This window comes from Daphnia pulicaria, chromosome 1 (genome assembly GCF_021234035.1).
Source record: "Daphnia pulicaria isolate SC F1-1A chromosome 1, SC_F0-13Bv2, whole genome shotgun sequence".
Lineage (NCBI taxonomy): Eukaryota > Metazoa > Arthropoda > Branchiopoda > Diplostraca > Daphniidae > Daphnia > Daphnia pulicaria.
In genome coordinates this window covers 36,761,773-36,902,532 of record NC_060913.1, presented here as the reverse complement: position 1 = coordinate 36,902,532, position 140,760 = coordinate 36,761,773, and the positions used below count along the sequence as shown (strand labels likewise).

Below are 140,760 nucleotides of genomic sequence, written 5' to 3'. Positions count from 1 at the left end.
AACCTCGAACCACTCTATAAAGAATTTTGCATGCGGTTATGTTTTCGACCACTAGGTGGCTACCCGTTTAATAATTGTCAGTTGAAAATAATTTACTTCAAAAGGGGAGAAAATGAAAAATAACATGAAAGAATAATTATAATTATTAGTTGATTTATTTTTAAATACAAATAGTAGCATTTTCCATTGAATAAAAAAAAAGAATCGTCACAAAAAGAAAACATGGCAATGATGCGAAGCAGACGACGATAGCAGACAACGGTTGGCGGTGAAGAAAAAAGTGACTGTTTTTCGTTGCTACAAACGGCGCAGTGGGCGCACCATACTAATAACACCCCATTTTCTTGTCACTTGTCTAAAAATTGTTAGTGAGCCTAATGGTATTTCAGACCAGCCTGTCTGGTTTCATTTATCTTTTTTATTTTGGAGGGGGGGGGGGGAGGGAGGTTTCTTCCAACCTTTTGCTTCGTTCCATACCAAAAATTTGGGCTAAAAGCCGAACACAGTTCCTCGCAATATGGATAGGTGGTTGTTTTTGTTTTTTATTTTGACTGATTTTTTAAGGATACTGTACGTATATGAGAATGATGCTTTCATTGTAGAGAATATGCGATGGGCGTCAGATGCAAAGCTTTGATGCGTCCTCGTCGTCCTCCGGCGTCAGCCATTGTTTCTGTCAAGCACAAAAAATATGTGAAACAAAATTGTGAATGACACAATGATGCAAACACACACCAGAAGGAAACAAGGAGATTAGGAAAAACCAATTTGACGTTGTTACGATGTAAATTGCTCTTAACAATGGCTAGCGAGACTTGTGGTCACCACATTTCGAAACTGTTCGAAACATAGGGTGCTGTTGCCATACCACTTCATGACGACAAACCTTAGAACACAAAGAGACTTAATCACCTTCCGAATTTTCTACAGTACACGGAAGACATAAACTAAAAACTGTTAGGATTAAACAAAGCTTCTTTGCTTCTTTAAAAATGTTATGGTCGTCTTCTTCTTAAATCACTCCATGCATCAGATCCATAAGTTTAGCGGACATTGCATCCGCTTTACGTGAAAACGTACATCTGTACCCTGCCCGATTTTAGTGGCATCCAGGTTGAGTGAGTCTTTTCTTTTCCTTTAGAGATAGGTGTATTGCAGCTTGAACACTGTTCACTGTAAGAACGGATGTTAAAATGAAAACTGGTCGGCGTTAATAATGAGCTTAAAAGGGGATACCAGCTTACTTTAGAATTCAAATGAAACTGATGGTAGAATTTAATGCTCAAAAAAAAACATATTGAAGTTAGTGATTTAATCAATTTAGAAATTCCCATGATGAAACAAAGAGGCTTCTCTGAAGATAATGTGGTCGTCTTCTTGTTCAATAGTTTCATACATTAGATCGAACATTTCCAAAAAATTTGCGGGACATCGCATCTGCTTTACGTGAACACAAATATCTGGCCCCATGCCGATTTTAGATGCATCCAAATTAAGTGAATAAGCCAGCCTTAAATCAAAAAGTTAAAATTTAAAAATAAATTTCTACAAGAAATATTTTACATTTACTTGTAAACGATGTTTTTTTTTATTCCCAGATAGATCCTTGGAGAAAACGAGCAGGTCAGTTGAACTTTGAGAAATAAAATTCCCCGAAAAGTTGTTCACTTGCAGTGTAAAAGCAACCGGCAGATTAAACAAACTTTGCATCCTAAAATCCAATTTTTTTAAATACAACATGGCACCTGAAGGAGGAAACAAAACATATCAAAATTTCATATAAAAATCTAAAATAGCATTATATTAGAATTACTTTGTGAAGTGGTGGTCAACGATACAGCTGGTGGTGTGTTTCAACACAAATTCCTCAAGAACATAGGATTATTTAATGAGAATGATCCGTTATTGAGACCTTAGCGAATTGTAAAATGTGAGTTCGCAAGCCCGTTCTCTGGAAAATTTCAGAAAATTATTCTGGGCAGACGCAATAAGTGTGCAATCCAAAATAACATCGGATTTCCTAAATTTCATAATTATTTGATGTAGTTAAACCATTTGTATTTAAAATCTTACCATTTCGTCAGAGAAAATGTGGAATTAACTTCTAGGTAGACTCCACAAAGCTTTGCTGAATCTTGGATTATTTTTTTATTGCGACTTGGCTACAAACCAAGACCAAATTCAATATCATCATGGTCTTTTTGCATCATCAGGATAACAAAGTTTCCTAATCCAATGTTGACCAAATATTCTTGAACGATAAAGATGATATTTTGTGAATACCTGATCTTTAATTGCTTAATTTTTCTTTTAACAATCCCTCCATTGGTTTGCATTGCAAGTCTTTTCTCCTTTCTGAATTGGGTTAATAAACTTCCAGCTGACTTTGTGACTTTTTGTAGAGCTTGCATACGGTATCTAAAGTTAATTGTTATCAGAAAGTCAAGTCACGAGTCAGATACAATAGCTTATACTATAGATATACTTACTCCTGTCCTACGAATTCCATGTTAACTAGATTGTCAGCCATCCGCAAAAGACTCTTGTTTGAAAGCATTTTCCCTCTCCTACTTTCTTTGAAAGACTGTCGCAGACTCCACTGGTCATCAGGTTCAAAGATTTTTCTGTTGAGATAAAAATTTTAAAAAAATAATAAGTCGCAATAATGAATCAGCTTACCTGAAGTTTCCGATTGGCAGCTGCCGATGATTTCTATTCATTCCAGAATCTAACACAAAAATAATCCAGCACAGATTTGAGCAAGTAAAAACGTCACACGCTTTTCATAGGCTTTATGTTTATTTATTTTGGTTTGTTTATTTATTGTTGGCTCGTTGTATCGTTTGTATTTTGTTTTTATTATCAATCGGCTTTTCTTTCTTCTTTTCTATTCATCAAAATAAAGATTATTATTTTAAAAAATAAAGTTACACCTGAACAGCACACAAGACACTTAACTCTTCTGAATTACAGCGGGTGGAATAGGTAGTAAACTGCTTTTACTTGGTCAAGTGCTGATCGTTTAGCAATTCCTATACAAAAATTTAAAATATATTGCTATTACCAGTTCTTTGTGATGCTTACATTAAAACGGTTTATTACGAACCTTTTTCTTTACTCGCTATTGTGTTGGTCTTAAGTAATGACTTGGAGGTAGTAGGTCCTGCAAAAACGTATGAAATATTGTTGGGTACTCCTGGAAAGGCTGATTTTATTGCTGTAAGCCCTGGTTGGTATCATTGTTTTGGCATTGAAGATGCTATTTTCTATTCTCTTCATAATTCAGTAAATGCAAAATTTACATCTCAACGTTGTGAACTCGGTTTATTAGTAGGTTGTGATGGTACAAATGTGGGTAAGAAAACAACAATTTTCTGACTTTTTAACAGGCAATTTTGGCCCAACATTGGGAAACTTTGTCTTGATAGAACAGAACCCTTTGACATAGAATTTATCAAGGTAACGCAAAGCTTCATAATGTCAACACTTATCTCACATATCCGTGACGGAATGTTAAAAGACTTGATCAATGACGGGTTTCACTATAATGGATGTCATATTAAGATGAAGATCTAAGCTTTTTCTTTGTGATGTACCGGCATGCAGTTTTCTAAAAAATCTCAATCCTTGTTACATATATGGATGTACAAAATGTGAAACAAAGGGTGACTATGTTGTCAACATATCCAAGAATGGGGGAAGAGTCACATATCCAGAGATTGATGCTATGATGAGAACTGACGAGTCATTAAGCGATCGGGAACAAGTCCACCATTATGCCGGATCATCTCTTTTGGAAACATTGACTATATAGATATGATCGAAACATTCTGTATTGATCCTATGCATCTATTTCACATGGGAGCAATGCTGAAATTTGCTTTTATTTTGGTTCATGCCAGAAGAATGATGAAAGTAAAACTTTCGTGGCAAATGATGAAGGAAGTTTCAGACATTCTTGTGGAGGTGTGGAGTTTCAAAGGAAAACATGAACACTTGATGATTTTTCACGGTTTAAAGCGATTGAATTTTGTTTGCCTCTTTGCGAAAACGAAGACAACTGCTAACCTCGACACTGATGGCTACCCGACACTGGCTACCCATACGGCCGATACTTGCTACCCCGACACTGGCTCCCTACCGATTTGCTACCTCTTAAAATATACCCAATTTCTAGGCAACACTTCTTAGCTGGAATTTTAGGTGCATGGATCCTGCTCAACACGCAATAGGGATATGCGCGATGTAAATCAATCATTGATCTCTAAAAATTGAAGAAGGAGAATAAAAGGCATGCGATCATTGGCCCCCCAGACACCATTCCCATGGCCAAATTTCACACCAGCACCCATGATACCAGCTTATGATGCGTGCTGGTCCACACTAGCACCCATGATACCCGCCTGTGTATTGTACCTAGTCTAGTATAGCCTAGCCTTCGGTGAGTGTGGCCATGGGGCTGGTGTTTTTGGGGAAAAAGTCGCATTGCCAAAAAAAGAAAGATGTTACAGCTAAGAAATTGGTTTCCAGTTTGTTTACGATTAAATCATGCGAAGCATCGTAGTTTTTCTATTTTAGTTACATTGGAGGTGAATCAAAACTCCTACATTGGAAGATGCTATGGTTTTGTAAGCCTTAATAGATTTGGAAAAACTACGTTGCTTCGCATGATCTCACCAATGATTGATTTACATCGCATACTTATCCCTATTGCGTGTTGAGCTGGATCCATGCACCTGCACCTTATATTCCACCTGTTGCCTAGAAATTGGGTAAATTTTAAGGTAGCAAATTTTAGATTGTCAAATTGTCGGCCGTATGAGTAGCCAGTGTCGGGTAGCCAGTGTCGAGGTAGCCAGTGTCGACACCATGGGTAGCCAGTGTCGAGGGTAGGAGGAGTCCATGCCACTTTTTTATACATTTTGCCAATCATTTTAAAGAATGGACTTCCGGATGAATTTTATGATCACTTCCTTTTGCTTCACGTGAAAATTTGAAGTTTTTCATGCCAAGTGAGTGATGAAGCATGAAAGTTTACGCTATAGTCTGTTAGTCTTATTTTTTTCCAAAAGTCCTTATGGAGACCAATTTGTAACTTATAATATTCATAATCTGCAACATTTAGGAGAGGAATGCAAATGATTAGGTTCACTTGAAATGTATAGCTGCTGTTTTACGTTTGAAAATCACATTGGAAAGTTAAAAAAACCTGGTTAGCAAGAGTTCAAAACCTTTGCAACAGCTTATCGAATCGATCGATCGAAATTTGATCTAGACCGCAAAATGTAAATAAAAATACAAGCATTATTAAACTGCTTTGTGAACATAACCATGGTCCAATGATGAAAGTTCTTTGTGGGTGGCAGTTTTCAAAAGTTTGCTTTAAGGAACTCAGGTTAAGTATCAAAACTCCAAACAACTGTGTTATTATGGAAAATGATTATGTTGTGTTGATCGATAACTGTATTGAGAAAAGCAATGGACCAGTGTATGTTTTAGGAAAAATCAATTTTAAAAACTCTGAGTCATTGTATGCTTTCAATCGATTAGATTCAAAACTGATTTGGACTCAAATTGTCCACTTATTGTCTCCCAATATTGACTGTTGGAAATTGAACTTAATGTCGGCTAAGGCACGCCAAATTCCAATTATTTACAACATAATGGCAAATTGTTTTGGAATTGCTACGTTGCTGAACTTTGATTTGTAGAAAAATTTGTCCTTAATTAACTGTCTTTTCTTTTTTTATATATTGCATCCATTGCATCGTCTTCATTGTAATCGTGCGCACGACCCGGCTAGCGTTCAATCTACAATGCGGAATCGGCCTTTCACAACTTTATTTCATAGCAAACTATGTTTTCAAATAATCAAAATTTTATTTCTTTTCATATTTCATCAATTGCATCTTCACTTAAATCTTGAGCATCTCCCGCTTTCAATCGGTGATGCAAAATCGGCCTTATTCAAAATTCATTCATAATTTCTTTGTTTAATTGCTATTTAACATTTTTTTGGAAAATTTTGTTTCATTTTCATTTATTGTTTGCATGTTGACATGTTTCAGATAATATATGTTTAAAATATTTTTTTACATTTCCTGGATAAACTTATTTGAGGACGATATTCCACGTTGATTTTTTATACATGTATAAAAAGTTTTCTCTTTGTAAATATGTTTTAGATGTAGATAAGATATCCAAAAACAAAAAAGGCAGTAGAGAGAGAGAAACGTATATCCAAGATATCTAAAAGATATCTCTTTCTATTAGGTCGAGGCCTAGCAGTATATGATAGAATTTAAAAGATTTCAAATATAAACTATTCAGAGACTACATGAACCAACATTTCCATTTCTGGCCAACTGACCACAAACATAAACGTTGTTGACATCAGCAGGTTAGTGTTGAGCAAGCGCCCAACAACAGTGCCCTTTATCTCCCTTGATCCGGAAGTGAAATATATTCAGGATTTATTCTTGAGTCTCTATACAAGATTGACTACAGGTGGTCAACCGAAAGCCCTTGCCGAGAAATGGGGAGATGCAGATAAACGGAGAGCTGCAATAAGTTTCTTATACGGAAAGGTTCTCACTTAACAGGAAGAAATTGGGGTCAATCTACCCCAATGGAACGATAGGATTCAGAGCTTTCGAGGAGCTTTCGAGATCCAGTTAACGAGGGCCTGCCACAGACCTTCATGAGGCAGGTCCACGTGAGCCAGCCTAATAAGTCCGGATGCACTTATGCGCTCGACAAAGTGAAAATGTGCCGTTGGCGCTCAATTACTCTAACCGCGCAGAGTTAATTCCGTACCTTATCCGCGCATTGAATCATCCTGAGATGCGATCTGTAATGACAGGCAACACACCTGATTCCGTCAATTCTTTTCTCGTCGAGATGGGCATCTTGGAAAGTATCACGGAAAAGTGGCGGTAATAGGAAATATGCTCTATCCATTGTTATTAGGAGTGGATAGTGAAAAGTGAAGCAACGATCCAAGGAGCCGGAGGAGAAGCGAGAGTGATTATGCCAAGTGAATCCGAAGTGTGTCAAAAGATAATTTTCTCTCACCATCCATACCTGTATGTTGTGTTGTCTTGCACAGGCCTCCAAAAAACGCAATTAAGATTAGGTATAGCTTGGGCAATAGTGAGTATATAGCTTTTCTGCACTTTTTCTGACTGATCGTCATTCTTTCGGGAATATTGTACATTGCAAAATCAAAGACTAGGTCGTTTACTTGTTTTGAATCGAAGCCAGGTTATTTATTAATCCTGTCTCAAAGTCCTTCGTTTTTCTTCGCTCGTGTTTTACAGAAAGAATGGAAGATTTTAGTGAGGCGGCCGAAGAGGCCAACAATTTCAAGAAGTTCGCGAAATCTGAAGCTGAAAAAAAGAGGAGGAAGGTACAGGTTATATGGACACAAATTTTCTGATGTTAAAGACTTGGTTAAAGCTAAATATCTCAAAAAAGAACATTATTTGGATCCAGAGCCAGAGAAAGTTAAGAAAGTAATAATATAACCCTACACAAGCTTCTAGTACTCTGTTGGAATTTCTTGTATTTTTTTTGGCTTTGGCTGAAGTTGATGCTGAAGTCAAGTATTCGATGCCCATGGATCCTGAACCTGAAAGAACCGTCGAAGGCGAACCTAGCGACAGCGCCCTGGCCGGTCCATAATGCATGGCGTGGGTATGGAGAAAGCGAGCTTTCATTGCTATGAATAATGATCTTTTTTCGTATGGCAGTTTGTTTAGCCTTTTGAACCAACTTTTTCTATCTTCTCTGCATTTCCCATACATTTCAGTATCTAGTTTCCGCCTTGCGTGCAAAATTCCAATTACTTGTACAAGCAGTTGTTTTATTCATTCTTTTGTTGGTGTATCCTTATAAACGTTAAACGAGGAATAGAAATTTATTACTTAACAATTTTAGTTTGTGTCATAATATTATTTTGCTTTGTCATTGTTTGTGATTTCGACTCATCTGCCCTATTTTTGAAAAGCTTGCAGCGGAGGTCGTGATTATCCGTGATGGCTACTTTGTTACTTTCCGGGCGAAAAGGGACCCTTTAAAATTTCACTTAACGCATCCGATCGAACAAGTTGGTATAGCCTATTCATATCCAATTCATGGTTTTTCAATCTAGTGCAGTTTTAGTGCAGATTTCTGCAATCTTTTTATACAGCTGACCTTGACAAATTACCGAGGGGATCTTCTATTTTAGTTTATCAGTTTTCCCTAAAATGGAAATATTAAGGATGGACGACTGTTATGGACTGTTACGAGTAACCTGAGCCCCGTTCAAATACAGGGAACTTTTGTCTAGCGTAAAGTCGGACTCTTTTGCTATTCGCTTTTCTGTAGCTTAATCATCTGCCCGTAATAGATAAAATCGTGGGAAATCTGCCCAGTACTTGAAGATTTCGTCATCACGGCGAGACATCTGGTGGTGATGCTGGTTGTTACGTCATCAAAGATTGCGTCATCACGGCGACGACATCTGGTGTTGGGCATGTTTGGGCATGTTCCATTTTGGGGGAGGAGCCTGTGTTGACACATTGTTGACACAGACACAGGCTCCTCCCCCAAAAGCTTGTTCTTTTATTATATATAGATTTTGCTTAGTCTAGTAACGCTACGCGTGGTGGCAGTGGATATTCTGATGTCGTTTTCGCTGGCACGTCCGCACGTCCACACTTTCCCTCTTCCCTTCTTCCACCCACCGAGTGATCTGTTTGTTAAAAACGCTGAAACAAGTGTCATCAACGACAATAATATAGATAATAATAGATAAAAAACCCGAGATTTGTAACTTTAGATAAATTTCTATAGAAATAACAGTCTTGATGAAAGATAATTTTAATCTTTAAATGGCGTTGTTAACTTACAGGTTACAGCGACACTGGTGACATTCCGAACGAAAACTGATGACAAACATTCCGAGCAAAAACTGATGACAACCACGTCAAAGATATTATTAACGCTTGTGTTTCTATCCGTAACATAAACCTGATGACTATCGAAATGAAGCATTTGTCCGTTGAAATTCAAATGTTTTCCTAAAGCTTCAAAAACAGTCTGACCGTTTAATAACTAAATTTTTTCTACAACCTATCATATATATATCAATCTATCATTTATACAAGCGACAGAGAATCAAATTTTTTATGGCAGATGAGAGGAAAGGAATCCCCAAATGGGAATTGTTTCCCGACGTTGATAGCTATCTCAGTGAAATGACGAAAGGTAAATTTTAAAAATATTCGTCAACAATTCCTTATTTACTCATCTATTTCCGTGCACCATTCATAACTGCTAAGAAACTTGAAAGATCGTAGCAAATCTAAAAAGACTATAATTCAGTTATTAATAGTCAGGTGACTTCTGTTTTGAAGTCGGTAATTAACTTATCATGACAGTTTTCCTCTTTTGACAGTTGTCTTCTGCTTGTTTCATTACATCAATCGGGCGTGTCACAACAAAACGAGTTACGTAAAGTAGACAACACGACTTTCGTCATAGTAACACAATTTGTCCAATCTAACGACAACCGTTTGTTCAAAACTGGCACTCCTGTTCTTCTTGTACAATTTACTAAATCTGGCATCTTTTAGTAAAGGGTTCACGAGTGGGTCCGATTCCTTCTGCAGGGGCTTATGAGGCGATGTTTCTTCTTCTTCTCATTTTGTCCATGGTGTTCTGTAGAGAAAGTTCTGTAGAGGACTGAAATAGAACAGCCGATTGTTAATAAGGGAAAAACAAAACGTAAAGATTTATATTATACAAATTTCCTTTACAATATGATTTTGCTGTCCAACACAATATTTGTTCGGCAACACGACATGTGATGCATCATATAATTCTCGCACTTGGCTTTTAGCTCCATTAAACCGTATTTTTCAGCAGCAGCAGTTCCTTACCCATTGCTTTCATTGTGGCGGCGGTAACTTGTCCAGTGTATAAGTAGTGTAACAGCTGACGCAGAACTCCCGAGAAACTCCCTTTTTTGTGAACATTCTAGCAAATGCCTCGCACCTGGCATTGAGCATGCTTTTGTGTTCTCCTTGTTTACGGCCATCGGCCATCGGTGATCAAAATGACTTCACCTATGTTGAATTTGGTCGAAGAGTCCTTCCAATTCTTCAGACAGAGAAGAGGTGCAATCGAAGTAGGTCGGTGGAGACCTTTTCATATTCACACATGACACGATGAATGAATGCCACCTGGCTTCTTAGAGTTTGCGTTGATGTCTTCTTTGTCAAATACAAACTTTGCTTTCTGCAATTCTACTCCTGTCGTGATGCCTCTCATCTGTCGACCCACCTTCTCTCCTTCTTCGTTGATCAATTCCAGTTTTACCATCATTGGCCAATTAGGTTGTTCAATCGCAATTTGCCATCATTGTTTTGTGTCTTAAAAGAGTTGATCAAAAATTAAAAACGACTGTAAAAGACATCAATTCCAATGTGTACTCGTTTTTTATCCAAGCGGTTAAGATGGTCAGGTTAAATATAATATCAGGAATTTCTGGCAGAGAAACCAAAGCAAGTTTAACGCTTTAGCATTCTCATTTGTATTGTTTAGGAATGGAACGTCGAAGCACTCCACCAAGGGACACGCATCAGTCACCTACATAGAAAAAAGCCTTTTGAAACTGAAAGCAATTTTAATTAGAATGTTTTAGTTTGAAAATGACTCGGGATCATGAATCATCTCATGAAGAAAATTATTGGGAGATTTTGTTTCATGTTAAATTTAATGTTGAACAATTTCAAAATTCAAATTCTATATGAAAAAGTTATAGATTTATGTAATAAAAATTTTCTTTATAATGTGATTTTGCTGACTTTATTTCATCCAATATCAAATTTGTTTGGCAACACACGAAATATGATTTTCTCCAAATTAACATATTTTTTTACATGACATATTATTTAAGGTCGAAATTTTTTTATGAATTTCTAACAATAAAGCACGATTTTTCCTCTACTGCATCCCATTTTTTGCATTATTCGGCCGAATAATAGACGAAAAAACTTTACGGCTTTCACAATATTTTCAGTCGGATTGCTCAAAAGAACAAGGACAACATAGTTATAGGGTGACATTTGACGCAGCATATAATTCTCACACTCAGTTTTAGCTCCATCAATTGAAAACTGAATTATATTTATATATAAAGATGGTTGTTGAATTGCTGTCTAATTCTTTTTTCATTTGCTTTCTCAGATCATTTGAAGTGCAGTTAGACCAGGTAATTGAAAATATCGTTCCACGTCTTCATTGCCGTTTCTTCACGTCCTCATTACATGTTAAATACTTTTGGACCTAAATCCAAATTTAAAAAAATTAATATAGGAAAATCTTATCGATAAGTTTAGTAACTTATACACAATTCACAGCTGCAAATTTTGTTGTTTTTTATGGTGTTATCTAACACACAGGCTTTGACAACAATGGAATTGACGTTTTTTTTTTACTTTTTCCCCTAATAGTGTATCCAATATAAGTAATACAAATATTCTTTCGACTAAACTCGTCCACAACTTACTTTATTTGCAGTTCTTTCAACAGGAATAAAATCAGAATCACGATTGAGATTATTTTCTGCTGCCAGTTTGGTGTTAATTGATCTCTTATCCTCTATATTGAGAGTATGTTACAAATATTCTTATTAGTAAAATTATGTACGCATACGTTTTCCTTTTTGTCTTTTTTAAGAAGCTGAGAATCAGACTCATCATTCTATTTGTGATCATTCTTTGCTGTCGGGCTTATTTTCCTTAATCTCTTACCCTTTATTTTTAAATTAATTTAAAATATTCTAACTAGAAAAATTATGTACACTTACGTTTTTCCTTGTGTGTTTTTCAGGATCCCGAGAATCAGACTCATAATTCAATTTAAGATCATTCTCTGTTGCCGGGCTGATTTTCCTTAATCCCTTACCCTTTATTTTCAGATTAAGTCACAAATATTCTTCTTGGCAAAATATTGAACATTAATTTTTTTTTCGCAGTGTCTTTTTTAGCGCGAGCGTTTCTCATCACACTCTGTATCATACTCATATGATGGAAAACGATAATTACTTTTCTCAGACGCAGAAAAATATCTATCAGTGACAGAAGACGTGTTGGTATTTCCCTTTTTTAGCTGTACTCTGATATTACTCTGACTCTTTTTCGTTTTTTCAATTGCAGTTACCTTCATTTTGGGTTCCCCAAGTCATTCACGACTTGCTAACGTTTTTCCTTAACATTATTTGAAAAAAAAATCCATTCATTTACTTATCTGACTAATTTTATCAATTAACTTAACCATATTTACCTCTAGTTGGTTATTTAATTCAGCATTTTTTTCAAGGAAATCTACCTTCTTTTTGAACTCCCCCAAGTCGTTCACGACTTGTTAATCTCTTTCCTTCACATTCTTTGAAGAGGAATTCATTCATTTACGTATTCGGAGTCCCGAATGAATACTCTAGTTATATGTGTAATTAGTTTATTAATGTGATATGTTTTAATGTTATTTTATTGCTATTGAAATGGTGAAAAATTACATCAAACACGCCCATTATTTTTATTTTGTGTTAAAATCCAAAATAACCACACGATCTTAATAAAAAGTTGAGTTATGATGTAAAACACTAAATTTTATATAAAAAATGAAAAAAAAAAAAAAAAAATTATGAACTGAGGGAATTATTATATTTGTCCAATATCCCTCGTGTTTAAAGGCGCGTTTTAGCGTCGACCTGGTTGATCAGGAATGAGGTAGAGTTGCGATTAACCGTATTTTGGTGTTAACCTGGTTGAACTCAACCAATCTTTTGGCGTCAACTAAAAAAAATTTTCTCGGTTGAGGTTCAACTACCACCAAAAGACTACATGGCCGAGTTCTATCATGGTCCAGAGCATGGTAACTCATTTTTATACAATCAGACGTAAAAATAGAATACTTTATTCCCAAGCCCACATTTTTTCTTTTTTTTTCTAGAAAAATTTTTGTATGTTATTATTTTTGAAATTGTTTTTACGTGATGGTTGAAGGCAGTGATACTGTTCCCGTTATTGAACAACAACAAGATGTGGAAATAATTTGGTGTGGAAAAATAAATGATTAAAAAAAAATTGATGATGAAGCCAACAGATTTTTCTAAAGAAATTTTCCCTATTTTACTAAACTTTTTCATTTATTCGCCTTATTTATAGTTATTTCTTTCATTACGGCACTGGTCAGAGGAAAATGGAATAAAATAAGTGATGGCACTAGCAAGAAAATGTGATCTGGGAAGATATCGGGGAGAATATGAACACAAATTTGTATAAAACAAGTGCAGGCAATAAGCCGGTGTTATTTTCTCACAGAAATGGAACAATATGTTGAGGATTTACAAAACTTCACACTGCTTGTCGAAAAAACTGGATCAGGGGCAGATGTCTTAGACCAGAATCCGCAGTTTTTTCTATGAAATTCAGATTCGAGGTGTCACTTTTACAGTAATTTTATAACATTATTAATGTAAATGTATTATGACATCATTTACTACAATTGCAGGTACAGCTCAGAATGTGCACCCGCAATATGTGGGCGATTCAATAATGAATACTCAGAATCCCACTCGCACTGAGGAAAAGAAGATTGTTTTGATTAAAAATAACTGCTGGAGAACGATCTCACAATGGTGCACAATCCTTCCTGCCTTTTCGTCATCTTTTTATTCATGCTAAGCATAATAATGCCAATATTATCTGTGTCATCACGAATATGTGATGTAACATGTAACTAAGATTATCGTCCCATTAATCCATAGATTGTAAGTGCTTTTATGAAAGGTGTGGACTGGTGTGGACAACTGAAATACAAATTAATCTGAATCAGTCTTTTTGTTCATACCATTTTATTGTTGGCAGAGGCATATGAAAGTATACAATACAAATGAATGGCGCACAGGCAATAGCTAACAATTTGTTTGCATCCATTTCACTTTGGAGATAAAGGCCTAGGTGTAATAGTGTAACGAACCTGATGCAATAATTATTAATAAAGCAAACCAAATATCGAATAAACGAAAAAAAAAAGAAATCAGATTGACATCACGCAGCAGACGAATTGAGTAAGAGTAGAGGGCACCGCTGTAAGATTTGATGAAAAATGGGTTTATCCAAATTAATGAAGTGGAGGGCGTGGCTAACCGCTCAACATTCATTATTTTAGCGTCATTAAAATTCGAACTTGGTTAGTCCAACTTCGACCAACCGAGTTGAGCTAAAATCCATTTTTGCGTCAACCTTATGGTTGAGTTGAACTCAACCAGGTCGACGCCAAAACACGCCTTAAGTTGACTTCGGTGTCCCCTACTGGTGGGTAGGGTTACGGTTTTAGCATCCGAGAGTGATTATGCCAAGTGAATCCAAAGTGTGTCAAAATGATCCAATGTGTCCAATCTGTTCCCGATGACCAATACCTGTCGGATCAAATAAATGGGAACCCCGAGAAATCTTAGTAGAAGAATCGCCAACGGAGTTAAGTGACCCTTTGAATAAGACGAGGTTTGTTTTACAAACTGTGTCTTCAAAATCTTGGCTAAAAGTATGGGATAATTCAAGTCTAAAATGCAGAAATCTAATTGTAAATTGTCGATGGTGTCCACGGTGGGAGTGGTAGGAGTGGTAGGAGCAACAGGAGGCTGAGTAACGCCCAGTTGTGTGTTGGAAGCCGAGAACGGTGTATTGAAATCCCCACTATCAACGCTAACCCGTATTATATTGGACGGAGATCGGCGAAGGGAATGTTGAGATCAGTGCCGATAGAAGAAGGCGACATCTATCCATTGTTAGAAGGAGAGATCAACGGAAATATACAGTCCAGTGACGTTCCGTCAGAGCAAGAGGACACCGTACACAATGTAACTATCTACGGTAATCTCACTCAGTCTGAAATGGATGACCTTCGACAGCTCTTAATGAACAATCGTCGTTGCTTTCCCCCAAAAAAGGCAAAACCTATTTAGCTCAACCAGAAGCCCATCTGTTTGCTCTATCATCTTTCTGTGGCAGGGAGCTGCGGTAAAAGTAATCTTTTGAAGTAATGATCGATGTTTAAAAAGAAAAATTGATTGAAAAACATGTTTATTCTAAATGAAGAAAAAAATAAGAAATAAACAAAGCAAAATCCAATCCTTTCTACAGTGCTGCCAGAATAAGGTTTTCAATCTGATTTATTCACTATTAATTAAATAACAGTAGATTTCGCCCTATTTCATGCGAAAAATTGTTTTCCATATTTTATTACACCAAGTGAGATGCCATACAAAACAAAAGTTTCGATGAAAATGTTTAAATGCCGAAAGTAAGATTTCAATTTTTGGCCAAATTTTCGCCATTAAGATTGCCAAACGATTTTGCTTTGCATAATGTTTATGAAACTTATACTCGAAACCTGGCGTAAGGTGAGCTGGAGACTAGAGAGTTATGGCATAACCCCCTATTTCGAGTGACAATATGATTCTTGAACTTTTCGTTTTCAGCGAAGTTTACTTTCGATTCAAAAACTTAATACCCCGAATCAAAGACGTTTTAGGACGCTTAAATGGGGAAAAGTATTTTAGTAGTCTAGATCTTGAAAGCGGCAAATGGTGGTAGCCGAAGAACATCGAACGAAAACTGCCTTCGTCACACCGGACTTACCATTTGAATTTTTGTGCCTGCCGTTCGGTCTTTGCGGATCTCCTCCCAGCTTTCAACGTCTCATGGATCGAGTGCTACACGGACACAAATGGACGGAATAATTGTGCTACATGGACGACATCTTAGGGTTGGGATCTAATTTCGAGGTATATCAAAGTTGATTAAACAATGTGTTAACCATCCTAGGTGACGCCGGCTTAGTGATGAATGCAAAAAAAAATTATTTTGAGTGAAAGAAACTGTTCATCTAGGACATTTAATCGACAACGAAGGCATCCACCCTGATCCTGCCATGACAAAAGCCATAGTGAAATTTCCCAGGCCTTGGAATGTCACTCAGTTGAGAGCCTTTTTGGGACTGGCATTGTTTTATCGTAGTGTGGAGAGACCGGCCAACCATATCGGCCAAGAGATACCGGCCAATGGCCGGTGTGGTTTTGTATTTGGCCGGTACATTCATCCATTGGCCGGTGTTGTATCACCATGCCGGTGATATAAGTTCTATTCACAGAACAGTTTTTTTCAGGTCTAGGTAATTGTTTAAAAATTATACATTTATTGGCAAAAATTTTACTACTATTAATTTTCTACACTTTCACTAATAGCTACTGCTATAATTTCATTTAATGAAACGAAATGGTGAACTTAGTGACATTTATCAGTGCCATCATCACCAGTCAATGTCATGAAACATTTTTGAATCTAATTGTATTTCAGTGTCAAGTGGAGAGAAATGGAGGGCGGCCCAAAAAACAAACTCCCACCGACCAGCCAGAAGCAGCACAATTTAGCCCCCATCGCCACAGTTGATCCTCCAAATGTTGAAGGTAGTAATTGTAATGTTACAATCCCATAAAAATGTTACAATCTCAAATTGTATTTCAGTTTCAAGTCAAGTGAAGAGAACTAGAGGGTGGCCTAAAAAACAAACTCCCGCCGACCAGCTTGAAGCAGCACAAGCCCCCATTGACACAGTTGATCGTCCAAATGTTGAAGGTGAGAATTTACCGGGATGAACGCCGGGATGAACTTTTATGATTTTGTCGTATTGTTGTATATCGAAGCCGATCGAGTTCCCCTCACTGTTGATATGTTGTTTGCTCAAAATTTACGAGCAAGAACCTCTAAGTCTTTCTCAGGATTGCAAACTCAACTATATTCCAATGGGATTATGTCACGTTTTGACATGAACTTTTATGTCTGGATTTGCGGAATCGGCCAGGCCACTCCACGCTTTGTTAAAGAATCACTTATTCAGACGTCGCCAGATATTGGTCATTGCGGGTTTTCGTTTTTTGGGTGCAATATGTAAAACTGTATTGAATAGGGTATTTTTCGTGATGAAAAGTTTGTCAATTAATTTGAAATTTATGTTTGTCTAGAATTATCGCGGGCGGCTGTCGTATGTCATTTTTTTATGTTATGTATGTTTGGGGACCATCCCACCGTCCTACATTTCGAATAATCGTTTTTTAATTTCCGAAATCGCTGTTTTACTCAAGTTGTTTCTCGGTTCTATGTTTTTCTTTTATCTTTAATATTTTATGTTTGAGTTCCAAACTTCTTGTACTTCAATGTTGTAGGCGATTTTTAATTGAACCTGATCTTTGGGATCTGCGAACGTCGGTATAACGGGTTTTTTTCTACGTTTCCTTGAACACCCCATTGTTTTTAAAAAGGGGAATCTGATTTAAAGTATTGTGACAATTTCACTTCAACTGGCGTGTATTTATGAAAAGATCTACAGCAGAACACGTCTAGAAGAAGAAGAGAGCGAGAGCTCACTTCCTCCGTCTATTTAAGGGAAAACAACCAACTAAACAAACCCACAAAGATGAACATGATCAAAATGGAACACTGCTACGTGACCACTACATATGTACATAGTCCAATGAATCTGATCTCATCCGGCGGCCAGGCCATAAGACATGCCTGTTTAGGCCTGCCAAGGCTGAATTCAGTAGATAATCTCTACTGACCTCTCTATACTAACTAGCTGGGATAAAACCCAATGAAGGGTATACTATACGAGGAACCGGCCGTGAGCCCAAGTTCCTCTTGACAGTATTTACCTCTAATTTACATTGTTATTTTTCAGTCATATACTTCAAAGATTTCAAAAATTCTTTTTTCGTGTTGGATTTTCAAAGTTTTCAGTTTCCGCTGTTGAAACTTAATTTACTGTATACAGAAGAGACTTTTCGACAACTACAACTACAACGTCTGTAAACAGAGTTGATCCATCGACGTTGATCTTGTAGCCCAGTGCTAAAATTGCTGATACGCGGTATTTCAAGAGTTTCAGTTTTTAAGGCTCGTTCCAAGCTTACTTTACTTGTGTGAAATGAAGACACAAGTTATCATCTGAGGATGACACTTATGTATTTCGATAGACACATAAAAGTACGATACAAGAATACAAGTACTATAAGATTAATAAAGTAGTCAATAGAGGGTTTACCAGTGTGTGTCTGCTCAACGGAGACTGGCCCTAAAAGGAAAACACGGTTTATTTTACTGTTAAAGGTGGAAGACGGTTCGTTGGGGATTGATCTTAATATTGTGTTGACATTGCCGTGTTCTGGGATTGATACCTCTCTTGTGTCGACATCATGGTGTTGGTAATGGGTATATAACTTGTGTCGATATTTGCTTTGCTTATTTCAGCGAGGACCATTCTAGGCCGTCGGATGTGTTCTGTTGTGTCTTCCAAGTATTCGATGATGATGTCAAGGTATACGAGACAAAAGGTCCTTCTATCGAGGAACAATTAATCGTGATCTTGATGAATTACAAAATCCATAAAATTAGTATTACCCACAAAAAACGTCATTTTCTTAAACTTTCAAACTTCTCTTTCAGGTTCGAACAACCAACGACGTGGAAGGATGGCACACTCACCTTGCAAATTACGCTTGCCTTAAGATAAGTTCAAGAGATCTCAACCTGTATACACTTCTCGAAGTACTCTACGAGGAAGCTATACAGGTTGACATGTACACCCGTCTCCATAAATATGTAACCCTCCCAAACGGCAGGAAATATTGCATTGCTGCTGCAGTTATTCTTGACACCGAATATCATTGCAGCGGCATGTAAAAATTCTTTTTTGGGGTATCTTTGACTTTTTTTTTGTTAAGCTAGCGCGAGTGTGGGTGGGGGTAGAAAACGAAGAAACGAAAAAAAAAGAAAGGAACGAGGTTGTTTGAAAAAAGACAAACAAAAACAATTTATTTCTGAATTACAAAAATCTTCTAAACGTAAAAATTCTTTTCTTCTTTTTCTATTAATATCTTGTCCATCCACCTTCCGCATCGATAACCTTATGAAGACGCTGGGGCATACTTTCAATTAAACTTTGGAGGTAAACCTCACTATTTATCAGTTTTCCCCATTCAGTCCTAAGTAATTCAAACAACAAATTGGCGTTGTTAGCATCACGCGCGTGATACGGCATCCCTTCTTCGGTTCTAGTTTTCGTTAGTTTACAAACAAGATAGCCCCAAATATTCTCAATGGGGTTCATGTCTGCACCTTTTGTTGGCCAATCCAGTGCAATGAGCTGTGGATGAAGAGCCAGCCATTCTCTAGTGTGATGCGCGTTATGAATAGCAGAACTATTAAAAAAATATAGATAAGTAATGAATTTATCGACCAAAAACAAAAAATCATTACTTGTCTTTGACAAAAACCACGGGGTCAAAAGCTGGAAATTCCGCGGTCACATACGGAAGCAAAGTTCCTTCTAATACGTTTGTCACGTATTGAGCGGAAGTTAAATTGTTGGTAACGCGGTAAAGTGGAGTTATTCCTCCCAACCACATGCCTCCCCAAACACTCACTGTTGTTCTGCCGCTTCTTCTTATGGAATAAATATTTTCCCGACTGAATCTTTGTTTTTTTTGTCGCCGAACTCTGAGTTGTCCGTGCGCTGAGGATGACCATGATTTTTCGTCTGTGAAGATCACCCATCGCCAAAACTCTATCAGATAATGCACGTATCGTCTTGCAAAATGTAGACGTGCTGCACGGTGTTCTTCAGTCAAAATATCTTTGATTGCCGCAACGCGAGAATGCATTCCCGATTTCGTTAGACGCCTTGAAATAGAGTTTTGGGATAAGTGGGCAAGTCCAGCATTTCCCGCAATGGCCTGGGAATTATCAAAGTTGTTAACAACGGCTGGGAAAATTTAAATAAATATTAAACGTCAATTATTTATTTTATAAAATAAAATAGAAACATGAACATGTTAATAAAAAATCTTCGTTTTCCGTTGTGAGACTAGGTCGATCATTCGCATTAACTTTACATTGCAATTCTCTTTCTTCTTCATATCGATTAATCCACAGATTAACGGACCTCTTCGATATTTTTAAATGTTTCCCAATTCTATAGGGAGTTCCAAATTCATTTCTGTGCAGCCTTACTGTTTCTATTTTGATTGCTTCAGACAACCTGTGTGTTTCACGATGAAATTCTGGCAAAGGCCCGATAAACCTTCCCATGTGCTCTAATGCTCGTGCCATACCAAATACTACCACATTTTTCTCTTTTCTTAATCCACATTTCGTTCTTTTTAAAAATTTTTGTTTTCTATACCCCCACCCCAACTCGCGCTAGCTAAAACAAAAAATACAAGTCAAAGATACCCGAAAAAGAATTTTTACATGCCGCTGCAATGATATTCAGTGTCAAGAATAACTGCAGCGGCATTGCAATATTTCCCGCCGTTTGGGAGGGTCACATATTTATGGAGACGGGTGTACACCAGAATGCTGGAACAGAGACAAAAATTAAGGAGGGAGAGAAAAACTTTTAGGGATTTAAATGCTAAACTTTTTTCTTTTTGGAATGATTATTCAAATTCTGTCATTAGCACTGAAGAACTCCTCGAAAAATGCGCGGAAATCTATACCAATTTCAATGCGAGTAAGTTCGTGAAAACGGTGGATGACTTTCGCCTCTTTGAATTAGAAACGGAGTAATGATGAAATAATGTAATAAAACCTGCAATGTATATGTTGTATAAGAAATATGAAATAAATTAAATTACATACGATAACAAAAAGCACATATTGATCTTATGCCTAATCTCTAACTTCAAGCTAGCCAGAGATTTTCCCGCTGTAACTGTGTTCACCGCTCTCTGCTTGGTGGAGGCTGTACCGGTGGCCGTCGGCTGACGGTCTTGAAGGTGCAACAAAACCGGGTAGACTCCAAAAAGCCAAGCAGAGCTCGCGAATGATCGCCCGCCCAGCGTGGTGTAAATAGGCCCAGTTTCCCTTTTCGTGTTGTCTTATTCGTGTTGCCTTATTCGTGTATTATTTTTCGCCAAGCACAATGTTCCCTGTTATTTGCCCTTATCCTGGCCTCTAATACCTCCCATATACCTCTGGTTCCAACACCATCCGCCACGGGAACGAATAATGTACATATGTGTTGTATCTATATTGTCATGAAACTTGTACAATACATTCGAGCGACACTCCTGCAGGAGGTTACGCTCAGATAAAAAAAAATAATAAAATAACAAAAAATAACAAAAAGCAATAAAAAAAAGAAAATATTTTTTTTTTGGTCCCGAAAAGGGTTAAAGTTGGTGCCGAAACTGACGCTTTAATTAACATGGGAGGGATGTGTATTTATATGGGGTGCCGAACTCGACGAAACTGCTGTGCCGAAAAAAGTGCCAAAACTGGCGGACACCAATACAGCGTTGGCTTTTGCGAAAAACGATTATTCTTCATTTAGTGGGATATGGTCAACTGTGGAAGCAACGTTATTATCTGGAATATTTATAATAGGTGTTTAATTCTTGCTGGTATTTCACTAACAAAGAATCTTTTTGTTTAGTTGAATTTCTCTGCGCATCTATAATAACCCCGCTAAAGTGATCGAATTTTTTCCGTACGAGTATGTATGGAGTAAGTAGACAAAAGTGACATGCTTGAAGAACTAAAAGTAATATCAAAAGGTACATGTGATACCGGCGTATTCATGATATATACTAGCTGTCGAAGGTAGCGATGGTACGTAACACCAATTGTAAGAGCCCCGTCCCTGGGACGCGGAAAGGCCTCACAACGAATATATGATGAAGTATACACAGTGTGTATACTTCTGTTTTCATTTCTAACTTTTGTTATTCAAAACTGTAGTAAAGACGAGACGGGTGCTGGGCAAAGGACTTCGCGTTAATTTGCTTCTTCGAATCGAACCTACCTCTTAGATCTGAAAGCATGCATGTAATAACACCCAAGTGAGAGTTATTTTAATGTAATGGGGAGATGTCGTTGTTGAAGCATTTCTTTCCTGTCCCCCTGGCAAATTATTCTAGTGTTTGTTGTTCCTCGAAAAAAATCAAAATGTTTAAACTGACAAACAACAATACTTTAGCAAAGTTTAAACGAAAGTGATTCATACTGCAGCACAAACCACAAAAACAATACAAGGAAACTTGCAAGAACAATTTAATATGCAAATTTCATGTTAATAATTTAAATAACAATCCTAATATCAACCCGACTGTTATCCATATAAAATTTTGATTTTTTTACGAGCAACACTGAAATTATTGGCTAACCAACACCTTATGTTTGATTGATTATTCAATGATTTGCAAAATAAAATAAAAAACTAATATACTACGTAACTTTAATCTCTAAGCAAAAAGAGCAAATATAGGACATGGATTTACATATTGGAAGTACACCAATAAGATGCTTTCACATGTCAATAACATTGCTTTCCAGAATGGCTGTAAGCATTGAAAAAAGCAGTGTATTTAATCATTTTAAATTTGTTTTTACCTTCAGATCAATTTTAAATGTTATCACTCCTACCAAACTTCGTTTTAGACTCTCAGCAGTCTTTAAAAGAAACAAAAACAGACGACACTTTCCTCGTGGAATTCGAGGGGGAATAAAAAAAATTACAAAAACAATTCGACTCACCGTCATCATATCCCTTGCTTGGGTTAAAAACGAATCGGTCGAAAATGGTACTTTATTTCCCGAACGATGGATCTCCGACATTGTTTACACGTCCAATTGAAAGTGCGAAACTTGTTGTCGGTCTCTTCCATCGTTTCCAAAAGTAGACGACAGTAAAAAATCTCAAATCTTCTCGGATGGGATTCCAAACCTGAGATAAATCGATTTGTAATGTAACCGGAATTTTCTCCAAGGAATATTTCATTCTCAATCAATTATTTCATATTCAAACTACCGAGCCATCAGATAGACAGCGACTTCTTTCCACTGGGCCATTGCTTCCCGGGTTGTATCGCGCTGCGAAATAAAACGACACGAATGATATTGGTTGTATTTTTCATTGGCTCTACTCACTTGAGTCGATATTGTTTTATGTCTTCTCTTCAGCATCCGCAGCAGCATCAGGTTGACATCTTGTTCCAGCACCGTTTGACGATATGAAGATATTCGAGAACTCAAAAAATTCTTCAAACTTTTGGACGCAGTTTTGTTTTTAGTTCGGGTACCTTTGGGAATTGGGTTGAGTGGCGCGTGTTACCGACCTTCTGGTTGGGTTTCAAATCATAGCTCTATTTACTTTTTTCTGTTTTTCTGACTTCCTCAGTTCTGCACGCTCAGTTTCTGTGTTGAACTTGTGAAGAATGGCTGAAGTTAAAAGCTTGCGAGTCAAAGTTAAAGTGCCACATTAAAAACTTGTGGAGTTTATGGATTTTGTGGGCCGCATTAATGCTGACATTAAACAGGTTGATATAGATACAGAACCAGTTCCAGAACCTTCAGGAGGTGCGTTAAATTTAGTTTTTTTAATTCTGAATTTCTTATTTCAATTCAAGGTAATGGCAAGTAGGCGAAAATGAAAGCGTTGTTTTGGCGGAAGGCCTGCCAATAAAAAAATAAAAAAAAATCACTCAAACGTCTTGTAGAGGCGCTGGCAAGTCCAGTTTAACCAAAATAAAAAAAAATCTGAGCCCTTTACCAACGCCCAGTTAAGTGCATTGAAGGGACTTGAAGAAGTTCTAAATTATACATTTAACAACAAGGGGGTTTTGCTGGAAGTCCTAACCCATGACAACTCCATTCGCATTATGAATTACCAGCGCTTGGAAGTAATTAGAGATGCTGTTTTGGGTAAGCTTTCTAAATTTTTTGTCGTAATGAACTAACCATGTTGACCGCTCTTGTTTATCATCGGGTTTTTGGGGTGCTTTTCATTTTTTTTAAGCAGTCCTTGTATCTCAGCACAGCAGACATTTCCCAGCTACGCTCAGCCTGGGTGTATAATGACACATTTGGAATTTTTGCGGCAAAGCATCAATTTCACGCTTATATTCAAAGCCTTCCGCGAAATTTGGTGAAACAGCTTGATAACTTTCTCGAATTTGCTGAACGAGAAAACTTTGCCTTTGCTGTAAGTTTTAAATCTTTAAATTTTTTTTGTGTATGATAACTCTTTTTTTTTGTTCATTTTATAGCTGTTTGAAAGGGAACTTGCGGCAAATGACGAGGTCATCGCAACTCAAATTGCAATTCCTTCTTTTCTAGCGGATATATTCGAGGCCGTTGTCGGAGCCATCATCATTCACTCGAATCTGTCGTTTGAAACTCTGAGAAATGTTTACGCACCGTTTATGACTTCGGTCTATGATAGTTTATTTCTAAAGATCATTTATTTTCCTTTAGACTAATGTGAAAAGGCGTAATGAGTTCTTCCGCTGGATTGGTAGTTTTTAAAACTTTTTTTCGCCTACTTTTTGCTAAAGGGCGAGATTTCACTTTCATAGGTTTTGTTGTTGATGGACCTGGGCTAGACGCGACGTTTATATTTTCAATATTGCAATCAGCAGGCTGTTGTTGGTCTTCCACCCTCTGTTCGATAATTTCGGATACAACAGCAGCATTTGGAAATTGATAGTTACTGACCGGAGCGGGAATAGTGATGGTGAAGATAGGTTTGGGGGCAATGGCTACGGGTCTTCTTACAATCGGAATCTTCTTTTTTCTTTTCTCTCTTACAGAAGGCTCAGGATCTGCAGGTATTGCCGAAATAATTATTGGAACCAACGTAATTTGCCCAGAAGATGTCAAAATCACAACACTGTTCAACCCATCAGGGTTTTGGACAGTGAAAATAGAAGGTGCTATGGTTGAAGGCTCAACTATCATAGCTGCTCCTAAATTATCAGGAACTATACAATTATCTTGGTTTCTTCCAGCATAATGTGATACACATGAATAATGAATAGACTAAATGAATAGTACAAATGAGAAGATCCGCCCTGATGATAAAGTCTCAAACCTTGACATTCCCGACTGTAGAGTTCAGAGCTGTCGTCTCGTACGCTACGTCACCAGAAAATTTTTATAAACAGTTAACGCCTGAAGATTTTGTCGAATTGTTCAAGCGTCTGAACGAGCACTCCATTGATTCCGTTGATAAAAAATTCTGAGCCTATTTTCACAAACCATGTCTAGCACCCTTTAACGATGGCAAATGTTATCAGGCAAGAATTGTTGCCGTAAGTGATACCTCAGCAACGGTCCACTATTTTGATTACAGAATTCACTTTATCGTGAACACTAACGATTTACGGACTCTACCAGTGGAGTTTATTGAACCCCCACCCCCCTTGCAATCAGATGTCGTGCCGAAGTAGAAAATGGATTGTCATCGAATGACAATCCACATCAATGAATGTCATCCAACTTCTTTTTGTCTTTTTCCTAAAAGGTTACAATTGAAAGGAAATATGCTGAGAAAAATTACCCCCAGCAACTTTTTGGATTCCTGACCAAATACGTTGGGACTTCATTTCAACTGGAAACATTCGAGAAGAAAAATAAGAAACATGCACGTTTAACCGTGTATAGCGAAGAAGACACCTTCCATTTCCATCATGAAAAAAATGATGTAGCAGAACAATCAGTATTGACGAACTACATCAACAGTCTTTGTGTCGATAAATACATGACTTGGTAAGTCATTAAAAACTACTATTTCAATATTATTCAAATAAAAATGATTTATTTGAATAATTGATAGGAAATTTCTACCTGGACCCAAATTTACCCTATACAAAACGAAAATTGAAAATGGAATGAAGCCAATGAAATGCAACCCAAAAAACAGCGAAAGTGGTTTGGTTTTATTTCGTAGCCATGGATCTTGTTTCGTTAATTTGTTTGTTGGAGTTGAAAGTGTCAAGTTGAATTCCCCTGAATTTTGGAATCCAGATGTAAGCAGCTGCTCAAGTTAAACGAGCAAAACGAGTCATATTGTTCTCAAGTCGTATGAGAAGCATATTTAAATCAAATCCCTAAGCTGAATTTCACCGTGGAAGGAGGAACATCGACTAGTTATAAGAGAAGACTCTAGTGTATCCTTTCTAAAAACTAAAAAGTTGTCAGATTTCGGGAACGGCACTTAAGAACCAGCATTGCCAGTTCTAGAAAAAAAACAGCTGTTTAGAAACCATATAATCAGCTATGTTTTGGTTTTCTCTGCCCCTTTTTTTGTTTTCATCAGCTGTCAGTTTCCCTTGTTTCTAAACAGCATTCCTTCAATTACTGGCTCGAACGTCGACATTTCAAACTTAAATTTCTACATTATGACTTGGAGAATATCTTTCCATGATAATTTTAAAATATTGCCCTATAAATAAACTGTGTTCCAAATACCCTTACATGTAAATGTGCCATAAGAGCTCTTGAAATCGAGAGAAACGACGGTGTCGCCGTAGTGGCCTGCCTCAGCATACGCTTCAGTTTCATTGTATGGCGTGACTCCACCATTCTTCTTATCCACTATGGCCACACTATGCATGTAAATTAAGTTTATGATTGACTTAGTTTATTTAGTAAAAAAAATCTAAATATTGCAGTAATTCCCACGATACAAATGATTATAAACTATACCCAATTTAAGCACCTTAAAAACTTTGGAAGCATGTACTACGGGAACGAATTATTTATTTTTAAAAAAAATTTTATACTAACTACTACAGTATATATTTACAATAAAACATAAAAAAATCGAAAATTGGCGAGATGGCCGTCATTGTCATTGGTTGATTTCATATGGAATGACCCATTATTGAACGAGCTAATAAGATATATGAGTGATCATCTATGCAGGACCCAAATTCCCGTACGCGACAGATAGCTTAAAAATTTTTTTTTTATTTTTTCCCCGTTTCCCAAGCTTACGTTAGCTTACATTAGCTTATATTTCATATAGTAGCCCAAGAGTTAGATTTGTTTTGCTTGAAGTAGCTAGATTTTTTTATTCCGTCGATGATGTTTTCTTTCAAGCTTTATTAAGCTGAAAATTACTGATATTTTCCAAGAAGCCTTCATTCTTTTTTTTAGTAAGATTGAAATTAATTTTACGTTTTCTTCCTTGGTTTTGATTCACCTTAAAGTTACTTGAAATAATAAAAGTAATGAAAATAAAAGCTTGGACAAGCTTTCGTTTTATCATCTAGGGAAAAAAAAGCTAAAAACAGCTAACAATTTCTTTTTGATTTTATACTTCATAATTCTGAATAAATGTTATGTTAAAGTAAGCTTATTCTATGCTATGATTAGAAAAGTAACGATTATATAAGCTGAAAACAGCTAACTTTTCTCCTAATTAATAAGTAATTTGACCCTCCAGGACTTGTGGTTTGAAGCAGTATTCCTATTATTAACGGCAACAGTATTTTCGCTTGATTGCACAACCTCCCCTGTGGAACGTCTCTGCCACTCGCATCCAGCTCTTTGAATACTTTTTCCCTCACGCCAATGTCGAGTAGCTGGATATTCATCAAAACGATCTCAGCGAACTGGGCAAGCGGCAACTACTTCCAGTTCCCGTTGGCCAATTTTCATGCTATTGGCGCCAGCTCCAACCAGCTGGTGGAATTGACAGGTTACAGCCACCAAATGTAATGTAACAGAATTCAATAGACACCATTATTTTTTAATCACATTTTTAGGCTAGGTTTGTCATTTCTGATTCCTCCTGAAGCAAAACGTAACGATCTGCTCTGCCAGATATGTAAACCACCGGGAATCGGTCTCACATCAAAAGTAAGGTAGCATGGTTCAATTGATATCCTACGTTGTTTAATCATATTTGTGTGTGGGTAGGTTGCAGTTATCATACATGTCATTTCATACTTATCCTGGATCACTGGAGTCCTTGGATCCAGAGTCTGGATGTCAGTCATGCTCTGGAGAGTCAAGATGCTCAATAATGTCCAAAAATTTTACATTGCTCATACTGTGTTTTATTTTTTATTTAATCAAATTTTGTATTTTGTATCGGTTTCAAACAAATACAATTGTTGCAATCAATATTTCGTCCAATCTCCGTTTACTTCAGTCAAGCAAAGTTCAAGTTGAAGCTGGGTATCCATATAATTGCAAAGTGTTTGCCAATAATTCGTCTCCCGAGTTGACGCCAAATTTCCGTAACGTTTTCTCGTAGTATTTTGTATGTGGCAACATGCTGAGAACCCATGGATGTCACCATCTCGGCCCATAAATTTTCTTTTGGGTTTAGTTAAACTCCTTTTGGAACGAGGATAAAACGTCAAATTCCCCCAATTCAAATTCAAATCCCTCTTCTTCGAACCAGGTTTGCACCAAATAAGTGGTATGAATTGGTGATCTATCCTGGACAAATGGAATAGGATTCTCTTCCGTTAGTCTAAAAACGAGCCCAGGCATAAGGGAACAAATGTTCTACAAGAATGTTTACGTATTTTCCGCAGTGAGTCGGCTCTGAATGTAGTAAAGGGATTCAGCAACTGAAAACCAGCCCATACAATCCGGCAGATTTTCTGCCACTTTTTTCAGTTAGATGGGTATGGCCAGGATCGAATCTTGTTCCATTAGTGCAGTTTACGAACGAATGTTTTGATTCCTTCGACCTAGAAAAAACTAATATTGTTTTTAATAAAATATTAAGTGAATTTAAGACATCAAATTTCACCCAAATGTATTTTCGTCGCTAAATATAACTGAATTCCAGCATCGCTGATTTCTGAAAGCATACTTTTCTGTGAATGCCAACCTTATTTGTTTTTGACCGGCGGTGAGATATTCTTTTCGGTCGAGGAGCTCTTCTGTATAGACTCCTGGTTTATTTAATCTCTGGGAAACAATAGGGAGAGAAATCGGCAATTGGTTTACATCTATAATAAAAATAATGCTACAAATATCGGAATCACTAGTCATATATGGCTACAGTGCAGTCATTATAACTGGTAACAGTTAATGAATTATATTTATCTTTAATTTCTTGCAATAATGTGATAGGCCGCTCTCTTACAGCTTGGAATATGGGCCTGTCTTGAACGAGATTGGTGTGCAAGTGGCCACCAGCGGGTAGTTGAAACATATTTCTTTTATGAATCCTAAGAGATAACTGACTTTTCTTCCACTTTTATTCTAAGATCCTTGGGCTATTGACTATGTAAACTTTAAAATCATGATACTTGCATATTATAACGAATGTTACCATTGTTACCACCCCAAAAATTCACAATTCAAAAATTACATAAACCATTCCTCTTTTGGTCAAGCTGTGTCATTGATCATAGCTCAATCTAGCAAAGAGAAAATTGGTTAAATAAATGTCGAGGGAGTATTACTGAGTAATCCAGCCTCATATTTGCAGTTAGAGTGAAATCGATCCCTATATGATGTTTTCCTCCTGAAGACTTGACTAATGTGGGTCCTGCAAAGGCACTTGGCACAGACACTTTTTGTGATAAAGTCTGGTCTTGGAAGCCAGCACTAGCCATGGTTGTTTCAGATTTGAATTTTGGTTTAAGATTCAATCTGCAGTCTTAAAATCTGCTATCCACATCTTCCAACAACTTTTTTTAGTTTCTAGTAGCACACACATTAGATATTATGGCAGAAACTTTAATACAGCTTTCTCAAAATTCTCAGGGTTCACTGAAAACTGAAAACAAAACAAAACGTTCGAAGCGGGCAACACACCACAAACTGACTACAATCAAACACTATGTCCGGTTGGGTTCACATCATGGCGTACATGAGACTGCCAACGCCTACGCGAAACGGAAAAAGATCCCACTTGGGATCATCAAAACCCACAGCAAAATCTGCCATAAGAGTCTGTGAGAAAGTTTACGTGAGGGTCAGCTGTAACACTTCTCGCAATGCAATCTGCCATTCCAAATCATTTAATAATGTTTGCAATATATTTCTCCTGTGACAGATGAATTGATTTCTTCTCGTGATTTTTTTCTGACACCAATGCCAATGTAACAATTCATGTCACCAGATTCAGGCTGAGAACGGAGGAAGAGATGAAACCCAGACGGTACACAGCACAGCTAGTGGTGAGATCACCTACTGCATGATTTTGTTCTTCATGTAAACAATGCTTCTGCACGCCAACAATGAAAGACCGTTAGCTTTTGGATAGTTGTCATTTACAGTCATGTGTGTCAGTGTAGGGAATTTATTGTGGATTATACCTAAAATGTGGGTAAAAAAACTTTTTCACTCAAATCTTGTAATGTTTCCCTTTTTTGCATAATTATTGATACTAAAAAAAAAAAGGACTTTAAAGATGTGTTCAAGCACGAAGGGATTTCATCCTTTGATTTTTATTTGATCGATGAACATCTGCAGGTCTGAAATCTCCCTCTTCAATTAAACATTGACTGTTCATTCAATAAACTCGTCGTTTGTTTCCCCGGGTGGTGCAAGCTCACACAGGTGTTAATCACGGCCTTCGCTTCGGAAAAAGAAACTTATTCAAGTCAACTTTAACTTGAGAACATTTGACAAGCATCGGTGGCAATGATTTTTAAAATTTGTAAACTGTCTACAGTCGACATGAATTGAATATATTATGAATTCATCGCTTGGGTAGATCAGGCCTCCTCAATATAATATTGCATATATTTAATATTATCGGTTAATGTTATATGTTAGCTTGATTTCTGATTAGGGCAAGGAATGGTGACATGGACTTAGGTTTCCCTTATTCTTCCCTTGCATTCTTTACAAAAACCGTATTCCTTCAAAATATAAGGAAGAAGCCAACAAAGTATGCTACTGATGCTGCCTCCAACTCAAAGTCAGGCAATCCTAATAAAGTTTAAATACGGGTATCAATAATATTTTAAATGTTTAATATAGGCATATAACATTATAACTTAGTTGCCAGTAAAAGCAATTCGTCCAAAACCAGCATATAAGAAGACGGTAAAAAAAACTAATAGTAAACTTGCTCGTTTTTTAGTAATTCTGTTTTCCATCAACAGTTTGTATGCTTTTGGTTTTTCTCGTTCAAGCATGACGTTGCCTTCTATGGAGCAATAGGTAATTCCGGTCATTATTATTCGCTCGAAGCTGGTAATCACACTGTATGCATCACCTTGAAAGTTACCACTCATCATTTGGCACATTTCACCAAAAAACATCCCGATTGCATCGCTTTTAAATTTCCTGGTGAGTATATACTCAAATTGTTGCCTCTGTAAATGCTTTACTGTCGCTACCATCGAAAAAGTTGTGAATCTAAAAGCCTCGTATTTTCCTTAGTGAATCTTTTTTTCTTTAACTGTTTCACTTTAGCTTTTCCTTCTTTCGTTTTCTTTTTCGGAATGACCGATTTCTTTATCTAATGCGTCATTCCAGTTACTTGGATACGTTAGAAATGTATTCTCAAGAAAGTCAAATTTAGGGTCTTCTTAAAAACGTTCTTTTTTCCCAATCACTTCATCACTCCTTATTTAAGATTGCAGGTGTCATGGGCTTTCCAATAATTTCAAAATTCCGTGAACATTCTCAAATTTTTTACTTCAAATAATTTCGTGTGCGAGACATTTTACGCATAATTCAAGGAAATCCACGCACGACACAGTCGTGTGGTTAAAACGCCCATTAACTCGTGGAAGGCACTGTCCACTCGTCACTTTCTGAAATTATTTCACTCCCTGTTGAAATGCGCGAGTGTCCACTGTGAATTCGCCGTCCAAATCTTTTAGTTACACGATTTATTCTCTTCGGTGTGAGCCGCAAAGTTACGCCCTCGCCGTACGCTGCTCCGTCTTTGACTTTTTGGAACCCACAATTGTGTGAATCAGTGGAAGAGTGAGAACATGTTGTGATTGGTCACTTAAAGCAATTCATTTAGTAATCGACACTTGCTGCTGGTCCACAGATCAGAACAGCTTTTTTTCAAATGAAGAATTTGTATATCTTAGAAACTCTAATTTTCATGAGTTTATTTTCTTTTCACTCTTCTTTCCAGTTAATTATGTTGGATCTTAGATCAGCTGCAGATAACAACTTTCTCAAGGATGAACTTTTATTGAGTTGAAATGCAGCAAACAAATCCCCTAAGGAAATCATTGCTCTCATTGGGCTAGCTGTTTCCGCATCATTCATGTCATCCACTTTAATTTCTTCTTTGCCGGACAGAAAAACGGGCTTTTGGCGGCGCGGAACTCTATTTGACGGTAAAATTCTTCTTTTCTTTCTTGGTGGATCGGAGCTGCCATCCTTAGTTCTGAATCCGTCTCTTTCACAACTAATTTTTTCTTCAATAGATAGCCCATCGTGGTCACAATGGCACCTCAAACAACGGTTGCATGTGGAACATGGCTTTACGCGACACCGGCACATAGACATAAGTTGTGCCTGTAAGTTTCTTGAGCAGGCAAATTGCTCTACATCATTGTATTTTAAATTGACGGAAGGTATACCAAAAAGCACGCCTTTCCCCCTTTTTACATTACTTTTGCGCTTTTCCATTCTCTTCTTCCCTTACTTTCTCTCTTTCATTTTTCCCACCAGAATGAACCAAAATTTGAGGAACAGTGTGCTTCCTAAGCTATACCTTCCATCAAGTTTAATTAAAATGACATAGATAACTTTGCCTGCTAAAGAAACTTACAGGCATGACTGTATGTTATAGCAAGACTTATCAAGGTAGTGTACTAGACCTTTTGCACCTTTGTTACATCCATTTAAAAACCAAGTTAATTGTTGACATCAAATTAAATCAACGTCACATAAGAGATTATCAGTATCTAATTTACAAAGAATTAAACCTTTTCTCTTCCCTCCAGGTAAAGAGATTACAGCACTTTCAACTTTTTCAACCCGTCTGTTGTAAAGGCAATCGGCTATCCATATTTTTGACCCAGTTTCTCTGTAGGCGAAAATGTTTGCAATTGCTGTAGATGTTCCTGAAATAAATTGTGGTTCAAACTCAAAATGTGTTCTTCTCGGTTGACTGCCCAATGGTCACTGCTTCTGTGGATTTCATCTATTATTATTGTAATATGTAAATAAAAAATTTGCTAATGGTTAGATGAGGATGAATAGAAGTCTCAACAATAACATTTACAAAATTCATTTGAAATGTATTCTTCTTAGTTGTCAGCCAACGGCCCCTACTGCTGTTTCTGTAATCTATTTTAGACAATGGGAATAAAGAATTAGCCTACTGATTACACAAGTAGAGGTGAAGGAATAGAAAATGTAAACACAAAATTTACATGAAAAATTCATTGGAAAATAAGTGTAAGTGTAAGTAAGTAAGTAAGCTAGCTAACTTATTACCAATATTTTCCATAAATGGACTGTCCCATTCATTTCGTATTATCCTTTGCCGGGTACTTCCTTGTTGCCAACTTAACAGCAGAAGAGCTGTGTCAATGATCTAAACACGTTTCATCAAAGAAGTTGAGTCCGTCCAGTATTCCATCGAAGGAGTAGTGGCAGACAACGGTAAAATGCAAATCCACACAAAAATGTTTTAAATACTCAACCCCGACGGTAATCTTAGAAAAAAAGGTTAAAATGCTAAACTCTGACGGTAATCAAAGTCATTATCTCACCCCGTCGGCGGGCGAACAAAAATTGTTCGCTAATAAGAAGGTTAAATCCGAAAGTTAACTTGACGATTTCAATCAAACTTCCCTTTTTGCTCTGACAAATATCTTTCAGATCTGTAAATATAAACCTGTATACATTATTATAAAACAGAAAACATTTATCCAAATGTGGTTAAATACTTTGGTTTTTTTTAAGATTTCTTTTTCCTTTGATTTGGTAAATTTCGTTGGAGTGCGATCCATTTTGATTTCTACCCAGATTTTAAATATCAGTTATTAACTAATAAGGTGTTTCCAATGTAAAACTGTAGTAATGAAATTCGCAAATATATAACAGTGGCCAAAAAATGCGTAAGTCATACAATAGCAACGTACGTAAACTTGCGTAACGTACGTAAATGTGAACACTCAACGTAAGAAATACGCAAAAAAACGTAACACAACGTAACCAAAACGCATGTTTGTAATAAAGTAACGTTAGGTAATAAGCAGAAAAACGGCTTAGTGTGAACGAAGCTTTAAGGTGCGTTCACACTGGCAGGAACGCAACTTTACGGAGCAAACACAACTTGGCGTGACGAAGAAATCTGCAACACAACATCAGGTGGTTGAAACCCTCAAAGCAATTCCTTTTTTCTAGCAATGCAGTTTATTTCTTAGCGGGCTTTATTCCAAAAACTCTTCATAGGAAAAACTTGTTTTACAGGAAGCAACGGAATAGGAGTGAAAACAAAGTCAATCGTTTGAAGCAAGAAACGCAAGATTTAGAATTAATGTACGTGTTTTTCAGAGGTTCTTTTGTTAAAGAGTTATACATGGAATTTTCTGACTGTTGACTTGACTGGCTAATTATGTGAAAATTTGCCTGTTAAAAAAATAGCAATAATTTGTTTGAAATATACAAATTATAGCCAAATTTAAAAGTAGGTTATTTTGAATTGTTGCAATATTGAAGATATCGAAGCGTAATACAATGTGTCCAACATTTGTAAAAAATAGAAGAAAGGATTCCAGTTGTAGAGGAGTTAGGTCGCCTAACTCAAACAAAACAGTTCTCTGTTCACTAGACACTTCAGGATTTGCCAAACAAAATGAGGAGTTTATTCACAGAGGCTTAGTAATGAAAATCACTTACTAATTATCAGTTTTAAAAGATACTTTTCTCTTTTGGAAACCGTTTATCCTTAAACACTGATGCCTTTTTTATGCAAATATTTTCTACTCGATGTACTGACAAATATATAATTTCTCGATCTTCTTGATTTTTAGAGGAATAAATGGTTCGGTAAAAATGGTTAATACACCAGCCAGTACGATTAGCGGAAGACCAAAATTACAAGTGTGGGTGTACATTAGTAAGTGGACTGGCACACTTGTGTACACTAAAATCTTCTATATCTGCTTTTTTTTACAGGAATACACAGTAAGACATGTTTTTGTAAACTTTAGCCAATTGTAATCAAAATTTAAGCCAATCTTAAATCAGCTTTTTTAGAAACTCTCATTCATCGGAAGAAATTCCAATTTCTTAATCGAGCCTTCGGTCAATAAAAACATTTAGAATTACTTGCACAATATTTCAGAATAGGTCTGGCACAGTTTTTCAATTCCTTTGCATACCTCGGTATCATTGAATTCATTTGCTTACATTTCATTAATTGTACACCCGTGGAAGCTCTCGGGCGACTTTACCGCTTGCAGTGATTTTCGGCAGAAACAGTCGAGCTGCTTTTGGAGGGATTGCGGCCCAACACTGAGTAAACTTATGAATTCGATTCTTTTGTGCATGGAATTGTAAAAATCTCTTGTCAAAGGATTTAATGAAAATTTCGAAATTGTTATCGAATTTGTAGGTCGCTAGGAAAGCGTATAGTTCTATTAACTAAAATTTAATCCATGACTGTTGAATCTGTAGAGGGGGTGACGATCGAAGAGCACCTATTTTTGGTGATGAGATTAATCAAAGGTTAAAGGAATAATAAAAAACTTCATCTATCTGTAAAGTATCTAGTAATGTGGAATCCCGAATGATTTTTTTTTCCTTGTTGGGTGAAAATAATTTATTTCCACTTCTGGAGCTTGCAAAGAAATTGACCACGATTGAGTGCGTCTTGAAATTGATTTTCTTCGTACGTGCGGTCCATTTTTCGTACTAACTACGCCCCTCAAAATACAATGTGCCAGCCTTTAAGAGCCCTTTTCGGGAAAAAACATTGAAAATCCACTACTGTGTCCAGCAGAATTCATTAAGAGTTTTGTGAGGGCAAGAGCAAAGACTTTGGGTGAGCCCAAAGACGCCACACAAGCCAGTAGCAGCTAACACGATTACGAGATGGATTAAAATGGATAAAACAGAGTCCAGGATTGACATGAATTCCCTTTCAGCCCAATGCACGAGGAGTGCGGCAGTGTTTCAAGCGGCCCGGGATGGATGGCCAATAGAGAACATTTTAAATTAATTCGAAGTTGTGCAGAATCAACCTTTAAGCGATTTATAATATTAGCGTTACTTGACGGCTTTTGCACTAGCTGACGACTTCTCGAGCTGCCAAGCAGCACGAGAAGTTGTATTGCGTTGAAAAAAACCCCGTCCCAGTCCAAGTACCAGACACGCCTGTCCCAGTTTTTACAGCACATGTGAATGAGGTATTTTTTTCCAATATTTAAATCCAAGATGTTAATTTGTAATTTTTTTATTATTAATTGCTTAATAACACACCCAACTGTGTGTGTATATATTCAAAAGTGTCTATTTTAGTTGGGATTCACATTGTTTTGTTACATAGACCTTGGCTCCTAGGTCCCGAAACAGCTGTTTCTTTCTTCTTCTTCTTTCTAGTTGATACAAAGAAAATTGGCCGAGCTTCGAGTACACTATAAACCTTCTTTATAGACTTTATAGACGAACACGTAAAGGAATGGGACGCGGAGCGTAACAAAGTGATCGATCAAGCCTTCAGTCAATTTCTATTGCCGCAGCTGGAGAAAGAATTGAGAGTCAAGCTGTTGAACGAAGCCCGAGAATGAGCTTGCTTCCAACAATTAAACAACAGGCTCAAGGTAAGTTTTATCCTGAAACAAATATTCTTTATATTTCATTAACAAAGTTTTTACAATTATTTTATAGGTGGCCCCTTACTGGTAATTTTGGCAATTTTCAGCTACCAAGATTAGATCTATCTGAAAGGCAGGCCCTTTTTGTTTCTGAGGCGTTTAATCCTGGTAAATTCTTCGGGCAATTTTCAACTATCGGCACAGAAGAACCACTTTCTGATGGTCTTCAGGGGATGGGAGGTGAGCTAAACGACGCGTATTCAAAACTGGAAAAGCCACCAAAGTTGTATCAGACAAACGAACAAAGGCTGCTGGGCTACTACGGAGATGATGATGGTGGTAAGTTAAAAAAACCTCTTAGCGTAAGATTTTTATTGTTAATTAACAATTGTCATTTTACATAGATCAATACTATCGTGTCCGGATAGTCCAAGAAGCTGGACCCGTAGTCAAGATTTTATTAGTTGACTACGGGTCAACAGAGTTGGTAAAGCGCGACACCATTATCGCACCGTTATCATCTTTGATTCGCTTTTACCAGCCTCCATATGGCATTCCATGTATCCTCAAAGATGTCACAAATGTTCCAGTACAGAGATGGAAACTTATCATCGAAGGCAGTTGGTTGACGTTCAATATTGGACAACTTCAAAATGGTAGATATCCTGCCAATTTCGATGGTACAAGTGCAAATGGAAAGGTTGCCACAAGTTTAAGGAGGATCCAAGGTGAGCTACGAATTCTGTCAAGAGAAGTCAAGAAGAATTGCTTTACGGTGTGGTTGACAATGCATCGGCCACAGCTCCTGATTTTTGCGGAGCTAGGCCGAGGGAGAGAAATCCTTCCCCCGGAAATCCAGCTGTCCAACAAGGAATCCAGCAAGCCAATGCTGCACCAATACCAGGTCTGGAATATGCTCCACCACCAAATCCACAACAAGAAGTTATTCCTGCTCCCCCACCAGTGCTGCAACCGCGCCTTGGTGGAGAAATTGTAAACGTCAGGGAGCGAAAGACGTATTTTTCAATCATTACCTGCAAGTGGCACCCAAGTATTCAAATACACACGATGGATAAAACTCCTTTCTCCATCGTTCGTCGTTTACCATACCAGGTAATTCATGTTTTATTAACCTTTCCTTCCTAAATAACGTGTTTTAATTTTGTTATTTTTTTTTTCAAGGTTTGCCGGCACTTGATTTCAGCATCGTATGCCGTGAAATTTCGTATGGAAAAGATAGGTGTGCCTCTATGGTTTACCAGAGACTAATTAAACTTGGCTGGATGACAGAAGAAGGAGGGTAAGTTTTTTAAAGCTAAATTTTTCTTCGTCATTATTAATTTTTTGTTTTTTTGTTTTTATTCAGTTGTGGGCCAAAATTCATTGTTGCCAAAAACGCCATGGAGTGTGAACGGATGCTTTCCCTTGGCGGCTTCCAATATGCAATCTCAAAGTCTTATGTAGTGCAGGAATGCAAAAAAAAATTAGAATTTCTGAAAGCGAAATATCTTGGAGAAACCATAACGAAGACTTTTTCAAGTGTCAACTTTATGCTAAATGTGGTAAGTTATTCATTAGAATTGAGTATTTGATAAATAAATAAAAAAAAATATTTACAGTTGGTTCAATTTAGGCCACCAGTATGAATTCGAAAGTTGATGCCAACCTTTTGGCCTAACTGAAATTGGCACAAGAGCTTTTCCGTAAAAAAATTATGCATAATTTCAATCATTACTTGGCAGAGGCTGCTCGTAAAAAAGCAATTCGGATGAATCTCCAAGTGTAGCAGAATGCTGCTACACTTGGAGATGGTTAGTAAAGTTTTTTTTTTATTTTTTTTTTGTTTCAAAATACCTCCTTGAATTAACCATGAAGAGAACATCTCAATTTTTTTTTAGTTAATTTCCCATTAACTGTGAACAATGTTTGTTTGTGAGTGCGGAAGCTAGGGCGACAATTGATGATATAGAATGTTAAAACCAAAACCCCCGGAATAATTCGAGGCAACCTCTTAATAACCTTAATACTAGTCCTGTTCCGACAAAAAGTCAAAAATATAATGAAGGTTACAAATTGGGGAAAGAACTAAAAAAAAGCAGAAAAAGAAGAAAGGGCCGAAAAGGCATCCCCAAAAAAATCAACCTAATCGTAGTCAGTAGGAGGAATTCCGGCGCGGCAGGCAGAGGGAGAGGTACAGAGCCAGCCACACCGTCGATACTTTTCCATACCTTTCCACCAATAAGGGGTTTAAAGGCGAGAACAAAATCGTGCTACCTTTCATCTTTGATGTCAATGTCTCGAATGACTGCGATGAAAGGGGTAATGGTAGAAAGGGTTATTATTTTCAAAGAGACAAAGACTTAAAACCAATTTGGCAACTATACCTCCTTTGTGTGAAAATACAAAGGCGCCATAATATTCAAACAATAACAAAGGAGGATGAAACAGTTTCTCTCTTTTTTGTCTTCCAGTGGAATTTTGAACATAAACAAAATAAAAGTATGGCAACCCTGAAAATCGTGCGACGCTGATTTGCGTTGTCATTTAACGAACCCCAGCCGTTATTGTATAACGAGCTTCTCTGACGACTACTAGATGGCGCCACCGCTCGGATTTGCCCGGACATCCTTGAGCCCGTCCCGTAAAAAAATGCAACACTTTTTGGGGTTTTTAGTTTTTACGCTTCAACCCGGGCATCAGTGACCCGGGATTTCATGTCCCGGGTTTTTTGGAAGTGAGTGAAGTACGTGCATAGCCACCATATTCGATCTATACCATGCTTTCTTAAATCTCAATACTTTTTGTTTTGTTCATCGAAGAAATGGACATTTAGTCGCATTTAGTTATTGAAATCTGTATTTTAAGCCGAACAACATGATTGGCATCAACAAAAACAAACACAATCACCGATACCCGTCACACCTATATAAATTCAACTTTTTTCGAAATAGGAAAAAAGAAAATAGACGATCCTTTTTTCTTTTAACATCAAACGCGACAACGTCCTATAATTTCCTTGGATTGGAGTCGGAGTATTAGTTAATAGAGTTGGCTAACGTCCGAAGTTGTAAGTTCACTGAAATTGTGAAAAAAAATTGGACGTTAACTGGTAACAGATTTTTCATGGCGGCTTACGGAGTTTCGCCCGTTTCAGTTTTAGTTTTAATTTTTTCCATTGAAATTTCCGTCAGTTCCGTTGAGAATTGGATTACACAATTCCTTTGAAATTATTGCTAAACAAAAGATAACACTACTCTAATTATTTTTTGTGATAAACTAGATATAATAAGCTTTCTACTCTGAAAAAATTAAAGAATTTCGTTTGTCGATAATTCCGATATTTAAAGTTGAAAAACGTCGATTTTGACAAAAAACGCATTTTTTGTACTTTTAAAATTAAAAAATAATATTTTTAACTTAAGCTACGAGTTTGAAATTTTTACCACACATTACTAATAGCCTCGTTGACATTAACAGTAATGAAACTGCGGGAAGGATAACCAAATTTTTTATCTAATCAAAAACAGTTGTTTTTTTTACTTTTTAAGTTTCGCGCCAACAAGTGGCGCAACTTTTATAGGTATAGACCTTATTAAGATCCAAAGGTATGGGTCAAGTCGACCCCTTTGCGTCGCGTTGCAGTGTGAAGGGGTGCCGTGAACAGAAGATTTTTATTTGGCTCGCCCCACAGTACATGAATTTAGGCTTTTCGGGTTAATCGTGCCCGAGGGAAGAATAGGGAGGAAAGGAAAGAATGAAAAAAATAGGGGACCAGACTTTTCTTTTCTCCCTATTCTTCCCTCGGGCACGATTAACCCGAAAAGAAATAGAATGTATCAGTCAATTAACAGGTTATGATACCTTCCTTTCAATAGGATGTTATCAGTTGCATAGATCGAGCGAAATGTGCATTTAATGAGGACTTTTCTTCTTGGTTTTCCGTGTGGAATAGGCGGGATTTTTCTATTCCGTGTGCGTAAGACAGAAAGAGAAGAAAACACATTATGAACAACATTGTGTTCTGGTAACATCCAGCATTGTCTGACTGAAAACTAATTTTTTCGATGCTAGGCATTTTTTTCTTTATTTCCAAAATTATCGCTTCAACAATGGATAAAACTGCAAAGATTTTTTGCTTGTTTTCATAGTTTATTAAGGCAGACTTTTTTAACATTGGTTTTGAAGTTCCCTCCAATTCTTATGTCAAAGTCCATGTTGTAGTACTGGATGATTGAGCCATGCCAGCTCATACCCCTCTTTCCATAGTCATTTACAGTCTTTTCTCGATAGTAGATGGGAATTCTTTACCCAACATGGGGCATGGTAAATGCTCAAATATGGTAAACAAAATTATTTTAAAAAAATTACGGGAACATGCTCAAAACTGCAATGTCCTATGTAGCCTTTTGTCCCACATAGCCCCGGTCTCCCCTTCAACACATCCAAAAGTAAAAAATGTGGTCAAAGCACTATTCGAAAATTCTTATTGGAATGGGGAATCAGAGGACGTGTGTCAGCAAAGAAGCCAAGAGGTTGGCATTTGAAAAAATCCATGTAAACTGGGCCAACGAGCAATGGAGCTAAGTGCTTTTTTTGGACGAAAGTAAATTCTAAATATTTTGAAAAAAGCGTCGCTTATTCATCCGGAGATTTGAAGGAGAAAGATACACAAAATATTGCTTCCAGCCCACCGTGAAACACGGTGGCGGTTCCATTATGATTTGGGGAGTGATATCAACCAAAGGAGCACTACCACTAAAAATAATTGAAGGGAAAATAGACGTGAAGGTAATTTTGTGTCAAACACGATCCTCCCTCCCACTCAAACGTCTGATTTATTTTACGAATTTTCGTTACTACACGTATACCACCAAATTTTGATTAGCCATGTTCTTCCTGGAGGAAAGAGGCTTTTAGGTAGGGGGTTTACCTTTCAAGAAGATAACGACCCCAAACATGCATCTAAACTCTGTAAGGGGTATTTGGACAGTAAAGAAAACGATGGTCTGACTACTTCAAAAATACCTCCTTCATCCGAATGGGTTGGCCACCACAGAATCCCAACCTTAAACCGATTGAAAAAATTTGGGATCATGTTGATTCTAAAATCCGCAAAATGTGCAACACCTCGAAAAATTCTTTGTGGGTGAATTTGCAAACGGCTTGGGATGACATTTCGAACACAACCTTTTCAAAATACATTAATACAATGAAATCCCGCTGCCAAGCAATAATTGATGCGAAAGGTGGCCACACCAGATTTTAATACACATTGGACTCTAATCTTTAAAATTTCTTAAAAAGTTAAAACCAGTAATTCACATAATTCTTGCTTTTACGATTAAAACTAAAACTATGTAGAATGAATTCATTTCTTAAACTAAACTTTAAAAAAAGAAACGGCTGAGTCATTTGACATTAACTTAATTTATTTTTTGGCAGGATCTGAAGTGACAGACTTCGCAGAGTTTATAATCAAAGGCTTCTACTGCTTCGCTTTCAAGTTGGCAGACTCATCCGTTGCATTTTTTGGAGCCTGCTCTTGTCAATTGTAATTTACTGATGGGTCGATCTTGTACACTTCCCCTGTCACATCATTGATGGCTGTAACACCATCATCTAGGAAAATCCACTTGGCCATTCTTCTAGAACATCAAATTAAAAGTGTTATTAGTGCCCTAGTTTATATCCAAATCATTTTGTTTACCTTACACTCGTAAAAATTATGGGTTTTACCAACACTTTTATCAGTAACCGTTTTTGTTATGTCAAAATCAATGAGATTTTTCACAGCTATCGTAAATATAGACAAATCAATATAATTTCTGTCATACGCAAACGTAAAGCGTATCTCAGGATGAATAATACAAACTATTTTTATTCACAAAGCTTGAAATGAGAAAGAAATCGAAAAAACAAACAACAAAACAGCCAGGAATAGTCTGCTTGAATGGTGGCAAAAAAAGACTAATCAAGCGCCGCTAATGGCCCTTAACAGAGAAAATTGTAGTTGAATATAGGGGGTCCTTTTCTCACCCCTCCACCCTCTCCCACAGCCGGTGGCATAGCCGCGGGCAGGGACAATGAATGTCCCACATGTGAGGTGATCCAATATTTCAAAATGATACTTTTTCCCATATAACCAATATACTTTTTACAAATTAAAAATCAGAAAGATAAAGACTAGTTCTTTATCTTTTTTATAGAAAAATTAACCTCATACGAGCTATGTAACTTTTTTTAAAAAATCCCGCACGAGACAACGTTAGACCTATCTCGCGCGAGTAAAAACGCCTTTTTTGGATAGAGCTGATCCAATCTCTGGCGTAGATACTGTACATTTTTTATCGGTGACATGTACTCGACAGTTACCCAAAGGTCTTCTCTTTTTTTATACTTCAAGTCTTATCTTAAGAGTTGCTGAATCTCCGCAAGAGAAATTTTATCAAACAAGGAGAGACGGAGTGGCTTGAGACAGAAACACGAAGGTTTTGGTCTATCACAAAGCTCAAATATAGTTATTTGGAATTTTAAAATTACTTCGTTTTTGTGAGAAGAAAAACAGTTGTTAGCATGACGGAAAATAAAAAAATAGGAACAAATTTCTCCTTGCACACACACACCACAATAGACCGTAAACCTTTTACAAGTAGAGCTGTTTAATGCTCTGAACGGAAAACAAATATACACGTTAAAATACCATTGCTTGCAGTTGCCACACTGAATCCATTTCTCTTATTATTGGGTAGCTGTAATATGAATTCAACATTGATAATTTTAGGTATATCCATATATTTTTTTTATTTCTTGACCTTTTTTCGTACCGTTTTATCGATGCAATTTCCACATTTATTCTTTGCAACGTATTTACTGCCCGATTGAACTTTGGCTTTCAACGAAGCAAGCTTAGCAGGTAGCTTCTTTGGGCGAGAAGCGCGACCTAATAGAATCGTGATGGGCTGAACCTGGTCACATTCTGGTACAGGTGCATCAGTAGAATTTTCATGTGTAGCGCACGTATTTTCGCTGGAAGCATCACATTGCCCGTTAGGCCTCTCTAAAGCTTTGCATAGCAGTTCTATTTATATTTTTCAGCAGAACTAGAATTCATTTCATGTGAGCCTTCTCTGATTGACCTTCAAATATATAAAATTAACAAGTCAGTTGGCCTTACACTGTTAAAACCCCTTTAAATTGCCAATGAACCTGGTGGCGTAAGCTGTCTTGCAGGGCTGATGTTAATGGAAGAGTTTCCGACAGACTTAGAACCCTTTCCCTGGGCTTGTTTGGATGTTTTTCTGAAAATAAACAAAAGTTTGAAACAAACTTATTATAATTACTGTCATAACAAACTATATCCCACTTCGTAGTGCATCCCATCTTTTGATTTCTTCAGCTGTCATATTTTCCATTTTTTAAGTTTTAGCTCAGCTTGTTTCCTTGCTACTGATGTCAATTGAGCAACAGGTGGTTTTTTCCCAACAGCAATAGCTTTTCTCTTCTTATGAAGATTATCCTATTTTATCAGTAGATCAGAAGGTATTTGGGCAGTAGACCAGGACCTAAAAACAAAATCTGTAAGTAATGGACTATAATAAAAATTCATAACACCAACCAATGGTACATGTAATTACTTACGTGGAATTCTTGAACAGAGCACCGAAAGATCTCTGACAATACGCTGCCCAGTTTCAGTAGCCTGTAATAGGGTTTTCATGTGAGGACCGACCATGTTGAATTGGAAATTGTTTTGACTGATGGTGGATACATTTTGTGTGAACATCAATGGATTGCCAATCTTGACACATTATTTTATTTCATTTTGATTTAAAAAATGGAGTGATGAAATGGATAATTCAGAAACATCACAGTCAGACAGCAACAGCGACCCAAATTCAATTTCAGTAACGAGTCTCAGGTGAAATGTTTGTTTTATGAAAATATTTGAAAGGATTCATTTTTACGTCTCTTTTTTCCCATTTCAGTTGCAGAAGGCCTACTAGTAATCCAACAGTGAAAAGGCTGTTACTACCTCCTGAGTTCTTTGAGTTTATTAGTGATGTTCCTGGTAAACTAGCCGGTTACTACAAGTGCACTTTCCCAGGATGTAAGCCAAAAAAGGATAAAAATGGCCAAGATAAATATCTCGTTGTTTACAACGACACAAGAAGCAATGGCAAACGTCACTTTTCTGTAAGATATTTGTTGCCTCTTTGTTATGGAACTTGCACGATAACTAGTTGTATTCTTGTTGGACCATGATCCGTGTAAAAACCTAGGCAGAGGGGAACCGGAGGCGACAAAACACACAACAAAGGTCCGGATGGACCTTCTTCTTACTTGACAGCGGGTTTCTTCCGAAGAGTAGACGCCAACAGTACCGCAACTGGGAGAATGCTTAATCAGTTCACTAAGCCAAACTCCCGGTGCTAGTCCCGTGGGTGAACGCTCACACGACGCACCTATTCACCCACGAGCCCGTTATGGGGAAGTATTTAATCAATGGTTGTTCACAATCAAAGATTCACACAGGTTAATAAGGTTTAAGACGAGCGAGTTACAATGGGGTTCACAATAGGAATCTGTTTAAGACGAGCGAGTCACAAATGGGGTTCACAATAGGAATCTGTTTTCGATCCGGAAGGAACATTCGAACTGAACTGAGTTGTCCTTTTTTCACATCTTATAAGAGAGAGAAAACGTCATACCTCTTTCCGCTTCGCAACGTCCGGATGGCGTTCGGGTTAAGGACGGCCCGACCTTCCTTACTTTCTCTCTTGGTCGTACGGCCGTCGTCGGCTTTAGAGTTGGGACCTTTAATTGCCCTTGGTGCTGTCGACTTCGACTTTTCTTTACACTCCCCTCTCGAATTACCTCTGGCAGCTAATTCGAGACGTACCCGTGGTGGATGATCGGCGTCGGCGGTTTCTGATGCTTTGCGGGATGCTTCAGTTTCTAGGGGATAGAGTGACTGGATAGCGTAATCCGAGCAACGGCCCGTTGAGCGTCGTAATGTGACAGACCGGATGCGGCCGTCTCGTCCAGGATGGAGGTGGGTGACAACGCCTACTTTCCAACGAAGTCGTGGCAGATTATCGTCCCTAATCATCACTATCTGCCCAATTCGGATAGGATAGGGAAAGCCCGATCGATCCCGCTGAGTAAAATTATTTAAGTCCTTCAAATAGCCGGACGTCCAGCATCTCCAGCCGCGATCGAAAATTAGTTTTTGGTGTCGCAATCTTTTTGTTAGCTGCTCCGCCCCTTCAATGGCTGAAAAATCTGGCGATATCCCGGTTCCTGGAAGAGCAGATGAGCGTCGTCCGATGATTAGATCGTTAGGTGAAATGCAGACGGGTAAATCAGTCGGTGAGTCCGTATCTCGCGCTAGTGGACGGGAATTGACCATGGCTTCGATCGATTTCACATGAGTCCACATTTCTTCAAAATTTAGGCACTGGAACCCGAGGCTTTTTTTGAGCGTGTCTTTCACTACACGAACCAACCGTTCCCAATACCCTCCCCACCATGGAGCCTCAGTGGGAATAAATCGCCATTCCATACGTTTATTCGCGAGGAATGCGGCCAGACGAGGACAGCTCCTTAGATTGTATAGAAGGCGGGCGGTCTTAGCGAAATTTGTTCCATGATCAGACAATAGCATGCGGACTTCTTGCCTGCTGGCAATTAGTCGCTCTAATGCGAGAAGGAACGTATCCGTGGATAAAGAGCTAACTAGCTCTAACTGCACAGCTCGAGTCACCGCCCATACAAATAGACACACGTACACTTTAGTCGTTTCTTTATTCTTGCTGAAAGGACGCACATAAATGGGACCCATAAGGTCAACTCCGGTTGTTAGGAAGGGGGTAGACTCGGCCAGCCGTTGAAGGGGAAGATTTCCCATTGGTTGAGAAAATGGGCGCGCATGGAATCGGCGACACCTTCCACAACTTCCGATGACTTTTTTTATTTGCTGCCTACCTTTGATTAACCAGTAGTCTTGCCGTAGTTTATCAAGTAGCAGGCTAACTCCCCCATGTAAACATTCCACATGGGTCTTCCAGATTAACAATCGCACAATCCGATCGGCTGGACAATTGTCGACGACGGGTAGAAGGATTGGTAGTGCTTGTTCTTCAAACTCGTACCTATCTACAAGGCGACTGGTTACTCGCATAATACCATTAGCATGGTCGAAGAGAGGACGTAGAGTTCGAACAGGGGATGACTTAGAGATCTCTTTCCTTTGACGGAGAGTATTGAAATCGTTCGGGTAGGCCGACATTTGAGCGCTTCTGATCCAAAATAGCTCAGCTTTTTCAAGTTCTTGGGCCGTGAGGCAGTCTAGTTGAATAACCTTATCCTTTTTTACTCTAACCGACTCCTTGGCCTCATTCCCCGCAGGACCGCTCTTTGCGCACTCCCCCTTCTTCCTGTTGCGCAGGTATCTGAAAATCCAGGCGGTGATCCTTATCACGCGTAGAAAAGAACTATATTTCTTGAGTGAAAACAACTCGGGTTTCACGGAGACTGTGGTGGTGGCGGTAATGACTCCTTTTCTTTCTTCATGGCTGATCGACTGTTTAGCGGATTCAGACAATTGAGGAGGCAGATAATTAGGCCACTCTTCGACAGGCTTCCGTAGCCATTCGGGTCCGTCAATCCATTTCTTGCAGGCTAGTAGCTCAGTTGCCGAACACCCTCTGGAGGCAAGGTCAGCAGGATTTTCTTCTCCCGGGCAGTAATGCCACTGATCTGGCTGGGTATACTTCCTTATTTCTTCAACACGATTTCGTACAAAGGGTTTCCATCTGTTGATGTTCCCTTTGATCCAGCCCAGAGTTACAGTTGAGTCGCACCAAAGGTTTTGAGTAGCTTGAGGAAGAGAAAGAGCTTCGATTACGTAATTCACCAGGCGACTAACCAATAAGGCTCCCATCAATTCAAGTCTTGGTAGAGAAATCTTCTTAGTTGGGGCTACACGCGTTTTGCTGACCACTAAATTAGTATAGAACGAATCGTTGAACTTGCTTCGAGAATAAACCACCGCTCCATACGCCTTTTCGGATGCATCACAAAATGCATGAAGTTCAATTTTAGAGGAAGGATTAAATTCCAGAAAGTACCAACGGGGAACTCTTAATTGCGCTAATGCCGGTAATCCAGCTACCAATGCTGACCAATCTTGATGGATATTTTCTGGAATAGGGGAATCCCAACGAGTCCCACTTTCCCAGAGTCTCTGGAATTGCAATTTTATTAGTAGAAGAACAGGGGACGTAAGGCCCAGCGGATCAAATAATCGGGCGGAAATACTTAACATTTGTCTTTTGGTTGCGCGAACGGGTATATCGGCTACAAGCTCAGCGATTTTTATCGCATCAAAGGTCCAGCAATCTTCACTCGGACGCCAAATGACTCCCAACACTTTCGATTTTTCTTCAAAGCCGATGGGACGCGACAGTTCGTTATCAATGGGCGTCCTTCCGGCTTGGAGCAGAGTACTAGTTACAGCTGGATCATTTGTGACCCATTTAGTCAGTTTCATGCAGGCGCCATTAAAGGCTTTAATAATTCGTTTTATGATCCTCGTCGCTTCTTCTGTAGAGTCCGATCCAGCCAGGAGATCGTCCATGTAGAGCCGTTCTTCTATATAGCGAGCCAGAGATGGATCCATATCTCTGGAAGTACTCAGATGTTTTCGGATGACGATGCGAAGTAAGAAGGGGCTGGGAGAGAGACCAAAGGTAACTCGGTTCCATCGGAACATAACGGGTTTCATTTCCTTTGTTGATAATTCATCTATCCATAAGAACCGGAGGGCATCGCGATCTTCCGGGTTGACTTCCACTTGAAGGAAGGTCTTCTCAATATCTCCCACCCAAGCCACACGACTCCAGCGAAATCGTAACAAAATCGCTAATAATTCTGGATTTAAATTTTCGCCAGTCTCTAGACAGTCGTTCAAGGACAAACCGCTGTCGGCTCGAGCAGAAGCGTCAAAAACTGGTCTTATTTTTGTAGAAACCGATTCGTTACGTACGACTGGACGATGGGGCAAATAAAACGTAATTCCTTTTATTGGTTGGTCCGGTGACTCAACCTTACTGATAAATCCTGCTCGTAGATATTCCATCATTTGTTCATGATAAGCCTTCAAAAGTTCAGGGTTCTGGTGGAGTCGAAGCATTAGTCTATCAAACCTCCCTTCTGCTTGATGATAATTCGACCCAAGTAAATCTTTTCTATCCAAGCGCCATGGTAAAGGTACCGAATAGCGCCCATCGGATCCTCTTCGGATTAAATCTTCAAACCCTTCTAGAGGATTGGGCTCCTTACTGCCTCCGTACGGATCGATTATCCCGAAATGCTCAACATCCCAGAATTTTCTTAAGTCGACATTCTCCTTTTCATTAGCGGAGGGTTCTACTACGGAAGTGGACGACAGGGAGCGTGGAGATAAGGGACGTTCCAGGTTGTTTTTCCCGACCAAACACCAGCCATCCGAATTTACTGGATACAGCCAATAATCCACTCCGACACTTTATTGTTTTGTAATTAACGGTTGAGCGGCAATGGTCTGCACCAATTATCAGGTCAATCCTAGCCGGTTTAGAAGAGGAAGTTGCAATCCTTTCATCCGCAAGTACACGATCTGCCAACTCGGCTACAGCGTAGGCTTTTGGAGCTGATAAATCCGCGCACAATTCTGGCCTTAATAGTACATCCATCTTGATTAATTTACTCCCTTCGGATATACCGCTTACAACGAGTAGGACGCGACGAACTGCGGAAGATTTCTTCACTTTTCTTGATCCAAACGGACAAATCGATATTGTCTCAACACCGCTTTCCTGAAGACCCAGTTGATCAGCCACAAATTCAGTGGCGTAGGAACGTTGGCTTCCCTCGTCGATAAGACAGGTGATCTTAATAGTCTTGTTCGTTCCGTAAAGAAGAACAGTTGCCGTTTTCAAATAAACTTCTTTCTCTTGAGAGAGGGCGGCATAACAGGCTGTTGAACCATCGTTGCTTGAGGATGAAGGTGGGGGATCGCCTTTTTTAGCTTTATTCGGGACATAGGCCGTATCGCGACACAAGGTGATGTGATGCCGACGATTGCATTTTCTGCAATTTGGATTGCGGCAATTGGCTGCCTGATGCCCCTTGTTCAAGCATACAAAACATCGCTTCTCCGTTCGGACTATTTCTAGCCTATTTTGTAACGGTAAATCACATTTGAAGGGGGAATGGGCTGCGTGACAAAAGCAACATTCGTTGACCTGAGCGCGGTGAGTTCCGGATTTGTTTAAAGCCGCAAGGGCGGCTGCAGACGGCGTTATTCGCATCCTTTTAGATTCCATCTGAATCAACGGCTCCTCCGCAGCTCCCCTTTTCCGATTCATCAGCCCGGATGATTGGCTCCTTTCTTGACTAGTCACTTCTCTTCGAATAAACGCCAAAACATCCTTAACGTCCGATTCCTCCTTGTCTGCTGAAAAACGGTACCAAGCGGTACGGACGTTTCTTGGGAGTCGATCAACAAAAAGGGAGACGAACGGTTTCGCATAATTTGAATATGGGACTCCAAGGCTCTCCAGACTGCGTATACGCACTTCACCATTGATCAAAAACTGCTTTAAAGCTAGATGGTTACCTGGAGGGACTGCGGGTAAGTTGTAGAGGTACCGATAATTCTCTTGAATAATAACTTCGGTTGAGCCGTAATGCAGTTTTAACAGATCGATAGCCGCGGCATAGTTGGCACTGGTTAATGGCAACCCTTCAATAATGGACGCGGCTTCCCCTGTCAGCGCTTCTTTTAGTCTGATGAATTTTTCTAGATCAGGTAGGACTGGTTGGTCATGAATGGCTATCTGATAGATGCCCCAAAATTCTGGCCATTTGACCGTTTCGCCCGCAAAGGAAGGTATTTTAGCTGCCGTCAGTTTAGCAATGGCCGTGGCCAAGGCATTCTGGGAGGTATCCGCCGTACTTCTACTGGGGGCAGAGGAACTGGATGCTTTCACTCTTACCTTCTCCACGGCTCTTCGAATTGCGAGATATTGAGTCCGACAGTCTTCCATAGAGTTAACACGTTCCTCCAGATGCTCGACCTCGGACCCGTTAATCACTGTATCATACAGACCGATTAAGGTATCCCATTGAGCCTCTAAGTTCTCTAAAGGTTCGTCAAGATCGGCCGGTTCAGGCTTGCCAAGTTCCTCACGAATAAGCTCGTGAGCTGCCCGGAACCGGTTACTGTAAATCTCGATTAGGCGCAGATCTTTCTCCATTTTCTGCAGAATAGAAAATATTATTAAATCTTAAAAGAAGGATTCAAACAAGAATGTTATCATCGTAATATCGTCGTTGGCTGGAAATGCGTCAAAATGACGTTCTAACCACTTAACCGTATTGGTACATGAGAAAGCCGTTTTTTTTTAACCGAAAATAATTCACAATTTTAACCCCCAGTCTCCGTTTGTTACAAATAGCCATATGAAATACCCAGACCGAAGGAGAATAGACACTATTCCCTTCCGTTTAGAACTTTTCCTCCAAGAACCGCTTTAATATATAGGATAGAGAGTTACTCTATATCACACCGTCTTGAATTTCCTAGGGATTTCTCAAAGAACCGTCTTGTTTGTTTTTTAGAGACTCCCACTAGGAACCGTCTTGTATTTGTTAGCCTTCTATAGGCACCGTCTTGAATTGAGTAGATCCTTCCCCTCCGACCTAAAACGAGCTTTCCGGTTCGACGGACCATGTAAAAACCTAGGCAGAGGGGAACCGGAGGCGACAAAACACACAACAAAGGTCCGGATGGACCTTCTTCTTACTTGACAGCGGGTTTCTTCCGAAGAGTAGACGCCAACAGTACCGCAACTGGGAGAATGCTTAATCAGTTCACTAAGCCAAACTCCCGGTGCTAGTCCCGTGGGTGAACGCTCACACGACGCACCTATTCACCCACGAGCCCGTAATGGGGAAGTATTTAATCAATGGTTGTTCACAATCAAAGATTCACACAGGTTAATAAGGTTTAAGACGAGCGAGTCACAATGGGGTTCACAATAGGAATCTGTTTAAGACGAGCGAGTCACAAATGGGGTTCACAATAGGAATCTGTTTTCGATCCGGAAGGAACATTCGAACTGAACTGAGTTGTCCTTTTTTCACATCTTATAAGAGAGAGAAAACGTCATACCTCTTTCCGCTTCGCAACGTCCGGATGGCGTTCGGGTTAAGGACGGCCCGACCTTCCTTACTTTCTCTCTTGGTCGTACGGCCGTCGTCGGCTTTAGAGTTGGGACCTTTAATTGCCCTTGGTGCTGTCGACTTCGACTTTTCTTTACAATCCGAATGATGAACTAAATCATCACAAGAAATGGAAAGATGCTGTAAGTGCTATGAAAGAGCAGTCCGTACAACAGCCAAACTCAAATTGTACACAGAGAATCTTGAAAAAGGTCGTTATCACACAGGATTATTTGAATGATTGGGTTTTGGTATGTGCATCTATGTTCCCCATCAATAACGTGTTAAACAAATAATGAAATTTCTTTTTAGAATTGTTTGATTGTTGATGTGATGCCTCTTCACTCCGTAGAAAAACCAGGATTTAAAACCCTTGTCACACAATTGGCTCCAAATCTCCAGCTATTATGGCGTACATTCTTCACTCAGCTACTTCATGAGAAATTTCAGTACCGCAAGCAGCAGTTAATTGGTGAGCTAGAAAAAAGCACTGACGCAAGTACAACAATCGATGCATGGACTTGTCGAAGAAGGAGTTACCTTGGTGAAACTATACACTGGTATGAAAAAGGCAGCCTGCAACGAAAAATGCCTGTCCGGCCATTCGTCGAGTGAAGGGAAGTCATACATTTGTTGTTCTAGCGAAACTTAAAGAGGACATCCATGTCGAATTCTCAGTAACTAGTAAGCTACTTGCCTCAACAACTAACAATGGATCAAATTTTTGCAAATGCTTTCGTGAAAGAGGTAAACACCACATCATTTGTGTACAATTCATGTTGTGAATTTCATTAACTTTCATTTCGCCATTATAGGTGCAACATTACAATTATCAGATGACTATGAGGACTTTTCTGAGGCCGAAAGTGATGACGACATGATATTTATTGATTTAGGGGAACTATTAGATTCCCACTCCCGGTGCGCAGGCAGTCGTCAAGTTACTCTTCCTTTCCATCGAAGATGCGCCTGTCACCTATTGAATTTGGTGTCGAAAGCTGATGTGGAGAAAATCATCGACGAAGCTTTTAACAGTTTACAAATGAATGTTGAAGACAAGCTTGATATTCTTTGGAACAAGCAAACAAGCAGTTCGAACAATTCTGACACGATAAAACGGCACTTAGGCCAACTGTTCGTGTTGAAGAATGACACTCGCTGGAATACGAGATACTATGCCACAGCGTGCGTAGTAAGGTTGATACGGAAAAAAGAAAAAGCTTTAAGAAAACTTATGGAAGAGTTGAAAATCCCTTATTTTTCCCCCAGCGAAGAACAGTACATGAAAGAGTACGTAAAAGTAATGCGTTCTGTTGTAGATGCACTAAACATTCTACAAGGAGAAAAGAATGTCGGTTTAGGCTATCTTCTACCAACCTTAACGGTTCTAAAATCCAATCTACGATTACTGCAATATCACCCGAGCGTTGTTCATTGCCAACCACTCATCGCTGGTCTTTTGACTTCAATCAATATTCGGTACTGCCAAATTTAATTTTTAAATTTTTATGGTGAAACAATGCTTTATTTACAGGTCTTACGACATGTTCCAAGATAAGGAATGCTGGTTGGCGGCAATTTCGAATCCTATGTTTAAACTGTCATGGCTTGACGATGAATGTGATTTAAGAAAAGCACGGGCATACATTAGTTCAGCATTTGAGCGGAACCGAGACCAGCAGAACGAGGATTCAAATACGTACGCATAATTGTTTGAATTTTATCTCCCTTCTTTATTTAACGTTTCTTCCCGTAGGTCTGATGTGGATACTGACGGAACAACTTCGTCAAAATCAGATCAAAGTCATGCTAAACGCCACAAATGTAGTAAAAAAACTTCTTTGTCAAACTTTAAAAAAAAAATATGCCAGAAGAACACGTTTGACGAACTTGACAGATATTTGAAACATTGTAGTGGTTTGGAGGAGTTGTGTAATTATTCAACAGTGCAAAAAATTTACAAGTACTTTTCCTTCTTTTATCATATACCGAATTTAACCTGAAATGTCTTTTCGCTTTTACATTATTCTTTTAACTTACATTGCTTTGTGTTTTTCACACGATTCAATGTCGCGCTGCCATCATCGGCTTCCGTGGAAAGGCTTTTCAGCCAGGGAGGCTTGATCTATGTTCTGAAAAGGACTAATCTAACTGACCAACATTTTGAGATGCTTTTATTTTTAAAAGTTAATGACCCAGTGTTTACCGTGTGGTAATCTTAATAAAATCTTTTCACAACACGATTCGTTGTATTTTCATTCTCAATTCATATATACTTTTCTCTGTCAATTTAAGCGTCGATGGTTAATTTACGTGAAACTATTCATCGATTCATTGAGGATAAGGAATCTCACTTACACAGATTTTGCATTTTGGTGCTTCAATTAAAGGGGATTGTTAAATTCTCATAACTTCGATGAACAGTATGTGTTAGAAAAGGGACAACACCTGTCTAAAAAGTTAAATTCTTACCGCTAGATGGCGCAAACCGTAATTGGAAAAAAATGATTTTAGATTAATCGAAAATTAAATCTTTCGCTCAAAGAATTCGTTTTCAATCACTTTCAGACCAATCATCCCTAGCGGAAATTATCGGCAAAAAAATGATCGCGTGGCAAGACTGTCCCAATGCTTTCCATAGATAGTTTGGCTGCAGAAAGTAATAGAAAGAAAATTAAATCAATAATATGAGGGGAATTTATTTTACTCTGGGTAACAGCTAGGCATGTTGATTCGATTTGATCTGAAAGCAGGGAGTGGGCATAACTTTTTTTAATGTTGCTGATAACTAGAATTGTAAAACATAAAACCATTAAAGATACAATTCAATGGGTGGACATGCTTACCAGCAAAGTAGAGAGTTTAGCTAAGTTTCTCTTCCGGCTAGCCTCACTCCCTTTAGTGTATCAATCTCTCACTAAAGACTTTAAGAGCCCTTTTTTCGACAAACTGGGTGTGATTTTGCTTATCCGGTCACCATCCTCGTTAAAATACACAGGCGAAATCTGGGGCCTGTCACGGTTTCCATAATTTCTTCGTAATGGTTACTTTCTCCAGCCATGTTACGACAATGAGCTGGATCAAAACTCAAAAGGCTAATGAGTCAATAGCACTTATTTCAACAAATCAGTTCTGGAATCTGAAAAAAAATGTCACTAGTTGTTACGGTCTTGCCCATGTGAAAAAAGGCCCTCCTGGCCTCATCTCCGTCTTCATCAGCCGGCGTCACTGTTTCAGCTGGCTCGGCTAGCAGAGTCAGATAACGTGAGAAAGTGTTGGATACAACAAGAAAATTTAACTGAAAAAGGGTTTGTCTTAGTTGTGATCGTGTAATTCTTTCCATCAACAAACATACAACAACAAATTCAATTAAAACATTCATTTTCTCAGCGGCAATGTCAGTGCCAATCATCGTAACAATTAAACGATACAATCGAAACAAAATGAAATTGGAAGTAACGCATTGAAATTACTTCATGATTTGATTTCAAGTAACCATTAAGAAAAAATTTCAATTAAAATTCACCAAATTGAAATTTAAGATACTATTTGTAATTTCCGATTACAGATCTATGCCACATTTGAACACACACGTCATCCCTAATTCTCTCCAGCAAGCAGCGACTCGTTTTTTGCAGTTTCTAGTGCTTTCGCCATTTTCATCAACAATCTCTCACTGTGAATGCTGTTTTACTGAACTCCAATGCAGTGAAATACAGTTTTCATATTTTTATAACTTGCCCCCTCATTTGATATCTAACCGTTTAATAGGTGGAACTTAAATTTAAAAAAAACAGAGCAAATATTATTCTAGTCTACTTCTAAAGTGCTACCAAATGACAATGAATTTCTTCCATCCCATTAGCCGTAATGTAAGTATAATTTTTCTGTTGGAATTTTGGATTTCAATGATTTTAATAAGTATTCCGTCTATTACCATTAGAATGCCAAATCTGGAAATTTCTCAGTGATACCCGATTAACGCAAACATTGCAAGAACTTGACTCAATGTATGTATCACAATTTAGTGTGTTTACTAACAAGATATTTCAATCGTTTGATGTTAATAACACCAATGACAAATATTTGAATATCATGATTTCGGAAAAGTTGGAGGTATTCTTCTCTTACTCATTAATAATTAAAATTTATTACTTATTGTAATAAGTCCAGACGAGTTAAACGAGTTATGCCTCCAAAAATTTCCCGAAAATTCAGTTGACATTAGAAACCGGCAACTATTGATTCTAGAAAAGATGGTCTTATTTAAAAAAAGACATAATTGCAATAGCAATTGATTTTCCTTCTAATGATATTAATGAAAATCTACCAGTTATTGATTTCGCAAATCCAGAAGGAATTTAATTTGATCCATTTATTACGTGTAGATTCCCTCTACATGAGGGAAAGTTTACTAAGAAATCAAATAAGAAAACAACGTTCTCGTTCAAAAACGTGAACGAGGTGGACCATATGAAAGGACCAGAGCTAGAAAACGTGTTCTTTTCTTCTCATTCTTGCTCACTGTATATCGTCGTTGGCTTCCTCTTCTTTCTCCTCCCCTCTCTTTCCGTTTTTGCCAAATATAATTATGTCGGTGCACAACAAGTATTGTTACATATGTTATTTGCTATTTAATTTGAAATATGAAATATTTTTTAATAGAGCCTCTGATTTGGACGAATGGGAACCTGAATTTAGCTTTCTTTATGAATTGGACCTTGAGAAATTTACATCGAATGCTTCTCATGACCAACCAAAATTTACTTATGATTTTTGCTATTGATTTTGAAAAAAGCAGATAAGTTTTTGTACACAACATTGGCCACTGCTGAAGTGGTCGACATCGAAGAAGAATTTTCTGTAATTCAACATCAATATAAGCTCGAGCAGAATACACCCACTTCTACTTAGAACGAAAAGTACGCTCCACAATATTTGTTATTTATGTCTCAAATAACAAATAATGTTACAATAGATTGGCCGCTGCTGATATCGTTGTAGAAGAATACAGAGAATTTGTTCTATATATATCTGGAAAGTAGCTCACCGAAACGTGACCTTTGCTCAAGCTTTCCAATTATGGCCTCGAAAGCGAGCAAAGCTCAAGCTCACGTTTTCTCAAGCTGATTTCCAAGTTATTTTTATTAATGGAATACCTTTGACAAAAAAAGGTGTTTTTTTCAAATTTGTTTTAATGAGAGTCTAAGTCTAACATAGAATGTGAGTGCGTCAAATCTGAAATTTAGACCAAAGAATACAAGTAATAAAATACACAAAGTTAAAATTGATTATTTTTGTTGAGTCTTCGATGGAGAACTCTTCCATTTCCTAGATGACATGCCGTTTTTTTTTCATGAAGACGAGTTTATTAAAGTTGGAATGGGCCAAATTACTTCGTTTCTGTACAAAAGAGAGTCCTGCTGATCTAAAAATTCGTTCTCATGCTGCGGAGAATATAAACGCACTGTTGAATTCCCTGAATATTTAATTTTTTTTTATTTCCTTGTTACCAGAAGGGTAAATGATATCATCTAAGAACTTGTTAGGCGGACACTTACAAAAAAAAAGTTATGGTCGGAAAACGATTCAAATCCTCATGGGAGTATTTAAGGGATCATTCGTTTAAGAAACGATCTGCCTCTTTGACTTCTGTAGATGTCTTTTAGTGCACTGAGAAAGCTTTAACTTGATCTTTTTCTAGTCGGTGAACTGTCAGTTTCACTTTCAATCCTGTTAAAAATAGAAAAATTATTAAAAAATCAGTGTTAGGAACGTCACCAATTGACTTAAGTCAAATTTTGACTTAAGTCATGACTTAAGTCAAATTTTGACGTATACGTCGACTGCGACTGAAATAAAATTTATGCGTGACTTTTACGTTGACGTTTGACGTGAAAAAAATTTGGAATATTAAAAAAAGTCAAAATAAAAACGTCATCTGGCAATGTTGACGAACAATGCCGTGGATCGGAAGATTTTTTCGTCTGTAATTTTCGTGATTTGATGGCAGCACTTACTCATCCGTGCTTTAAGGCACATTGGATAAAAGACAGAAGGAGCCAAGAAGAAGCCAAAATAAAACTCAGGCAGCTGATCCAGGACTCTACGTGTTCACCAGTTTTGGAAAAAAGCAAAACATCCTTAGCCGAAGAGTTTTTGCTGTTTGATGAAATTCAACCTTCAGGCAGACCGGATGACGAGGTAGACCGATTTTTAAAAGATCGCGACACCTCTATAGGAATGCTTGATAATTATCCACAGATTAAATCTTTGTTTGTAAAATATAATACTGTCATTCCAACTAGCGCTCCAGTAGAGCGTCTTTTTAGCTTAGCAGCATTAATTTTAACAATAAGAAGAAATAAGTTGTCCGATTCAATGTTGGAAATGTTAATATTTCTAAAAATTGCTTTAAACTTGTAAAAACCACCTGTCAAATAGCGTAAAAACACATGACTTATTTTGTGACTTAAGTCATGACGGTGACGTAATTTTTTTTGGCAGTTACGTTGACTTTTTTTTTTTGACTTTTGACGTTAGGTTTTCAAATGACGTATGACGTGCAAATTTTTTCTAAGTCACTGAAAACTCCGTGACGTTCCGAACACTGTAAAAAATAGAGATTGAATGAGAAGTATTTAACTGAACAAGATTCCTTCGGTATGTCCTTCGGGAATTTGTTTTAACTTTAAAGAGACAGAAAATGAAGGTTAAATAATAGATTAATACAAACTATTACGTTTGGAAACATCTGTTTCCCTTTATTCTCTTAAATTAATTGATTCTTATGAACTAATTGACTAATAATATGTCAATATTATGAGTGGTGCGACTTAGGTGTGGCGGAGGCTTCGCGTCGCCACCCCACGTCGCATATAATGTTTAGATTAAGTTTAAGTAACACATGAGTCTTAGCTAATAGATAGCGAGCTACCATCATACCCATTTTTTCCCTTTTAGTAATATAACAATATTGGTCTAATGGTCATCAACCCGGGCTGCCATTCGTTTGGTTCGGGGTTCGAATCTGGGTCAAGTCGGAAAAGAAAACTAAGTTTATAATTTTTGAAAAATAACTCTTAAAAAGCTTTCGGAGGTGTATGGAAGTGGAAGATCGGTGGTAATTCTTCACGACCGCAAGAAGATCTTGATGACCGAGGTGAGGACAGGGGAAGAAGGGATATATGACACAGAGCTTCAAAATGAGTATAATCTAACATTTTTAAAATGTTCCTCAACTTCTTGGTTGATGTTAAAAATGGAGACATAGAAATTTTACTTGGACAACCAAATTTATTAAAATCAAGATAAAAAACAGTAAACAAAAAGAGATAATAATACAACAAAAGAGTTAAAAAAGTAATAGGGGGAAAATACAAAGTAAAAATAAAAATAAAAACGAAATCGAACAAGAAAATAAAAACCAAATCAAATCAAATAAGAAATACTCCCCACTCCCATAGCAGAAAACTTGTCTTGCTAGGGAAGATTCAAACTTTTTTTTTTTTGTTTACAATGCTGAGCACTCACTGCAGTGACAGTTGAAAGGTTACGCAAAAAAAGCGAATGCACTGCCTAGGATTCGGCAACCAGCTTGGTAACAATTACGCAAATTAAATTTTTAAAACAGCAATATAAACAAATGAAAACCCCTAGATACCGTGTATCAAATTTTAACAGAATTATGTACAAAATTTGGTGATGATTGGTCATTCAGGGAAGAAACGTATATGCATAAACATAATAGACATTAAACCCTCTGAATTTCACTACTAGCTACTACTAACCTACCCCCTATACCCCACACCCTAATTGTTAAGGACCTTCGTATATAAATATACCTCAGGGATAAACTGATTTCAACTGCGGCAGAAGTACGTCGTTGAACTTCGTTTTGAGAAGCTCGGTGTCACTTTCTTTGCTTTCTTTTTTCGTACCCACAGTTTAAATTGTGGATCAGAAAGAGAGGCCAATCGTAAATGTTTGTCAAGGAGAAGATTATCGAATCTAACCCTAATGTTCTTTATAAACAGCTCAAAAAAGGAATACAACGAGAAATACGTCTGTCTCGTTCAATATCAGTCAATTTTTCTTTTAATACCATTAAAACGGGTAATACGCATCCAAGGGACATAATTTACACATTTTAGAAAATGTTTAACCTTTGTGATTGGAATTTCATTCAAACAAATTCTTTTAAGAATTCTTTTCAACAGCAGTCAGCTAAGGGATTTTAAAATTTTCGAACATTTCTTTCAGTGCATCGTCTTTTTCATTAACGAAATGTTCTACTTTCACCAATCCCTCATAATAGCTATTTTATCTGGTACAACCTATCCTCCACATCTTGAGGCAAGCCTTTGTCTTACTTAGGGGTCACTCAATCAGACAAAGGGTTTTCTCAAGAATGTTGTATTTTTTTAAAATTGAAATTTTCATTTTCTAGCTGATATAAATATCTAATGATATATATAGCTTAGGAATAAATGTATTTTGCAAATGTTTTTGTATTTAAACCCCTAGATTAAAACAATTTAATACAATGATAATTAAAAACTAGCTATCAAAAAGGCACACTGTAATGGAAAAGTCGACTCTTATAGACTAGTCGATAAGAATCAACTTTCCTCAATAGAAAAAGTGACTGTGCGATTCGTGGCTAAGGATCGACGAGTAGTCTGCGACCATGTTGCAATTTTTAGACAAAAAAATTATTTTACTTTTCATTCCTTAAACAGTCGTCGTAACACCATGAAATTTTGATCTAAGATGCGCATTACTAACATCTTCTTATTTTTAAAATATTTTATTGCAATTTGAACCCATTAAGAAATCAATTGAGCCAACTGACCCGAACGCAAGAAACCCCCATTCTCCCCTAAAGATTTTGAAAACATTTTTATTTGAAAAAAGTGGCGGATTTGGGCTCCCATATTATTAGGCAATTATTTCAAACGATAGCTTTAGATTGATTTATCTGACAACATTTGATGGATTTAAAAAAGCACTATTAAAATTGAGAAAAAGTGTTGTCTCAAGATAAATGTAGCGTTAAAAGACCCAAAAGTCGTAAAGATAGGTATAATTGAAAAATATGATGTGGTAGAAAATATCAGCTAAAAAATGAAAATTTCAATTTAAAAAAAAATGCAACATTCTTGAGAAAACCCTTTGTCTGAATGAGTGACCCCAAAGTAAGACAAAGGTTTGTCTCAAGATGTGGAGGATAGGTTGATCTGGTAGCACTGCAAATTATGAAGAATTCGCCAATTTCGGTAAACACTTTGTCCCGAAGAGACGGAAAACTAACTTGGGGAAATTATTCCTGGTTATCATCTTGGAATAATCTAGATCATCGGAGGACACGTATTGAAGCAATTGTCTCGTATAATCGTCGTCCTTTATCTGAAAAAATATAACAAATAACAGAATTAGACCAATCAGTTTTTAGAAAATACAGAACAAAAAACTTACTCTAGATAGATCGGGAGAGCTAGAGGATGGGACTAGCCTCAATGGTGGTTGACTTGCTTCCCCTTAGACGAGTCACTAAAAATTGTTCTTCGACTTATGGCTTGCCTCATAACATGAAACCTTTGGGGAGTTGACACGATAGACGGAAGGTTTGTGGAAGATTTAAAAAATATTAGATTGTAATTCTTCTTCATTCTTATTGTTGGAAACGAAACTTGTTCCCAACAGCTGACGACTAGATCCGGCCGCACCACCAGAATTCCGGCGTGTTTACAGGAGTTTGATCTTCAGGCTCCCCGATACGTTGCCCCTTGTCACACCCGCTTAATTGTTTCTACCTCTTTGTGCCCTTCCCCCCCCCTCTCCCCGGTGTTAATTTAAGATATTGGACGGTCGTCGAGCCGTCGGTGTCAATCAATCATCTGTACAGATCATTCGAGAGAATAAACGGGCTACAATCAACTCACCAGTGTCTTCATCTCCATCTTTTTCACCAACAATATCGGTATAGTAACTAAGACACTTATCTATTCCGAACATGGTCCTTCGAACTATTTTTTGAACTCATGAAATTTTGTGGCCCGCTGATTTAACAAACCTGAATGCCATTCGGCAAACTGATCGTCCTTGATCGGGTGTTTTGTTAAAAGACCCACTGTCCTGTACTATCAATCCTTTCTCCCAATCTATAACTTAAAACTGAATTTAGTTAAGTGTATGTGTGTGTCCGATTCAACGAAATCGTCCAGACGTCATCGCTATTTTTTCGGCAAACCGCATGGCGACCTTGGGCGTCAGAAATTCTTAGCCGCATCGCACACACACACACACACAGCTGTGATCCCAATTTGCATTTTTTCTCTCTTTCTTCAAAGTAAAACCAACTTAACATTTTTTTACTCTTATCAAGTAAAATCACCCTTCCTAAAATAATTATCTCTTTCTCACTCTCGACTCTAGTGGAGCTCCAAGTCGGGAGTCAGTCGAATGTACAGCAGGCCGCAATCAAACAACTGTGTCAATATCTACATTTATTTCAACTAAATTTCGGTAAGGGAAGCCTGACACAATTTCCCTTCCGAGCATGGTCCTTCAAACCTTTTTCTTTGAACTTGTGCAATTTTGTGGCCCGCTGATTGAAGAAACGTGAACGCCATTCGGCAAAGTGTTCGGGTCTTTTGACAAAAGACCCACTGACCGGCACTATCGAACTCTCTTACTCATTCGTAACTTAAAAACTGATTTAGTTAAGTGTATCTGTGTGTGCTATTCGTCGAAATCGTCTAGCCGTCATCGCCATTTTTTCGGCAAACCGTATGGCGGCCTGAGGCGTCAGAAATTCTGAGCCGCCTCACACACACACACACAATCAGCTATAGTCGCAACTCGCATTTTTCCTCTCTCTTCAAAGTAAAGCAATCTAAGCATTATTTTTTTAGCTCTCCCTTCTTAAGTAAAATTAAATTAAGCAAGTAAAATAATTCTATCCTCTCAGTTATCATCTTGCCTTGCTAATTTTTCATAGCTCATTCTCCGCAATTCATTTTCTCCAATTAAATTTCTCTCTTCCTCAAGCTCCACTCTTGTGGAGCTCCATGTCGGGCTCCTTTATTTCCAGCAACATTCGGCCAGAACAGAAGAGGAAGCGGCACGAGGCCCGCTTGCGCGGAGAAATCCCAGAATGGACAGGGCCCATCCTGCCACCGCTCTACAAAAATACCAGAGCGGGACGGATTGAAGAGTACCGCAACCGGCCCATCGTCCCGTGTGCTGTCGATTCAAACGATCTAGTCATCCCAGCTCTAACACCTGAACAGCGTGAGGTCATTCACCACCGGTACTTGAAACGAATCGCCTCATATGATCCTCCACCACAACGATACTTCTCGACGCCAGCAGAGATAGCGGAATTCAATTGGCTCAGGCAAAGACCCGACGGAGATTACCGCATCCCCACGGGGCAGTTGTTCAACGGCCCAAAACAACAACAACAATTCAATCAAGAAGTCAAAGCCGTCGTAGGAGAGGAAGAAGAAGCCTTCGGAGGAGAGCAAGAAGGAGCATTTGGAGGAGGAGAGACCAAGACGAGGAGGCCTTTCAAGTGCTGTGGGAGGATTTTACTATTGCAGAACCAGCACCGATTCCAATCCCACTAGAACCTCAAGCGGCAGAGCCACCACGGCAAGGAAGAAGCAGAGGAAGAGGCATCCCGCTACTGAGAGAAAGATCCACTTCGAGAATCGAATGGATTAGAAGATTGGAGCAGCAACAAATAGAAAATAATTAGTCGTTCCTTCTTCATTTAGTACTGTATGCTTGGGATGACGATTTATCGTTAAATACGGACTGTGTTTTCCTCTCTATCAATTTAATTCTAACAAAAAAAACTACAAACAAATAACTTTTTGTAAAATGAGGAATGTAATGAGTTCAAATGTAATGAGGACAGAACCCCTACACTGAAGAACAGTAAAGCTCAGCTGTGAGATAGATGAGTAAGCTCAATGGGCACGCAACTCAAATTTACTTTTTATTTTTATTTTTTTTTTTACTTTTTCCTTGCTTTATTTTTACTTTTTTACTTTTGAGATAGGCTTTCCTTCAAGCGAAAATAAAAGGGTAGGGAGGGGATGGGGAGGAGGGGGGGTTCGTTCGCGCGCGCCCTTCTTTTAGCATGTAAATTTCCTTTTTTTTCCTTTTTTCACTTTTTTTTTGCTATTTTACCTTTTTTATTGTAGTAAATTTGAGTTGCGGAACCCTTGAGTAAGCTTCGTAAGCTGGTATTTCCAGTCTAGAATAATTGACTAAAATTTGAATGTTGTAAAATGGTAAGTGATTCCATGTTAACAATATACCTGTTATGTCGAAGATTCTCATGCACTGATCACTGTTATATAAACAGCAACATCATGATGATTTAATGAAAAATAATGAATACATCAGTGAAATAACATCACCTAAACAGACGAATATAGCTAACATGCATTTTTCTCAAACTGCATAGTATCTTGTATATAAAGGCTTCAGTAATTGTTTAATATTATAAGTGTAGTACTAAGATGGATCCCTTGGATGAGTCCCCGACGGGAAACGTTTTCGTGGCCCATATTGCAACTACCAAACAGGCGATGCATTAAGAATTCAACAGCAAACACTTTACAGTCAGAGGAAAAGGGTTATAAGTAATACTACAAAAAGTGATACGCAGCAACATACTTCTGCCATACCTCATGCTAATTCATCAGAAAGTTCATCGGAAGAGTCTTCAGTTGAGGTAAACCGTCCAGATCACCATCAATTCAGTTTTTAGTACATTCATTCATCGCATTTTTAAATTTTTGTGTAAGCTGTAACCAGCTAAAATATTTTGTTTGATACAAAATTCTGAATCAGTACTGATCAGTACCACCTATTAAGAATAGTGCTTCTCAGAAAGAAGATTTAAGAGAAAGGGACCAAAAGAGTAGCAAGACTTGTTATGTGAACGGAAAATGTGAGCTCCTCAAGTCTTACTATGCAAGAACATTTAGAAGAAGCCCTACTAACACGGCCAATCCAATTTATGTAAGATGTAGGTTAATATGGGATGAATACATCCAGGTCGCAATTGGGGGGCGGTAGTATAGCGTAGGTATAAATTTATTCGGATCTAGGATGGGATGAAATAAAGAATATTCATCGTAGATCCACCAGCGTATATTCATTAATATACTGATTGTACGTCAAAGTAATATACCCGGGGGTATGATTTTGTTGTGATACCATTTGGTACATACACAGAATGTGCATCACAGTATAACCATATAAGGTACACAGTGGACGAAAAAGCTAAAGAATATCTCTATTTTCACTACACACAAACATTTGTTCCTAAAATGTATGAACAGTTGGTCAAATGGTTAGAGAGGTGAGCTACGGAATTGAAGGTCAGTAGTTCAAGTCCCGGGGTAGACTTTTATCTTTTAATTTCTGACAGAAATCATATCCAAAGATGGATGTTATTTAAGGATACTGTGTATACACAAACCGGTATATTCAAGGGACATACAAATGGTACGTGCGGGGAAGGGGAAATAAGGATCAACATGAAGCATTCCATGGATATGCTGTTTGTATCTCCCTTATCCTTGGGAGTACGCTGCAGTCATATCCATGGTACATCGCTGTGTTAGTAGGGAGGAGAAAAGTGAAGAGAGCTCTTAACCACGCAGTCGTTGACAGCAAGAGTGAGCAAGGCGCGTCGTCTGTTACTAGCTTTCGTTTTGTTTTCTATTCCCTTATTATCGGCTCCGTTGCCAGATTGAATTATCGACTTGGCCGTTTCTACTGAAATTACGTTGCAAACAAATTTTATTAGCATGGTCTATGAGAAGGCGGTACCACCACCCTGTTGGATTCGGCCGTAAGGCCTCGTCACAGCTTTTTGAGATGTTTTTCAAAGTGAGATCACCTGGTGGGTGGGAGAGGGGTAGGGGGAAAGTACGAACGTTCCGAAGTGCGACAACATGACTGAGGCTGCCACCATGCGTAGCGTTACTGAACTAGGGTTCTGGAAAAAAAAACATTTTTTCTTCCAAGTCCTGGCCAAAGAAAATATATTCAAATTTTGTTCAAAAAGTTGTGACAAAACTCTCATTTTTTATCAGAATTAGATGCAGAACCCAGAATGATGCACCTTTCCGGTGGTGGTGGTACCACCTCCTCATAAACCATGGTTAGCTAGACCATGGGTACGGAGAGAAATAGTTTCCAGTCTCCAAGTTAAATTTCCCATCAGGGGGCGCTCCGCTCATTTTACAAAAAAAAATTAGCGGAATCGTGCCACCAAACGGTTGTGTAAGTGGACTACATGCTATTTCCCTTGAAAATGCATAAACATATTTTCATCTTTGCTTCAATTGCTATATAACTTAAGTGCTTTTGGAACTTAATAGTGTTAATTAAGAATAGTTATGAAGAAATTATTAAGTTTCTGGGATTGTAACGTTCGGGAGTGGCAAAAAAAAGCGGCTAAAAACTAAACTTAATATACAGACCACTCCTAGCTAGTAAAAAAGTAGCTTCCCGTCAAATCCCCTTACAGGAAATTTAACATTTTCATTGGAAACCATCTCTCCATACCCCTGGCTAGACAAAATTATCACCTGGTTTAAACAAGCCGTCCGACATTCATACAGACCGTTTGGGGGGATTTTGCGGGAAACATTGCTAGGGTTTTAAAAAAAATATGGCTTTTGCTACAAATTTTGGGCGATTGGTGAAAACCGCAATCATCTAGCTTTTGTCGTTTTGGAGATATCTCAGAAAAAGTGTGGGGGGATAGCCGAAATTGTTATTTCTTTTCGGTTTTTGTGCAGCAGTTTTCTCGTCAACTGCTCCACCTAAAATATTCTGATTTTGGTTAAAATGATGGGATAGCAAACCTTTTCAAACCATCACATTTCACATTTTTTAAATTCTCGGCTCAGAAGCCGAGATATTAACCATTGAAATTTTGGAAAAAAATTCCCACACAATTTCTTCATTTTTTGGCCATGTCAGCAGAGAAGCCGGCAAAAAAATTGCCAAATTCCATTAATTTGCCCTTATTGACGGAATTTGGTAATATTTTTTTTTTACTTCCGTTGCTTAGCGTCACACACACCATCTTTTAATCCTCTTTCGCTTTGGAAGGCAAAAATAGTTTCAACTGAACATAGGGGAGAGTGGGGCAATAAGAGTAGTGTGTAAGTTGGCACCCTCCGTTTTTCGTCCTCTTGCGATCGATTTTCATTTTAAAAATGACCTGTTATGGTCTTAACTAATGCGCATCTTTTTTAAAAAATTACTGAAATAACCTAAGTAGTATGGGAACAACGAATAAAATAATTTTTAATCGAGTTGTCCATTTCGTTTTCTTTTTTCTTTTGTGGACTTCCCTAATAACCTAAAAATTTATAAAAAAATAGTTTCAGAAAAATTGATTTTTAAAACCATATTATTGGTTGAAAACGTTAAATTAACAAAGACACCTTTTCTCGGGGCAAATTGTGTTGCTGAGTTAGAGATAGGAGGGAAAATTTTTCGGAAAATTTAGTTCGTGGCGCCATCGCCAGGTGTTCTTTTAGTCAAAAAGAATAACATGGGCCGTTCTACCCCATTTAAACGAAAAATTCGCCCCGCGACTCGTCACACCCCCCTTCATTTTCAAAGTGCTTTTGGTTTTAAACAAATAGATTTGTCATAAACTAAAAATACGCTTCTGATAGTAAATTTTTTCCTCTTTTTTTAAGCCTAGCGGTGATGAAAAATCTTGAAAAATAAAGAAGTGGGGGCTCTCAAACCAAAATCGCGCTAATTAGTACAACTCTCCCCTACTTAAAGCGGTAAAAAAATTCATTAAAAAACATTTCAATCATTCGTTCGCATTCGTTCATGGTTCTACATATGATTACAATAAAAGTTGTCATCAAATTACATCAAATTATATACCTAATTAACATACACCACATCACAGTTTTCAAGTCTATATATCGAATAATGGCAAACTTTCGAACAGTTATAGAAGATTAAAATATTTCGAGTTAAAAATAATAAAAATAAATAACAGATAGTTTTGCATATCGGCAACTGAGAAATGAGAAGGCAACACGTCAAAAAGACATTTACAGCGAAGTAAGACTTGATGAGCTCCTTTTTACGTTATTTCTTTGCAAACACTAGACACATCAATCACACTGGGCAAACGAGTAAAAATATGACTGATCGTGGAAATCTTTTCTTCCATCGACATGGTTGATTATGCCCCCGTCGAGCAAACCTTGCCCGTATTTCTCTGCTTGACTGCGATCGCGCGCCAGGCCCATCAGAAGAAGCCAGTCAACCATTTCATTGCCGCAAAACACATTCCTGTATTCCTTTAGTTGCCACCTAGTTAATCAGTCAATTATAAATTTCGGCTCCATTATACAAAATTATAAAATTGAAAATTAATTGTTTTACTCACTTGCGATCGCAAACCAAATCACGGATGCATTTGTCCATGTAAAACATCATAAATTGTTCGCAAGTATGATCCACAACTTGCTTATCTCTGCTGTTCTCTTTACTGACTTCTGTCAATGTCAATAAACTAGTTACGCCCTTTGCCTTGCTACGCCGCTTCAACCTGTACGATACCAATACCATTTTTAAGTTCCAGTTTTTTTTTCAATTTACTTTTCTTTGGCTGGGATTTAGTAAAGAATTTTACCCCGACCAGAATGGGGCCAAAAATCGACGAGGTTCCAAACCGAAAATGACTAAAACAAAAATTCCTTGGCCGAAGTTGAGAGTTTCATCCAGGAAGAGCAACATGACGTAGATGCCCGTCATTTCTTCCATCACCAAAGTCCAGACGCAAACGGCAATACCCTGACATTTTTCAAAATTTAAATTACAGTAGTAGATGGATAAAGATTATGATGAACAAATTTTTCGACATACGACAAACATGGAGAAGCTGAGAGTTAGAAGTAGGCCAACATGTCGAGTAATCTGAAACTCGTCGTCTCGATCGCGAACGATTCTGGACTCTTCAGGCTCTGTCAAACGCGACGAACCACCAAACATCATTGGGTACGAATTGTGCGCCGAAGGCGACAAAGCCTTCTGCCCATCGACCGGTAATTCCATTCCGTAATTGAGTGCGTCATCACACGGACTGAATAAACTGATCACGCCCACGGTCAGTACACATGAAACTTTTAAATAATCTTGAGTATGGTTTTATACCTTTCAAACATCAATGCAGAAGATTTGTTGGGTTCGAAATCAGACGGGTCGCCCATGTAAAACGATTCTTGGATGAGCAGCGAGCCTTTGGTCACGTGCTGGCGATGGAAGCTGTCGATGGATGTGGTGCTGGTTCGAGTGCTGCTGCTCGGCGTGCACTGATAAGCGTCGAAAAGGAATTCATTTGGCAAGGAGAGCGAAGTTGAAGAGGAGCAAGTCGACATCCTGCTGCTGACTATCGGCGAAACGATGGCTGGCCGCTTGCTCAATCTCTGTTGCCACACCAAACAGACGACAGTGACTACAGAAAAAAAATTAAGTTTCAATCATTAGATTTGATAATAAATTCGTCCGTTCACCATAAGTAGTAGTACTTACCAGTAAAACTGACGATAAGGACGGACGAGGCTACCAGAGCCTGAAGTTTGCCGAACTGGAAATTAGGATTGTCTCCTTCAAGGTGATTGTGAGTGGCGAATGCGCATAAACAAGAAGAAAGCACCACGGGTATTCTGCGTTTGAAATAAAAAATATGACACGATCGTTTGTTTAGTTCTATAAATATCCGTAGTATTAATTTTTTGTGTCGTGTGAAAATAAAATATAACAGACCCCCATCCGGCGACGAGGAGAAACGGCCGACAGTTATTGAGGACGAAACTTAAACTCTTCATGCGTAGAAGAAGCAGAGTAACAGATAACAAGGCCGTCCAGATACGGGACCCGAAAACACCGATGGCGAATGTCATGAATTGGACGTGTTTCTTCCACATTTTGTCGCGGCCCAGCGTGTACCAGAGTATGACGCCGACGCAGGCCATACATTGGGTTAGGGTCAGGCACAGAGTGACGAAATGCGGGGCCTTTTTCCATTTCTTGCTGGCCAAGAAGATCACTTGCAAAAAGAGCTATTTAAAAAGTAATTAATAATAAATTTTAATTCATTATTGATTTATTAATTGCCCGTTTTTATAGCGGCCTACCGTGCAAACGAGTCCGACAATGGCGATGCGAATTAAAAACGAATCGAGCAAACTGATGTAATCGGCCGGATTGGCCGACGAGAGTGAAATCATTTTGGAAGAGACGACGCTGATTGGAAGCGAGAAAAATGTTCCGGCCACCATGGCTGTGGCAATCTGTACATTCCGAGTATCCGAATGAGTTATCTTATAAGCAGAAATGATTAATTTCACTCCCATACCATGTCAACGGCCACGTTGTATTGGATAGCGTAGAAAAGAATTCCAGGAGCCGAAGGGAAAGTGCCCAGTAGGAAACCCAGATTGCTCAAGTCCAGTGACGCGTTGGCCGTCAATCCCGGTTCCAAGTGGAGGGTCACTTCACGAGTCACGATCGGCATCACTATACTAAAAATCGGCCGGAAGTGATAGCAAACGCAAAATTCAACGCCAGAAAATTTGATTGGAATAGTTTTTTTTTTATTATTCTTACCATTTGACACCGATAAGAATACATGGCACAACGAATTTGGCACCACCCGAACCTTGTGATTTGCCAACCTTCTCAGCAGTTATTGGTAGATCGTATATAAAGCAATAAGACGCAAATAAAATAAAAATCAGGACAACCGGAATAAATAAATTAGCATAGGTTTGCTATTTTTTTTCCAGACATACCATTCGTAGACCAAGGGCGAAAAGTGCGGTAGCACTAAAAGCCGAACTCAAGACCTAAATATTTAAATTAGGTTATAACATCAATTTTAATATTCATTGCGATGTATAGAAACTTTGGATTATATTTTTTGGTTTTGTTTTTTTTTTCATTTACCCCACACAGGTTTTTCAGGATGGCCGGGATTTGGTGATCGCAGAGAAAGTTAACGGCAATGCCCATGACCGTCATCAAGACGATGGGAGTAAACAACATATTTTTCCAAACGCTCAAGAAAATCTGTTGCGCATTTTCAAACATTCGTGAATTTCAATTTTTTTGACATAGAAAACAAAAAGCTATTCGGTTTTGTTTTATTAGATTTACCTTGCAGCCATTGGTTCGGGTTCTTTTGCTGTGGTTTGCGCTGGATAGAGATACGGTGGAAGCCGTGCTGCTCACCTTCCGGCTGATTTGGCTCTCTGAATCGGTGGATGAGTCTGACGTCTGCTGTTGGACGGGCAAAGTTGATGGCTGAGAATTCCTCCGACTTTCTTTGAGCCTTTCGCCCACTTCCATGCAGAGAAAACCCAACGGGTTGAGTAACACGAGCGAAATCGGCGCCATGACGTACTGCGCATGTTCCATCAAAATTGTTAATAACATAGGGAACGTACCTAATAATTATTAAATTGGAAGAATATGATTTGTTGTCATATTTACCAAATATTTGGCGTATTCTGGGTGGCTATTGCCGTAAACAGCCGCAACTATAAAACAAAATTGAAATCAAATGTTAAATATTGACGTTATTAATTCATATTATAAATGCCGCCCACACATCTTTCATTATCTCCATAAATTCAATAGAAAGGAAAATAAGTCCATGTAATAAAACAAGATGAATTGAACATCAAAAGATTTCATAGAAACTATCTAGTCGAACAGCAGAATGTGCCGGCAACATCTGCGTGACTGAGGCGCAACTTTCCAAGTATTGTTGTGTTATTCGCCATCCATCAGTGAAAGTGAACAGCACAGAAGACCAGCAAAAGATGGACGAAAAGCAGTGAAGCAAGAAAACGAAGAGAAAGAGAAGAGGAAAAAATGAAGTGAAAATGTCTGATGATGATGGAAAAACCGCGCGTTTTGCCTGAGTGAAATCGCCAAGCGCGGGGCGGAAACCGATTCATTCGTCCGGGTTTTTTTTTTTCGTGATGACGTCACGTCATCCATTCAATCAAACGGCCGACTGTTGTATTGTATATTAAATAAATAAGGAAGAGGAAGCGTATCAAAGACTAACCGATCGGGTAGCCCAGGGCGAAATCGTTGCTCTGCGTGCAGAAAATGGCAAAGAGCCCGGCTTTGGAGAAATTCATCGGTCTGGTCAACAGAAGCGTGAATATAACGACGGCCATAAACACTGCCGCTTTGCTGATCAAAATGGCCATCAGAAACATCCAATTGACTCGGCTAAACATGTCAGTATAAAATCATCATTCAACGGGAGTTCAAGTTCATCAGTTCATTAAAATTTCTATTACCTGAAATCCAGTTCTGCCAGAGCCGTGAAAATGATGCAGGGCAAAGCGAAATTGCCGACAAAAGTGTTCAGTCCTTTGGATTCGATTTGACCGATAATGCCCCACCTGCCACTCAAGTACCTGAAAATATTTTTGATTGTTGGCGGTTGATATGAAATTCAATACACAAAGCAAGGACATTTGTATATGAATGAAATTGGGGGGATTTCTATTTTCTATGCGTGTAGTAGCCTACTACTATATACTCGAATTGAAATGTAGAGCGACATACCCAAGGACGATGACGACGAAGGTTTGCAGTAGAACGGGGTACAAATTCTCAAATTGCAGGACGTCGACATCAATAACGTCCACTTGTTGGTCGACCTGGCTGAAGTTGCTGGCCATTGTGCTGCTGTTTTATATATCGGACGCTATAGTAGTGCAGTTTTCTTTTCAGCCAATGACGTCAAACTCGCAGCCTTGAAATATTTCTTGATTGGAAATGAAAGAGTCTATATTGGTTGTCACTTTCGGACCTATAATAATTTCGTTGTCTTTTTGTTTCTTTTCAGAAGTTGCGCTGCGGATAACCGAACTGAGAAATCTCGACCACTTTGATCTCCTAATTCACATCTGGTGCAGAGAGTAGGTCACGGTTGTTTCGACTCGAAAGAGAACCGCAGCAGCAGCACACCGCTCTGTTATATTGTGTTTTAATATTGCTGTTGCTCTCCAACTGCGCGCGCGCGCGTTCTTGATGTTATTTCAAATGACGTACGGAAAGTTTTCTCGCTCTGAATTTCACGTTTTTACGCGGAGAGTAGTAATAGTAGCAGTAGTCAGAGCCAGTAGCAGAGAGGTCATTTGTAACGGAGCGTGTTATATGCACGTTCTCCCCGAGTTATAAGAATTGCACGCGCTAACGGACAAACAGCAACGACAAGGTGCGGTTTTGTTTCGGGTGAAACCACAATAACGCGGAGCGCGAGCGCTAATACAAGTAGCGGGGGAAATCCTGTGGATTTATGCTGCGCACTGCTGTAATAACAAAAATGATGGGACCAACGTCATTATAATTATCACATTGTGTGGGCTACATGCAAGTATAGAAATGTATTATCTAACTAAATTATGACAACTGAGATAATATATTTTTTAAGGGCATTTCTAGAACATCATATTATATGTAGCTAAGCTTTAAAATAATTCGAAAGAAACCTTGAGATTTATGTGTGGGGGTGTCAACTTAAAAAATCTAAGAAATGAGTGGCATCCTTCGAAAAGAAGAATGGGAAAACCCGAAGGTTTGAATTCAAACAACAGCATACGTGAGAGAGCGAAATCAAATATTATATACTAATGGCATTATTAGGCATGTTTGCCTTCATCAAACCAAAGTTGGGAGTTGACACACCCTCGTCCTTGTCCCCAAATGACAATTTTTTGTGATTGTCATGTCAAGTACATTAATACAATTGGTTTTACATTCAAATTTTGAACAAACATGATGGTGGGAAAAAAGGAAACAGCTAATTTTATGTATTTACCCATGATTCTATTTCGGTGGAATTAAATGCATTTCATTATGCGCTGAGAATAATTTAAAGTTCCCGAATTAAAATTTATACTTCAAGGGCTAAATTATGCTGGCACCCCCGTTAGCATGAATGGTTATATAACAGATGCAACATTTAGCATCTTCCATTACTATGCGGAGGTTTGGCATTGATCCGTTTCAAATAAAATACACGTTGACACAATCGCCATGTGACTTACTAAAAAAACTGAATAAAAATTGAATTGACATTTACCGTAAAATGCGCAGATGCCGGGAGGATATTCAAAATCTACTGCGTCGAACGAAATCACTTGTTGTGCAACCGGAACCACTTTCGTAGCGAAAAACAACTGGCAACAACAATAAAAGGTCTCAACTCTATCTGTTATGTAATGTCTGATGCGTAGGTGTACTGGAAACCGGTATATGTATAAAGTGTCAGTTTGATTGTCGGTAGCGGTTTGGAGAGTTGTGATCTGGCGGAAGGTTTGTTGACGACTGCCAGCCGTGAGAGGATAGAGACCTGTCCTAGTAGCCCACCTGTTCTGCTGTTGGCCCTTTTACGCCCACGTATAGTCGAGGATAAAATGGATAGCCAAGCCAAACCAAATAGCCTTCGATGCACCGGAGGGACGATATACTTTTTCGCTCTCAATTGCTGAAGAATATTTTTTTTCAAGGTTTACACAAAAAAAAAGAATTGTTCTATTATCATTCATTGTTATTTTTGCCAATATATTTGATGTGCTGGAAAACCGCATTTATAGTTGCCAATTGATCGGAAATTTTTCCAAGCGCAACTGTTTCATCTTCTGGCGATTGTCGAGTGAAATTGTATAGAGAAAACTTTGCCAAAAAGGATAACAGCTTATATAAGACTACACTGGAACCATCAGAAGCCGGAAAGCCACATCGTCATATAAGAGTTTTTGAGTCTAATTGACGTCGGCGTTCGTCCAGCCACATTATTATGAGAGAAAGTCTAAGTCTTGCAAGCGCGTTATAAATTTTCTAGATATCGCGGCTATAAGTTTCGAATGAAAGCTGACGCTTCCGCCCTGTCCATAGTAGTAAATAACCTGAAATTCACTTGCGCAAATTACATTTATTGGCAGATGTGTGTAATATAAGGAAATGGAAAAAACGATGAGTCATTTCATCACCCCCATTAAATATTAGAAAGCAATTTTTTGTCTTATTTTTATATAATATTCGTGATGGGTGAAATTTCCTTTGAATTCCGCTGCCATTGGACGTCCAGCAGGTTTGTGTGTGCTTTCACTTAATGTGTCTATACAGCTGTGCAGGTGTTATCATCACGTTGCATTCGGTGAGAACATTTCGACAAGGTGACGAGAATATTTTATATAAACGCTAGCTGTATCTTCCGTCATGTGAATTGATGATGTTATACGCGGCAGCAGACGGACGAGGGCAATTAATTTGTTTTTTTCTTTTCAAGGTGATAAGAATCTTAATTGAGCAACACCGCGGTGATAAGTATAATGATAATGGTTACAGGAAGCAGCAGAAGAAAACGCTGCCGGAATTGACGGAGTTCAAGAACAAGCGGGATGGAAGTGCTGGAATCGTCCGGATATATACAAACTCATTTCGTATCCTCAACCTAGTTTTCTTGGGTCTATATATATCTATAAATGAGCAGCCCATATACGTCCATTTGCAACATTTCTCCGTTTCCGATTCCTCTCCATGACCTAAATCTGAGATTCTTTTCCCAAAAAATCTCTGATGAAAATGTGTAACGAAAAATCCTTCGCGTAAAGGTCTAGTTCCCAACTGAGCATTTCCAGCACACCTGCTGTAATCGTGCTGTAGTCAACTATCCCATTCAGAAGGAAAGGTTTGAACGTCGTCATCATCAGTTCAAATGAAATGGTGTCAAAGTCACGATGCGATTTAATATACAATCGGATTTTTCTTTTCTGTGCTGCTGCTGTCATTGATGGATAGGATGAAAAAGGTATCATACAAATATAGAGTAGGATACATTTGTTTATTCATCAGCCCCGGGTATAATATTAGGCAGCCAGATAAATCATCCGCTAAGTTATCCTTGTTTGCTGTTAGTCATTTTTCCGATTAGACATAGTCTGATTGTATTATTATTTAATTATTTTCAAGTTGGCATATAGCTTTCTCTTCGGTGAAAACCCAAATTCATCTTTTGTCAGACGGGCTTATGTGTACGCGGGGGTTTCCTGTGTCGGTTCCTTATTGCTAAATAACGTGTTGCACTATTGCTCGTTGTTTGTACACCGTGTTATTAGTTGGATATAAGGAAACGGTGCGAATGCGCTGCTGGTTCCAGCAACACCGCGGAAGAAATTGTCCGCTCTCTTGAACACTCGCACGGTTACGAAATGTCAGCTTATTTCTTATATCTTATTATTTAGCTGTACATATAAAAACATAAAGGTAGAAGGCGTTTGGATATTACGAAATAACGGACGTGTGTTGGAGGTTCAAAAAGAAAAACGAAAGGCAAAATTCAACAGGAAAAAGGCGTTTACCATCTATTTTTCATTCGCGCCGTTTTCTATTAAATTTGTAAATGTTTTTTTTTTGCATCATCTCTTTGCCCATGTGTATGTGGAAAAAAGGTGGCGATTTATTAAATGCTGGCACACACCAGATTTTCTAATCCGGAGAAAATCAACGTTTATATGATGGGAATTGAGAGAATAAACGTGACAAACATATTTTTATTTTGGTCATTCTCCCTCGGGAGACTTTTATAGAATTCCAAATTTTTCCATCAACCATATCGTACGATTCTTGTCGTTGGGTAAGGTCATTTTGAACAAAAATAAAATCAGTCTCGCTCGATCGATATTTGCTTTAGGTCTTTATTTAAGTATAGCAACCACAACATCCTTGTTTGTGTGTTTTTTTCTCCATTGTATGAGAACTGGATTTCCAAGTGTGTATCCTATTTTATTTTTTCGAATCATTCAGTTGTTGTTTTTGGGTCAGAGTAATTTACTTTCAAACAATCGCACACTGTATCCAATAGAAGTCTATTATTTGGATATGGAAAAACCGCGGTGCATTGAACTCGGAAAAATGGAGGGAACGACGTCATTCATATACCCACTTCAATTTATGTAATGACAGACCACAGATATATACCTAAATAGCAGCTTCAATTCTATTTATATATATATAAAGGAATACTGGAACAGAATTACATAAACGACCTACCTCAAACCGCAGACATCTACTTATGAGATCAGTATACCTATTCACATAAAGCATCTGAGAATCCAGCAGCAGACAGCGCTGGGAACTGGCAAGTCCAACTTTCTCTTCGGAAGACAAATGAAATATGTCGCATCCGTCCAACGATGATACCCCCAGCACTAACATCATCAATCTGTCTGAAATATATATACATGTCGTCCTTCGTTCTCATCTCGTTTGCACCCTCTATACAACCAAACGCATCCCTGTCCTAAATACATATATTTGATATTATCTTAAACGCTTCGAAGAAGAACTTGAATATATATATCTATATACAAATCTGGAAGGCCAGAAAGAAATCTCCACTTCCATCTATTTGCAATAAAAAAAGGACAGATTTTACGAGGAATGGTTTGAAAAATAGATTTTAATGGTTTTGATTATTAGATTTATTAAAAAATAAAAAAAGTTTTTCAATTATACGAGATGCTGGAGACTGGAGAGAGAGAGAGATAAAATTCTTTTTGGTTTCTGATGATATGACCGGGCTGGGTCGCATCAGCTCTGGGTGTTTTCTATTATCTAGACATCTATAATAACCGAATTTAAACTTATTTATTCATGTGTATGCGGCAAAACGCCCGGAAAAAGCGAAGCTGTTGCGAAAAGTTGATTAGCCAAAATGACAAAAGTGGTTTTCTGAGTAGGTTTTGTTAATTTTTTTCAACTAGCGAAAGTAGATTTCACTTGAACATTTATGTGCACTTCTATTCAGAACCGAGGACAGCGGTGCGTTAATGTAAATATAGCATACGTGGCTACGTGCAATGAGTGGCCTCATTGACCTCCTAGTTATTAGGCAGTTTTCTCTCGTTTTCTAACTTTTCTCTTTTTTTCCAATTTAATTTTTGCCATTTTTGGAAACGATAAAATTTGTGAACGTGCCGTCAAGTTGACGACCTTCTGCTGGTTAGCAGACGAAATTTGTCGGTTTTCTATCGCGTAGAAGGCGGGATTCCTAACATTTTGCTCAACAAATATTTAAAATTTAAAACTTTACTTTAATCGTGTTTTCCCACAGAATTTAAAACAAGGAAAAATTTCGGCGAGAAACATAATGTGGGCATTGTTGACGTGTTTGAGGAAACCGAACTTGTGGCGAAGGTGACATTTTAATCTGCTTACTCAAAGATGCATAATCATTTTTTTAAAATTTTAATTGAACAGTTAACTCTAAAAAATCTACCAGAAGAACCAAGTGTGGCGGCAAATTTTCATCTTTCCAGCTAGGTTTTGACAGATTTTTTTCTTCTTTATTTTCAATGTTTATTTTTCTGGGTAACAATTTATGTGTTTACAGTGACAGATCTATACACATGACTCTGTCAAGGCTTGCAATACAGTATTCTTGTTTAGGAATGGTTAACTTTTAGTTTAAACATGTGATGATTGTTCCACGCCTACTCTCTCGCCCTTCTGCAGTATTTCTTGTGACCTCCTTTTCCCCAGTGCTCTTGTTGACAAATAGTATTGCAATATGAAACATAACCACAGCAATGATAATTCCCTTCTGACCCACAGCGATTGGAACACTAAAAATAAATTTCAAAATTAACAGGACAGCACAAAAATGAGAACTGCTTTTTCATACCCAAACTTTGGTTTTGGTTTTAGCAATAGTATTAGCATGATTTTCCATCAAGATACGAATCGCAGAAGCGTGGCTTTCTCTTTGCGCTTCGTTTTCTTTCTGTTGACTCTTAATTAGTTGTTCTTGTGTATTAATTAGTAGTTCTTGTGTATCAATCTGTTGTTTTTTACTGTCAATATCCTTCTGAAGGGAAGCAATTTTTTCGCTCAAGCTAACAAGAGTCAATGATTTTTCAGAGATCCATTCTATCATAACCTGTTCATAAGTTTTGGTTTGGCTCGCTTTTGGAACTATGGGATCATCTTGATATTCTTGAAGTATCATCAAATCGGGCATAACATTTTCATAGGTTTCAGTTTGGCTCACTTCTGGAACATCAAGCTAAAAATATAAATATATATAAATAATAATTTTTCTTCAATGTGTAACCTCTCTTACTGGAATTACAAAGATGTTTTGCTCTACCCCCTCATTACTTCCTTTAGCTACAGCAATGGTCTTTTGCAGAATAAGTTTATCTTCCACAAAAAGCTTGATCTGCTCTTCCACATATTTACTTTCTACATTATACTTCTTGCAATATTCCTGAACAACATTATCTTTCGTTGTGGCCAATTTCCTTTCAATTCTGATCTCTTTAATAACATCCCAAATACGTTGGCAAGTAAGTGGATCTCCTCGCCGACAAACTTTAAGACTTGACTTTGCGTGACTTGTTTCCATTTGTGTTTTTTATTGATCGCAAATCAACACATCGACGTTATTTTTTCAAAGTCTAACTCGAATGTTACTGTGATTTGCCAAATTGACAACAGTTGCCAGATGGGAAATTTGTTACCTAGAAAAAATATTGTAAAAAAAATGCCAGAGGCGGAGAGGCTCAGAGGAGTCTTCTGCTAGTTAGCAGACGAAATTCGTCGGTTTTCTATCGCGTGCACAAGCAGGCGGGATTCCTATCATTTTGCTCAACAAATATTTAAAATTCTCTTAAAACTTTACTTTAATCGGGTTTTCCCACAGAATTTATAATAGGAAAAAATGTCGGCGTATTTTGGGTTACACGTCGGTCGCACCAACTCTTGCGTGTCCGTCTGCAAAGTGAGATTAAAGTTTGAAAATTAGTTGATCCATGTTGGCTTTCTCAACTTCTTACTTTTTAATTTGGTTTTCTTAGGATGGTAAATCTGATGTTGTTGCTAACGATGCCGGTGATCGAGTTACTCCTTCAATCGTGTCTTTTTCGTCTGAAGAAATTGTAAGTCTTATCAGAATGGAACTTGTCACATTTTCACATCTAATCGAAATCTCACCAATGCATTGTAGGCTGTTGGTTTACCTGCCAAACAAGGCCTCTTCAGAAACATGTCTAATAGCGTTGTAAAATGCAAAGAGCTTTTGTCCTGGAACGGGGAGGATGAGGAATTGGCCAAGCTGCGGTCCACATCTGTTTGTCCTGTTATTATTAAAAACAAAAAACTGTTTTATGAAGTGGAGGTCGATGAGAAGAAGAAGCAATTCTCTCCTGAAGACATCCTAGTTCACATTTATAGGAAGTTGTATGGTGAGTTATTTGATTTGCTAGGATTTCCGAATAAAGACCCATTCAATTTTTTGGGTTTTTTCAGATATTGCAATCCATCACTCAAATGCTGTGGATGAATCGATGAAAGCAGTTGTGAGCGTCCCACTCTCTTTTACATCTGAACAAAGACAAGCCGTGTGGAAGGCCGCCGAGAAAGCCCGTTTTAACATATTGCAAGTGATTAGTGAGCCCGCTGCTTCTCTACTGGCCTACGGTGTTGGTCAGTCCAACAAACACGAAACTCTGTATGTAATCTTACCAATTTTTTCCAGCTGGACATAATAAAACGACGATCTTTTGCACAGGTGTTGCTTGGTGTATCGTTGCGGTGGAGCTACGCTGGATGTTTCCGTAGTCAGTGTGCGCGGAGGAATGTACAGCGTCGTTTCTTCGCTCCATCGAAAGCAAGGTGGTGACAAGTTCACGGCTCTTGTAGCCAATTACCTTGCCGACGAGTTTCAAAAGTACGTCATTCTTTTGCTTTTTTTTCCCAAACTTGTTACATAATCGAATCGAATGAATTGCAGCAAATGGAAGTTGGATCCTCGGGAAAGCAAACGCTCCATGTTCAAACTGATGGGGGCTGCCGAAGAATGCAAACACGTGTTATCGACGTTGAACACGGCCCACTGCTTTGTGGAGTCGTTGCACGAAGGAGTCGACTTGAGCGCCAATGTGTCCCGAGCTAGAATAGACATGCTCATCACTCAGCTCTTCCCCGAATACATTGGTCCTATTTCTGAAGCATTGACGCAAGCAAGTCTGACTGCTGCTGACGTTCACAAGGTAATTTGGCTTCTCCGTTGTCAAGTAAAAGACAAATCGATAAATCAAATTTTGACGCTAGGTGATCGTTTGCGGTGGAACGGCTAAAATGCCCAGGCTGCAACAGGCCATCCAGGAAGCACTGCCCAATAGTGAATTATTATCCAACTTGACAGCCGACGAAGTCTTCGCTGTGGGTTGCTGTAACCAAGCCGCTGTGATTGGAGAGCCCTGGGACACGGTGTGTCAGTACAAACAAGTTTCTGTGCCTGCCATCAGCAAAGCTATTTCAGTGCGCGTAAGTAATTTTTAACCGAACAAAAATCCTTTATGGCTGCTTGATTGAAAAATTTTAATTGACAATTAGTGTGGAGACGAAGAGGAGAGTCAAACAACGACGGTGTTTTGCGCTCAAACTCCATTGTCGTCGCGGTTTTCACTTCCCGTTCCACTTGGCAAGAAACATAACGTGGCCATTGTCGACGTGTTTGAGGCAACTGAACTTGTGGCGAAGGTGACATTTTCATCCGATTATTATTGAAAGATGCACAATCAATTTTCTTTTTTTAATTTGGCAGTTAACTTTAAAAAATCTGCCAGAAGCACCAAGTGTGGCGGCAAATTTTCATCTTTCCAGGTAAGTTTAGAACAGTTTTTTTTTTCTTCTTTTTAGAATGTTTATTTTTCTGGGTATTAATAATATTCATGTTTACAGTGACGGATCTCTACACGTGACACTGACAGAAAAGATAACGGGGGTTACAACGGCAGCGACAATTGGAACATCAGTCGCAGCATGACCAAAAATAACACAAGTGAGGGGGCAGGCTGAATCGCCTTTAATTAGGGTTCAAGGATAATTGCAACGCCGTTTGACTACTGTATCCTATCACATTCGATTAATAAACACTAAGAAAATAACATTTTTTGTTTTAATCTTGGAACCTGCATTGGTGGACGTAAAAATACACGTAGGCCGGTTCACCATCGACAGATTCAATTTCATCTTCTATCGAAACAGTTAAGACGGACATATCATCGTAACAGCGCCAAACACCATCTTCACAGTAAACATGAGAAACATAATGACCTGAAGAAAAAAATTGAAATTAAAAAACAGAAAAATTAATAATCAAAATTTCAAAAAAACAAACAAACCAGAGTTTTTAGAGCGGCCAATGTGAACAATTTGAGCAGCCAGGGTGTACTCACTAGGCAGCTGACTTTCCAGGTTTTCCAGGAACGGTCGAATATCTAACACTTGGGGTGGAACGATGTGCTTTGCCAATTTTGCTTCTTTCGAGAAACGATTCACCGACATTATGAGCTTGCTAAATAATAAAATAAAAGGGTGAATAAGACACAGCACGAGACGGACACGACGGGCCAACGAGATACCTTGGAAGTGTCCTGAATTTCGAGCTGATCTTCGAAGTGGTCGCCTTACAACTGCTGCACGCCAGTTCACGTTCCTCTTCCGCCATGTAATCCTCCAAACATTGCTCTAGGTTACGTGAATCTTTCGGCATGGGCAGGCAGATGGACGTGTGTTTCTGGGCACGTTTTTTCTTCTTGCCGCACCTAATAACCCCGAAATTTAGTCAAATCGATAAACGAATTTATTTTAAAAAACGTAAAATTACGCAGTGCAATGGACCACTTCAATCATTTCACATTCGAAATGGGATTCAACTGGATTGATTGGCCCAGCTGGCAAAGCCAATTTCAAATGCTCGATCAGCCGGATCAGGAACTCACTGGCATCTTGCTGCTCACGGACTGAATAGCTCGGATGAAGCATCCACAAATTCTTGACAAGATCTCTGCAAAAAACAAATACATTTATGAAGACATATTGATAATGGACACCACGTAACACTACTTACTCGTTTATTTTATCCACTTCAATGGGCAAACCTTTTTTCCGTGCGGCTATCATGTTGGCCAACAAGGAAGCAAAGTGTGGCAAGTTTTCAGTGCCTTCGAAAGCCGTAACCAGATCATCAGTGAAGCCGGGAAGAGCAAACAAGGCTTGGAGGGTTGCATTGACGTAACACGTGTTGTCAATATTCCTGAGGCTGTGTTCAAAATTTATAAAGTAATTTTTTTTTGCAAGATATTTTAAAAAAGAAAAACGTTAAAACGAACCCGATATCGTAAGGTGGATATGTAATCGTTGGATCACTGAGAATGTAAGGTCGGCTCCTGGTCCAAGGACGCTCATGGGAGGTTTGAGAATCAGACCCGGTTAATTCGTCAACAGTAACAAGCGAGGGTATGGGAGAAACATTAAGATTTTGGACAGGTGAAGGAGATCGGGAAAGTGACTTGGCTTGCTTGTTGTAGAAGCTTTTTACAGGGATGGTACCAGTGGAATTTGTTTCAACACAAGCTTTGTTGTCCTCGTCTTGTTCATCTTCAGGGCGAAAGAACCTTATTCTCTTACGAACACTTGTGTGGGTGGTCAACTTGTTTTCCTTGCTTTTTTTCTTAGAATTGTCGAAAAGGTTGTAATAACGACAGTCACGATTATTGCATGGAATGAGGGCATCTTCAAACAATCCCTCTGTATGTTTGTCCTTGTGCAACAGACACAAATTTTCAAGGGATAGTTTATCATCCAACGAGGAATTCCTAGAGAAGTCTGGCATCCTTTATTTGCACAAATTCTTTATTAATAAGGAGAAAGGTTACGTAATGAAAGTATTTGTACTTTGACTGCTTGGGAGTTGACGTAGCTTCAGTTGAAGTGCCTTCTAAAATTTCAGTAATTTCATCTTTCTGGGAAGATTTTGATCTCAAATTATACGAGTTTGCTGTGGTAAAAATGCTGACATAATTTGGTAATTGAGATGAAGAAGTTTTTTCTGCTGACAAATCTTCCTCTGAACTAATATCCCAAAAAGTTATTTCTCAAAAAGTATGTACACGAATTGTTAACATTAATATATTTACGTCAAGGAAGTTGCTGCACCTTGCCGTTTTAGTAAATCAAACAAATTTTCCTGTTTTTTTTGTCTTTGATACAACAAGGGAATAGGCATTTCTTTTGAGACATGAAAATTGAATTCAAAATCCACATGGACTGCTTACGTTTGGCGACTGCTACTAAAACAGCTGGATAACAAGTTAACAACACAGTTGCGAGCTTTCATCACGAAAATTAATATTCTTCTTTTTCAGAGCAAAATAACGCTGCTAAATACTTGAAATTAATAATCATGTCTAATAATTTAAATATAAATATAAAACATTTCCGTTTAATAAAGTAATTAAAAAAATAGATATCGATTTCAAGTGAGGTATCGATACTGACAGACCGATATATGAACATTTTCCCTTGTTAAGGACTTAGTGGCCAGAGAGTGGGCGAAGGCGGTAGCGTGATCGGGGAGTGTGCAAGGTGAGTTTGTTTTTATTATTATCAAAACAGTTTTGAATCAATGCAAACAGTCTTGGTTATGGCAGATGATAAAGTCAGATAGGGGTACGAGCATATTTGGTCAGTTGTCACGAAGCATTTGATGACCATTGTGTCATTTTCATTGACAGTTGGGAGAGATAGTGTGTGTGTGTGGCGTCTCAGTTGTAAGCGTTTTTTCGGAGGGTAAACAAAGAGATCTCCCAAACTCTGGTAGAATAGCCGATTCGCCAACGGGAAAATACTTTGTTGTGTTCTATTATCCAACCATCGAGGTGTGTGTAGTAGTAGTCGGGTTGAGGGTTCATTGGCACCTTTTGGCTTTCTTTTTCTTGATTGCAATGTTTAATTTTTATTTTATGAGCCTCTCTGCCCGTTACCTCGAGGGTTTCGCTACTTTAAATATTATAGAGGCACCCAAGGCCTTTGCCCATTTCCCCCAAAAATAATGTCTTGATTTTTCCTGTGAAATAGGATGCAGCATTGAAAGAGGAGAGAGAGAAATCAGTGGTCGTTGACTCTTATTTCGGTTAATTTGAACGCATCAGCTCGCCTATGAAATTCTCACGGGTGTCTCGTTAGACGTAAGGAGGGGGGGGGTTCGCCAAGGTGACGAATACTACACACGAAATCAAAGACTAGGATTCATAAAAAGAGAGAAACATTTCAAAAGCCGTGACCCATATTACGGTCATTCGTCCGAATTTACTAGCTGCGACGACCGGTGTTGTGTCGCGCTCAGGTTTTGGCTGTGTCTTGGGCGTTGGTGGGGTTGTTGGCCGTCAGATGGCACTCCACGCCACGAGAATTTGCTAGAATGAATTATAAGCCGGCCGGGGCCCCGAATTGCGCGTTCTCGATTGTTCTCGTTGACTTGGCACCTTTTTTCAATGTTTTTCTGGAAACATCATCTAATTCTACAAAAGCACACACACACACACAAACTGTTGGATTTCGGAGAAAGTAGATGACGTAGTACGACGCCGTGATTGCCATATTAATTTGTATTGGGTATGAAATTTCGCAAGAGTTTTGACGCATGGCGACTATAGATGTTTATTTAACGTGTGCTAAAGTCAAAGTCGAAAAATTTGTTTTGGCTCCAAGGGATCGAGGCCATCAACGGTCTTTTTGGCGATATCAGATAACTTGTATATCCCCCACTCGCCAAAATGACTTTGCATGAGATTTAATTACAGAAACGTCAAGACGCGAGAAATGGATACATGTTTGATGCTGCGCAGTTGCAGAATAATCACGGCGAGATAAATAAAAACCTGGTTTTATTATTCGGTGTAAAAGAAAGAAAAAAAACCGGTCTAAACTGTGTGCGGTTGACCTTCCCAAAAGATTCCGTACGATCTTGCACGAATTTCAGACTTTTCTCCGATTATCTTACACATAGCCAGGAGGTCTTAAAATAATCAACTGTTAACAAATCTTTTTATTTTCAAAAAATTAGGATCAGGTGCGCGATCCAAGCTGCTGCTGCCTCAAGTTCGTTTGTGTGTTGTGACACGCATCCGGAAGAAATGGGTGAAGAGATATCTGCCAGCCAGCGGATACGTCACCAGCAGTCGGTGAGATTCGCCACGTTGGAAATTGCTGCTGAGGTGCCCACATCCCATCCACCACCACCCACTCAGCAGCTCCTCTACTCTCCTCGTTGCGTGCCCATCAAATCGGCGTTGAAACATTCCTCCTCGTCGTCGTCTGCTGCTTCCGGATCGACCGATTCCGGATTCGCCGGCTCCGCCTTTGCCGACAACGAAGGTGAGTTGTCATTTGTATTATATTTTGTAATGATTGGATAAATTGTCGCTAGTTGTTGTTGTTGTCGTGATTGAGAGAGTACAAACTGGTACGGCTCGGTACGTCCCGTGAATGCCAACCAATTCGGGTTTTTATAAATTATGCGTGTTGGTTATTCATTGCTAGAAGCCCTCTAGTCCTTATTTGGCAGTTGCCAAGGGCGTTTCAAAGTCGCCATTAAAATAAAGATATATACATTTACATAAAAATAAAATACCCAAAAAGGTTTTTAAAAAGAAAAAAAGAAAATGGAAACTCTCGGTCAGAGTAAAATAACCTGCGGGTGTATTAAATAAAAATGCAACAAGTGGATCAGAAGTGCGACGAGTCCGCCACTAAATAGAAGAAGGTGACCTTCACCAACTGGGCATTTCAGGCGAATATAAAAAGGGAAAATGAATGAAGAGAGTAAAAAGAAGAAGAATGTGCGTATGAAGCGAATAAAATAATAAAAAATGTAGGCAAAAGACGGGTGAAGGTTAAATCTTCTAGATGAAATTTTTCGGTTGTTGTTGTTGTTGGGCTGTGGAACGCCTTCCGGCTCCCGATGCTCTTCAAATGTCCTACACTCACGCCGACCGGCTTGTTGTTGTTGTTGTTTTCGCTTCTATGGGAAAAAATAATAAAAAGAAAAATTGTAAATCAATTTGCCGGGGGGCCTGGTAACGTAACTCTAGGCAATTAAGTTATGTCACTCGTGCCTTTTTGGCTCGAGACGTGAAACGTGTGTGCTGTAGCTAGGCGAAATTTATAAACCCGTGAACTAATTCAGTCTAAAAATAAATCATAAAAAGGATCGGCTGTGTACAGGCGAACTGCGCGCCAAACGAACTCGGTTACCTCATAACAATTTATTTAAAAAAGATAAAATGGCGCAGACAATATTTTTCTGGCACATAAATATTTTGCAGTACAAAGTTTTCTATCTTTATCCTCTCTCATTTTCGGGGTTGGAATAACAAAATATTTATTTTGATTTTGGCCGATTGCCTTTTCGCCATTTTGACTTTTTTCGCCGGCAGCAGCCATGCACCAGGATGCCCCGCCATGGCAACGGACTGTCTGGTCGAGTTTCCTGATTCATCAACACACTCGGCACGACTAAATAGAGAACACACACACACGTGTTTTAATAAATAAGAAATGATGATGCACGCATAACGTGACTCATTTTTTTGTCCACCGACTGGCAAAATAGAGTGATACACACACACATGTGTGTGTGTCATTTGAGTCATCTGACAAGAGATTTAAACGACTAAATAGAAAATAAAGGCCTTGAAAATTAACATAGGGAAGCTGTTTAGTTTGATTGAATGCAAAGTTGATGTATATAAAATATCGCCTTTTTGCAACTGTCACAGCTGTTCGCCTTTAGGCTCCCGACGTCCTCGAACGTTTCCTCAATATCGTCGAGACGATCACGTGACGGTTGAAAATTCGCCCACCCCAAACGCCCCTATAAAATAATCCCAAAAACTCGCCAAGAAAATAAATCGGCGTCTTGAAGAAAAAGACCTTGGTTAACAATCTATTAAAAAACTAAACATTGGACGGAGGAGGGGGGGTAAGATTAAAAGAAAGAAACATTTTTTGATGTAACGAAACTGCGCAGTTTTTCGCGCCCGACGTCGGTATGGAATTACCAACACACACAAAAGCGCGTGCGCACCAAGTCGGGAATGGGACCGGAACTCGTCGACAGCGGCCATCTTTGATTCAAGATGGCTGCGCCCATGCATCTCCCAAACAAAGGAAACAAATAAGGTGGGGTATACGTGTCTGAGCGCACGTTGAAAACAGACCACGCCGTTTGTTTTTGTCTGGGGGGGGGGAGAGAAAGTTTCATATACGAGGAGGAGGAGAAGACTTTGAAATAAAAATAAAATGGTGGTTGATTAGATAACCTCCTTTTTTTTAATTCTTTTTGTTTTTTATATATTTTTTGAAGTTTGGGCAATTGACGTTTTTACCTGGGCAGTCCTTGAAGGTGTTGATGTTGTTTGTTTAAGTACCAGATTACGTATTCTGATGCAAATGAAGTTACTACCAAATTGCATCAGCCGTTGTCATATACATTTTGAAGGTGATTTCAAAGTCATCAGACATTAGAGCCCCCTTCTGGTCCGATGGACCACACGCCAGGGAATTTTAATTTAAAAAATAAAAAAGATTTTGGAAAAAAAGACTGTGAAAACAATTTGTTTAAGCAACTGCGTACATCCGCCTAATGGGAAGGCAAGGAAGTGGCAAGACCTTCCGCAAGGGCAATTGTTATCGATAGTATTACCTCACCCAATCTACGCAATACGGGCAGAGAATCGTAAACATCATTTTATTTAAAAAGAAGAAAAATATTGAATTGAAAATGCATTTTAAAGAAACCTGTGAGAGGAAAGAAAATTTTGTTGACAAGTTTTTAAGAATGAAAGGAACGGGTAGATAAGAATCTCGGTTCCCTCTTTTGTTTTTTGTTTTGATGGAAATTGAACCACCAGAGGGCCGACCACGTTGTCAGTCGTCCGCCATGATGTGTTGTGGAATGACTGCGCAGTTGGGGAAAGGGTATAGATGTCGCCCGTGCATAGCTGTGGATGGTGTGATGATTAGGCTCCTCCCCTGTTCTTTCCTGTGTAAGCTCCTCCCTCCCTTCCAACTCAGCCGAGGGGGATATATAGAGGACCCAGGTGCAGCCTCGTGTCTGTGTACGCGTTAGTATTAGTCCGGCATGCGAGAGAAGAGGGTGAAGAAAGAGACGAACGCGGGGCAGGGTCCACCACTAACACCAGCCACATTGGACGAGTTTGAAACTTGTCTTATTCATCGACAGAGATAAAAGTTGAGAGGCTGATTTATTGTTTCATTGAGGAAAGAGGAAATTTCCAAGTCAAGTTTAGCTTCAATGAGCTACGAGTCCCGTTCAGTCAACGAGTCAGTGCCACATCCCTTTGTTGTCCAAATCAGCTGTGAAAATGGTGGAAAAGTACGGCGACGATAGTTCTGATAATGGTAAGACATGTTTGCACATTGGGTCGTGTGTGTTATTGATTTGTGTTTCGCCTCAACATGGGCGTGTTATAACTGCCATGTTTTTGCAAGTGTGTGTGAGGGGGGTGTCAAGTGTTTTTGTTGCGCACATCTTTCCCCCCCTTTTTTCGCCATCTTGTCTAGTGAAAACAGGTTTAGAGGTGACTGACCCAAAGTGTGTGTGTCTGGGTTTGATTTGTCTGTTGTATAATTTTAGACTAGCGTGTGTTGTTGCCAGTTTATTTATGAATGTTGATGATTGTGCAGGCGAGGGCGAGAACGACATGGTCGTGTTGGCCGCTGACCGTCAGGCGGCCATCCAGCGTCAAAAGGAGGAAGCCAAGAAACGTCGAAGGAAGAAGAAACGGACTGGATCCAGTCTCTTCGCCTCTACTTTTAATGGTAAAGATTTATTAAAAATTTATTTTTCTGTCTCGTTGCTATGTGAAACCGGCTCAAATCTAAATTTAAATTTCTCTATCCCAGAGCTCTACAGACTTACGGGCGAGTTTTTGGGGCAAGGCGCTTACGCTTCGGTTCAAACCTGCGTCAACATATGGACCGATGTCGAATATGCTGTCAAGGTAATTTATTTTATTATATTTTCTACTAGATTTACTCACTTGAAACAAGAAAACTGGTTATTGACCCCCTTATCCTTGACACATAGCAATAATCCTGAAAAAGTGAAAGTACGAAACCTAAATAAGTTTATTGGTTTGTTGCCCTTTTACAGATAATCGAAAAAGTGCCGGGCCATAGCCGCGATCGCGTCTTTAAAGAAGTGGAGACTTTCCACCACTGCCAGGGACATCCCAACATAATCCAGCTGATTGAATTTTTCGAAGAGGAGGACCGTTTCTATTTGGTTTTCGAGAAGATTCTGGGCGGCCCGTTGCTGTCGCACATTCAACGGCGCGTTCACTTTACCGAGCACGAAGCCAGTCTGGTGCTGCGTGACCTGGCCGCCGGCCTGCAGTTCCTCCACAAGAAGGGGATCGCCCACCGAGACCTCAAGCCAGAAAACATCCTTTGCGTCTATCCCGACCGTCTGACGCCGGTCAAGATCTGTGATTTCGATCTCGGTTCGGGCATCAAGTTCAACTCGAACCTCAACTCGCCCATCTCTACGCCGGAACTGCTCACACCAGTGGGCAGCGCCGAATTTATGGCTCCAGAAGTCGTCGATGCTTTTGTCGGCCAGATGATCAACGGATATGACAAGCGATGCGATCTCTGGTCGCTCGGCATTGTCATGTACATTTTGCTCTGCGGCTACCCGCCATTCTACGGCCATTGCGGAGCCGATTGCGGATGGGAGCGCGGAGAGGCTTGCCAATCGTGCCAGGGCCTTTTGTTCACCAGCATCCAGGAGGGACGTTACGAATTTCCCGATCGTGAATGGGCTCACATCTCGCAAGAGGCCAAGGATCTCATTCGCGGTCTGTTGGTCAAGGAGGCACCACGTCGTCTCTCTGCTCAATCCGTACTGGAACATCCCTGGGTCAAGAACGGCGGACCCCGCACTCCCCTCATCACCCCTCAAGTCATTCGCAGGTAAATTTATTTTTTCTATTTTTCATTTTTTGAATTATAAACTTAATTAAATTTACTTATACAGGAATAATAGTGCTCGAGAGCTGTCGGTGTTTGCCGAAAGTGCCATGGCCGTCAAGCGAGTGGTGATGCAACATTTCAGCATGAATTTAGCTTTGGAAGCCCGTCTGAGGAGCCTGGATGAAGATTCCGGATTGGGTCACGAACCCGAAGTAATCGAGATGGATGTCGACAGTCAATCGGTGGAGGATGACACCATTCAATTTGGTCATTTGTCGTTGGATGCCGATGAGGAGAACAGTGTCGTCGTTCCTGTCAAATCGTCGATGAGCAGCGCTTCGATGGATGCACGCGGCGGTGGTGAATCGCGCAAGAAGGTGACGTTCGGTCTGGCTCCGCCAACCGGATCGCGACTGGCTCAGAGACGTTTGAAGTCGTGTCTTAGTCTCGACGCTCTGACTCCCAACGGCAATTGAGACAGACTCTTTTTGACTTGTCGACGAGCGTCTATTTACAACAACAACCATGATTATTTGCGGAATGACTTTCTCTCTCCTAACCCAATGTTTCAGTTATGATTTTTTTTCTCGTCTAATTGCTGCTTCCATCACCTCTACAAAACCAACAAAAAAAAATAACTACTTTTGTAAATATTTTGTAAATATGAAAAAAAAAAACTTTGAGTGAGCTTTTTTTAGTTTATCGTTTTTCCACTTTGATTAATCGCTTGGCGGAAGAAAAAAAAAATATTTTAGTCCTCGTATAAAATTCACCGTCCAAAAAAATTTCGATTGGAAAACCACAAATGCAAAAACAGTAAAAAAAAAAATCAACTTTTTTCTTCTCCTCCTCCCCAACCCTCCTTTTCCCCTCGAGTGACTCAGGTTTCAATTGGCTCGGACGATAAGGGGGTAACAAAACAAAATTTGTATGAATCGTGGACACAATGTCTTAGACTATTATAACGGCCATAATTTTTTTCTTTTCATTTTTATATTTTGATATCGTCCCCCACTTTTTGGTGTTGGTCCGGTGCGATTTTTTTTTTCCGAAACTTTTTCTTCTCTGTCCGTTTTTTCTCCCACGATCACGCGGTATTTTTTTTTTAAATAATAATTCTCTATTATATATTTTTGGGAAAAAAAAAGAATCATTTTTTTTGGGAAATTGATATTTAATCACCTTTTGTTTCCCCCCCCCGGTCTTAATTTGTGTGGCTGTCGAATGATTGTTGTAAAACACGACATCAACGTGATATATCCACAATGGGTGATTGGATTTTTTAACGAAACGGGAGTTTATTTTTTGTTTTTTGGGGGAATTGGCCTTTTTTGGTTGTTTTCTTTTTTGAAAAACGAATGTACGCTTGTCATAGTGTGTGCATGATGTACACCTCCGAGTACAAAAGTGACAGCTTAGTTTTTCCATTTGCATGATGACGCATCACGAGCTGTTGAGTGGAAGGTAACAAAAATGAAAAATAATAATTCTTCCTTGTAATCGGCGTGCTAATTGTCATCGTTTCTGTTGATGTCACGTATGATCACATGTAATCCTCCCAGTTCTCTCCATTGATGTGTCCCTCTCGAGAAGACACTTCTGGTCTGAAATCGAGATCGTATTTAAAAAAGCATCAAAATGTAAAAAAAAATAAAAAAAAAAATATAAATACAATTGGATTTCAAACTAAAACACCACGTGTGAGTCATGTTTTTCTTGTTGCTTGCATCGGTTGCTGAACCCGATCGAGGTTTTATATTTTATCCGTAGGACAACTGCAACACGATTTGGCATTATCTTTATTTTGGACTGTCATCGTCGTCTTTTAACAAGAAAAATAGAAAGTTGATTTCAGAGTCATGGACGATTTGGGTAAATATTACGTTTGCAATAATGTATGTTTTAAAATAGTATTTGATTCGTTTTTTCCTCACAGCATTGCTCGAAAGGGTGTTTCTTCGAGTGGGAAGCGCAGATAGCGACGAGAAATTGGAAGCTGTCATTGTCAAATTTCTTTGCCCGGTTTTGCTGAAATTAACCAGCACCGAAGAAAATGTTCGCAAGAAAGTCATGGAATTGCTCGTCCATTTCAACAAACGTGTCAAGAGCAGACCGAATCTACAGTTACCTGTGGTTGACTTGATGAATCTTTATCAAGACCCCTCGTCTTCAATTTTCCTATCAGTAAGTTCATGTTCTTCCGAGTTATTGTCAATGTTTATGCAAGACTCTTCACATTTACAGAACTTTGCAATAATCTACATCAAAATGGGCTTCCCACGCTTGGATTTGGCCCGCCAGGCGGAACTACTACCTCAACTCTTCCACAGCATACACGGGAAACCTGTGCAACACCAAGACAGTCTCCTGTTCATTGCACTACCAGCTCTAGCTCATGCCAATTTTTCCACAGAAGCATTGAAGCAGCCTTACCTCTTCCTTCAAGAAAAAGTGGAATTGGCCAAATACATCAAAGATTTTTTCCTCGACATGGTCTTGTTGCCTTATGGGTAGGCTGCTTGATCAAAATGAGAATTCCTTCCGTCATTTATAAATTTTTTCCTGTAATCCAGGTTAGTCCATCCCAGCACAAATCCTGCAGCTCCTTCCAATCCACCGCCCGGAATGAGTGAATACGGTTGGAAGAGATCACTGGGAGAGACTCAGCTGAAGCCGGAGCAACTGGAAGAAACGAAATTAGGAATTGTCAAATTCATTTCCAGTGGGGTGTTTGGCGAACAGACGATCGTCCCGCATCTAGTTATTGCAGCAGCCGACACTCGTTTCAGCGTGGCAAACGCGGCTGATAGTGCCCTTAAGCGGATTGGCGGGTACAAGCGCAAATTATTTTTATAATATTGTCAACTATATAATTTTTTTTTTTCTTTTACGACAGAACTGTCGACTGGAATGATGTAGCTGTGATAACAGTATTGTATCAGCTTTTTCTGGGCACCCGCAATTCAAAAGAAAACATCAAACTAGAATTCCGTCGTGTTCCAGCTTGCACCCGTCTACGTCTCAAATTATTTACATATCTGATACGCTCACGTGAGGCCAGCATGCATTTTCCTGCATGCATTCAAGTAAGTTTTAAACAATTCATGCAAGTTTTGTTTTTATTTTATTCAATTATTCGTTGTAGTTGACATTCGAAGGTCTTTTTGGGGAAAATTCAAACGCGAAACTGAAGGTGATGGCGTTGCAATTCCTTCACCAAATGATTTCCAAGTCAGTTGCGTAATAAGATAGCCCCAAATGGCGATTGCTGATGTTGTTTTTTTTTTTTCGTTTTTCAGTTGCCCAGAGTCACGTCTGTCCCCGATATCTCCCGTGTTGATTTCTGGTTTAATGAAAATTATCAACGACACGCAAGGGGTCAGCCAAATCCTGTTCTTTTCACGGTCGATCGCATTCATCATCGCCACATTTGTTTTTTTCTTTCAGGAATCCAAACTGCGCGGATCGGCTTTAGTTGCCCTGGGGAAACTTGGTCAGAAACTTCCTGAAGCTGTGACCAAAGATATGGCAATCATCCAAATGCTCTTTAATGCCATGGCAACGGTATATAAGCTTATATTTTTCACTCAATCGACAAATTTATAAATATAACTTTTTCATCACAGGAAGAACCCGAGACAAGAATGGCTGTACAAGAAGCTCTGTCCATCATGCTGCCGGCATTTAAACATTTAAGCAGCTCAAATGCCGCCATCCTGGAAGCCCTGCTGGCAACTTCGTTGGAATCCCAACAACATCTCTTACGGCTTATTGCCGTTCAATATGCCGGTGGAATATTCCATTCCACCCACGTCACTTCTCGTTATCTCCTCCTTCTGGCCGCCGGAGACCCGTAATGAAATTTGAAATTGACCTTATTAAAGCCATTGATTTTTACCCAAAAATGTTTTGACGGATGAAATCGCAGGAAAGAAGAAGTAAAATCGGAAGCTATGAAATTGCTCTACTCTAATCTCCCGAAATCGATCGAAACTTCCGACGCTGATTCAATGGAAGTCGATGAAACTGAGAATAAATGGCTGCCCGATTTCGTCGAAATGGTTTTGTGCATTTCAGAGAAGGCCTCGTCTAGAATGAAAAGCCGCAGTGCAGTGACATATGGAACCCGCACACTCCCATTTGATATTAATGCCTACGCAGAGGTCTAAAATTTTAAAGCGAATTAAATTCTATTCTCAGAAAATTGACCAATTAAAATTAAATTTAGATGCTGTCGTATTTGCGGCTGTGTCTGGCAAATAGTGCTTCGTTGACGCCATCGTTGGAGCTCCTTAAAGAACCGGAATTGATCAGTTCTGTGGCTCGCCACTACATTGAAAAATTGGTGAGCGAAAATGGACCTGTGACGGCCTATCTTGATTTGGCGCTGGAATTGCTGGCGGCCAATCCGTCCAAAGTTCCACTCCAGTGCATCCTGGAAATCGTGGCCGGAGTTCCCAAGCTGTCGGCCGTCTTGCTTTCGAAACTGGACATGTTTAAAACCCTGCAACATCATAACAAAGAAGACGTCCGTGAAATGGTCGCCCAAATCCTGGCCGTCGTCGTCTGTCAAAGTTACGACACGCTCCAAATTGACGCGCTGATTCACGATCTTTGCCGCAACCTGAAAGAGAAGCCGCTGGAACAGCAGCACGGATCCATTTTGACTCTGGGCTACACCGTCGGCCGAATCGTTCGCAGTCACTTGTCCGGGACTGGTAATAACCGCGAGGAGCTGGAAAAGAGTTGCCGCCACCAACTCTCGCCGCGATTGTCGGCCGCCACTTCCTTGGTGATTGATTTCCTCTTCGAGTCACCACATCCGATGACGCTGAGCGCCGCCTGTCTGTCTGTAGGCGAAATGGGCCGTTGCGGTCCCCTGCTGGACTCGACCGGAGAGTCTACACGCGCCGTAGAAAAGCTGCTCACGGTTGTCGACGACGCCAAAATTGGTAGCAAAATCAGAGAGAAAGCTGCCCTCGCTGCTGGCTATCTCTCGCTCGGCGAACTGGAATATCCTCGCCGGAAGCACGTCATTGAACACTTTCTAACTTCCACTGAGGTGAGAGAATAGTTTTACATTTACTGGCTAAAATAATAATTTTTTCGTTCAATTTTTATAGGAAATGAAAGATGTCGAGATACAATTCACGATCGGTGAAGCTCTTGTCTGTGCCGCTTTGGGCCTCATTTCGCCCGAAAGTCGTGATCCATGGACCGTCAAAGAGCGGGACTTTGTAGAACCCGATAACGCACCTTCGCAACTCGATTTTCTCCTCGATGAATTGCTGAACAAATACGTTGCCCATCTTAATCCCAACGTCAAACAGGTGATAAACTCTAAATTTTATTCATTTTCAAATATTTTACGAGTTAATTTGCCCTAATAGGCTACCTCGATCTGGTTATTGGCCTTAGTCAAACGATGCCCACAGAGGCCGGAGATGAAAGAAAGGCTATTGCGCATTCAACGTGCATTCATGTCACTTTTGGTCGAAGGTGGAGACTTGGTTCAGGATGTAGCCTCCAAAGGTTTAGGACTAGTCTTTGAGTGCTGCACAGTGGAACAGCAGAATCTACTGGCAGGGGAATTGGTCGGCTCCTTAACCACAGATCGCCGGCCGGCTATGCAAGTCAATAAAGACACCAAGGTTTTCGAGGAAGGCAGTCTAGGAGCTAATCCTTCAGGGTAACATTTAACAATACTAAGAAAAAAGAAATATTTATTTTTATTATTTCTTTCGTAAAAGGGGACAATTGTCCACGTACCGAGAACTTTGTTCTTTGGCCACTGATATGAACCAACCGGATTTAATCTACAAATTTATGCACTTGGCCAATCATAACGCCATTTGGAACTCGAAAAAGGGCGCAGCGTTTGGATTCGGTTCGATTGCCAAGAAAGCCGGGCAGCAGCTGGCCCCGCACTTGCCAGTTATTGTACCCAAATTGTACAGGTATGTCTGGAAATCGATATATCAATTTTAATTCCTATTTTTCCTTGGATTAAATCGTTATTCCGAATTAGGTACCAGTTTGATCCCAGTCCACGCATCCGTCAATCGATGGCTTCCATCTGGGAGGCTCTGGTCAGCGAACAGTCGAAAACCATCGACTTATACTTCCAGCCTATCCTCGACGACTTAATCGTTCACTTGACTTCCAATTTGTGGCGGAATCGCGAGTCGTCTTGCATGGCTTTGGCTGATTTATTACGAGGCCGGACACTTGAAAATGCGCTGGATAAAATGGACGCCATCTGGAGCACTCTCTTCCGTGTGGTGGACGATATCAAAGAATCGGTTAGGAAAGCGGCCGCAACTGCTCTCAGAGCCCTCAGCAAGGTAATAACTTAGTTAAATAGTTTATAGTTAAATTTATGATGCAATTGCTGAAATTTATTTCCATCTAGGTCTGCATCAAAATGGTCGATGTTGATGCGGGTAAAGTGAATAGTCAACGCACTGTCGAACTCGTATTACCCGTTTTATTGCAGCAAGGATTGACCAGCAGTGTGGAAGAGGTCCAAGCAATTACGTAATTTTATTTTTATTTCAACTTGACTAAAAATGGAAATGGATGACGATTGAATTATTTTTACATCTTTAGTCTGGAGACACTGATAAAAGTAGTCAAATCAGCCGGAAATCTGGTTGGGACCCACTTAGCTCCACTCATATCCGCCTTGCTGGAAGCCACTCAAGTGGCCGAGGGTCAAAGCTTGAATTATTTGAGTGTTCGCTTGGGCAATCAGCTGGCCACTCAAGAGAAGCTCGATTTGGCAAGGATTTCTGCCGCCAAGAGTTCTAATCTCTACGAAACCGTCCAGCACGTAAGAACTTATTATAAAACATTTTAAAGTCTAATATCGACGATTAATAAACCGCCTCCTCTGTTGACAACAGTGTATCCAGTACGTCAACGAAGCCAACACCCCAGGGGTCGTAGCAGCCTTGGTGGATTTACTGAAGGGTTGCCAGGGAATAACAACGAAAGGATGTGCTGCCCATGTCATTTGTCTTTTGACGCAACAGTGTCAGAACGACATCCAACCTTTTGCCGGTAATGAATAATGGAATTTGTTGTTCGTGTGTAGGCGAACTTGAGATGACAATTTGATTTACGCATCAGGGAGATTGATGGCGGTGCTCGTTAAAGGATTGGGCGACCGAAACGTTGCCTTGAAAAAGACGTACGCAGTGGCTCTAGGTCATTTGGTTCGAGTCGCCAAAGAATCGAGCGTCGTCAAGTTGATGGAAACTTTGGAGAATCGCTACCTGGAAGCGGAAGATGAAGACTCTCGACTGGCCTGCATGCACACGCTGCAGGCCATGGTCCGATACAATCCGGACGTCGTTAAAAATCATTCGAGTCATACCGTACCAATTGTGTTTTTGGGTAAACACATCTTCAAAACACCTGGTAAAATTAATTAATTTGATTAATGAATTGATGAAATAATTTTATTTCTGATTTGAATTTTACAGAGACGTCGCAATTGATTCAATCTTGGGAGGAGTTGTGGATGGATATCGTTCCGGGCACGGAAGCTGGATTGAGAATGTACTCGAGCGACATAATCGGTTACCTCCAGCGCGCCATCACCTCCTCATCGTGGAAGTTGAAATCTCAATCGGCCGCCGCTATCGGATCGATGGCCAGTTCTCTCAAAAGTAATTTAAATCCGGATCAGCGAGCCACTCTATTACGAATTCTTCTCGATGGACTCACCGGTCGCACCTGGGAAGGAAAAGAGCATTTGCTTCACGCATTAGCTTCCCTCGTTAGTGCCCAAACTGTCGAGGACGTGGCCGTTCGAGGTAGGCCATTCATTTCTTAGTGTCACTTTTAATTTTTTTGATTTATGAAAATATTTTTGATTCTGTAGATGAAATTATTGGTGTGGTGTTGCGTGAAGCAAGGAAAGAAGCGCTGCCGTATCGTCGACATGCCGTTCAAGTTATGGGACAAGTGGCCGAAGCTTTTCAATCGGATATGTTTCCCGCCATTTATGAGATGCTCCAGCCACTTTTTGAAATGAAAGAAGACGAAATGGAGGAGGAAGAAGAAGAGGATCAAGGAGGAAGGCAGCAAATGGAAACTCTGGAACTACATGAAGCTGCCATTCTGGCGTTGGGAAGAGCTTTTCCTTCTGATCCCACAGCACAAGGTATTGCTGACGGAATACATTAATTACACGGTTTATGATTCAATGTAGGCTATATTTTTGGGATACACATTACAGGAAATTGCTGGAATTCGTACATGGCGTTGCTCCGGGTCGCTGTAGCCAATACCACGCGCCAGGTTCAGTTGGCGATTGTCACGTCTCTGCTTCAAGTGGCTGGCCGGATGACTCCCATTTTCCTGCCCGATTTCCTTAAAGAGGCGAATAAAATTTTAGCTCCGTCGCTGGACGTTGCCAATTACTCGGCGCTTCGAATCGAATCGCTCAGAGTTCTGATTCTCGTACTGAAAAAAGTCCCAGATTGTGATCCCTCGACTCAATGCGATTTGATGGAAAATATTCGAGAAGTGTATTCTCTTCGAGTTGAAGAGTTTCTTCGTGATGTTTCACCCGAAGTTAAATCGCGAGCCGATGAAGCCAAACGTTTAATGAACTCTGAGTAATTTATACATCGTGCATCAATGCTGAACGAATGTTCTGTGTAATTCTCCTAGCTTAAATACATTTTGTACTTATTATATCTTAGTTTTTTTAATTTTAATATGTAACGTTATTTTTCAATTTCTCGAGATTTTTGCCACTAAATACGTCTAGGATAATTAAGCGTGCTCATTTTTTAGATTTTTTATTTTTGTAAAAAACAAGGGAAGTATAATTTACGTTCTCGTGCTGTGGCATGGAGGCAACAGCATCCGGCACAACCAGAAAAAAAGGGTTAGCTCATAAATACCACAGATAAAGACCACCTGTAAATAAAATGCTGATTAAAATTGGGTTAAAATTCAGAACCGTGGGCTGAAGTTCAATACAGATATACAGTATTAGGATTCTCTACCTCCCTTACCCTGCAGGGTACTCATAAGTAAAAATAGTGACCAGTAAATCCAATTTTGAATAAGAGAAAAATTGAAATAGGAAAGCGCCAAATAGAAAATAGGCCTATATTATAAGTTTAGACATAAAAGTCTGAACGTTGATTACCGAGATATTTGTTAAATGATGATTCAGTCTTATGACCATGGTATTAAGTTAAAGAAGTTACAAAAAAGACATTGTAAACAAAACAGACATGACTTCATGAAACGTAACTATAATTAGCCTTATAATAGCAAATATAAATAGCAAATCAAAAATAATTATTATTAGAAAGTACAACACAACACAAGTTGTGTTGTACCTTGTTGTACAAGTTAGTGAATATTAGCGGACACTTTTTTTATTTTAAATGAACAGTCTTAAGCTCTTCAAATAACGATTTAAAACTTGCACAACATTGAGTCAGTGAACATTTCAAGTTCTATATTAACGTTCCCTACTGGATATTCTTTCTTGAGGTAATGCGTCCATTTAAAGCGCAATCACGAAGAGCTCGATAAAGATTTCTACAGTAAAAATCAGCGAATAATTTGGTGTCCGTTTGGTGTTATACCATGTAGGTAATCCATCACTTGCGCCGAAAATGTAGACAATAGTTGCGTAAAACACCCTTCAATCTGGGACATTATTCGCGCCAATTTGGTTGGAACCAAACTTCTTTGTAGGAAGATTATTTTGGCGGTGATAGGGACATTCACTGTTCTCAGGTCAAGTTTGTTGTTATTTAATCGAGATTTAATTCAGTCTAATTTGATATGGTTTAATTGCATTTATGATTGTATATTTATGATCCATCATCTCCAAAAAAAAACAAATAAGGCAATAAAATCCAAACAAATCAGCAGAATGATTTTATTTTCAAATTCGATCAGCTACCAATTTTTAAACAGTAGGCCTATTAGAAAGTTGAGAAAAAAATGGTTACGAGTTCACAGTTATCGACATATTGCACAATAGGTAAAATAGGCTATTAGGCCTACCGGCTATTATTACATGTTTGGATTCAAGACTGGTTTTGACGAAACGTTTGGTTCCAATTTTGCCTATTCTTCCAAGTTATATAGCTATTTTACAGATAAATGCGCATACGAGAGGTTTTCCATAGGGTTTGCTCCGGCATAGTCTGCTCTGCAAATAACTTTAACTTGACATTAGTATTTAGTTTAATTGAATCTTTTCTTCGTCAGAGAAAGACCAAACGCAATTAAGTCTTTGTCCTATAGACAAGGTTGTCTGTGTAGGCTACTATACGCAAGGTTGTCTATGTCTCTAAGGCGTAAATATGTAAAACATGTTCTGTCACCTTATCAAACCGGCTTTTTCTAGTTCAATGAGAGAAAGGATGGAGTCCATTATTATTGATACAGAGAAAAAATTTCGCCGGCGCGAATTCGTTGTACACGGAGTGGAATGACCGCTGACCGATCCGAAAACTTGGCGGTTTGGATTCAGATCGAATAAAAGAAAAGGGAGGGAATTTATGTTACGTAAGAACCTACCGTCTGCTTATTGTCCAGAGGGAGCGGACTGTCCGCTGAGCGCTGAATGCTATCCAAACGTGTCAGAAGTCCGAAACGGTTTGGATTCGGATCGGAATAAAAATTGGTCTGCTCCTTCAGTTATGACCTGACCTATGTCAAGTTCAGTATTAGTGCGGGTGTCCCAGAAGTTTATTCTCGAGATTTCTATACTTACCAACTCATCCTTGGTATTTCATTAAAGTTGGCCATTTGGTCAGACATATTGAAGACAAGGAGTTTTTTTCTTCAATTGAAAAGTTTGCATTGATTATTCGTAAGTGGCAATCGTCTAAATTATTCTTCATTCGAGAGTTCGTTAACACTGTGAACTGGAATAGAAAATTTATTAGTCAGGTATTTAACTAACTTCTGAGAAAAGAAGCTACCACATTTTGTATTTCTGTTAAGATGCGGAAAATTAATAATTTGTTTTCTTCTTCGAGTACTTGTAAAGTTAATTTTTGATATAATTTGAGTGTAAGCGTAATGTAGTCTAAACGAATGCTCCATTAAATTCTATTTATTCGAATGCATTTTCATAGTTAGTTTGGATTTGTAAAATTGTAGCCTCTAGCAGCGTAGCGTATAGGCTACATTTGTTATTTCTAAGGCCTTTTTATTTTAGGCATACGCCAAAGGAATGATTATATTCCTTTGTTTAAAGTGTCTGATCAGCAGATCGTGATTGCGATTGGAATTTTTTTAGCATTTGCCGTCATTTGCTTTTATGCGCTTTCATGATAGTCAATATGCTAACAAGTAACAATGTAGAAAACGCGGGAGTCTTTCATAATGTTCTGTGCTGCTGCCCAGAACATTGGGCTTTGTATAATGAGACTTCCAGAAGAGATTTTGTATGTATACTTTATAGTTTGAGAACTTCTCTATAGTTTTATTTTTACTGTGAATACTTCTAGAGTTATATAATAATAGTAATAGTATAAAGGCAATTAGTGATATTTGCAAGATTCAGGCCTTTTTTCTTGCATCTTAATTTAGTTGATGGCTTAACCCCATGTAATATTTCGTTATCTTGCAGATTTGGAAATATTGAAGATGGAAAATCGCGCCGGTATTGCAGGTAGCAAGCGTAGGAAGCGAACATTGATCGAGGGATCGGTCAAGAATCAACTCGAAGAGTATTTCCAGAAGGAACCAAAACCGTCACTTCAGGCGATCGTTATGCTGGCGGACTCGGTTCGAATGAAGAAAGAAGTGGTGCGCATTTGGTTCATGCAACCGACGACAGAAGGAGAAGCGCATTACACCACTTACTGCAGTAAGAAAAACTCGATCAGCTTCTCCAGATTTGGCTCAGCGTAACGAATCTGTTACTGATGAATCTGACGTGGAAACGGTTGGCGGGAATCTCACTGGTTCTCTTACCGAAAAGGACGAAGCGTCGAACGTTCTGTTAACAGGTAATAAATGAGTAGAATTATAATTTAATATATTCTTAAATGCGATAAATATTACGATCGACCAAAAACAATCAAATTAGTAATAAAATTTTTGTTTTTATTTTTATTTTGAAATTTAGATGAAGAAATCGACACCAGTGTTGACACAAACGAATCTGCTGTCATACCACCTGCAACTGGATCTGATGTCAGTAACTGCCCAAATGCTATGCTGGTGTCGACTGATAACGTCCCTAGCATCAGTCACAGAATTTCTGGTTTATATTGCTGTTCATAACCCGTATGAAAACGCCCCTTTGATTAATCACTGATAATTCAAGGATATTGGCTTGATTAATTTTTCAATGATTTTCGCATCAAAATTCGGACATGATTATTACTGACTAAGCATAAATTTATCACTGAGAAATTAATGGTTTTTCATTGATTTTCAAATCATATATTCACTTACTTTTGACTGATTTAATGTGAAGTTTTCAATGCCTTTTTATTGATTAGTTTTTCAATGCTTTTTTATTGATTGATTTTTCAATGCTTGTATCCAATGACTTTTTTTTTATAAAATTAAGCTAAATTTTACTATACTAGTTTTCTTTCTCTACCAGTTTTGAACTCCTGTTGTCGGTTTTCCTTACCCTTGTTCTCCTTTTTTATTTTACTTACTTACCTATTATCTGTTAGAATTAATTGTAGCATGGGTTGAAATTTTCCGTATCGGGACTTGATCCATCGCAACTTTGAGTGGTAGCCAGACTCTATAACCAACTACCTATGACGTTGGACATTCAATAAATTTAGTCAGTTCAAGTATCTAAATCATACGTATCTATATCAGGCGTTGTGATAAACAATTTTTTTTTCGAAGAAAAAGAAAAACGTGTTGGTGGTGTGTTTGGAATTTTTATAATCATTACAAAATCTTTCAAAAAATCATGAAATAACACATAAGAAAAATGCTAGAAATAGGATAGAGTTCAGTAACGAAATATTTGTCATTGCAAAATCAATTAGCGGATAGAAATTATAACCGAGCCCGAAAAAAATCATTCATTTATCATTAGAAACATCATTATATTGGCATTTAGGATATATTATCGTTTAAATTAGGTCTCAAAATTATGGTATCTTCCTTCATATTTACGATGATTGCGCTGTTCGCCTAGGAGTCGCTTTCGCGTTAAACCAAGACTACCACCTGTCTTACCATCATCATATGAAGAAGATACCAACTGAAATCATACTCAGAGTTATTTTCATTGATTCATATTTATAAGCCCCGATCTGGGATTGAACACGGTACCTTTCGATCCATAGGAGCGTGCGATAACCATTGGCCAATGGTTGCACATTCGATTCTATATTAACTATGTTGACAACACCGTATGTTTCTTACATATGGAAATTCACCCTTAATATCATTGATTTCGACGCAACAAAATAATATAAGTCAATGATTCTTCATAAGAAGAACGTGAAAAGCATTCCAAAGGCCTTTCAGTGATAATTTATTGATATTTGAGAAATCATTTGTAATGGTATTCATTCACTATGTTCACTATTTAGTAATAATCGGCAATAAACTCAATGAACTATCAGGAAAATATTAATCGGGATAACTAATGATTAACATTGATAATCAGTGAAAATCAAATGATTCTGGAAATCCCTGTCGTGATATTTGTCAACTGTGCTAGGCTGCTAGCCACTGAAATATCATTAAAATTTATGTTGGGAAAACTTAGTGATTTAAACTGAGCAGTATTCAATCAATCAATAGAAATCATTAGATAAAAAATCATTCTCAGTGATAATTCTCAGTGGTAGCCTAATCCCTGAAATATCACTGAAATCTGAGGAAAGCTCAGTGATATGAACTGAGAAGTAATTATAAAAATCAATAGCGAGCTGTATAAAAATCATTATAAAATCAAAATTACCGTTTAGGACTCATTGAACAATCATTTATTAATCATTGGAATGATTTCTTAGTGATAAATAGATGCTTATTATTGATTTATAGGTGTCAATGAAGTATGGCAATAAAATGATAAGAAATTCAAAGGTTTACTGAAAATTACTGAAAATGTAAATATCAGTAGAAAATCAGTAATTTTTCAAAAGAAAATATTCCATGGATTTTTACGTTATGTTCATTGATTAGTTCAATGACTAAGTTAAGTTTAATCACTGCAAAATACTTCATTTTCTGGATCTAATGATAAACCAATGAGTTTTTGGGACTCTGTTCTAATTTTTGAAATATCTTTGATTTTCCAACGATTTGTTACTGACTTTGTAAATTGACTTATCATAGAAAATCATCGCCAGTGATATTTGCGTGACATTCTTACTGACATTCTATGACATTTCAGACTGTCTATTGATTTGTTTATGATTTTCGTTGATCTGCAGTGATTTTCATTGATTCATTTCCATACGGGAATAGTCCATAGTTTTTCTTTCTAGTAATAATTTTTTTTATTTGCTATTCTCTAGGGAGTTCATTCAGAAATGGAAGACCATGGGGTCCCCTTTCACGTCGCCGACTAGTCGAAAAAATTGAAATTCAGCAAGAAGCATCATTTGAATTGCCGAAAGATGTTCGTTTCGCTTACAGGTTACTTATTATAAATTAATTTATCATTATGGTTTTTTATTCAGGTTTTTTATTTTGCTGACAGGTTACTTAAACATTCGAAGAAAATTTGCCACCATCAGAACCATTTGGATGTGCACTCCGTTCCTCTCATCAAGTCGGACGAGTCACGTTCAACCTTCGAGCGATTCTCTTTCGGCAATCCCGACGAGCGGGCAGAGCGTCGGTCCTTCCTAGTATTGGGTTCCAACAGAACCCAGGCACAATTCATAAACGGCATTGTCAACTACATTTTCAACGTTGAGCAGAATGACAACTTTCGTTTTCAACTGATCAGCATGCTGGAAGAAGAAACTCCTGATGAAACGAGCCGCATTAAAATCTATGACGTTCACCACGCCAAAGGATTCCGTGTCCCATTTTCAATCACTATTGTGGCCGTGACTTGCTACGACGATGACGCCGATGATTCAAAATTTTTTCAGTATCAAAATATAGCCAAATCGTTGCTCGAGTTGTTGGAAGACGACGGAGGAATCCAGGAGTTGGACACGATCTGTAATCTTGTTTCGCAACATCCTTCTAATCGGTCGCCGTTGTCCATTTTTGGACAAGATGTCGCTGGGAACATCACCAACTGGGAGCCGTTTAATTACTTGGATGGCACCTGCTTGTGGCTTGAGAGTATCCAGGGTTTCTTTGCCAAACTGACCGAGAAGAATGTAATATCGCTGTCGCTGACCCAACAGGTGTTGAATGATACAAAGCAGATGGAAGCGATGCTGAACGGACTGCAATTGCTCATAAAAATCGGCTACGACAAGATGGAGGAGGTTGACAAAGCTAAACAAACGATTATCTTTTGCGATTCGCAGATCCAGTCGATTGAAGAAGATGAAGGCAATAATGTCGTTGTCGAATTAACGCATCAGAAAATGGAGCTTCCAGCCGGAGAGTACGTGTACAATTGTAATCGTTGCTGCTTTACGTGTCACAACTCGTTCGTCAAGGAAGAAAATAAGGAACAGGATTGCGCTTCAAGTGCAGATCTTTACAAGTCGACGGCCGCGGGTTTCTGTTCGGTTTGCCCGGATCAATGCAACATGAGTATGCATTGCAATCAGCCTTTCCGCTGGGTTTACATTAAACAAGAGACGAGGAATACCTTGAACCAAATAAGAAGTGAAGCCGAGATGAAATGGAGAGATATCAAGTCAAAAGGACAGGATCTAATCATCGTACTGCAAAAGGATCTGGTAGAAAATGGGATGGTTATGTTGGAACATTTTCAAGGGACTTGGCAATGCATTCAACAGCTGAACGAGATCGCTCTGCGTAGAACCTCGTTTTTAACTTTAAGAGTATTCGATCTTCTGTACGATGCTGAGCAAATATTGAAAGAACTAGGCTTTAAGGAAGGAATGGAAAGTATGAAGAATTAGATTTTTACAATGTTTGTACAATTATGTTCTTCATGTCCATTGCCCATAATTTTTATGTATATTTTCTCGGGAATGAAATGACTTTAGAATCAACTGTATGGTGGAGAGAGAGCAGAAACAGAACGATCATTATTGTCAATATTCCTTTTTGTATAACTTTTGTAATGATATCTTCTTGCCTTCTTGACTTTGGATGATTTCTAATCAAGTGTCAAGAATTTAAATTGTATTTTTCTTCTTAAATATCTATCTGATAACTTCATCATGCAAATCCATTCAGTCATAAAATAAAGTATTTTCATTCAAATTTTGTCAAAATTAAAATCTGTCCATTCACTGTATACAATTTCCAATTAAGTCAGCTGTGAAATAGGATCGAATAGGATAGCCTAAGCCTATAGCCCCAAATGGCGATTGCCGATTTTTTTTTTTTTTTTTCGTTTTTCAGTTGCCCAGAGTCACGTCTGTCCCCGATATCTCCCGTGTTGATTTCTGGTTTAATGAAAATTATCAACGACACGCAAGGGGTCAGCCAAATCCTGTTCTTTTCACGGTCGATCGCATTCATCATCGCCACTTTTGTTTTTTCATTCAGGAATCCAAACTGCGCGGATCGGCTTTAGTTGCCCTGGGCAAACTTGGTCAAAAACTTCCTGAAGCTGTGACCAAAGATATGGCAATCATCCAAATGCTCTTTAATGCCATGGCAACGGTATATAAGCTTATATTTTTCACTCAATCGACAAATTTATAAATAAATTTTTAATCACAGGAAGAACCCGAGACAAGAATGGCCGTACAAGAGGCTCTGTCCATCATGCTGCCGGCATTTAAACATTTAAGCAGCTCAAATGCCGCCATCCTGGAAGCCCTGCTGGCAACTTCTTTGGAATCCCAACAACATCTCTTGCGACTTATTGCCGTACAATACGCCGGTGGAATATTCCATTCCACCCACGTCACTTCTCGTTATCTCCTCCTCCTGGCCGCCGGAGACCCGTAATGAAATTTGAAATTGACCTTATTAAAGCCATTGATTTTTTTAATGTTTTGACGGATGAAATCGCAGGAAAGAAGAAGTAAAATCGGAAGCTATGAAATTGCTCTACTCTAATCTTCCGAAATCGATCGAAACTTCCGACGCCGATTCGATGGAAGTCGATGAAACTGAAAATAAATGGCTGCCCGATTTTGTCGAAATGGTTTTATGCATTTCAGAGAAGGCTTCGTCTAGAATGAAAAGCCGCAGTGCAGTGACATATGGAACCCGCACACTCCCATTTGATATTAATGCCTACGCAGAGGTCTAAAATTTTAAAGCGAATTAAATTCTATTCTCAGAAAATTGACCAATTAAAATTAAATTTAGATGCTGTCGTATTTGCGGCTGTGTCTGGCAAATAGTGCTTCGTTGACGCCATCGTTGGAGCTCCTTAAAGAACCGGAATTGATCAGTTCTGTGGCTCGCCACTACATTGAAAAATTGGTGAGCGAAAATGGACCTGTGACGGCCTATCTTGATTTGGCGCTGGAATTGCTGGCGGCCAATCCGTCCAAAGTTCCACTCCAGTGCATCCTGGAAATCGTGGCCGGAGTTCCCAAGCTGTCGGCCGTCTTGCTTTCGAAACTGGACATGTTTAAAACCCTGCAACATCATAACAAAGAAGACGTCCGTGAAATGGTCGCCCAAATCCTGGCCGTCGTCGTCTGTCAAAGTTACGACACGCTCCAAATTGACGCGCTGATTCACGATCTTTGCCGCAACCTGAAAGAGAAGCCGCTGGAACAGCAGCACGGATCCATTTTGACTCTGGGCTACACCGTCGGCCGAATCGTTCGCAGTCACTTGTCCGGGACTGGTAATAACCGCGAGGAGCTGGAAAAGAGTTGCCGCCACCAACTCTCGCCGCGATTGTCGGCCGCCACTTCCTTGGTGATTGATTTCCTCTTCGAGTCACCACATCCGATGACGCTGAGCGCCGCCTGTCTGTCTGTAGGCGAAATGGGCCGTTGCGGTCCCCTGCTGGACTCGACCGGAGAGTCTACACGCGCCGTAGAAAAGCTGCTCACGGTTGTCGACGACGCCAAAATTGGTAGCAAAATCAGAGAGAAAGCTGCCCTCGCTGCTGGCTATCTCTCGCTCGGCGAACTGGAATATCCTCGCCGGAAGCACGTCATTGAACACTTTCTAACTTCCACTGAGGTGAGAGAATAGTTTTACATTTACTGGCTAAAATAATAATTTTTTCGTTCAATTTTTATAGGAAATGAAAGATGTCGAGATACAATTCACGATCGGTGAAGCTCTTGTCTGTGCCGCTTTGGGCCTCATTTCGCCCGAAAGTCGTGATCCATGGACCGTCAAAGAGCGGGACTTTGTAGAACCCGATAACGCACCTTCGCAACTCGATTTTCTCCTCGATGAATTGCTGAACAAATACGTTGCCCATCTTAATCCCAACGTCAAACAGGTGATAAACTCTAAATTTTATTCATTTTCAAATATTTTACGAGTTAATTTGCCCTAATAGGCTACCTCGATCTGGTTATTGGCCTTAGTCAAACGATGCCCACAGAGGCCGGAGATGAAAGAAAGGCTATTGCGCATTCAACGTGCATTCATGTCACTTTTGGTCGAAGGTGGAGACTTGGTTCAGGATGTAGCCTCCAAAGGTTTAGGACTAGTCTTTGAGTGCTGCACAGTGGAACAGCAGAATCTACTGGCAGGGGAATTGGTCGGCTCCTTAACCACAGATCGCCGGCCGGCTATGCAAGTCAATAAAGACACCAAGGTTTTCGAGGAAGGCAGTCTAGGAGCTAATCCTTCAGGGTAACATTTAACAATACCAAGAAAAAAGAAATATTTATTTTTATTATTTCTTTCGTAAAAGGGGACAATTGTCCACGTACCGAGAACTTTGTTCTTTGGCCACTGATATGAACCAACCGGATTTAATCTACAAATTTATGCACTTGGCCAATCATAACGCCATTTGGAACTCGAAAAAGGGCGCAGCGTTTGGATTCGGTTCGATTGCCAAGAAAGCCGGGCAGCAGCTGGCCCCGCACTTGCCAGTTATTGTACCCAAATTGTACAGGTATGTCTGGAAATCGATATATCAATTTTAATTCCTATTTTTCCTTGGATTAAATCGTTATTCCGAATTAGGTACCAGTTTGATCCCAGTCCACGCATCCGTCAATCGATGGCTTCCATCTGGGAGGCTCTGGTCAGCGAACAGTCGAAAACCATCGACTTATACTTCCAGCCTATCCTCGACGACTTAATCGTTCACTTGACTTCCAATTTGTGGCGGAATCGCGAGTCGTCTTGCATGGCTTTGGCTGATTTATTACGAGGCCGGACACTTGAAAATGCGCTGGATAAAATGGACGCCATCTGGAGCACTCTCTTCCGTGTGGTGGACGATATCAAAGAATCGGTTAGGAAAGCGGCCGCAACTGCTCTCAGAGCCCTCAGCAAGGTAATAACTTAGTTAAATAGTTTATAGTTAAATTTATGATGCAATTGCTGAAATTTATTTCCATCTAGGTCTGCATCAAAATGGTCGATGTTGATGCGGGTAAAGTGAATAGTCAACGCACTGTCGAACTCGTATTACCCGTTTTATTGCAGCAAGGATTGACCAGCAGTGTGGAAGAGGTCCAAGCAATTACGTAATTTTATTTTTATTTCAACTTGACTAAAAATGGAAATGGATGACGATTGAATTATTTTTACATCTTTAGTCTGGAGACACTGATAAAAGTAGTCAAATCAGCCGGAAATCTGGTTGGGACCCACTTAGCTCCACTCATATCCGCCTTGCTGGAAGCCACTCAAGTGGCCGAGGGTCAAAGCTTGAATTATTTGAGTGTTCGCTTGGGCAATCAGCTGGCCACTCAAGAGAAGCTCGATTTGGCAAGGATTTCTGCCGCCAAGAGTTCTAATCTCTACGAAACCGTCCAGCACGTAAGAACTTATTATAAAACATTTTAAAGTCTAATATCGACGATTAATAAACCGCCTCCTCTGTTGACAACAGTGTATCCAGTACGTCAACGAAGCCAACACCCCAGGGGTCGTAGCAGCCTTGGTGGATTTACTGAAGGGTTGCCAGGGAATAACAACGAAAGGATGTGCTGCCCATGTCATTTGTCTTTTGACGCAACAGTGTCAGAACGACATCCAACCTTTTGCCGGTAATGAATAATGGAATTTGTTGTTCGTGTGTAGGCGAACTTGAGATGACAATTTGATTTACGCATCAGGGAGATTGATGGCGGTGCTCGTTAAAGGATTGGGCGACCGAAACGTTGCCTTGAAAAAGACGTACGCAGTGGCTCTAGGTCATTTGGTTCGAGTCGCCAAAGAATCGAGCGTCGTCAAGTTGATGGAAACTTTGGAGAATCGCTACCTGGAAGCGGAAGATGAAGACTCTCGACTGGCCTGCATGCACACGCTGCAGGCCATGGTCCGATACAATCCGGACGTCGTTAAAAATCATTCGAGTCATACCGTACCAATTGTGTTTTTGGGTAAACACATCTTCAAAACACCTGGTAAAATTAATTAATTTGATTAATGAATTGATGAAATAATTTTATTTCTGATTTGAATTTTACAGAGACGTCGCAATTGATTCAATCTTGGGAGGAGTTGTGGATGGATATCGTTCCGGGCACGGAAGCTGGATTGAGAATGTACTCGAGCGACATAATCGGTTACCTCCAGCGCGCCATCACCTCCTCATCGTGGAAGTTGAAATCTCAATCGGCCGCCGCTATCGGATCGATGGCCAGTTCTCTCAAAAGTAATTTAAATCCGGATCAGCGAGCCACTCTATTACGAATTCTTCTCGATGGACTCACCGGTCGCACCTGGGAAGGAAAAGAGCATTTGCTTCACGCATTAGCTTCCCTCGTTAGTGCCCAAACTGTCGAGGACGTGGCCGTTCGAGGTAGGCCATTCATTTCTTAGTGTCACTTTTAATTTTTTTGATTTATGAAAATATTTTTGATTCTGTAGATGAAATTATTGGTGTGGTGTTGCGTGAAGCAAGGAAAGAAGCGCTGCCGTATCGTCGACATGCCGTTCAAGTTATGGGACAAGTGGCCGAAGCTTTTCAATCGGATATGTTTCCCGCCATTTATGAGATGCTCCAGCCACTTTTTGAAATGAAAGAAGACGAAATGGAGGAGGAAGAAGAAGAGGATCAAGGAGGAAGGCAGCAAATGGAAACTCTGGAACTACATGAAGCTGCCATTCTGGCGTTGGGAAGAGCTTTTCCTTCTGATCCCACAGCACAAGGTATTGCTGACGGAATACATTAATTACACGGTTTATGATTCAATGTAGGCTATATTTTTGGGATACACATTACAGGAAATTGCTGGAATTCGTACATGGCGTTGCTCCGGGTCGCTGTAGCCAATACCACGCGCCAGGTTCAGTTGGCGATTGTCACGTCTCTGCTTCAAGTGGCTGGCCGGATGACTCCCATTTTCCTGCCCGATTTCCTTAAAGAGGCGAATAAAATTTTAGCTCCGTCGCTGGACGTTGCCAATTACTCGGCGCTTCGAATCGAATCGCTCAGAGTTCTGATTCTCGTACTGAAAAAAGTCCCAGATTGTGATCCCTCGACTCAATGCGATTTGATGGAAAATATTCGAGAAGTGTATTCTCTTCGAGTTGAAGAGTTTCTTCGTGATGTTTCACCCGAAGTTAAATCGCGAGCCGATGAAGCCAAACGTTTAATGAACTCTGAGTAATTTATACATCGTGCATCAATGCTGAACGAATGTTCTGTGTAATTCTCCTAGCTTAAATACATTTTGTACTTATTATATCTTAGTTTTTTTAATTTTAATATGTAACGTTATTTTTCAATTTCTCGAGATTTTTGCCACTAAATACGTCTAGGATAATTAAGCGTGCTCATTTTTTAGATTTTTTATTTTTGTGAAAAACAAGGGAAGTATAATTTACGTTCTCGTGCTGTGGCATGGAGGCAACAGCATCCGGCACAACCAGAAAAAAAGGGTTAGCTCATAAATACCACAGATAAAGACCACCTGTTAAAAAAATGCTAATTAAAATTGGGTTAAAATTCAGAACCGTGGGCTGAAGTTCAATACAGTATTAGGATTCTCTACCTCCCTTACCCTGCCCTGCAGGGTACTCATAAGTAAAAATACCCTTACGGAAAAATCTCATTAAAACTCATAAAGAAATACATGAGAATAACCTTAATTCTCATTCATTTTGTCGTGATATTTTGGTGAGATTAACAGCAAAATATCATTTATTTGATGACTTTTGATGAGAATTTGGGACATTTTCAAGTTTAAAATCAGCCGTTAATCATTTATTTCATGTGAACAAAGTGGGAATTTGTTATTTCTCATCTAAATATAAATGATTAGTCGCGTAAATATAATGATTTCTGACTGAGGGTTTACTGTAATCTCTCTTAATTTCTCTTTTTCCACAAAAATGTTAATGATTTTCTCACTAAAATTTGAATGAGAATTTGAGCGCTTTTTAATGAGATTTTAATTATATAAATTGAAAAAAGAATTGCCCTGACCAGGAATCGAACCTCAACTTCCAGGGTGGCTTGCCAATCTGCTAACCACTACACCACCAATTGATATTATAATTGAAGCTTTTTAAAGTAGAAATTAATAAATTGGTTAGTTTAGTGATATAACAACAGGGTTATGGGACTTAGAATAATTTACACAAAAAACACATACCAGAGTCAAACAGAAATTGCACTAAAATTTACTTAGCGCGTGAAAAAACTTAGTAAAAATTTATATGATGCGTTTTGACATACCATATAATCAATTGGTTAGTTTAGTTAGATAAAAGCCAGATTTCGGGACTTAGAATAATTCACACACAAAAAAACACACCAGAGTAAAATAGAACTTTCACTCAAATTTACTTAGCGCGTTAAAAAAAATAGTTATCCCAGCCTATCTTGTGATTATAAAAACATCGTGTAATTTTTGTGAGAATTAGATAGCTACTGTAATAACTTACGCTGCGTGATGGCGTAAATTACTAACATAAGAATTAAAATATAAGAGAAAGATACTACTAAGACTTGTATTTACCGCATTATTACACTGATAAGAGAATGCTGGACAATCGATGATACGCCTGGTCAATACAGTTGAGGGAAGTGGAATTAAGGTGAAAGGAAGAGTCTGGTCAGTGAGAGAATTTCGGATAGGGTAGAATCGAGTAGTGCAGAGGAAGAACAGTTTAGACGGAACTGGCGGAACTGGCGTAACTGAACTGCCGGACTGAACTCAACTGACTCCGAACGTCACTGCCTCTTTTTACTTGCTAGTTCTATTTATTACATTTTGAAATGTTGAATAATGGGGCGCATTTTTAGTAGCGTCAGCTTTTGGCCTTGGCTTTTTTCATGAACAAAGGGGGATTTTTAGAAAGGCATAAGGTTTAAATTGTTCTGGAAGTTATGGGTCTAGTTTGTGTCGGTTACTCTTGGCCTTGACTCTTTTCAATAGCAAGGGTGACTTTAGAAAGTCAAGTGTACCTTTTTACATGCTATGAACCTGGCGGAATTCTTACATCACTCCCCCTCCCCTTTTGTTGCGTCCCGCAACAATTAATCTTGGCTTCCGAATTTTTTGAACATCAATTGAATGTGATTCCTTGCTTACGACTAGGGACACGATGTCATGGATACAATTTCCCATGACTGTAGACTTCGTCAGTTTCGTGCTCCCAAGTTGAACCATATAGCAGGCTGTTGATTATAGAATTAACAAGGGCGTTTCATTAGTATCTTTCTTTATTAAGACCAGCCATCACAAACAGTATGTGGGCTCCTCTCTGCCTTCAACTGTAGGGCCTTTCTTGATTGTACATAGACACATACACAAATACACACAAAAGCGATACACTTGATTCATACCTTTAGTTAGATTCACGAACACAATGGTAAGAACACTTTTCTTAATTAGGAACGAAGTCAGGAAGTGAGAGACTCTTCTAAAAGCATTCAGCTTCAACTACGACGTTGACGTACGTTTCTATAGAGACGCGTACAGACGTCGCGTATACGAGTTAGAGAGCCCCCTGGTGGTGTGTGTTTTAATTAGTCAAACAACACTTCCCCTTAATTAAAATACACTTTAGCCGTACTTCCCCTGGAACAACAAGAGGAAGGCAAATAATAATAAAGAGGAGCAGAGAAGAGTGTAGGGCGAAGGAACTTTGAAATTTTGTTTTAATTTAAATTGTTCGACACGTGTTGCGGGGCCGGTCGGACGCCTATGCGAGTTCTGTTCAGTTGAAAGTAGGCCGTCGGTTGAGGCTTGGTTAGGCCGTCTGCCAGTTGGTCTTCGGACGGAACTTTGATCATTTTGACGATACCGTTTTCCTGTTGAGTGCGTATGTAATGATGTTTGGTTCGGATATGCTTGGCTTTCTCGTGAAAGACCGGGTTCAGCACCATTGAGATGGCGCTATTGTTGTCACAGAGAAGGGGAGTAGGTTCCGGTTGTCTGAACCCTAGCTGATCGAGTAGTTCTCTGAGCCAGACAATAGTGCGAGATGCGTGGCCGGCAGCATAGTACTCCGCCTCACAGGTTGACTGAGCCACTGACTTTTGCAGGTGACTGGTCCATGAGATGGGGCCGTTGTTGAGCATGAAAAGCATGCCACTGGTGGACCGACTGGTGTCGGGACAGCCTGCGTAGTCCGAGTCGCTGTAAGCAGTGAGAGTATTGTCCTGTGTCCCGTCGTAACGGATGCCATAGTCTGAGGTGCCGGACAAGTAGGAAAGGATGCGCTTAACTGCTGACCAGGCGGGCTTTCCTGGGTCTTCACAAAATCGGGAGGCCGCGTTCACTGAAAAGAGGATGTCGGGCCGAGTCATCCGACCGATGTATAGGAGAGCGCCGACTGCGCATCGGTAATATGTCGAATCCATTGGAGGCCGACCGGTGTTCTTCGGACAGTCGGCTCTGGTGAGACGTGAATTAGGATCGGCGGGAATCGTCGAAGAATTACAGCCAGTCATTCTGAATCTCTTGAGAACTGTTTGAATGTAGCTGTTCTGGTGGACGTAAAGTTCTCTCTTTTCTTGATCTCTCTCGATTTCTAGTCCGACGAAGATGTCGGCGTCTCCGGAGGTCATTTTGAAATGTGACTCTAGGTACTTGATTATTTGAGCCGCCTTTTCCTTTGTCTTGGTGGCTAGAATTCCGTCGTCCACCCAGATGCCTAGGATGGTGTAGTCGTCGGAATTCTCTCCCCTGTTGTAGTAAAGACAAGGGTCGGCCGTCGATCGAGTCAAGCCGAATTTTTCGAGGAAAAAATTGAACTTGTCGTTCCAATTTCGAGGCGACTGCACCAAGCCGTAGAGTGGCCTTAACAAGTGGCACACGAGATCTTCTGTTCCGGGCTGGACGAATCCCTCTGGTTGCTTCACTAGTAGATATTCTTTCAGGTCGCCGTACAGAAAGGCAGTCTTGACGTCGAGTGTGTGGAGAAAAAGATCGAGCCTCGCGGTTAGAGCAAGCAGCATTCTGAGTGAGTCGTGCTTAATGACGGGGGCGTACACTTCGTCCGGGTTATAGTCTACTCCTGGGACTTGTGAAAAGCCCTTGGCTACGAAACGAGCTTTGAAAATTTTCTCCCTCGTTCTAGTGGCCGGTTTGACTTTAAATGTCCATCGTGATTCGATGATTGGGTGACCGGGAGGAGGAGTGATAAGCTCCCAGGTGTCATTCTCAATTAGGGAGTCGTATTCCTTGCGGGTGGCTATTTTCCAGTCGGGTGCGTCGTGAGCGACGATAGCATCTCGGTAGTGGTTGGGTTCGTCGTCTTGGTCGAGAGCGGCCAACATGCTCACGATCTCCTTCTTCCTTCCCTGTCGTTGGGACCGACGGGGTAGAAGGACCGGTGGCTCGACGGTTGGTTCTATCACTGCTAGGGGAACGATCGGCTGGACTTCTTCTTCGGCGTTCGGTCGGTTGTCCTCGGCTTCGTCTGGTAGCAGAGCATGGTTTCCGAGTTCCATAGGCTGCTGTTCGTCTGGTGGCTCGTCGTCTTCCGGTTGCTGCTCACCGTATTTTTCACAAGTGGAGAATACGTCGATCCCGTTTTGAACATTGATGGCGGGAATTCGAGGCTCGTAGCGATGCTCAATTGGGGACACATCGCGACTTGTGTTGACTTTGCCGGTGGAGGGATCCCAGTAACGGTCTCCCTTTTGTGTTGGCGAGTTGCCAACGAAGAAACACAATTTCCCAACGGCGTCGAGTTTCTGGTGCATCTCTGCTGGTACGAGGACGTAGAACTCGGATCCGAATTTCCGTAGATTTGACACGTCTGGCTTCTTGCCGGTCCAGTACTCAAAAGGAGTCTTGACGAGACAGGTGGTAGAGAGTGATCGATTTAGTGTGTAGACTACGCAACTCGCCGCCTCCGCCCAGAGGCTGAGAGGAAGACTCTTGTTGGATAATAGACAAGCTCGGCTGAGTGAAACGATAGTGCGATTGTCGCGCTCTATTGCGTTCTGCTGTGGGGTGGATCGACAAGTTGTCTGATGTATAATTCCTTTTCGTTGGAGCCATGGATCGAGTTTGAGGTACTCTGTTCCTCCGTCGGTCCGAAAGATGGCGACCAGGTTGCCTGTCTGAGCGTGAACAGAGGCGATGAATGCTCTGGAGCAGTCCGATGCCTCGGATTTGTGTTTAACGAAGTAAATGCTGCGATAATTGCTGAACACGTCGCGACATAAGACGTAGTACCTGGCTCCGCCGATGCTGGCTACTTGCATTGGGCCGCATACATCGCTGACGACGAGGGCTCCGATACGCGATTGTTGGGAAGTGCTGTGGGGAAACACTTTCCTGGTCATCTTGGCGGCGATACAGTCGTGACATTTTTCAAGCGGCGTCCTGTTGGATGAAGGAAGATTAAGTCCAGTGACTACGTTGCTGTCGGCCATCTTCACGATCAGCTCGGAATGTTGGTGGGCGAAACGTTCGTGCCAATCACGAAGGGAAATTTTGAATGAAGAGCGGACCAGCATGGCGACGTCGGTTGAGAGTGCGAAATTCAGTTGATAGAGTGCTTCTTCAACTCGTGTCGCCGTCATGATAAGAATACCTCGGCGAGTGATGAATGCCCCTGACTCGTAAAAATGGACGTGTGACTCGTCGTTGGTAAGCGCTGCGACTGAGACGAGGTTTACGCCTATCCGCGGAGCGTATAGGACGTCGCGGAGAGTGAAAGGTCTCGTGTCGCCATTGATGATGGGAGTGATGGATACGTCGCCGATGCCGAGTACCTCCACTCGATCCTGACCGATTCCGTTGATCCACCTGGTTCCTGGGAGAATTTCTTTGAACGAGCGAAACAGGTGTCTTTGGTGGCACATGTTACGTGTGGCTCCGGAGTCGAGGAGAAATTCAGTGGTGGATGGGATATGATGACTTGCGACTTTGGCCGTGTCTTCTTTCGCCGGTTTCCCCTTTCGCCATGAGAGATTGACATTGGCTGACGATGGCTCCTTGGGTTTCCAGCTGGGGTTGTATGGTTCGTCGTACGGATCGTCCCAGCAGTCGTCTGCCCAGTGGCCCGGGCGACCGCAGTTGTTGCATCGTCCTCTCTTCCGTGACGAGCCGTTTGAATCTGCGAATCTGACATTACGGCCTTCGATTGGTGGGCCACTACCTCTTGATCTGTTTCTTCCCCCTTGAAAGCGTCGAGAGTTTCCGCGGCCACGGTTCTGCAAAGAAGTGAACGTCGATTGATGAGCGGGAGTTTCGCCAAAGAAGGCCTTGTCGTCGGGGCTTTTCTGTCCGCCGTTTCTGAGATTTAGTCTCTCCTCTTGGCTGCAAAGCTTAGTCATGAGAGCAATCAGGGTCTTGTCGGTCTCGGTCATGCACTCCCATGATGTACGGAAGTGATCGTAGCTCGGAGGTAATGACGTTAGCACCTTGTTGCAGATCTGGGCGTCGTCGATGATGCCTCCGGCGTCGCTGTAGTTCTTGGCTAGCAGTTTGATGGACTCGACATGAGCTCGAACGGAGTGTTCGGGTTTGAATTTGTAGTTTAGGAAAGACTGATTTAGAGATTGTCTCCTCTCTGCTGTGCCCTGCTGATGTTGACTCGTGATTGACAGCCACATGTCATGGGAGGTGTCACAGGTGAGGAGATTCTGCTGCTGTTCTTCGTTGCAGGTCTCAAATATGTACCTCATGGCATGGGTGTCGTCTCTCACCCATCTGGCGATATCTTCTGGTTCAGCCTGAACTGGTATGGGTCTCAAGCCTTCCACGATTGGGGCTAAACCTCTGAGTTTCAGTTTGAGGAAGATGCTGAACTTCCAAACAGCAAAGTTGCTGCCGTTGAACTGAACAGCTTTCATGTTCTTCTCTTCCGTTGAACTTGCCATCTTGTAATAATCTGGTTCCTAGGTAACTGGGCCCATAACCTGTTGATTATAGAATTAACAAGGGCGTTTCATTAGTATCTTTCTTTATTAAGACCAGCCATCACAAACAGTATGTGGGCTCCTCTCTGCCTTCAACTGTAGGGCCTTTCTTGATTGTACATAGACACATACACAAATACACACAAAAGCGATACACTTGATTCATACCTTTAGTTAGATTCACGAACACAATGGTAAGAACACTTTTCTTAATTAGGAACGAAGTCAGGAAGTGAGAGACTCTTCTAAAAGCATTCAGCTTCAACTACGACGTTGACGTACGTTTCTATAGAGACGCGTACAGACGTCGCGTATACGAGTTAGAGAGCCCCCTGGTGGTGTGTGTTTTAATTAGTCAAACAACAAGGCATTCTTTTTGGCAATCATTATGTAGTTCTAGCCTTTTAATTGGGTATTGAATGTAGACTCGCTTTTTGCATGGCCTTAACTTCCACAAGCTAGACCTTACTCTTCACATAACAGGGAAGAAAGAACGTGTCGTAATGAAAGGATTGGAAAAAGAGTAAAAGAAAAAAATTGTAATGATATTAAAAGGGAGCACTATTGCAAAATTATACAATGTCATGTGGATATTTTTATTGAGGTCTTGGTCTTCTTGGGATGAAAGCCTCGCCGTCTGGGCCGGTTTGTGGGCGTGGTTAACGTGGTTGTCTCGGTTTCTTTCTTCGTGGTGGTTCAGTTGATTTTTCTGCGGCTGTTGATCGGGATGAATATGTACCGGCAAGTGGCATGATGATAACTGGCGCAGGTGTGGCTGCTGCGAGCCCTTTGGTTTTCATTTTGTTTCCTCGTAGCGTTCAGCCGTTCGTGAGTTATTCACGAGAAAAACAGATTTCTCCGTTATAACGTATATGTTTTCCAGTGGTGGGCAGAGCTTCAGAGCTTCTCTTATTCCTGATCAGCGCTCAATTCAAATTTTTTGGAATCTTAAAAAAAACTCCCGCACGCTACGTCCGATCCAGACAAGACAACGTTTTTTCTTCTTGGAGATGAAAATTGAGTTTGTACGGAAAAATTCACGATTTTCCGTTGATAATTAATTTTTTACTATGGAACTCTTCTATTTGTCAATAGGATATTTCAAAAATTTTTATTTTTCTTCCGAACGCGTCATCCGTCGTGAACGAAACCGAGTTCGTCCCGTTCGGAATCGCAGAATAGAACCCTTGGGCTAATTTTCAATTATTTTGGCCGCATTTTCAGTCGTTCGTGAGATATTCACAAAAAACCGATTCCTGCACGTATAACTGTTACGTGGTGGGCAGAGGCTTCGAAGCTTACTATTCTCTCAACCCGCGCTAAATTCAAATTTTTTCGAAATTTTTTGTTAATAACTCCCGCACGCACTCTCTCATTCGAACCAGACAATGTTTGTTCTGTTCGGAAATGATAATTGAGCGTGTGTAGTAATTTTCACAATTTTCCTAGTACACATAATTGTTTCGCGAAAATCGCGTTTTAACATAAGCAATGAGATAATGGAGAAATTTCAAAAAATAGTTTTTTCTTCCGAACGCGTCATACGTTGTGGACGAAACCGAGTTCGTCCCGTTCAGGATCGCAAAATCGAACCCTTAGGGTGAGTTTTCAATTATTTTGGCCATATTTCCAACCGTTCGTGAGATATTCACGAAAAACTGATTCAGGCACGTATTATTGTTATCTGGTGGGCAGAGCTTCATTTTTTAATGTTTCAAGACGTCGTCTGCTACTGATCTGTTGATCGTGTTGTGAATTTGTGTTTACTTTCTCATTTTATAGTTTCATTCTTTTGTTTGTTTTTCTTCCCACAGCCTTTGAATTATCTCTTTCGGGAGTTTCTTTTTTCACTTAAGCTTGTATCCAATTTTTTAATTTGTTTTTTGTTCCATTCTATTTCTGTAGGTAGTTTGTTTACCTTGAGGTATTGGATTTATCAACAGTGTTTACCCTGTTGGCCGTAAGTTGCGAGTTAATATTTTAAATTTTTTAAAGCAGGAAGTTTCATTGACAATCGTCCATTTTCATTTTTATTAGTTCTCTAGATTTTAAAAATAATTTCCAACCCCGTTGAGATCCCGTGATGTATCCATCACTTTCACTCTTCCTAGAACGAGCGAGGGCCATGGCTCTTGATCACGTGTTTCCACTTTTTTCGAGAATAGCCACCAAGTAGTAAAAATAACGCATTTATCCACTGCTGCGCAAAGCGCGGAAAAAATGAAGGGGTAATTAGTGGCGATGCGAGCGGAAAGGAGTAAAAAACGGGAAAAAGTAAATGGCAAGGAGGTCGATTCTGACAGTTAAAATTTTTGAAGCTAATCAAACTCTTCCTTTGCCTCTGACTTGTCGTCAGATTTCAAATGAGAATTAACGAGGAGAGTATAGGGAGAATAGATTTTTAAGCTGTATTTCAGTATATTTCCGAATTGACGAGGATTTGTAATTTTATCATTTGAAATTTTGTGAATCTCATTTAACTTGTTCGTCAACAATTGCACTTCCTCATAAATGATAAAAATAATACCCTGATAAGTTTTAGATTATAGATAAAATGAAAAAAAGGGGTAATTAAATTGCTTGAGCACATAGCTTAAATCTCAGATCACTTACATCTTATTTAATTACCAAAACACTTAGCTTGTTTGAATTCCCCTAGACACCCAGCAAAGAAAAAACAAACAACTGCAATTGGCACGTAGCGCCTATGCAGAAAAAATGTGCAAAACGTATTTAGCACAAACAACACCCAGCAATGGATTCTTTCTTTTGATTTTGATTGATTGAATGATTGATTGATTGCTTGATTGATTGATTGATTGATTGATTGATTGATTTTATTTTTATTTTTTATATATATATATTTTTTTGTTTTATTTTGTTTTTTGTTATGTCACTACATGAATATTCTGTCAGGACAGTCTTTGATTTCATGGCCCCGTTGACGACAAGAATAACAAAGTCGCCTTTCACTACCGAATTTAACATTAGTGTTGGTGGACACAGCATTAATAAATCCTTCGTCCCGTTTTTTCAGCTTTTTCTCTTTCTTTTGTTGTAGAAGGTCGCTTAATAACTTTTGGTTCTTTTCAAAGGCTATTTTCCATACCTCCGCTTCTTTTTTTGATTCCGACAAAGCTTGAGAATTGGGGTTGGTAGATATAGCATTAATAAATTCTACATTTCTTTTCTCCAGTTTCGCTTCGTTTAATATAGCAGCACAGTTTTCCGTAGCCTTTATTAAATCTTTTAAACTTTTAAATTCCTTGAAACTCATACGTTCCCGGAGATTTGATTTGAGCCCTTCTAAAAATCTGTCCATTATCATTAATTCTCTCATCTCGAGATCCACGGATTTCCCTGCTTTTGTTGGATAAGCAAACGAATAAAGTTTCTGTATCCGACACGCATAGTCTCTGATAGACTCTCCTGGGTTACGAGTACAGTTATTGTATTCTGTTAAATACATTTTTCGGCTGTCTCCTCCGTGAAAACGCTCATGTAGACATTGTTTTATCTTCGTAAAAGACTTTGCTTCTTTTGGGTAGCATAATTGAAAAGTCGTTATGCAGTCTTCTGCGGACCCAAAAAGCTTTGAATACAACAGTTTAATTTTTTTACCTTCCTCAAACTCAGAAGTGTCAATAACCCTTTCGAAATGTTTTATCCAATCTTCAAATTTTGTCGACCCCATTCCGTTAAAAGCGGGTACTTGGGCCAACAGTGATATAGTCATTTGCTGTTGATTCTGTAAAAGCTTCTGACTGTTATAATAACTCTGGTTAGATTTTACTGGAAAATCTTTAGCTAAAATGGTTTCTTCCGATTCGACTTCGCTGTCGCCAAGGGCTTCATCGTTTAGTGGCTCTGATGCCATTAAGGCACCGTGCCTCGCTTCTTCTTTTGGGACCCCTGCGTTTCTTAAATATCGATACATTTTGTCATAATGACTCTGATGTGATGTTACTGACTTTCTTTTAATTATACCTGTTTCTTCTTCTTCTTTCATTTTCGGAAAGGTTGTTGTTGTTTCCCACAATTCAATATCTCTAGAAGGGTTCGTTTCACTCAAACGGTCGGGGGTTATTGACGTTACTTTAGTCTTTTTATTTTCTTCTACTTTCCCTTTTTGTTCAACCTTTTTCCTCGGATTTGTTATTTTTACCGTTACCTTCCCTTCTTCGGATTCGCTTGTAGGCCTAGTCTCCACTTTCTCTTTCTGTTTTACTCTTTTTATTAGATTCTTTCTGTTAACCGTTATTTCCTCTTCGTCAGATTCACTGTCTGACGATTTTGCTCCGCTCAATTCGTTGATTATGGACAAATTTTCTTGCTCGTTTGTGACAGTTTCTGTCTGATTAACAAGTACATTTATTTCAATATGTTCGTTCTCTAGTGGTGCTGGAGGCTCGCCTCTAATACGTGTACTGATACGAGTCGGTGGTTGTCCTTTGACACGCAGATTGCGATTTCTTCTTACTGGTTTGCTTGGTCCAGCTTCGTCAACGGATTCGTCGTCACCGTCCTCTGAATCAGCTCTTAAATCAGCTCCTAATCTTTGTTTGTCTTCCTCTACTTCTTCTAGATTTGGATATAGTCGTTTCGGTTGAATAGGCGTTCTAGCCAACGCTTTCCCTTTCGTTTGCGCCCAGTCTTCTCTTTGTTCCTTAAAAGGACGATTGTCTAAATTCTTTTTGTTTTCGCCCTCCTCCTCTTCTTCCTCCTCGTCTTCCTCCTCTTCGTCCTCGTCGTCCTCTTCCTCTTCAGAAGAGGGTTGCGAGCCGTCCACTTGGATGGCGTCAGTTGGTTGGGGCAATTTTGGTGCTCTTTTAAATTGTTTAGGCGATAATTTACTAAAAATTGACCCTATACTTTTCAAAAAGCCTGGCGTTCCTAATTTCTCCTTAGGAGTGTCGATAGTTACTCCTTCCATTCGGTTGTCAACCTTTTCTGATTGTTTGGTCAAAATCATTAACCAGATTTAAAAAGTCTATTCATCAAAATTTTACTCTGAGACGCTCGGTGGATCGATTTAATTAATGAAATTGTAGACAGAGTCGGCTGAAGACCAACAAAACTGCCATGAATAATTGTAATAAATTTAAGCGGCAGAGTCGGCTGAATACCAACAAAACTGCTATTTGTTATATAAAAGAAAAAGGGGCAGAGTCAGCTGAGTACCAACAAAACTGCTATGTTTTATGTAAAAAAGGAAAAAAGGCAGAGTCGGCGGAAAACCAACAAGACTGCTATGTTTTAATAAAAAAATAAATAGGCAGAGTCGGCCGAAGACCAACAGAACTGCTATACGACATGTATGTTTTGCACATTATTCCCGTTTCTTAATTATTGGAGGGTTTGTTTTAAATTTTTTACTTTCTTTTTGACATAATCAATAAGAAATATTTTTGATTGACTCGTTTGAATTTTTTCTGAAAGCCAGAAAAATTCTCGTGATCAATCCCTTATCGACTGCCAAGATCCACGCCGTGTTCCTGGTACGATCGCTAAACCTTCGACAGCCGCTTCGAATGACGTAAGACTCGTATCTTGCTCATTCGGTACCCACCACACGAGGGTTCTGGGACCAAAAATACATAAACGTCGATGGCTGTGAGTTTTACATCCAATAATAAATTATTGGAGACCGCACCTGACGTGATGGTACACAGTTGCAAACATATGTGAAAAATAAGACACACGAGTTCAGATAGATCGCTGCCACCAATGTAATAACTTACGCTGCGTGATGGCGTAAATTACTAACATAAGAATTAAAATATAAGAGAAAGATACTACTAAGACTTGTATTTACCGCATTATTACACTGATAAGAGAATGCTGGACAATCGATGATACGCCTGGTCAATACAGTTGAGGGAAGTGGAATTAAGGTGAAAGGAAGAGTCTGGTCAGTGAGAGAATTTCGGATAGGGTAGAATCGAGTAGTGCAGAGGAAGAACAGTTTAGACGGAACTGGCGGAACTGGCGTAACTGAACTGCCGGACTGAACTCAACTGACTCCGAACGTCACTGCCTCTTTTTACTTGCTAGTTCTATTTATTACATTTTGAAATGTTGAATAATGGGGCGCATTTTTAGTAGCGTCAGCTTTTGGCCTTGGCTTTTTCATGAACAAAGGGGGATTTTTAGAAAGGCATAAGGTTTAAATTGTTCTGGAAGTTATGGGTCTAGTTTGTGTCGGTTACTCTTGGCCTTGACTCTTTTCAATAGCAAGGGTGACTTTAGAAAGTCAAGTGTACCTTTTTACATGCTATGAGCCTGGCGGAATTCTTACACTACCATATATTTACGAAAGGTATAAAATAAAAAATGTAAAAGTTCAAAAAGAATTTAAAGTCAGAATATTTCATTCCAGGTAGGCCTATATACTTATTTGCTGATTTTAACTGATATTTTTAGGATTGTATTAAAAGAATACAAGAAAATATTTTGATGTCATATATGTAGAAATTTTCCCTTGATTTTTCACACATCATTACAAAACATAAGAAAATATTGACGATTAAATAGTTATAATTTCACATCTGATCTGTTGAATTGTAGCTGATTATTACTGACTTTTTGTTATGAATTTGAAGATTTTAAAGCCCAAAATTGGGTAAAAATAATACCAAAAAATCTTTTGATTCCTTAGTGGGAACTGATTTTCACATGATTTTAATGAAAAATCTCACTATAAAGCATTAGAGAAATGATTGATAAAAAGCTCTTAATAAATGATAATATGCAAAATAATTATAATTAAATATCATGATCTCACACCTAAATCTACCTGATTTCTGATAGACATTTAAAAATAAATTTCGTGATTTTTAAGCCAAAAAACTGTATAAAAGAAAACCAAAAAAATCTTATAATGTCATAGGTAAAAATTGATTTTCACATGATTTTATACAAGTATCTCAACACAAAACATCAATAGAAATTAATGATCGATAACTCAGAATATATGATAAAATATTGATTTATTATAAGAATATATCATGTATGTATGTATGTATGTATGAATTTATATAGCGCACTATCGCAGGAATTCAATCCCGATCTAATGACGCTGTTTCGTTTCCAATTTGGAAAATGTGATTAAACACATCACCGTATGTTTAACGTCATATCCTTGAAAGCAATCAAGGATCCCTGTGTTATGCATGCTGCCTTTCTCCACGGCGCGACGCTACAGGTTTTTGACGGGTTCAACTGGGTTTCGAAACCAGAGCCTCATTGCCTTTTTTCTAAAGCGTTGACGCTCTAATCCACTACACCACCACATCCCCTTCATGATATTCCCGCTTAATAATCACTGTTTTTTTGCAGATTTTTCATGCGAAAAAACTGTGGAAAAATCATGAGATTTTATTGATTTTCACATGAATTTATACAAGTATCTCATTACAAAATACCAATAGAAATTAATGATTAAAAACTCAGAATTTATGACAAATTACTTATTGATTTTAAGAAAATATCATGATATTCCTGCTTAATAATCACTGATTTTGAATAAGAGAAAAATTGAAATAAGAAAGCGCCAAATAGAAAATATACCGCTACCTCGTTGTTTTTATAAGTTCAGACATAAAAGTCTGAACGTTGATTACAGAGATATCTGTTAAATGATGATTCAGTCTTATGACCATGGTATTAAGTTAAAGAAGTTACAAAAAAGACATTGTAAACAAAACAGACATGACTTCATGTAACGTAACTATAATTAGCCTATTTTTTAGCAAATCAAAAATAATAATTATTAGAAAGTACAACACAAGTACACAACACAAGTTGTGTTGTACCTTGTTGTACAAGTTAGTGAATGTTAGCGGACACTTTTTTTTATTTTAAATGAACAGTCTTAAGCTCTGCAAATAACGATTTAAAACTTGCACAACATTGAGTCAGTGAACATTTCAAGTTCTATATTAACGTTCCCTACTGGATATTCTTTCTTGAGGTAATGCGTCCATTTCAAGCGCAATCACGAAGAGCTCGATAAAGATTTCTACAGTAAAAATCAGCGAATAATTTGGTGTCCGTTTGGTGTTATACCATGTAGGTAATCCATCACTTGCGCCGAAAATGTAGACAATAGTTGCGTAACACACCCTTCAATCTGGGACATTATTCGCGCCAATTTGGTTGGAACCAAACTTCTTTGTAGGAAGATTATTTTGGCGGTAATAGGGAAATTCACTGTTCTCAGGTCAAGTTTGTTGTTATTTAATCGAGATTTAATTCAGTCTAATTTGATATGGTTTAATTGCATTTATGATTATATATTTATGATCCATCATCTCCAACAAAAATAAATAAGGCAATAAAATCCAAACAAATCAGCCGAATGATTTTATTTTCAAATTCCATCAGATACCAATTTTTAAACAGTAGGCCTATTAGAAAGTTGAGAAAAAAATGGTTACGAGTTCACAGTTATCGACATATTGCACAATAGGTAAAATAGGCTATTAGGCCTACCGGCTATTATTACATGTTTGGATTCAAGACTGGTTTTGACGAAACGTTTGGTTCCAATTTTGCCTATTCTTCCAAGTTATATAGCTATTTTACAGATAAATGCGCATACGAGAGGTTTTCCACAGGATAGCCTATGCTCCGGCATAGTCTGCTTTGCAAATAACTTTAACTTGTCATTAGTTTAAATGAATCTTTTCTTCGTCAGAGAAAGACCAAACGCAATTAAGTCTTTGTCCTATAGACAAGGTTGTCTGTGTACTATACGCAAGGTTGTCTATGTCTCTAAGGCGTAAATATGTAAAACATGTTCTGTCACCTTATCAAACCGGCTTTTTCTAGTTCAATGAGAGAAAGGATGGAGTCCATTATTATTGATACAGAGAAAAAATTTCGCCGGCGCGAATTCGTTGTACACGGAGTGGAATGACCGCTGACCGATCCGAAAACTTGGCGGTTTGGATTCAGATCGAATAAAAGAAAAGGGAGGGAATTTATGTTACGTAAGAACCTACCGTCTGCTTATTGTCCAGAGGGAGCGGACTGTCCGCTGAGCGCTGAATGCTATCCAAACGTGTCAGAAGTCCGAAACGGTTTGGATTAGGATCGGAATAAAAATTAGTCTGCTCCTTCAGTTATGACCTGACCTATGTCAAGTTCAGTATTAGTGCGGGTGTCCCAGAAGTTTATTCTCGGGATTTCTATACTTACCAACTCATCCTTGGTATTTCATTAAAGTTGGCCATTTGGTCAGACATATTGAAGACAAGGAGTTTTTTTCTTCAATTGAAAAGTTTGCATTGATTATTCGTAAGTGGCAATCGTCTAAATTATTCTTCATTCGAGAGTTCGTTAACACTGTGAACTGGAATAGAAAATTTATTAGTCAGGTATTTAACTAAATTCTGAGAGAAGAAGCTACCTCATTTTGTATTTCTATTGAGATGCGGAAAATTAATAATTTGTTTTCTTCTTCGAGTACTTGTAAAGTTTATCTTTGATATAATTTGAGTGTAAGCGTAATGTAGTCTAAACGAATGCTCCATTAAATTTTACTTATTCGAATGCATTTTCATCGAGGGGTAGTCGACTCATGATTTGGGTGTACGAATATTTAAATATAAATATATTTTTTCTTATTTTTTCATATTTTTTTATTTTTTCATATTTTTTTCATATTTTTTCATATTTTTCAAATTTTTTCATATTTTTCATATTTTTTCGTATTTTCCCATATTTTTCAGTATTTTCCATATTTTTTCATATTTTTTCATATTTTCCCATATTTTTCCTTATATTTTACTATTTTGTGCTAGAAAAGCAAGAAAACTAGCTGCAGCCATCCATATTTAACTCATTTATCTGAGTAGAATGGATTGAAATAGGGAAATGTAAAAAATTGACAGCGTTCCCAAAATTGGGAAATTTCAGAATGTACTATGATTGAGGTTTTATTGCCAAATAAACATGTCAGTTGCATGACTGATGTTGTTATTAGGTAAAAACTGTCAATTTCAAGTTGAATTGTCTATATATAGCCTATAAATACTGTTTTTTTTTTAATTTTCACCGCTGTCACTTTTTTTCCAGATTTTGTAAAAATCTTATTCTTTCAAAATAATTTCAAATGGTATCGATTTTAAAGTAAAAACGATATTTTCGTAGCTAATAGCTATCGTTTCCCAGAAAATTCCTATAGGGCTGTTCGAAATATTTTTTCACATTTCGCGGCATCCATCGCGGCAACGCAGCAGTCGTTGGAAGTTTTTAGCTAGAGAGCCTCAGGCATTGCACCCCGCTTTGTCTGACCCATCCGATCCGACCACCCCACCTCACCCCCAGCCCAAAACCCACCCAGACAAAGGGAGGCACAATGCAGATGCCTTAGGCTCTCCAGCAGATGAAAACTTCCAACGACTGCTGCGTTGCCGCGATGGATACAAATGTGAAAAACATGTCGAACATCCCTATCCCATGTGATCTGATTTCTGTTTGCGCGGATATATGATGATTTCGTGGGATCTAGGTATATTAAGTTTGGAAATTGTGTGTTTTTTATTTTTATATTTTTTATATTTTTTATATTTTTTCGTATTTTCCGTATTTTTTCGTATTTTTTTCATATTTTTCATTAAAAATATGGGGGTGTACGAATATTTTTTCGAGTCGACTACCCTCGCATTTTCATAGTTAGTTTGGATTTGTAAAATTGTAGCCTCTAGCAGCGTAGCCTATAGGCTACATTTGTTATTTCTAAGGCCTTTTTATTTTAGGCATTCGCCGAAGGAATGATTATATTCCTTTGTTTTAAAGTCTCTGATCAGCAGATCGTGATTGCGATTGGAATTTTTTTAGCATTTGCCGTCATTTGCTTTTATGCGCTCTCATGATAGTCAATATGCTAACAAGTAACAATGTAGAAAACGCGGGAGTCTTTCATAATGTTCTGTGCTGCTGCCCAGAACATTGGGCTTTGTATAATGAGTCTTCCAGAAGAAATTTTGTATGTATACTTTTTAGTTTGAGAACTTCTCTTTAGTTTTTTTTTACTGTGAATACTTCTTGAGTTATATAATAGAAGTAATAGAATATAGGCAATTAGTGATATTTGCAAGATTCAGGCCTTTTTTCTTGCATCTTAATTTAGTTGATGGCTTAACCCCATGTAATATTTCGTTATCTTGCAGATTTGGAAATATTGAAGATGGAAAATCGCGCCGGTATTGCAGGTAGCAAGCGTAGGAAGCGAACATTGATCGAGGGATCGGTCAAGAATCAACTCGAAGAGTATTTCCAGAAGGAACCAAAACCGTCACTTCAGGCGATCGTTATGCTGGCGGACTCGGTTCGAATGAAGAAAGAAGTGGTGCGCATTTGGTTCATGCAACCGACGACAGAAGGAGAAGCGCATTACACCACTTACTGCAGTAAGAAAAACTCGATCAGCTTCTCCAGATTTGGCTCAGCGTAACGAATCTGTTACTGATGAATCTGACGTGGAAACGGTTGGCGGGAATCTCACTGGTTCTCTTACCGAAAAGGACGAAGCGTCGAACGTTCTGTTAACAGGTAATAAATGAGTAGAATTATAATTTAATATATTTTTAAATGCGATAAATATTAGGATCGACCAAAAACAATCAAATTAGTCATAAATTTTTGTTTTTATTTTTATTTTGAAATTTAGATGAAGAAATCGACACCAGTGTTGACACAAACGAATCTGCTGTCATACCACCTGAAACTGGATCTGATGTCAGTAACTGCCCAACTGCTATGCTGGTGTCGACTGATAACGGCCCTAGCATCAGTCACAGAATTTCTGGTTTATATTGCTGTTCATAATAGTCCATAGTTTTTCTTTCTAATAATAATTTTTTTAAATTTGCTATTCTCTAGGGAGTTCATTCAGAAATGGAAGACCATGGGGTCCCCTTTCACGTCGCCGACCAGTCGAAAAAATTGAAATTCAAGAAGCATCATTTGAATTGCCGAAAGATGTTCGTTTCGCTCACAGGTTACTTATTATAAATTAAATTATCATTATGGTTTTTTATTCAGGTTTTTTATTTTGCTTACAGGTTACTTAAACATTCGAAGAAAATTTGCCACCATCAGAACCATTTTGATGTGCACACCGTTCCTCTCATCAAGTCGGACGAGTCACGTTCAACCTTCGAGCGATTCTCTTTCGGCAATCCCGACGAGCAGGCAGAGCGTCGGTCCTTCCTAGTATTGGGTTCCAACAGAACCCAGGCACAATTCATAAACGGCATTGTCAACTACATTTTCAACGTTGAGCAGAATGACAACTTTCGTTTTCAACTGATCAGCATGCTGGAAGAAGAAACTGCTGATGAAACGAGCCGCATCAAAGACTATGACGTTAATCACGCCAAAGGATTCCGTATTCCGTTTTCAACCACTATTGTGGCCGTGACTTGCTACGACGACGACGTCGATGATTCAAAATGTTTTCAGTATCAAAATATAGCTAAATCGTTGCTCGAGTTGTTGGAAGACGACGGAGGAATCCAGGAGTTGGACACGATCTGTAATCTTGTTTCGCAACATCCTTCTAATCGGTCGCCGTTGTCCATTTTTGGACAAGATGTCGCTGGGAACATCGCCAACTGGGAGCCGTTTAATTATTTGGATGGCACCTGCTTGTGGCTTGAGAGTATCCAGGGTTTCTTTGCCAAACTGACCGAGAAGAATATAATATCGCTGTCGCTGACCCAACAGGTGTTGACAGATACAAAGCAGATGGAAGCGATGCTGAACGGACTGCAATCGCTCATAAAAATCGGCTACGACAAGATGGAGGAGGTAGACAAAGCTAAACAAACGATCATCTTTTGCGATTCGCAGATCCAGTCGATTGAAGAAGATGAAGGCAATGTCGTTGTCGAATTAACGCATCAGAAAATGGAGCTTCCAGCCGGAGAGTACGTGTACAATTGTAATCGTTGCTGCTTTACGTGTCACAACTCGTTCGTCAAGGAAGAAAATAAGGAACAGGATTGCGCTTCAAGTGCAGATCTTTACGAGTCAACGGCCACGGGTTTCTGTTCCGTCTGCCCGGATCAATGCAACTTAAGCATGCATTGCAATTAGCCTTTCCGCTGGGTTTATATTAAACAAGAGACGGGGAATACTTTGAACCAAAGAAGTGAAGCCAAGATGAAATGGAGAGATATCAAGTCAAAAGGACAGGATCTAATCATCGTACTGCAAAAGGATCTGATAGAAAATGGGATGATTATGTTGGAACATTTCCAAAGGACTTGGCGATGCATTCAACAGCTGAACGAGATCGCTCTGCGTAGAACCTCGTTTTTAACTTTAAGAGTATTCGATCTTCTGTACGATGCTGAGCAAATATTGAAAGAACTAGGCTTTAAGGAAGGAATGGAAAGTATGAAGAATTAGATTTCTACAATGTTTGTACAATTATGTTCTTCATGCTCATTGCCCATAATTTTTATGTATATTTTCTCGGGAATGAAATGACTTTATAGAATCAACTGTTTGGTGGAGAGAGCAGAAACAGAACGATCATTATTGTCAATATTCCTTTTTGTATAACTTTTGTAATGATATCTTCTTGCCTTCTTGACTTTGGTTTTCTAATGAAGTGTCAAGAATTTAAATTGTAGGCCTATTTTTCTTCTTAAAATATCTACTGATTACTTCATCATACTATACTATTCAGTCATCAAATAAAGTATTTACATTCAAATTTTATCAAATTCAAATCTGTCCATTCACTGGATACAATTACCGAGTCAGCTGCGAAATAGGATAGGCCTAGGCCTATAGCCCTTTTGACCTTATTAGTATCTAAAGGTATGGGTCAAGCCGACACCCTAGCGGCGCGTTGCTGTGTGAAGGGGTGCCGTGAAAAGCCGAGGGGTAGTCGACTCGAAAAAATATTCGTACACCCCCATATTTTTAATGAAAAATATGAAAAAAATACGAAAAAATACGGAAAATACGAAAAAATATAAAAAATATAAAAAATATAAAAATAAAAAACACACAATTTCCAAACTTAATATACCTAGATCCCACGAAATCATCATATATCCGCGCAAACAGAAATCAGATCACATGGGATAGGGATGTTCGACATGTTTTTCACATTTGTATCCATCGCGGCAACGCAGCAGTCGTTGGAAGTTTTCATCTGCTGGAGAGCCTAAGGCATCTGCATTGTGCCTCCCTTTGTCTGGGTGGGTTTTGGGCTGGGGGTGAGGTGGGGTGGTCGGATCGGATGGGTCAGACAAAGCGGGGTGCAATGCCTGAGGCTCTCTAGCTAAAAACTTCCAACGACTGCTGCGTTGCCGCGATGGATGCCGCGAAATGTGAAAAAATATTTCGAACAGCCCTATAGGAATTTTCTGGGAAACGATAGCTATTAGCTACGAAAATATCGTTTTTACTTTAAAATCGATACCATTTGAAATTATTTTGAAAGAATAAGATTTTTACAAAATCTGGAAAAAAAGTGACAGCGGTGAAAATTAAAAAAAAAACAGTATTTATAGGCTATATATAGACAATTCAACTTGAAATTGACAGTTTTTACCTAATAACAACATCAGTCATGCAACTGACATGTTTATTTGGCAATAAAACCTCAATCATAGTACATTCTGAAATTTCCCAATTTTGGGAACGCTGTCAATTTTTTACATTTCCCTATTTCAATCCATTCTACTCAGATAAATGAGTTAAATATGGATGGCTGCAGCTAGTTTTCTTGCTTTTCTAGCACAAAATAGTAAAATATAAGGAAAAATATGGGAAAATATGAAAAAATATGAAAAAATATGGAAAATACTGAAAAATATGGGAAAATACGAAAAAATATGAAAAATATGAAAAAATTTGAAAAATATGAAAAAATTTGAAAAAAATATGAAAAAATAAAAAATATGAAAAAATAAGAAAAAATATATTTATATTTTTCGTACACCCAAATCATGAGTCGACTACCCCTCGTGAAAAGCAGAGTTTTATTTGGCTCGCCCCATGTGGTTTGCGCATAGGAAAAAGACAGAAATGATTTCGATTGGTCGAAGTGAATGCACTCCGCAACGTCCAATGCAAATCCAATCCAATGTCAATTTCAGTTTTAGTAATCAACACACCCGCTCGGGGGCTTCTTGTCATAGACGCTGCAACTTTTGTTCGACATAGCTCGCATGACCATTCAGTCATCAAATAAAGTATTTACATTCAAATTATGTCAAATTCAAATCTTTCCATTCATTGTATACAATTTCCAAGTTGTTTCGCTTTTGTTTTTCAGTTGCCTAGAGTCACGTCTGCCCCGATATCTCCCGTGTTGATTTCTGGTTTGATGAAAATTATCAACGACACGCACAAGGGGTCAGCAAATCCTGTTCTTTTCACGGTCGATCGCATTCATCATCGCCACTTTTGTTTATTTTCGTTTCTTTCAGGAATCCAAACTGCGCCGATCGGCTTTAGTTGCCCTGGGCAAACTTTGGTCAGAAACTTCCTGAAGCTGTGACCAAAGATATGGCAATCATCCAAATGCTCTTTAATGCCATGGTAACGGTATAAGCTTATATTTTTCACTCAATCTACAGTTTTATAAATAATAGTATGGTCATTTGAGCATTTCACCCAAAACAAATCGTTAAAAGTTATTTTTTAAATTAAATTTATTTAAATCAATGTTTTCTTACTCTTTTTAAAACCCGCCCAAGAAAAAATAAATGGATCATATTAAAAAATGTGTTTAAAAATTAACTTTTTGCTGAATGGTGTCTTTTTATTAAAAATTTTTTATTTAAAAAATACAGGGTTAAAGAAAATTGCAAGATTAACTTAAGTTCCAATTTTTGTTTAATTTCAATGTAATTTAGTATTGAAAAAAATTCAAATCTATTAAAAAATCGGTGAGCCGTCGAAAATTTCGTTGCGCTTAACATGGCGCTTATGGGGAAACGAAAAGTTTTAAAATCTCTCCCATTTTTAACCTAAACGACCTAAAAATACAATCTTAGTCTCGTTTAATTCATTGTTTTTTCTACTTCAAGTTTAAATTAGTTTTTTGAAGGCGGGACTGATTTTTCTGTAAGTTATTCATGTTGTTATAGACCCCCCCCCAATCGTCAATTTCAGTTTTAGTAATCAACACATCCGCTGGGGGGCTATGTCGAACAAAAGTTGCAGCGGCATGCAGCGGCTGTGACAAAAAGCCCCCCTCGTTTTTCGATCTTAGCTTTATTAGCAGAGTTATAAACGATTGAAAATAGAGAAAGATTTTACGCCATTTTCTAAAGATTTTGGGCATAAAAAAAATTCCTTTGCCCACGCCATCTAGCGGCCAATTTCGAATATGCAAGGTAAAAATTATTCTCGGCTATTTAGAATTGTTTCAAAAATGATTTCACAATTATAAAACTCCCATAAAATGGGAATAACAATTTTAAAATTGCTATATACAGTATAATTGTTAATTTATGATTTGAGAAGAATTTTCTATAGTAAATGATGTTGTGGGGCTTAGACCCACTACTGGAAAATTTTCAATAAAAAAACAGAAATGGGATATCAAATTTGTAACCAACTACCGGTTAGTTGATTATCAATAATTTATATATTATCAATAATTTAATATTAAAATAAAAATGAAGAAAGGCTCGTGATGACTAAAATAAGTAAAATAGTTATAGTGCCAGTGTTAAAACGCTACAGTGGGTAAGGTTAAGTTAAGATCTCAAATTGCCATTAGATTTCACTACGCGAAGGACTGATGATTGTACAGGGTAATTTCACCGGTTGTACTCCTTGCTACAGTACCTACCGGTCAAGTTTGTATAGTATCCTACAAAAACAATCCAAACAGCGATTTTTTTCCAAACAGTTACCTATCCGTATTGCGGGGAACTGTGTTTGGCTTCTAGCCCAAATAGGGGACAAAGCGAAAGGTGGGAAAAAAGAACCCCCCCCCCTCCGAAATAAAAAAAAAAGAATGAAACCGGATAGGATGTCTAGAATAGCCTAAGTCTTACTGTCAATTTTTGAATGTTTTTAAATATGTTTTTAAACTTTTGATGAAGTCGAACTTGTCCAATGAGCTTAAGTCGGTTAAATTAATTTTTCGTGCAGTGAACATTCCAGACAGCCTGTCTGATTTAATCTAATTATTAATTTAATATTTCTTTTTTTTTGGGGGGGGAGGAGGGAGGTGGAAGATGTGACCAGGGGATAATTACTCCTTTTTCTTTCTTCTCGCCTTTCACATTCTCTCTTGCCCCCCAAATTTGAGTAAAACACAAACACAGTTCCCTTCCAGGAAGCTTTTTTAAAATAAGCTGTTAAAATTTTTTTGAAGGATACTGTATATTGTACCAACTTAAGTCTCTTTTAGCGCTTTTAGCATGGCGTCTTATGGCGCTACGTAACTACAGTTTTTATTTCTTAATTATTACAGCATCGTAGCTGCTGTAATTCTGAGATAATTGAAAGAGGGATTGAAACAAAATTATGGACATAAAAAAATGTGCGACCCCTTTCTTAACATTTCCCTACTCCATGGAATTGCTTCAACTGTTCCAACTTCGCCGACCGAAAGTTGGGGCGTTTGCCGTACAGTACCTTTCATAAAAACAATTCTGGCCCACGACAAAATAAATAAAAAAGTCGAATTTGAGCGCAAGATGGCTACCTAATTCGTACAAAAAAAGCGAGGTCGATAGATTCTTGTCCTATTCAGTTTTTCATTTTCTTCTTTGTTTAAGTCAACGGACAGGGGGATGGGACCCAGACGGGGTGACAGACTAAATATTTTTTCAAATTTTCAATCTTGCATAAGGGGGTGTAGGAATGAAAAACAACTAGGGTGGAAGCTGACCTCGACCGGCCAAACGAAGCTTTTCCTACCCTACCTGTGTCCGGCGAGATTAAAACGCTCTAAAGGCTAGCGGGATCAAAATTCTTTGTTAAGCCTTACATAGAAGACTTTTTCCAGATATATCGAGGGAAAAAATTGCCAAGCCCTGGAGTAATATACTCGTTTTCAAAACCCAGCCTTTCTTACAAAACTTTATCCCTCAACCCGAAGAGAAACAATGTAAAAGATCGGGAATCTGCCGACCTCATTTTTTTGTTCGTTAGGTAAAGACACCTAACGCTAGAAATTGACTTTTCTGCTTTCTTTGTCGAAAAGCCTGAGTCGTTTTTATGAAAAGTACTGGACATTCCTTATGGAGCTTACTGAAAAAAGGCTCTGTTTTGAAAAAGTTATAAAAATTAGCCGTTAGACTTGCGCCCTTCTACTTTTTGCTAGAAGATGAAGAATAATTTTTCTTCACGTACGGTACTACAATTCGTTATGTTTTTTTAATGTAGAGGTATTGAAAGAATAAAAATAAAGAGAAACCTAAATTTTCTTTCTCTGAAGTCTGAACAAGAACAACTAGAATAACAAGAATAACTAGAACAACAAGAATAACTTTGCTATGCTTACCACTAGAGAGACTGATAATTCAGAGACAATTTATGCCCAAACTTCATTTTTTCGTTTTAATACCCAGATACTTTAAAAAAATTAATACATAGACTCTTGTCGGAAATAAAGGGCGAGAAGTTTGCGACTAGATTTTGATTGGAGAATTACGGGAATACGAGAAACAAGATTCCTTCGGTAATGTCCTTCGGGAATTTTTTTAAACGTTAGAGACAGAAAATCAAGGATAAATAGTAGATTTATACATATTATTATATTTGGAAAATTCTGTTTCCCTTTATTCTCTTAAATTCGTTGATTCTTATTAACTAATTGACTAATAATCTGTTAATATTATGAGTGGTGCGACTTAGGTGAGGCGGAGGCTTTGCCCCGGCACCCCACGTCGCACTTTATGCTTAGATTAAGTTAGAGTAACACTTATTGCTATTGTAACAATACAATAATATCATGCGGTCACATGTTGCATTACATGAGTCTTCGCTAATAGATAGCGAGCTACCATCATAACCATTTTTTCGCTTCTAATAATATAATAATGATGGTGTAATGGTCATCAACCCGGGCTGCAATTCGTTCGAATCTCGATCAAGTTGGAAAGGAAAACTAAGTTTGTAATTTTTGAAAAATTACTCTTAAAAAGCTTTCGGAGGTAAACGGAAGTGGAAGATCGGTGGTAACTCTTCACGACCGCAAGAAGATCTTGATGACCGGGGAGAGGACAGGGGAAGAAGGGAGAGATTACCCAGAACTTCAAAATGAGTATAATCCAACATTTAAAATGTTCCTCAACTTCTTGGTTGATGACTAACTGTTAAAAGAAGGAGGCATAGAAAATTTACAAAAAAAAAACAACAAAATTTATTAAAATCAAGATAAACAACAGTAAAAAAAAGTTGTAATAATAAAACAAAAGAGTTAAAAAAGTAATAGTGGAAAAATACAAAGTAAAAAGGAGAATAAAGACGAAATCGAACAACAACATAAAAACCAAATCAAATCAAATAAGAAATACTCTCCACTCCCATAGCAGAAAACTTGTCTTGCTAGGGAAGATCCAAACATTATTTTTTCTTTTTGTTTACACTGCTGAGCACTCACTGCGCTGACAGTTGGAAGGTTACGCAAAAAAGCGAATTCACTGCCTAGGATTCGGCAAACAGCTAGGTAACAAGTAGGCAAATTAATTTTTATTAAAACGGTAATGAAAACAAATGAAAACCCCACTACACCGTGTATCAAATTTTGACAGAATTATGTACAAAATTTGGTGACGATTCGTCATTCAGGGAAGAAACGTAAATGCAAAAACATAATAGACATTAAACCCTGTGAATTTCACTACTAGCTACTACTACCCTAACCCCTATACCCCACACCCTAATTGTTAAGGAACTTTGTATATAAATATACCTCAGGGATAAAGAAACACATACAGCTTGTGTTAGAACCCTACGTTGTGTGCTTTTTTATTAAGATATTGAGCCTGAGTGAACAGTCTCAACGTCTGTTGCGCCAAACGTAGTCGCAGCTTAGAGAGGGAGAACCGCGAGAGACAATCAAGAAGATCAGACTGAAAAATCGAGAGAGGGGTGACAGACAAAAGACAGGCGAATCTGTTATAGCTAGAGGGTGTTGAAGGGCAAAAAAGGGGGTTGAGGAAGACGGAAAAAGGGGGAGGGGGTGAAAACAACCGAGTGAAAAGTAAAGTGAATAGAATTAGGTGTGGAGAATATTTTCGACAACTCTTTCCTGTGTTGTTACACTCTTGATGTTAGAACTTTTCTTGGGACGAAAAGTTTCTAAATTGCGAAATTGAAAATTTTTTCATAGTTGGGAAATGGATTTTATGCATTAAAATAACCCTCTCGTTCCCCTCATTCATTTTTAACCTCTGAAACGCTTATATTTGATCACTTTTACATTATTTAATGAATTTCGTAGCCGTAATCCATTATTTTTCGATTTATGGGTGGGATAATTGTCCGATTTTCGAAAACATTTTAACAGTGCACAAGTAGCTTTACCAATTTTTTTAAATCAAATGTCCATGGGCTGCGCACACACACATCATCTTATTGAAATCAATAATACAAACAAGTAAAGATATTTCATTGTGTATAGAAATTTTTTTGAAGACCTTAAGTTTTTACGTCTACAAATACTATCAGTATACAAATACTACATATATATTGTATACAAATACTACGTCTACTAAAAATATCAGCCTCAAACTTCAAAATCTCCCTGGGTAGAAAAATCACTTTGAATTTTTTTTACCCTTAGGGATATTGTAGATGAGAAGACACTTTATTTTTTAACTAAAGTTAAAAATAACTTTAAATTTACGTAAACGGATTGTTTTTAACAATGAGTTCTACGAAATAAATTTAACATAAAGAAATAAATACAAAAAATGAATGGATATGTAAACTAATTATTTATCAAAAAATGTATCAAAAAAGCATAATTAGGCAATTCGAAAAATAAGTATGCTAAAACTACTGATTTTTACGCTACTAATGAATACAGTAGCCGAAAAATACTTTAATAGATTCAAATAAGTAGTTTTTGGCTAATGTGTAGTTGAAACCATCATTAAGGGTCATCGAAAGCGGAATTAAGCAAAAAAAGCTAAAATAATGACCCAGTAATGACACTTTAAATATTTCCTTCTGGACTGTGCATGTCGAACAAGTATATAGGAAGTCTTGGCCATTTCTTCTTTCGTAAGCTTTGCTGAACCCGATGAATCGCCTTTATTAATTTCATCCGGTGATGAGGTTCCAAATACATTCTATTTATAGAAAATTTTGTATCAAAATTGCGAAATTATTCAAAATTTATTACATCTCATACAGTAATGCTTGAAATTTTCTTCACAGGAAA

General features: G+C 38.9%; 11 protein-coding genes and 3 long non-coding RNA genes across 18 annotated transcripts in view; 7 read left to right on the top strand and 7 right to left on the bottom strand.

The window, feature by feature from the left end:
• Window positions 1-43,299: 43,299 nt before the first annotated feature.
• On the bottom strand, window positions 43,300-44,373 carry LOC124312414. The gene is made up of 3 exons (XR_006910494.1): window positions 43,823-44,373; window positions 43,441-43,752; window positions 43,300-43,365 (listed from the first exon to the last, which is right to left on the bottom strand). It is a non-coding gene; the product is annotated as an uncharacterized LOC124312414 (long non-coding RNA).
• An 812-nt stretch (window positions 44,374-45,185) lies between these two features.
• On the bottom strand, window positions 45,186-50,916 carry LOC124323690. Its single transcript, XM_046784342.1, has 3 exons — window positions 49,206-50,916; window positions 45,325-49,132; window positions 45,186-45,198 (listed from the first exon to the last, which is right to left on the bottom strand). The coding sequence occupies exons 1-3, from the start codon at window positions 50,914-50,916 to the stop codon at window positions 45,186-45,188; spliced, it is 5,532 nt and encodes a 1,843-aa protein (XP_046640298.1).
• Window positions 50,917-67,757: 16,841 nt separating this feature from the next.
• Window positions 67,758-74,351, bottom strand: LOC124311446 (integral membrane protein GPR155-like). Of its 2 annotated transcripts, none has more exons than XM_046775947.1 (18): window positions 74,070-74,351; window positions 72,548-73,296; window positions 72,277-72,396; window positions 72,036-72,205; window positions 71,453-71,499; window positions 71,117-71,362; window positions 70,907-71,029; window positions 70,753-70,806; window positions 70,568-70,635; window positions 70,317-70,482; window positions 70,096-70,251; window positions 69,725-70,020; window positions 69,491-69,624; window positions 69,113-69,413; window positions 68,825-69,050; window positions 68,592-68,752; window positions 68,346-68,507; window positions 67,758-68,269 (listed from the first exon to the last, which is right to left on the bottom strand). In XM_046775947.1, the coding sequence occupies exons 2-18, from the start codon at window positions 72,661-72,663 to the stop codon at window positions 68,068-68,070; spliced, it is 2,748 nt and encodes a 915-aa protein (XP_046631903.1). In that variant the 5' UTR covers window positions 72,664-73,296; window positions 74,070-74,351; the 3' UTR covers window positions 67,758-68,067. The 2 variants fall into 2 exon arrangements, with proteins under 2 accessions (XP_046631903.1, XP_046631911.1); XM_046775955.1 differs by having other exon boundaries at window positions 72,548-73,293.
• A 3,673-nt stretch (window positions 74,352-78,024) lies between these two features.
• LOC124312264 lies at window positions 78,025-78,643 on the top strand. Its single transcript, XR_006910458.1, has 2 exons — window positions 78,025-78,187; window positions 78,251-78,643. It is a non-coding gene; the product is annotated as an uncharacterized LOC124312264 (long non-coding RNA).
• LOC124311885 lies at window positions 78,325-79,492 on the bottom strand. Its single transcript, XM_046776256.1, has 3 exons — window positions 79,113-79,492; window positions 78,675-79,055; window positions 78,325-78,615 (listed from the first exon to the last, which is right to left on the bottom strand). Exons 1-3 carry the CDS (start codon window positions 79,395-79,397, stop codon window positions 78,484-78,486), a joined length of 798 nt encoding a protein of 265 aa, XP_046632212.1. The 5' UTR covers window positions 79,398-79,492; the 3' UTR covers window positions 78,325-78,483.
• Window positions 79,493-79,588: 96 nt separating this feature from the next.
• Window positions 79,589-81,942, top strand: LOC124311517 (heat shock 70 kDa protein 14-like). Its single transcript, XM_046776049.1, has 10 exons — window positions 79,589-79,772; window positions 79,849-79,929; window positions 79,998-80,235; window positions 80,300-80,501; window positions 80,562-80,720; window positions 80,784-81,042; window positions 81,104-81,319; window positions 81,389-81,535; window positions 81,600-81,658; window positions 81,737-81,942. Exons 1-10 carry the CDS (start codon window positions 79,713-79,715, stop codon window positions 81,819-81,821), a joined length of 1,506 nt encoding a protein of 501 aa, XP_046632005.1. The 5' UTR covers window positions 79,589-79,712; the 3' UTR covers window positions 81,822-81,942.
• On the bottom strand, window positions 81,940-84,149 carry LOC124311507 (ubiquitin carboxyl-terminal hydrolase 17-like protein 6). The gene is made up of 8 exons (XM_046776039.1): window positions 83,977-84,149; window positions 83,735-83,911; window positions 83,170-83,673; window positions 82,908-83,099; window positions 82,665-82,844; window positions 82,420-82,602; window positions 82,180-82,352; window positions 81,940-82,111 (listed from the first exon to the last, which is right to left on the bottom strand). Exons 1-8 carry the CDS (start codon window positions 84,063-84,065, stop codon window positions 81,954-81,956), a joined length of 1,656 nt encoding a protein of 551 aa, XP_046631995.1. The 5' UTR covers window positions 84,066-84,149; the 3' UTR covers window positions 81,940-81,953.
• Window positions 84,150-84,354: 205 nt separating this feature from the next.
• Window positions 84,355-91,526, top strand: LOC124311478 (MAP kinase-interacting serine/threonine-protein kinase 1-like). Of its 2 annotated transcripts, XM_046775999.1 has the most exons (6): window positions 84,355-84,424; window positions 85,905-86,215; window positions 89,549-89,683; window positions 89,768-89,865; window positions 90,018-90,838; window positions 90,903-91,526. In XM_046775999.1, the coding sequence occupies exons 2-6, from the start codon at window positions 85,975-85,977 to the stop codon at window positions 91,312-91,314; spliced, it is 1,707 nt and encodes a 568-aa protein (XP_046631955.1). In that variant the 5' UTR covers window positions 84,355-84,424; window positions 85,905-85,974; the 3' UTR covers window positions 91,315-91,526. The 2 variants fall into 2 exon arrangements, with proteins under 2 accessions (XP_046631955.1, XP_046631963.1); XM_046776007.1 differs by lacking the exons at window positions 84,355-84,424; window positions 85,905-86,215 and adding an exon at window positions 88,951-89,263.
• Window positions 86,517-88,522, bottom strand: LOC124312362. 2 transcript variants are annotated; one of them, XR_006910480.1, is made up of 2 exons: window positions 88,228-88,522; window positions 86,517-86,861 (listed from the first exon to the last, which is right to left on the bottom strand). It is a non-coding gene; the product is annotated as an uncharacterized LOC124312362 (long non-coding RNA). The 2 variants fall into 2 exon arrangements; XR_006910481.1 differs by lacking the exon at window positions 88,228-88,522 and adding an exon at window positions 87,095-87,186.
• Window positions 91,527-92,598: 1,072 nt separating the features above from the next.
• Window positions 92,599-99,544, top strand: LOC124311416 (proteasome adapter and scaffold protein ECM29-like). Its single transcript, XM_046775904.1, has 22 exons — window positions 92,599-92,710; window positions 92,775-93,022; window positions 93,083-93,348; window positions 93,412-93,669; window positions 93,735-93,924; window positions 93,984-94,069; window positions 94,138-94,216; window positions 94,286-94,402; window positions 94,465-94,691; window positions 94,767-95,001; window positions 95,067-95,900; window positions 95,962-96,168; window positions 96,229-96,527; window positions 96,589-96,795; window positions 96,867-97,182; window positions 97,251-97,375; window positions 97,448-97,670; window positions 97,744-97,900; window positions 97,970-98,260; window positions 98,326-98,658; window positions 98,727-99,008; window positions 99,084-99,544. Exons 1-22 carry the CDS (start codon window positions 92,698-92,700, stop codon window positions 99,467-99,469), a joined length of 5,379 nt encoding a protein of 1,792 aa, XP_046631860.1. The 5' UTR covers window positions 92,599-92,697; the 3' UTR covers window positions 99,470-99,544.
• Window positions 99,545-101,488: 1,944 nt separating this feature from the next.
• On the top strand, window positions 101,489-106,881 carry LOC124323674. Its single transcript, XM_046784341.1, has 5 exons — window positions 101,489-101,696; window positions 102,462-102,843; window positions 102,963-103,100; window positions 105,340-105,460; window positions 105,525-106,881. The coding sequence occupies exons 3-5, from the start codon at window positions 103,052-103,054 to the stop codon at window positions 106,879-106,881; spliced, it is 1,527 nt and encodes a 508-aa protein (XP_046640297.1). The 5' UTR covers window positions 101,489-101,696; window positions 102,462-102,843; window positions 102,963-103,051.
• Window positions 106,882-107,322: 441 nt separating this feature from the next.
• LOC124311424 (proteasome adapter and scaffold protein ECM29-like) lies at window positions 107,323-112,728 on the top strand. The gene is made up of 16 exons (XM_046775916.1): window positions 107,323-107,408; window positions 107,477-107,593; window positions 107,654-107,880; window positions 107,951-108,185; window positions 108,251-109,084; window positions 109,146-109,352; window positions 109,413-109,711; window positions 109,773-109,979; window positions 110,051-110,366; window positions 110,435-110,559; window positions 110,632-110,854; window positions 110,928-111,084; window positions 111,154-111,444; window positions 111,510-111,842; window positions 111,911-112,192; window positions 112,268-112,728. Exons 1-16 carry the CDS (start codon window positions 107,382-107,384, stop codon window positions 112,651-112,653), a joined length of 4,266 nt encoding a protein of 1,421 aa, XP_046631872.1. The 5' UTR covers window positions 107,323-107,381; the 3' UTR covers window positions 112,654-112,728.
• Window positions 112,729-128,518: 15,790 nt separating this feature from the next.
• On the top strand, window positions 128,519-132,479 carry LOC124323658. Its single transcript, XM_046784340.1, has 5 exons — window positions 128,519-128,672; window positions 130,550-130,931; window positions 131,050-131,187; window positions 131,262-131,379; window positions 131,444-132,479. Exons 3-5 carry the CDS (start codon window positions 131,139-131,141, stop codon window positions 132,477-132,479), a joined length of 1,203 nt encoding a protein of 400 aa, XP_046640296.1. The 5' UTR covers window positions 128,519-128,672; window positions 130,550-130,931; window positions 131,050-131,138.
• A 7,604-nt stretch (window positions 132,480-140,083) lies between these two features.
• The window catches only part of LOC124311675 (WSC domain-containing protein 1-like), a 7,065-nt gene continuing 6,388 nt past the window's right edge, over window positions 140,084-140,760 (bottom strand). For both annotated transcript variants that reach the window (XM_046776099.1, XM_046776100.1), the window contains one exon: window positions 140,084-140,668. In XM_046776099.1, the coding sequence (XP_046632055.1) occupies window positions 140,533-140,668 (136 nt within the window). In that variant the 3' untranslated portion in view covers window positions 140,084-140,532. The remainder of the gene's footprint in view (window positions 140,669-140,760) is intronic.

Bases quoted from the DNA above. Each gene is read 5' to 3' on its own strand.
- LOC124323690 (XM_046784342.1), bottom strand. From the start codon at position 50,916: ATGGAGAAAGATCTGCGCCTAATCGAGATTTACAGTAACCGGTTCCGG. The intron at 49,133-49,205 runs GTGCAGACCATT...GGCTGTATCCAG, and splicing joins TAGGATTGACCTGATAATTG to TAAATTCGGATGGCTGGTGT.
- LOC124311446 (XM_046775947.1), bottom strand. From the start codon at position 72,663: ATGGCCAGCAACTTCAGCCAGGTCGACCAACAAGTGGACGTTATTGAT. The intron at 68,753-68,824 runs GTATGTCGAAAA...GAAAAATGTCAG, and splicing joins TCAGCTTCTCCATGTTTGTC to GGTATTGCCGTTTGCGTCTG. The intron at 68,508-68,591 runs GTAAAATTCTTT...GGTATCGTACAG, and splicing joins TTGGCCCCATTCTGGTCGGG to GTTGAAGCGGCGTAGCAAGG.
- LOC124311885 (XM_046776256.1), bottom strand. From the start codon at position 79,397: ATGGAAACAAGTCACGCAAAGTCAAGTCTTAAAGTTTGTCGGCGAGGA. The intron at 79,056-79,112 runs GTAAGAGAGGTT...TTATATTTTTAG, and splicing joins AAAACATCTTTGTAATTCCA to CTTGATGTTCCAGAAGTGAG. The intron at 78,616-78,674 runs GTATGAAAAAGC...ATTTATTTTTAG, and splicing joins AAACCAAAACCAAAGTTTGG to TGTTCCAATCGCTGTGGGTC.
- LOC124311517 (XM_046776049.1), top strand. From the start codon at position 79,713: ATGTCGGCGTATTTTGGGTTACACGTCGGTCGCACCAACTCTTGCGTG. The intron at 79,773-79,848 runs GTGAGATTAAAG...TGGTTTTCTTAG, and splicing joins CTTGCGTGTCCGTCTGCAAA to GATGGTAAATCTGATGTTGT. The intron at 81,320-81,388 runs GTAAGTAATTTT...ATTGACAATTAG, and splicing joins GCAAAGCTATTTCAGTGCGC to TGTGGAGACGAAGAGGAGAG.
- LOC124311507 (XM_046776039.1), bottom strand. From the start codon at position 84,065: ATGCCTATTCCCTTGTTGTATCAAAGACAAAAAAAACAGGAAAATTTG. The intron at 83,674-83,734 runs GTACAAATACTT...GTGCAAATAAAG, and splicing joins TCAACTCCCAAGCAGTCAAA to GATGCCAGACTTCTCTAGGA. The intron at 82,353-82,419 runs GTATCTCGTTGG...TTTATTATTTAG, and splicing joins AAATTCAGGACACTTCCAAG to CAAGCTCATAATGTCGGTGA.
- LOC124311478 (XM_046775999.1), top strand. From the start codon at position 85,975: ATGGGTGAAGAGATATCTGCCAGCCAGCGGATACGTCACCAGCAGTCG. The intron at 86,216-89,548 runs GTGAGTTGTCAT...ATGATTGTGCAG, and splicing joins CGCCTTTGCCGACAACGAAG to GCGAGGGCGAGAACGACATG. The intron at 90,839-90,902 runs GTAAATTTATTT...TTACTTATACAG, and splicing joins ACCCCTCAAGTCATTCGCAG to GAATAATAGTGCTCGAGAGC.
- LOC124311416 (XM_046775904.1), top strand. The intron at 96,169-96,228 runs GTGATAAACTCT...TTGCCCTAATAG, and splicing joins TTAATCCCAACGTCAAACAG to GCTACCTCGATCTGGTTATT. The intron at 98,659-98,726 runs GTAGGCCATTCA...TTGATTCTGTAG, and splicing joins CGAGGACGTGGCCGTTCGAG to ATGAAATTATTGGTGTGGTG.
- LOC124323674 (XM_046784341.1), top strand. From the start codon at position 103,052: ATGCTGGTGTCGACTGATAACGTCCCTAGCATCAGTCACAGAATTTCT. The intron at 103,101-105,339 runs GTTTATATTGCT...GCTATTCTCTAG, and splicing joins CATCAGTCACAGAATTTCTG to GGAGTTCATTCAGAAATGGA. The intron at 105,461-105,524 runs GTTACTTATTAT...TTTTGCTGACAG, and splicing joins GATGTTCGTTTCGCTTACAG to GTTACTTAAACATTCGAAGA.
- LOC124311424 (XM_046775916.1), top strand. From the start codon at position 107,382: ATGAAAATTATCAACGACACGCAAGGG. The intron at 109,085-109,145 runs GTGAGAGAATAG...CAATTTTTATAG, and splicing joins ACTTTCTAACTTCCACTGAG to GAAATGAAAGATGTCGAGAT. The intron at 109,353-109,412 runs GTGATAAACTCT...TTGCCCTAATAG, and splicing joins TTAATCCCAACGTCAAACAG to GCTACCTCGATCTGGTTATT.
- LOC124323658 (XM_046784340.1), top strand. From the start codon at position 131,139: ATGCTGGTGTCGACTGATAACGGCCCTAGCATCAGTCACAGAATTTCT. The intron at 131,188-131,261 runs GTTTATATTGCT...GCTATTCTCTAG, and splicing joins CATCAGTCACAGAATTTCTG to GGAGTTCATTCAGAAATGGA. The intron at 131,380-131,443 runs GTTACTTATTAT...TTTTGCTTACAG, and splicing joins GATGTTCGTTTCGCTCACAG to GTTACTTAAACATTCGAAGA.